We start from the raw sequence: 144179 nt of genomic DNA, 5'->3' as shown, positions 1-144179 counted from the left end.
TTGCCCATTCAGTATGATGTTGGCTGTGGTTTTGTCATGGATGGCTTTTATTATTTTGAGGTATGTTCCTTCAATATGTAGTTTATTGACAGTTTTTAACATGAAGCGATATCAAATTTTATCAAAAGCCTTTTCTGCATCTATTGAGATAATTATGTTCTGTTTATGTGATGAATCATGTTTGCTGATTTGCATATATTGAACCAACCTTGTATTCCAGGGTTAAAGCTTACTTGATTGTGGTGGATTAGCACAATGTGCTGCTGGATTCAGTTAGCAAGTATTTTGTTGAGAATTTTTACATGAAGGATATTGGCCTGAAGTTTTTTTTTTCTTTTTTTTGGTGTGTCTTTGCCAGATTTTGGTATCAGGTTGATGCTGGCTTCATAGAATAAATTAGGGAGGAGTCCCTTCTCCTCAGTTTTCTGGAATTGTTTCAGTAGGAATGGCATCAGCTCTTTTTGGTATATCTGGTAGAAATCAGCTGAGAATTTTTCTGGTCCTGGGCTTTTTCTGGTTGGCAGGCTATTTATTACTGATTCAATTTTGGAGCTAATTATTAGCCTGTTCAAGGAATCAGTTTCTTACTGGTTCAGTCTTGGGAAGGTGTATGTGTCCAGGAATTTGTTCATCTCTTCTAGGTTTTCTAGTTTGTGTTTGTAGTAGTCTCTGATGTTTATTTGTATTTCTGTGGGGTCAGTGGTAACACCTCCTTTTGCAATTTTTAATAGTCTTTATTTAGGTCTTCTCTATTTTCTTTATTAGTCTGGCTAGTGGCCTATCTTATTAATCTTTTCAAAAATCCAACTCCTGGATTCACAATCCTTTGAATTTTTGTGTGTGTCTCAATCTCCTTCAGTTCAGCTCTGATGTTGGTTATTTCTTGTCTTCTGCTAGCTTTCAGGTTCATTTGCTCTTTCATATCTAGTTCTTTTAGTTGTGATGTTAGGTTGTTAATTTGAGATCTTTCTAAGTTTTTGAAATGGGCATTTAGTGCTATAAATTTCCCTCTTAACACTGCATTAGCTGTGTCCCAGACATTCCGGTATGTTGTACCTTTGTTCTCATTAGTTTGAAAGAATTTATTATTTTTTGCCTTAATTTCATTATTTATCTCCAAATTATTCATGATCAGGTTGTTTAATAGCTATGTAATTGCATGGTTTTGAGCTTTTTTAAAGTCTTATTTTCTATTTTTATTGTGCTTTGTATGATTTCTGTTCTTTTGCATTTGCTGAGGATTGTTTTATGCCTGACTATGCGGTTGATTGTACAGTATGTGCCATGTGGCAATGAGAAGAATGTATATTCTGTTGTTTTTGAGTGGAAAGTTCTGTAGAGGCCTATCAGATCCATTTGGTCCAATGTTGAGTTCAGGTCCTGCATATCTTTTTAAAATTTCTGCTTTAATGATCTGTTTAAGACCATAAGTGGAGTATTATTGTGTGGAAGCCTAAGTCTCTTTGTAGGTATCTAAGAACTTGCTGTAGGAATCTTGTGTTGGGTACATATCTAATTAGGATAGTTAGGTCTTGTGGAATTGAATCTTTTACCATTATGTAATTTGGTTCTTTGTCATTTTTGATCTTGGTTTGTTTAAAGTCTGTTTTTTCTGAAATTAGGATTGCAATCTCTGCTTTTTTTCTGTTTTCCATTTGCTTGGTTGATTTTCCTCCATCCCTTTATTTTGAGCCTATGGCTGTTACTGTGTGTAAGACAGGTCTCTTGAAGGCACCATATCATTGGGTCCTGCTTTATTATTTTTATTTATTTATTTTATTTATTTTTATTTTTATTTAAATCCAGCTTGCCACTCTGTGCCTTTTAAATGGGGCATTTAGCCTGTTTACAGTCAAGGTTAATATTGATACATCTGTATTTGATCTTATTATTATGTTGTTAGCTGGTTATTATGCCAGCTTGTTTGTGTGGTTGCTTTATAGTGTCACTAGTCTGTGTACTTAAGTGTGTTTATTTATTGGCTTGTAATGGTCTTTCTTTTCCATATTTAGTGCTCATTTCAAGATCTCTTTTAAGGTGGGTCTGATAGTAATGAACTCTCAGCATTTGCTTATCTGAAAATGATCTTATTTCTCCTTTGCTTAGGATGTTTGGTTTGGCTGGATATAAAACTATTGGTTGAGGATATTTCTCTTTAAGAATGTTGAATATTGGCTTTCAATCTCTTCTGGCTTGCGGGGTTTCTGCTAAGATGTATGCTGTTAGCCTGATAGGATTCCCTTTATCTCTAGCTGCCTTTAACATTCTTTCATTTCAACCTTGAAAAATCTGATGATTATGTGTGTTGGGGATGATCTTCTTGTGTAGAACCTTGCAGGAATTCTCTGTATTTCCTGAATTTGACTATTGGCCTCTCTAGTGAGGTTGGGAAAGTTTCCATGGATGACATCATGAAATATATTTTCCAGGTTGTTTGCTTTCTTCCCATCCCTTTTACAGATGCCAATGATTCATAGATTTTGCCTCTTTACATACTCCCATGTTTCTCAGGGGTTTTGCTCATTCACTTTCATTCCTTTTTTCTTTATTTTTGTCTGACTGTCTTATTTCAGAAAACAAGTCTTCAGGTTCTGAGATTCTTTCTTCAGCTTGGTCTATTCTGCTGTTAATACTTGCCATTGCATTGTGAAACTCTTGTAGTGTGTTTCAGCTCAGTAGCTTTATCAGATCAGTTAGGTTCCTTTTTATACTGGCTATTTCGTGTGTCAGCCCCAGCATTATTTTATTGTGATTCTTAGTTTCTTTGGATTGACTTTTGCTGTTCTCCTGAATCCTGATGATCTTCATTCCTATCCACATTCTGAATTCTTTTTCTGTCATTTCAGAAAAGTTGGCCTGCTTAGGAACCCTTGTTGGGAAACCAGTGTGGTAGTTTGGAGGACATAAGACACACTGGTCATTTGAGTTGCTGGAATTCTTGCATTGTTTTTTTAAATCTCTGTGTGTGAGTGTTCCTTTAAATGTGGTATAGATTAAGTACAGTCAATAGACTTCTTTTCTGGACGTTTTCACATGACCAAGGCTTTGTACAAGGTCTTTATTTATAGCTGATTCTTGTCTTTGGCTTCACACAGGGGTATGTTAGTGAGGTATTTTTGATGTTGAAGCTTTGGGGTTTGATCTAGTAGGTGGTGCTTCAACATAGTGGTCAGTTGGTAGGCTCCTGCTCAGTTGTGCCACTCTCCTATATTTCCTCACAGTTGCAGCCACGCTCCCTTTAATGCTTAGAAAGTGTGGGCTCCTATCCCACTTGAGGGCTGACTGTAGATCATGGCTTGGCAGTCACAGGCTACACACTGCAGATCTAGGGTGATTTCAGGGTTTATATTTCCTCCACAACTAGGAGGCAGCAGAAGAAGGGACCTTAGTAGTGGTCGTGGCTGAGAGTCTTTTACTTGTCTCCTAGAGAGATGCAGGCAAGCAACTGCTCAGTGTGAACAGCCTGGGATGGGGGGTGGTCTGTGCTGTGCCCAAGCTGTGGGCTTCCTGCCTGGTGATAAGCAGGGAGGGTGGGTAGGACCCATGGGAGACAGACTGGCCTCCTTTCCTTAGGTTGATTGCAGCTTGTTGGACATGTAGATAAGTTACTTGGGGTTGTTACTCCTTCATTAATCCAAGGGCAACAGGGATAGTACCACTGCAGAGGCAGTGGCAGAGAGGCTTTTGATTGCCCCTGGAGGTTCCACCTCGGAGAAACACAGAGCTGCTGTTACAAGGAGTGTTCAGCCAATGGATTGGGGCAGCTGCCCTGCTGGTGTGAGCTTGGGCTCTGCCTGTCAGGAAGCAGAGGGTCAAGGGGCCACTGAGAGAAGAGACTGGTCTCTATATGGTGACTGTGCTATAAGCTTGGGTGTAGTCCTCAGGCTCTTTGTTTCTTCCCAATACCAAGGGGCAGCAGGGATAGATCTGCTGTTGTAGCAGTGGCAGAGGGGCTGTTGGATGCCTCTGGGAGCTTCTGCTCAGAGAAATTCTGGGCCACTACCAGTAGGTATGCTCAGTGGTGGGTGGGGTGACTATACTTTGGTCATGAGCCAGGGGCTCTGCTTGGTGAAGTGAAGATTTGGGGGTGAACGTTCCCAGAGAAGAGGGGGTGAACTTCTCTCCAGGGTGGCTGTGGTGTGCTGGATGTGCCAATGTGGTTTCTAGGCCCTTTGTTCCTTCCCCAGCCTGAAGACTGCTAGGATGGTAACACTGCAACCACAATGGTGGAGGGATTGTGGCTCTGAGATTTCCTCCTTGGAGAAATTCTGGAATGCTTCTGATCGAAGTGGTGGGGCAGGGGCAGGGTGGTTGTGTTGGAGTCCCAGGTCAGGCAGTCCTGCCCAGTGAGAAGTGAGGACTGGGACCTGTGTGAACAGTCTGGCCACTTTTCCTTAAGATGGGTGTACTGTGCTGGGGATCTGGACCAGCCCCTAGACCCCATGGACTCTTCAGTGCTTAGAGATAACAAGGGCAAGGGCTGTGAGACAGCAAAGATGGCAACATGCCCCTCCCACTGAGAGCTGTCCCCCAAGTTGTTGCAGAGCCGATATTGGCTTGATAGCCCTGGTGAGGGGTGGTTGGAGACTCAGACAGGGAGGACCCACCCAGTGAAGAGATACAGTATAAGGGACCCACATAACAAACAGTCTTGCCACTTTTCCATAGGGCTGCTGCAGTATGCTGGGAGCCTGCTTTTGTCCCTGGTCACCTCAGATTTTCCAGCACCTGAAGGTTTCAACACTGAAGGCTATGAAACAGCAAAGATAGTGGCCTCCCCTCCCTCTGGGCGCTTGATCCCAGGGAGGTACAGACCTATTGCTAGCCTGAACACACTGGCAGGAGGTGGGTGGAGACCCTGGTTGGGAGAGCCCACCTAGTCAAGAAGAATAGGATCGGGGACATGTACAAAAGCAGTCTGTCTTTCTTCTGTAGGGCAGCTGTGCTTTGCTGGGGTCACATTAGCTCCTGGTCACTGTGAACCCTCTAAAGCCTGAAGACAACAATGGCTAAGATTGCTTAAACAGCAAAGATGGTGGCCCATCTCTCCCATTGGGAGCTCTGTCTCAGGGAGGTTTGAAACTGCTGCTGGCTGGAAAACACAAGCATGGGTAGCTGGAGACCCAGTCAAGAGTTCTCACCCAGTGAGGAGGAATGGGATTGGAGATCTGTAAAAAAAGCTGTCTGGCCACTTTTTCATAGAGCAGCTGTGCTGTGCTGTGCTGGGGGTCTACTCCAGCCCCCAGTCACCTTGAAGTCTCCAAAGCCTGAAGGCAACAATGGCTAAGGTTGTGAAACAGCAAAAATGGTGGCCTGCCCCTCCCTTTGGGAGCTCTGTCCCAGGGAGCTTTGAAGCCGCTGCCAGCTGGAAAACAGTGGCAGGGGCAGCTGGAGGCCCTGGTTGGGAGATTCTGCTCACTGAAGAGAAACCGGATTCAGGACCTATGTGGATAAGCAGTCTGGCTGCTTTTCTGTAGGGCAGTTGTGCTATGTTGGAGGATAACTCCAGTCCCTAGTCATCGCAGACTCCCTGGAGTCCAAAGGCAGCAACAGCTAAGGCAGTGAAACAGCAAAGATGGCGGCCATCTTTGGATGGAAAACACTGCTGAGCATGGCTGGAGACCTGCTCAGCAGGCCCCCTGAGTGAAGAGAAGCAGGATCAAGGACCCATGTTAAAAAGCAGTCTGGCCACTTTTCTGTAGGGCAGCTGTACAGAAGACAACAACGTTTAACTCTGTGAAACAGCAAAGATGGCAGACTGCCTCTCCCTCTGGGAGCTCCATCTCAGGGAGGTGTAATGCTGCTGTCAGTGGCTAGCTGGATCCCAAGCCAGTGGGTCTTATCCTGCAAGATACTGTGGAAGCAGGGCCTGCATCTCATCACTGCTTGGTGTCCTGTATTCAGCCCCTTTCCTAGGGGTATTTGTGGGGCAAGGGTGTGTGTAACCTCTTGCTTTGCTAGAGTTGCAGCTGCTTTTGCTGGGAAGCCCGGATATCTAAGGCTCTCAAGGTTCTGTGTGTGCCTAAGCAGCTACTTTGCTGAGACTCCACCGATCTCTGCATGTCAGACTGAAGGCCCTGGTGGAGTGTGTTCATGAGGGGATCTCCTGACCCAAGGGTTGCAGAGATTCATGGGAAAAGTGTGGATCCCCAGGGTCGCTCACTCACTCACTGCTTCCCTGGGCTGGAGAGGCTCCCCTGGCTCCGTTTTGCTCCCAGATAGGTGGTCATCTTGCATTGCTTTTCTCCATTCTCCATTCTCTGAGTTGAGTTGTTTCCTTGATGAGTCTCAATGCATGTACATGGATGTTTCAATTGAAGATGCTGTGTTTACTTGCCCTTGCTGTATTTTCTTGCCCTTTCTATTTCTCTCCATGAGTGTGCACAACAGCTGTTTCTAGTTGTCCATCTTGGCCAGCAGTTTTATTTGGTTCTTTTTCATGGCTGAGTAGTATTCCATTGTGTGTGCATGTGTGTGTACACACACAATGGAGTACTATATTGTCTTTAATCATCTGTTGATGGACACTTAGGTTGATCAATGTCTTTACTATTGTGAATAGTCCTGTGATAAGCATATGGATGCAGGTATCTTTTTGATACAATGATTTCTTTTATTTTGGGTAGCTACCCAGTAGTGGGATAGCTGGATCAAATAGTAGTTTTTTTTTTTCAGTTATTTGAGCAATATCTCTATTGTTTTTCATAGAGGTTGCACTAATTTATATTCCCACCAACAGTATATAAGTGTTCCCTTTTTTAGGCATACTCATTATGTCTATTATTTTTTGACTTTTTAATAATAGCTGTCCTGACTAGTGTAAGATGATATCTCATTGTGGTTTTAATTTGCATTTCTCTGATGATTCATGATGTTGAGCATTTTTTTCATATGCTTGTTGGCCATTTGTGTGTCTTCTTTTGTAAAATGTCTATTCATGTCCTTTGCCCACTTTTTGTTTGTTTATTTGTTTTTTTATTATTATACTTTAAGTTCTGGGTTACGTGTGCAGAACGTGCAGGTTTGTTACATAGGTATACATGTGCCATGGTGATTTGCTGCATTTATCAGCTTGTCACCTACATTGGGTGCTTCTTCTAATGCTATCCCTCCCCTAGCTCCCCACCCACCAATAGGCCCTGGTGTGTGATGTTGCCCTCCCTGTGTCCATGTGTTCTCATTGCTCAACTCCCACTTATGAGTGAGAACATGCCATGTTTGGTTTTCTGTTCTTGTGTTAGTTTGCTGAGAATGATGGTTTCCAGCTTCATGTAAGTCCCTGTAAAAAACATGAACTCATCCTTTTTTATTGCTGCATAGTATTCCATGGTGTACATGTGCCACATTTTCTTTATCCAGTCTATCATTGATGGGCATTTGGGTTGGTTTCAAATCTTTGCTATTTTGAACAATGCTGCAATAAACATGTGTGTGCGTGTGTCTTTATAGTAGAATGATTTATAATCCTTTGGACATATACCCAGTAATGGGATTGCTGGATCAAATGGTATTTCTGGTTCTAGATCTTTGAGGAATCATCACACTGTCTTCCACAATGGTTGAACTAATTTACACTCCCACCAACAGTGTAAAAGCATTCCTATTTCTCCACATCCTCTCCAGCATCTGTTGTTTCCTGACTTTTTTAATGATCACCATTCTAACTGCTTTGCCCACTTTTTAATGGGGCTATTTGTTTTTGTTTTTAAGTTGTTTGAATTCCTTGTAGATTCTGGATATTACTCCCTTGTCAGATGAATAGTTTGCAAATATTTTCTTCCATTCTGCAGGTTGTCTGTTTATTCTGTTGATTATTTTATTGTGCATAAGCTTTTTAGTTAAGCCGCATTTGTCTATTTTTGTTTTTCTTGCATTTGCTTTTGAGGCCATAATTGTTGTGAATTCTTTGCCTAGGTCAATGTCCAGAAGAGTTTTCCCCAGGTTTTCTTCTAGTATTTTAATAGTTTCAGGTCATACGTTTAAATTATAAAACCATCTTGGGTTGATTTTTGTATAAGATGAAAGGGGAGGGGCTCCAGTTTTATGCTTCTGCATGTGGCAATCTGATTTCCCCAGCAACATTTATTGAAAAGAGTGTCCTTTACTCAATGTACGTTTTTGTCAACTTTGTTAAAGATCAGTTGGCTGTAATTATGTGGCTGTATTTTTGGGTTCTCTGTTCTGTTCCTTTTATCTATGTGTCTATTTTTATACTGGTAGGATGCTGTTTTGGTTATTACAGCCTTGTGGTATAAAGTCAGGTAATCTGATACCTCCAGCTTTGTTCTTTTTGCTTAGAATTGTTTTGGCTATTTGGGCTCTTTTTTGATTCCATATACATTTTAGGATTGTATTTTTTTCTGTTAAAATGACATTCATATTTTGATAGGAATTGCATTAAATCTGTAGATTGTTTTGGGTTGTAAGGCCATTTTAATGATATTGATTCTTTTAACCCATGAGCATGGGATGTTTTTCCATTTGTTTGTGTCATCTATAATTTCCTTTACCAGTGTTTTATAGTTTTCCTTGTAGAGAGCTTTGACTTTCTTGGTTAAATATATTCCTAGATTTTTTTTTGTTGTTGCTATTGTTAATGGGATTGATTTCTTGATTTTGTTCTGAACTCACTTATAAAATTTAGGAGTCTGTTGGAGGAGTCCTTGGGGTTTTCTAGCTGTAAGATCATATCATCAACAAAGATAATTTGATTTCCTTCTTTCCAATTTGGATGCCTTTTATTTCTTTCTGTTGCCTGATTGCTCTGGCTAAGACTTCCAGTACTATGTTGAATAGGAGTGGTGAAAGTGAGCATCCCTTCCTTGTTCCAGTTCTTAGGAAATGATTTCAACTTTAACCTGCACAGGATGATATTGGCTGTGGGTTTGTCATATATTGCTTTTATTATTTTGAGGTATGTTCCTTTAATGCCTAGTTTGTTGGGGGTTTTTATCATGAAGAAATGCTGAATTTTATCAAATGGTTTTTCTGCATCTATTGAGAGGATCATATGGTTTTTGTTTTTAATTCTGTCTATGTAATGAATCACATTTATTGATTTGAGTATGTTGAACCATTCTTGCATTTCTGGGATAAATCTCGCTTGATCATGGTGTAGTATCTTTTTGATGTGCTTTTGGATGCAGTTTGCTTGTATTTTGTTGAGGATTTTTGCATTTATGTTCATTGGTGGTGTTGGTCTATAGTTTTCTTTTTTCGTTGTATCTTTGTCTGGCTTTGGTATTAGGATGATACTGGATTCATAGAATGAGTTAGGGAAGATTCCCTTCACCTCGATTTTTTGGAAGAGTATCTGGAGGATTGGTACTGTTCTCCTTTGTATGTTTTACATAATTTTGTTGTGAATCCCTATGGTCATTGGCTTGTATTTTCTTGGGAGATTTAAAAATTACTGATTCAGTCTCACTACTTGTTATTGGTCTGTTCAGGATCTCTATTTCTTCCTGAATCAATCTTGGTTGGTAGTATGTTTCCAGGAATTTATCCATTTCCTCTAGGTTTTCTAGTGTGTGAGCATATAGTTGCTCCCAATAGTCTCTGATTATCTTTTGTATTTATGTGGTATCAGTTTTAGTACCTCTTTTACATTTCTGATTATGTTTACTTGGATCTTCTCTCTCTTTCTTGGTTAGTCTAGCTAATGGTTTTTCAACTTTATCTTTCAAATAACTAACTTTTTGTTTCATTAATCCTCAGAATTCTTTTGTTCTTAATTTTATTTAGTTCTGCTCTGATTTTTGTTATTTCTTTTCTTCTGCTAGCTTCGGGTTTGGTTTGTTCTTTTTTTTCCTAGTTCCTTGAGGTGCAGTGTTAGGTTGTTACTTTGTTATCTTTCTTTTTTTTTTTGATGTAGACATTTAACACTATAAACTTCCCTTTTAGCGCTGCTTTTTCTGTATCCTAGAGGTTTTGGTATGTTATGTTTCCATTTTCATTTGTTTCAAAAAATTTTAAATTTCTATCTTAATTTTGTCATTGACCCAAAGATCATTCAGGAGTATTTTTAATTTCCATGTATTTGTATAGTTTTGAGAGTTATTCTTGGTATTGATTTCTAGTTTTATTACACTGTTGTCTGAGAAGATACTTGGTATAATTTCACTTTTTAAAAATTTATTAAGACTTGTTTTGTGGCTTAATATATTATCTGTCTTGGAGAATGTTCCCTGAACTGATGAGAAGAATGTCTATTCTGCCATTTTGGGGTAGAATGTTCTATAAATGTCTTTCAAGTTCATTTAGTCCAAAGTCCAATTTAAGCCCAGTTTTTCTTTGTTGGTTTTGTGTCTTGGTGATCTGTCTAGTGCTATGAGTGGGGTATTGACATCCCCTGGTATTATTACATGGCTGTCTATAGCTTTATTTAGGTCTAGCATTATTTGTTTTATGAATCTGAGGGCTCTAATGTTGGATTCATGTATATTTGTGATCATTATATCCTCTTGTTGAATTGATCCCTTTATCATATTATGACTTCTGTCTTTTATTTTTTAACTGTTGTTGGCTTAATGTCTGTTTTATCTGATGTAAATATATCTACTCCTTCTTGCTTATGGTTTCCGTTTGCATGGAATATCTTTTTCCACCCCTTTACCATCAATCTATAAGTGTCTTTTCCAGAAGGTGGGTTTCTTGTTAGCAGCATATAGTTGGTTCATGTGTTTTAATTCCTTCTGTTAATCTATATCTTTTAAGTGATGCATTTAATCCATTTATATTTAATGTTAACATTGATATGTGATTTTTCATTATTGTCATAATATTATTTGTTATCTAGTTGCTTTGTAGATTCTTTGTTTCTTTTCCCCACCCACCCCCTCTGTGGTTTGGTGGAGTTCTGTCATGTTTCCATTGATTTCTTTCTCTTTCTCCTTTATGTGATTGTTTTATAAGACCTGTGAGTTTTATACTTCAGGAATTTTTATGATGAATAAAACTCATAAGGTTGTTATGGTGAATAACAACCTTTTGTTTTCCATGTTTATAACTTCTTTGTACATTTCTTATAGGGCTGGCCAAGTACTGACAAATTCTGTCAGCATTTGCTTGTCTTGGAAAGAATTTATTTCCTCTTCATTTATGGAACTTATTCTGGCAGGACACAAAATTCAGGATTGGCAGGTTTTTTTTTTAAGCACTTTGAAAATGGAATCTCTTCTGGCTTGTAAAGTTTCTGCTGAAATTTCCACTGTTAGTCTGACAAGGTTTCTTTCATAGGTGACTGGATTCTTTTCTCCTGCTGATTATAGGATTTTTTTTCTTCATGTTTACTTTAAACTGTCTGATGACAACATGTCATGATGAAGTCTATCTTGCAATGTATCTTCCTGGTGTTTACTGGGCCTCCTGTATCTAAATGTCTAATTCTCTTGCAAGACTAGGGAACGTTTTACCAATTATTTTCCTTAATCAGTTGTTAAAACTTTTTGCTTTTTATTCCCCCATACAAATCATTGGTATTACCATGGAATCCATTGTATACCATGAATCCATATATTGGTATTCCATTGGAATACCAATGATTTGTATGTTTGGAGACTTTATGTAGTCCCATACTTCTTGAAGGCTTTGTTTATTCTTTTTTATTCTTGCTTCTTTATTTTTGCTTGACTGGGTTAATTAAAAAACCTGTCTTCAAGTTTTGATGTTGTCTCTTCTGCGTATTCTAGTCTACTGTTGGAGCTTTCAACTGTATTTTGTTATTCCTTCAATATTTTTCACTTCCAGAAGTTCTATTTTTAAGATATTTATATCCTTGTAAATTTCTCATTCATATCCTGAATTGATTTTTTTGTATTAGTTTTCAGATTTCTTCTGAATCTTACTGAGCTTCTTTAAAATCAATATTTTGATTCTTAATCTGGTATTTCAAATATTTCATTTTGGTTAAAATCCATTACTAGAGAGTTAGTGTGATTTTTTTGGTGTATGTGATAATACCCTACTTTTTCATACTTTTAATATTGTTATGCTCTTTTCTTCTTATCTGAAGAAACAATAATTTCTTATTTTTGCATTTACTTTTATTTGGACAGGACTTTTTTTTTTTTTTTTTAAGATCTGAAGTGATTTTACTTTTATTTCCTTCACTTTAAGCCAATCTTGAAATTTCACTGTGACTTCTGGGGTCAGGGCAGAAGGAAGGTGGTGTTAAGAATCATCAGGGCTGTGGCTCAGTTGGCCCATGGAGGTGCAGGCAGGGTGAGCCCTCACTGGGGCAGCTGGAGGAGCACAGACTGTCCACTGGCAGGTAAGTGAGGTTCCAAGAGCATGAGAGCTGGTACACGATGTCCTCTATGGCTTCCAGCTTGTGCAGCTCAATCAGGCCATCCCCTGTGGTGGTCAGTGAGTTGGCAATCAGCTTGGCTGCTTTGGAGTTGCCCTCAGTAGAGATGATGGCTGCCTTTTTTTGCTGCTCAGCCTTTTTCCACCACAAATCTGGCCCTTTCTGCTTTCTGCTGAGTCACCTGTTTGGTTTTCACCACTTCTGTGAACTCCTTCCCAAAGGTCTGATACACCAATGACATGTTGTCCAGGATGAGCCCAAAGGTGGCTGCTCACTCCTTAAGGTCATTGCTCACCTGCCTGGATACCAGCTCTCTCTGTGTGATTAGTTGTCCAGCATCAAAGTGAGCCACCACTGACCTGAGGATCTCTATAGTGATGGACAGCAGCACACGCTCATCATAGTCCTTTCCAATGCTGGTATAGATATGAGGAAGCTGGCTAGCAAAACACCAGAAGAGGATGTGGAGTGTGATGTTGACATTCTGTAAATCTTTACTACCTGTGATGACTGGCACATTACGTGGTTGAGATGGCAGTCAAAGGTAATTGGTTTCTATATCCATGGGATAAAAAAGTAAGTTCCTTTCCCTGCCACAATGTTCTGTACTCCATGGAATTGGTCAAAGATGGCGGCTCTGCACCCAGCATCCACATTATATAAGGCAGAGTTCACCACACCTCCTGCAACAGCTAAGGGTGGGCCAAACTTGCTAATGAGCTCAAACACTTTGGCAGTCATGTTTCCTTCTGCTGGAGCTTCCCACACCTGCTTCCGCTCTGACCTCCACAAGAATTCCCCAGCCATGGACGTGACTTTTTAATTTTTCCTTGAGGATGTGACTATAAGGTATGTTGAGTAGGGCCATTTTGCTTTACTTCCAAGTGTGTTCAGTGGCAAAGACTAGTTACAGATAACCTTAGTGTGGTAGGTTTCTCAAATGCCAGCTGTAGTAGCTGTGTACCAGGTGGGTGAACAGGCTTATGGTTTTCTGAGAAGCTGGAGGGGTGGAGGCCAAAGAAGCTTCTCTCATTCTCAATTGCTGTGCAGTTGTGTCAACAGATTTTGTATTTGGTTGTGCTGCTTGACCTCCAGGCCAGTAGGTGGCACTTGCAGGTAAGAGATGGCTATGGTGGTGGCAATTGGGTTTATCTTGATCTTTGTTTACCAGGAGAAGTTTTCCAGTGTTCCAGGCATTGGGCTGTGCTGTGGAATGCTCAGTGGTTTGGGTTCTATGCTCAGCCTCAGTGGGAGTTGTGGGGGTGAAGCTGTTGGAGCTGGACTGGGCTAGCCTGCACTCAGGCTTCCTAATGGTGGGTGCAAGTATCTGCTCTGATGAGCTCAGGAGGCAGTTGCCAAATTCCTGGAGATATTCCCACATAAGGAGTGAAAAACAGCCACTGCACAAAGTTCCTTGCATGGGAATGGAGGGGTGGCACAAGCTCCTAGACTAGGTGAGTGGGTGGGATACTTACTTAATTCTCACTCCTCAGATCCAGCTGTGCTCACTCCCTCATTTTGACCAGGAGAGCAAGGTTGGGCACTCAGTAAAGTTGCATGCAGATTGGCTTTAGATTGCAAAGCTGTTCATGTCTGCAAACTTCACCACCTGTGCAAAACCACAGGTCTCCAGAAAACTTCCTCCTTCTCTGATCCCATGAAGAGGCAGAGCTGAATTCCAGTGCCCATAATTGCAGCACACTCCAAACTTGCTCCTCAGTTCTATCTGTGGGAGCTCCTCCCTCACTCCAGACACAGGACTCCAATCTCCAGCCCAAGACTCTCTAATGCCCATGGCAGGCACTGCTGCTAAGTAGCCCTATCCCACCGAGTTTGGGATGAGCCAGGATTGAGAATAGTATTTTCCAATTGGGTCCCAGATTTGAGAAAATGCCTAGGACACTGCTCAGTGTCTTTTCTTCTCACAGTATCCAAACATTTCCCCCAGTTAGCTCCAGGGCTTGGGAGGGACAAGGTGATTTCCCCTGGCCTGGGAGGCACAGTTCCCCAATGGAAAGGTAGACTGTAGAGTGATATGCTTTGGGTCTGTGTCCCCCACCAAGTCTCTTGTTGAATTCTGGTCCCCAGTGTTGGAGGTGGGGCCTGGTGGGAGGTGGTTGGATCATGGGAGTGTATTTCTCATGAGTGGTTTAGCATCATCCTTTCAGCACTGTTCTTGTGATAGTGAGTGAGTTCTCATAAGATCTAGTTGTTTAAAAGTGTGCAGCATCTCCCCTCTTACTCTGTCTTGCTCCTGCTTCTGCCATGTGAGACACTTTGCTCCCCTTTTGATTTCTGCCATGATTGGAAGCTTCCTGAGGCTTCCACTGAAGCAGAACCTGCTATGCTTCCTGTATAGCCTGCAGAACCATGAACCAATTAAGCCTCTTTTCTTTATAAATTACCCAGTCCCAGGTCTTTTTTACAGCAATGAGAGAACGGACTAACTCATAGAAAGACACCATCTCCCCTTCTCATGTACTGGGGCTTCACTCACATTTCTCAGCCAGATGCTGCTATGCAGACTGCCTGCCTACCTTGTCTTTCCTGAGATCTGAAGTGTCCTTTGCTTTTCTTTTTTTATTTTATTTTATTATTATTATACTTTAAGTTTTAGGGTACATGTGCACAACATGCAGGTTTGTTACATATGTATACATGTGCCATGTTGGTGTGCTGCACCCATTAACTCATCATTTAGCATTAGGTATATCTCCTAATGCTATCCCTCCCCCATCCCCCCCACCCCAAAACAGTCCCTGGTGTGTGATGTTCCCCTTCCTGTGTCCATGTGTTCTCATTGTTCAATTCCCACCTATGAGTGAGAACATGTGGTGTTTGGTTTTTTGTCCTTGTGATAGTTTGCTGAGAATGATGGTTTCCAGTTTCATCTGTGTCCCTACAAAGGACATGAACTCATCATTTTTTATGGCTGCATAGTGTTCCATAGTGTATATGTGCCACATTTTCTTAATCCAGTCTATCGTTGTTGGATATTTAGGTTGGTTCCAAGTCTTTGCTATTGTGAACAGTGCCACTATAAACATACGTGTGCGTGTGTCTTTATAGCAGCATGATTTATAGGCATGGGCAAGGACTTCATGTCTAAAACACCAAAAGCAATGGCAACAAAAGCCAAAATTGACAAATGGGATCTAATTAAACTCAAGAGCTTCTGCACAGCAAAAGAAACTACCATCAGAGCAACCTACAGAATGGGAGAAAATTTTTGCAACCTACTCATCTGACAAAGGGCTAATGTCCTTTGCTTTTCTGTTGAATTCTCATGCTCCTTCTTGAATAAAAGATCACAGTGTGAATCTCTAAACACTGTTTTGCTTCTTCCAAGTAGGTGAAGGATGCTAGAAAAGCATCTAATCTTCCATCATGGGGGAGAAAAGCAGAACTGTTTTTTAAATGTGTATTTCACTTGGGTTTTATTGAACTTCTAGGATTTGTGGTTTTATAGTCATCAAATTTAGAAATATTTTAGCCACATTTTTTCAATTTTTTTTGGTCCCCACTTTAATTCTCACCTTTTGTTCTGGACTCCAATTACATGTATTTTATTCTGCTTGATATTATTCCACTAAGGCTTTTTAAAAAACTTTTTTTCCCTGTGCTATTCATTTTAAGTAGTCTCTGAATTAGGTATTTGTTGCTGCTCAACAAATTATTCTAAAAATTAATAGGTTAAACCAATGATAAACATATATCAAATGATTTCTGTGGATCATGAATTTGGGTGTGACTTAGCTAATGGTTCTGGCTTGGAGTGTCTCTCACCAAGTTGCAGTCAAGATATTGTCTTAGGATTGCAGTCATTTGAAGACTTAATAAGGGCTGAAGATCTACTTCCAAGATGGCTCATTACATTGTTGATAAGTTGGTTCTGATTGTTGGCAAGAGGTCTCTGTCCTTTGCCATTTGGACTGCTCCATAGTTGCAGTCATTTGAGTGTTTTTGTGACTTGATGGCTGACTTCCCTCATAGCAAGTGATTCAACTGAGCAAGATGAAAGTGGAAATGTCTTTTATGACAGCTTTAGGAATCACATAACTTCAATTCTGCTCCAGTCTGAAGATCACACAGACATATCAAATCCTGGTATTACACAATGGGTGGGTATTACACAATGACACAAGTACGAGGAATTGAGGATCATTGGTACCATCTTGGATGTTGGCTACCATGGTTACTATCTTGGAGGTTGGCTACCATGGTTTCTATTGTTATGTCTTTAAGTGTACTGATATTTTCTTCTGAACTATCCACTCTGTTTTTTAGTTCATTCGGTGACTTTTCTTTTTTCATTTTGCATACTGTATTTTTAATCTCTAGAAGTTCCAATTGGGTCTTTTATTATACCTTTTATTTCTCTTTTCCTCATATTCATGTTTTCATTTAGATTCTTAAGCCTATTAAAAATGTTTGTAAAAGCTCTTTTAAGGTTCTTGTCTGTGAATTTTATTATTTCTGCCATTTTGAGCCTGTTTCTATTTATTGATGTTCCTTCTAGTAGGGGTCATATTTTTCATTTCTTTGCATGCCTAGTAATTTCTTATTGGATGCTGGACATTGTTAATTTTACATTTTAATAAGTGAGTTATATTTTGTTATATTTTTTAAAGGAATACTGAACTTTTTTCTGGCAGATATTCATGTTACTTGGTTCACTCAATCCTTTTGAAAGTTCCTTTTTATCTTTGTTCAGGAAGGTTCAGAGCAGCCTTAACTCTAGAGTTAATTTATCCTCACTTTTAAAGCATGACTTCTCTGAGGACTCTACCTAATTATGTATTATGATACTTCTCCACTCTGGCTTATGAAAGCACAAACTATTTTTAGATATAAGTAAGCTCTAAGAATTGTTCAGCCTCCTGATTTTCAGTGATCTTTCCTTGGCTTCATAGTTTCAACCCCATCATATACAAATTGGTCATCAGTCAAAGACTCAATGAAAATCCCTTTCAGATCTCCAGATTTTCTTTCTAGGCAGCTCCCTCCTCTTCATTTCTCTGTCCTAGAAATCCTAGGCATTTCAGCCTCCCTGAACTTCTATATGTGTCTTCACAATTCCTTAAGAATGTAATCTCTGTTGGGTTCTCCCTCTCTGTGCTGTAGCCTAGAAACTGCCTTCAGGTTTCTAGGACAATCACAGGGCTTAACTTATTTGTTTCTTTTCTCTCAGTATCAGCCTTGTGGTGCCTATTATCCAAAGTCTATGAATAATTGGTTCATATATTTTGCCCTGTTTTCTAACTGTTTTTAGTAGAAGGGAAATTCTTATACCAGTTAATCCTTGATGGGTGAAAGCAGAAATATGTTTGGCTTTGGGGAGAAGCTGAATAGTCTGGGCACTGACCAATGAAAACAATTGTTAGTAGTGCTGGAGTAGAGACTGGGAGGCCTCCTCTTGTGCCAGGCAGGGAAGAGCTTTTCCCTACTCTTGACTTCCTTGAAATCAAAATGTGTTTACCTAAACACATTTTGGTCCTCTCCCTATTCCTTTACTTACTTTACCTATGGGGAGGTTCACAAAACCTGGTTCACATTTTGGGCTAGAATAGCTGGCTTAGTGCTGTTCTCCTGCCTTCTTTTGGGAGTAAGCCCGGAGGGCGATATGCTGGTATAAGAAGGAGGCACGTAACTCAGTCCCTGGGATTCAGGGTGCTCACTGAGTTTGAAGTTCCTGTGGAACGAGTAATTGGAGATGTCTTGTAGGGAGTTGGATACATGGGTCTGGGGCTCAAGGAGAGATCTGGACTGTTATTTTATAGCTGTGTGAAGAAGATGACTGGTAAGAAGGAGTTTCTTGAGGGCAGTGTCTGGAATGAGGTGGAAATCCCGTAGATTTGTTGAACAAATGAATTATTGAGTTCATGAATAGCCATTGTTCCCAATAGAAGATAATTCTAAACACTAGGAAAACTCATACATATGTAGTGAGACAAGTTAACTTCATTATGGATTTGTTATTCTGTGACTACCACTGATTAATTTGCTAACTAAATTTTTGATTAATTTTTGCATATAATCATACTGCAAACTTCTTTAGAAATAAAAGGTGTGCTAAAAAAAGATAAGAAAAGTTGAAAATTTTTGGGTGAGATTAATAGCATATTGTTCATTAGTTGCTGAGAAGTGGTTATAGCTGTTATTGTGAGTACAATTAATACTGCTCACATTATTCAGCCAGATAAATACTATCTAATTACCAAGAGGTTATATAAAGTAACATAAGAGAAAGAAAGATATTATACTAAGGGATAGAGAAACTAGTTTTGACATACGGGTAAGGAAAATTGGATACCAATCTGACTTTATAACACTACAAATTTTATTACAGAAGATGTTAGCAATTTCTATTAACATTTATAGATGACCTTAATTTCAAAAAATGTTTTGAAATAGAAAAGAACTTGCATACATTCATGTAAATCTGGTATACAAGGGGCTTTAATCTGTTACCAAAAGATAAAAGCAAATTGACATAATTTTTATACATATTAAATCAATTTTGTCTTCTCACTTGAGAGATTTAAAATAATAAATTGATCAATATGCAGATAGGGTGAACTCTGTTTGCTACCAATTATCTGTATTAAGAAAAAAAGCATTGAAAGGAATTAAGTAAACAAACAGGTTTTGTTTCATGTTGCAGGCCATTTTAATATGACTCTTACTGATAACTCAGGCTTAAGATGGCTAAACTGATTATTTTAAAAGTGTCTATATTGCCCAGGATTTTAGAATTTTATGGATATAGAGAACAGTAGGAGCTAGAAAAGTACCCAGTCTTTGGGGTAAAGGATAATGTCAGTAAATCTGATTCATATTTTAATGCTACTTCTCTGTTTAGCTAAGTAAAGAGTATGAGTGTTTGTTTTTCTTTGAAAATGAGTTAAAATTTTAACGCAACAAAAACGATGTCAAGAAATTTGGATTTTTTCCTGACTTTGCCTATAACTATCTATAGAACATCAGAGCATTAAATAACCTCTCCATGGATGCGAAATGTCAGAATAGGATCTATGTTTCCATTTATTTATGTAATCAATATTTACTGAGTACCTAATATATAGCAGAGGCTGGTTTGGATTCTGAAGATATGGTGATGAGCAAGACAAACAAAGCTTCCATTTAAATTGCTTACAGTCTGGTTGGAAAGGGGGAGACAGAGAATAAGTATATAAACAAATAATATAGTATCAGAAAATACTAAGTGCAATGAAGAAAATATGAGATAACAGGATAAAAAGTGACAGTGGCAGTAGGCTGCATTAGACTTGGTGGTCAAGGAAGGGTTTTCTAAAGAAGTAATTTTTAAGCTGAGATGATAAGGAGAAAGCCATTCAAAGATTTGCTGAAAGGTTGCTCCATAATGAACAAATAGCAAATGTAAAAGCACTGTTCCAAGAACAAGTTTGGAATATTCTAAGGGACATAATAAATGAAAGGTGGAGAGAGGTGAGTATGACATGAAGTTAGACAAGTAGGCACAGATGATTTCCACCTACCACATTTTTTATCAGTTTGATTGAGGTATAATTGACATACAATAAATTGCATATATTAGTTTCCTAGGACTGCTATAACAAAGTACTATAAACTGAGTGGTTTAAAACAACAGAGATTTATTTTCTCACAGTTTTAGAGGCCAGAAGTCCAAGATCAAGGTGTCTGCAGGACCATATTCCCTCTGAAGCTGCTGAGCTAGGATGTATTCCAGGCCTCTGTTGTAGCTTCTGGTAGTCCTTGGTTTGAGGCAACATAATTTCATTCTTCACATGGCATTCTCCTTGTTCATGTGTCTGTGTCCAAATGTCCTCTTTTTGGAAGGGGATATATCCAATCATATTGGCTAGTGGCCTACTTTACTCCAGTATTATTTCATATTAGTTAATTTCATTTGTAATGAACTTATTTCCAAATAAGGTCACATTCTGATATACTACAGGTTAGAACTTCAACATTTGAATTCTGGGGATACATAATTCAACCCCTAACCCTGCATATATTTTGATAGGTTTTAACATATGTATATCCTGTAAAACCATCATCACAATCAAGATAATGAACACATTTTTCACCTCCTAAATATTTCCTCTGCCCCTTGGAAATCCCTCTTTCTTCCCCTTCCTTGCCTTTCCTCATCCCCAGGCAATCATTAATCTGCTTTCTGTCTTACATTAATTTGTATTTTCTAGTATTTTATATAAACAGAATTATATGGCATGTACTCTGTTTTGGTCTATCTTAATAATATTAAGATTATAACATAATTATTGATGTTCATGTCACTGCTGTGTCAGTAGTTTATTCCTATTCGTTGCTGACAAATATTCTACTGCATCTATATGACATATTTGTTTATCACCTGTGGATGGACATTCAGGTTATTTCCAGTTTGGGGCTATTAAAAATAAAGATGCTATAAATGTTTGTTTACAAGTTCATGTATGGATATATCTTATTATTTCTCTTAAATACTGAGGAGTGGAATGGTTGGGTCATATTGTAGGCATATGTTTAACTTTTTGAGAGACTTATGGACTGACGAACTTGTACCATTTTATGTTTCCATCAAACATTGTGTACAAATTTCAGTTGCTCCACATCCTTGCTAACCCTTGGTATTTCCAATTTTTAAATTTTGGGCAGCCCAAGAAGTGTGTAGTGCTGTCATTGAGATCTTAATTTGCTTATCTCTGAGAATAATGATGAAAATTTTTCATCTGTTTACTTCCCATCTATATAATTTTGTGAAATGTCTATTCAAACATTTGCTTATTTAAAAAACTGGATAATTTTTTTGTTATAATTGAGTATAGCAGGTTCTTCATATATTCTGTATACAAGTTTTTTATCTTATGTATAATTTGCAGGTTTCTTTTCTTTCAGTTTGTGGTATGTCTTTGTTCTTTTAACAATGCCTTTTGAAGAGAGAAGTTCTTAATTCTGATGGAGTCCAATTTATCATTTTTTGAAAATGGATCATGCTGTTGGTGTTATATCTAAGAAAGTTTTGCCTAATTCAAGTTTTGCCTAACAAAAGTTTTATTCCATGCTTTCTTCTAGAAGTTTTAGAATTTTAGTTTTTATATTTCATGTTAACATTTGTATATAATGCAAGATATGTATTGAAGTTATTTATTTATTTATTTTTGAAAAGTATTTATTTTTATATATGGATAACGAATTGTTCCAGCACCATTTGTTGAAAATACTATTTATTTTCTACTTAATTTTGTTTTAACCTTTCTTGAAAATAATTTAACCACATGTGTACAGGTTTATTACTGGACCATATTTTGTTCCGATGATCTGTCTTAACACCACTTTCTTAATTATCATAGTTTTACAATCTTGAAATCAGCGATTCAATAAGATTTTCTACATAGATGGTCATGTTGTATGTGAATAAAATTTTACTCCTTCCTTTCCCATCTGAATGTCTTTTTTCCTTTGGCTTATTGCATTAACATTGCACTTACAGTACAGTGTTTAATAGAAGATGCAAAAGCAGACATTTTTGCCTTTTTCCTGATCTTAGAGGAAAGGTACTCTGTCTTTCAATATTAAGTATGATATTGATCAAAAATTTTTGATGATGCCTTTTATTAAGTTATGAAGTTTTCTTCTATTCCAAGTTTGCCAAAAATTTTTTCAGGAATCTATGTTGGATTTTGTCAAATGCTTTTTGTGTATGTGGTTGTGTGTGTGTGTGTGTTTCCATTGAGATCATCATAAGGCTTTTAGTTTTTAGTCTGTTAGTAGGGTGAATTTTCTTAATTGAATGCAAACTAAACTTGCATTCCTGAAATAAATTCCACGTCAACCATGATGTATTATTCTTTTTATATATTGTTTACTTTGTTTTGTTAAATTTTGTGAAGAATTTTTGCATCTATGTTCATTTCATGAGGGTTATTAGTTTGTGGTTTTCTTTTTTGATAATGTCTTTCTTGTGAACTCTAGCTGCCTTGGGGATCCATGGACTCCCAGGTCTATCTCTTCAATTTGGTAATGCTTCTGGCCTCTGCCTTGGTAACTTTTCGTGCACTATGGCACAGAAACTTTCTCCGGGCAGTTTCTCCCTGTTTGTTTCCCATCTCTCTTGGATCATGTACTTTTGTTACCTGATGTCCAATATGTATAGAGACATTATTATATATATTTTTACTGTTTTATAATTATTTTAGGTGAGAAAGTAAACCTGGATCAGAAGCACAAATTCAACATGCCTGGATTCTTTCAACGGTATGAGATCGTATACACTAAGGCCTCTTTAGAAAGAAAATCACTACCCAAATGCATGGTATTTATTATAGTTCTTTTAGTAACAGGCCAAGTGTCTATCAGTTGCCCATTACATATGTACACACACATACATATATATCTCCCAGGGATAGGTGTATAAATCCACTAGAAAATGAGTTCCTGAATCAATGCTTTATACAAAGGAGGCACTAATTCCATTAGAAACACACATCTAACATTCTTCCATTTATCATACTCCTGTGTTAGCATCTTGTCTGAAATTAGGATGGCACCCTCATTTCCAGTTTCCCTGTTTTCAAAATTATCTTATTACATAGTAGCTCACATTCCTAAGACTTTGGAGCCCCTGGCATGGCCATTTCTAGGTATATATCTGTTAAACTAAATGTGGCCTGAGGATACCTCTGTGTTGTAAGTTCCTACATAATGAACTGCAACCTAACTTAGTATGTACACTAACTGAAACAGACAGCTGAATTTCAGCTCATCACAGCAGCTGAGCTTCAGCCAATTACAGGCAGCCAGCTGATCAGACTTTGTCCAAGTAAGGCAAGTGCTGATGTGTAATGAAATCAAGCTGTTTCGATATCTCATTTCTACTTTCTGTCCATAAATGCTGTCTGCCCACATTGAGGAGCAGAGCTCTGTGAATCTCTTCTGATTCTGAGGGCTGCCTGATTTGACAATCGTTCTTTGCTCAATTAAACTGACAAAAACAAGCAATGGGGAAAGGATTCCCTGTTCAATAAATGGTGCTAAGATAACTGGCTAGCCATATGCAGAAGACTGAAACTGGATCCCTTCCCTACACCATATAGAAAAATCAACTCAGCGTGGATTAAAGACTTAAATGTAAAACCTAAAACTGTAAAAACCCTCGAGGAGAACCTAGGAAATATCATTCCAGATGTAGGACCGGGCAAAGATTTCATGACAAAGACGACAAATGGAGTTTCAACAAAAACACAAATTGACAAATGGGACCTTTAACTAAAGAGCTACTGCATTATGGCCCAGAAACTTTCTCCAGGCAGTTTCTCCCTGTTCGTTTCCCATCTCTCTAGGATTGTGTACTTTTGTTACCTGATGTAACAGCAAAAGAAACTATCAACATAATAAACACACAACCTACAGAATGGGAGAAAATATTTGCAAACTATGCATCTGACAATGGTCTAATATCCAGAATCTATAAGGAGCTTAAACAATTTACAAGCAAAAACTGAAGAACCCCGTTAAAAAGTGGGTAAAAGACATAAAACAGACACTTTTCAAAAGAAGATGTATACATGGCCAATAAGCATATGAAAAAATGCTCAACACTACAAATCATGAGAGAAGTGATATTACCTTTTAATAGAAACTGAAGAGGTCAAGCATGCCAATGTCATATAGCAAGTAAATGGCAGGGCCAAGATTTTATCTCAGGTCAGCTTGACATCCTGTCAGATGTGGCCATGTTCCTCAGAGAGTCATTCTTTCACACTTGTAAATTTTACTTAATATCTTAAAATCCCCCAAAAATATTTTCAACTATACATTTTGTTCTAAAAATTTTTAGCTGAGGAATAATTTTATATATCTTTACATGAACATTTAGGTAAAACTTGAAGCCCTCAAGCCCCAAATAAATTTTTATTCCCAAGACTTACTTAGATGATGTTAGAGTGTTTTTTGCAATTGGTTTTTCCCATTCTGTATCTATCTTTTATTAATATTAATAAATATTAATAAAGAATATATTTAAAAGGTAATTTTATTTTGAAACAGGAGAGAGGAAAATGCATGCTTTAATAATGTCAGTTTCCAGGTAAAGATATTGTGAGCTTGTTTGTCTAAATACATTTTATTTGGAGTTCAGTATGAATTTTCAATAGATGCTTTTCAGATAAGAAAGCAGTAAATCAAATGCAATTATATAAACAAGAAGATCAGAGGGATTATCCTGAAGGGTATAAAATGAACCAAGAGCTTTTAGTTTGGGTCATCACAGCATCTGCTCACCAATGCAAAGTAAGGTAGGTGTCTATAGTGAGAAGGCTCTGTGAAATGAAATGTTCTTAAGCTATTTTTTTTTCATTTTCACTATTTTATCATTTTTTAGAAAGTGGCGAATGCTGAAAGATAATTTGCTTCAACAGGCTCTAATATTTTAAATTATTGCTCCAAATTGTTTAGTAGTAGATGAAGGTGAGAGAACTACATACATAAGGAAAAAATTCATTGACTTAAAGAAAGAGAAACAACTGATTAGTTCCCTAATGAAGGATATTTGATATTCATGGCTTTCTTCTGTTTTCATTTTGATTTAAATATTGTTATCAATTTAATGATGTGTGTATTAAATCCTCTCAATTACGGTACTAATGGTCATCTTTTATGAAAATATACTTCTGGGAATGTTAGAGCAAATTCATTTTTGAGTACCTGCTGGGGTAATGTACTCTGTATTATAAGTTCTTTTTAGTTATTTAATAGCTAAACCTCATTTGATAGTGTTCAACACACACACAGCTGCTGTATAGTACATTTTGCTTTCTAGAAAAATATACTGCTTTAGTGAAGTTCCAGGATTATTCATAGGATGGGCAATTAGTTCTTTTCACAGTGAGGGATTTGGAGAGTAAAAATTAATGAAGGAAATTAGCAGAGCAGAGAGGAAAGTGTTTATTAAGAATGAAGCATTGGGAGCAAAAATAAGAGAAAAAAAGAGAGGAAAGGGGCAAAGAAAAGAACATATCTTGGAATAAGAAAATATGTTGAAAGTAGGGACATATATGGTCATGCATCCGAAGAAGGCATCTCATTATTTAGGCCCTGCCTGAAACCATGCCTTCTATGTTTAGGTACCCAACAAATTATTTATGATGATTTCAGAATAAGTAATTCAGTGGCAAAGATGAGAACCCAGATGACAATAAGGAAGAAATTGTGGCATATAACAGAGGACGGGATTAACTAACGCTGATTTGTACAGTGTTATATAGCTATATGATCTTTCTTATATAGAGTGCCAAGTGTTTCACATGTATTGTTTTATTCTTTTTATGATTTTAGGAAGGGACATATGGAAAAATGAAGACACAAAGATATTAAATTGCTCAGTTGCACGCAACTGCAATTAAGTCCTGAAGTAGAATTTAGATCACTAACTCTTATCAATCAATCAATCAGTCAATCAGATCTGACACTAATTTATCATATAGAATTACAGACTATTTGTGCTGAGAAGATTTTCATGATCATCTTCTGGTTCTAAGCCTTCCTTTTATAGGCGAGAAAGTTGAGGCCCAGAAAGATTCTGTGGGTGAAGTTTTACTATTCGCAATAAAGAAGTAAAGGAAAAAGAAAAGTTCTTGCTTTCTTTATGCCCACAAAGTTGTACAGCTACTGTGGCTGGTAATTCAGCACTTTCATTTTCTATTTTTGTTAGTTTAGAGTTCTACATTTATAGGAGAAACTTCAAAAAAATATAGAGTATCCATAGTTAGTATGACAACAGGAAAACCAAAACAAATTTTCATTCTACATTTTAAAAAGGGTCAGGTGTACTTGTCACTTTCTATTTTGCAGATGGGGAAATAACACGCAAACAGATTATACATTTTAGTCAAGTTCTCATAGATTTATGGAAGAATTCTGTTTCTTAATTTTTAGACCAATATTTTCATCACCAGGTCACCACATTGATTTTATACAGAATCATAGAGCTAAAAGTTAAAATATGTGAAGTTAATTGTTTCTTATAGAAAAAACTCAGTAGCTGGCTGTCTAAACAAGCAAGAACTATAATGACCATGATGGGTAAGCATTTTACATAATTTACCAGTTAGTAATTTTAAGATCCTACAGAGGATCATCAAGATCTGTATCTCTAAAATACTGGAAACAACTCTGTACCATAGAGGGAGCTCACATTTGAGAAGCGCTTGAGAAAGCCAGATTCCATGAGTAAGGAATTTGTATGTTTTTGCTCCTTAACTCAAATACCAAAAAAACCTTCCAAGGAATGTTTGAATATGCAACATTTCATTTAAAAGAATTTGTGAGAAAAACCCCGGTTATTTTAACCTTTAAAAGTTAAGTCTTCCTAAAATGGGTTAGTTTACTTTCTTGTGTAATAAGAAGTGTAGTAAACATAAATCTTTGATAATTGTAGGTCTTAAAGTCTTAATTTGGACTCTTTCAGAGCACAAGAACAATCTGCTTTTTTATTATTTGTGTTCATATTAGCTCCTCCACTGGACAGTCAGCCCTTTAGGTAAAGGACTGTATCTTTTCCGTTTGTGTCTGTCAGTGCCTGGTTCAGATGCTCAATATATGTTTATCTAATTTATCTGCAATTCTCATTCTAGGAATAGAAAGTTGATTGAAATGACCACTGATCTCTGGAATTTGACATTTAAAATAAATCCCTGGTAACCTGTGTAATGTGTTTTCATGGTTTCTTATAAGTTGATTGAAAAAAAATCCTGGTTAACCAAGGCTGAACCTATGAGATTTCAGTTTACAGAGGTTTCAGTGTATATAGCTTAAAGATGCTGTTGGGATATAACTGACAGATTTGGGGAAATCTTGGTACTTCTGATTATTGAACAAAATATTTAGTAAATTATAATTTATTTAATAGAACAAGCAAACAAGTTTATGTTCATAGACAACAATACTACTCCATTAAGGTATATATTTTCTTTACTGACAATGATAACTGAGAAGGAAAAAAATCCAAACACATCTAGCTAGCTGTACAATATTTGTAAGATTAAAAAAAATCTTCTTAATCTTCAAGGTGATCAACTTACATTCAAAAGTCTGAAATTTAATTACCCTTCCTCAGTAGTAGAACTAAAATAATTATGTCATAACATTATCCAGAGGGATAATGATATCAATATCATATCAATATGATATTGATATGATATATCCAATATGATATCATATCCAATATGATAACTATATCCAATCAATACATATTGATAATGATATCCAATTGATATTGAACAAGTTCTTCATCATGCAGGCTCTATTGAGAAGAATGTTCTGTTTCTGCCTAAGGCACTGTGGATCCTCTATTTTCTTCCATGCATCCAAAAATTATTTAATATTCATGGTTAACCCATAATGGAGCTGTCATCCTTGATTGTATTCTTCTAATTGTGTCAACCTTTTTTTTTTTTGCCTGTTAATCTTTTTGAGAACAAATTACATACCTGTTCTGTGTAAAATAATCTTTAATTTGTTCCAACTGTACATATTTCAACCTTAAAGGGATATCCTAAGGGTTTGGAAGTGGGATCAGGGGGTTCCTAGATTTCTGAGTTAGCCCCTTAACACCAGTTGTAATTTCAGTTGACCTTTTTTGGACTTTATCTTTCTGGTGTCTTCCTTGACCAAATGGTAGAATTATAAGCATGGTCACATGCATTGGGATGGTACTGAAGTTTGGTTATGCTTTTTCTTGGTGTCTTTGCCCTTTCTGATTTTAACCAATAGGTTCTTTAATTTTATCTTTGATTTAGCATGACTGCTGTCTTTCTGATGTCCATGCTTTTTGGCCTTGCATGTGGGCAAGCGATGTCTTTTTGTATTCCAACTGAGTATACAATGCACATCGAAAGGAGAGAGTGTGCTTATTGCCTAACCATCAACACCACCATCTGTGCTGGATATTGTATGACACGGGTATGTAGTTCATGTCACTTCTTTTGGCTGTAAATTATATAAGCCCTGAAGAAGTCCATTCCTATATGGAAAGGAAATGAAATAAATCACAACCTCATTTTCCAAATCTAATCGTTATTGGCTCCTTAGAAGCAGAGTACAAAGGTTACAATATTATGTGAATCTACTCAGCACAATGGATACAGATAATTTTATAACAGTTTTATGTCCCAGCTTTACTTAAACCTTATCTGTTCCCATGATCAACGATAAAAGAGAGGAGGGTGTCACTTTTGTCTCTGTAGAATTCAACGTGGTTAAGTTGGTATTGGAGAATGGGGCTAAGGAATTCTTTCCCAGTTGTATTTGTGATGAAGGAATATAAGTGAATTTATTTTTATGTTTCTATTATCTATATGTTTCCTAAAGTCCTGTCACATTATGCTCTCTTTTCTGTTCTTTCCCCAGGATATCAATGGCAAACTGTTTCTTCCCAAATATGCTCTGTCCCAGGATGTTTGCACATATAGAGACTTCATCTACAGGACTGTAGAAATACCAGGATGCCCACTCCATGTTGCTCCCTATTTTTCCTATCCTGTTGCTTTAAGCTGTAAGTGTGGCAAGTGCAATACTGACTATAGTGACTGCATACATGAGGCCATCAAGACAAACTACTGTACCAAACCTCAGAAGTCTTATCTGGTAGGATTTTCTGTCTAATAGTGATATAATTTGCAATTTGGTTAAACGTGCTTGCCTGAAATAAAGCTAATAAAAATACTGTGTTTCACAATATCTTCTGTTCATTTTGAGTATTATTTAATCCATATCCATACCTACATAGGCATTAGAGAGCTTAAGCGGTTTTAGAAGAAAAGGTGAATGAATGGGCCTTTTGGGCTCAGTTGAAGGTTGGTTTTCACGTGAAAGAGCAGAGTGGAGGTAAAATGGAGAACAGGGATATGAAATGCCAAAAAGCTCACCTTGAGCAGTCTCTCCTAACAGAGGGCCAGGAGGTTTCTATGATATAGAAAGTGAATGTGGGATGACTGCAGAGTTACGAAGAGAGAGTAATGTGATCAAAAGCTGAAGGAACACATGGTGTCAAGATACTGAGACATCTACTTCCAAAGGCTAGAAGCAGGGCTGGCATGGAGGTGGGGAGTAAGGAGCATGTGGAATCTACAGTGGAGTGCTTTATTCCTGGTCATTCAAATGCACTGGATAAAACTCCACCCAAACTCGGAAGAGTCTAGGAACTATTTTCTTTAATTAATTACTCTGGTGCGCCAAGTGACCTATGAAAGTTATACCCCAAAAAGTCAGTTTACAAAGCCTAGAAAAGAGGCCACGATCATTTTACATGTGGAAGTCTAAATCCTTCGTAGGCCTTCAAGTAATAGGAGATGCTTTTCAGCATTTATACCAAAAGCAACTGGTGCTGTTTTGGCTTTTAATGTAATGAAAAACTGGTATGACAATAAAATGTTTTAGGGATGGGGGAGAGTACAAAGGGATTTGAGAGAGTGGAATTATCCTAAATTCTAATCTAAACCTCCATCAATATTGAAACACTGTTTTCTGGTAAATGTGCTTGGTAAGCAGCTGTTTACTTTTCTTTTCCTTCCTTAGATACTCTGTCATGAGAATTTGGTTTCAACAGATGATTGACGTGAGACAGACCTAGTGCCCTGTAGACTTGATCTAAAAAAGTTGATATATCCTCTATTTGTCCATTCCTTTTCATTCACACTGCCCCCACCAAGGCGAAAAACAGTTGTCAGCAGGGCCAGTTGCCTTTGCTGTATTCTATAGCCACCAGTTAAATTCAGCTAGGCATACTGTAAATGTCTGTATGCTGATAGTGCACGGGGTGGGCTGAGGAGGGTGGTGGTGGTAGTGGTGGGGTCCTGTAGATGGATTAGTACAATGGGGAGGGAATAGATGTGTATTTACATACAAAAGTCAGAACCCACATTATTTTACTTTAATATCTGAAATTGATATTTGTGTGGTCTCCACATATTAATCTAGGGTTTTGGGTTCTCATATCAGCTGATAACATGGACATTTAAAGCTGCATACCACTTAAACTGTGTGTCAAATATAGATCTTTGATTAATAAATAAAAAGTCTAATGTTCAAATCTAACTGGCACTAGTCACAAATGCCTTCATGGATTCTGAAAAAGTTTTCTCAAGGATTTGAACTGTCTGAGTCTAAGTGCAATAAAAATTCTTTTATAAAGGTAACTTCCAGTCTATTGTTCACTGTTGGGTTCTTCTGTACTTGCTCATCTCTCCTGGTTAATCCCCACTTATAAGACAACTCTATCTCACTTTCTCTACTTCTGCTACCCTCCTTCTACCTGCTCTTTCTGCCTGCTTAGCATCCATGTCTCTTCTTCTGGTAGCTGCACCTTGATTTCCCTCTGGGGTTCTCTTCACCTCCAGTTTGAGTTCAAGTGGTTTCAGTGAGGATAATGAGGGTGGGTATGCTACTAGGCTCAACCAAACCTGGACTATTAGAAAGAGAAGTGGTTGGCCTGTTGGGGTTCCTAAACTGATAAAATGTGAGCCTGGAGTTGCTGCTGGCCATCTGTGGCATCCCTTGGAAACAGCTAGCTGTCCAACCCAGTGGAGAGCAAGAGAGACTGAGGAGAGAGAGGCCTATCGATATCATTTGAGCCTAACCTGAAGCTGGCTTCACCCCTTAAAAGAAACCATAACTTCTCTTTTCTGCCCAGTTAGAGCTAGGTTTCTGACACTTGCAACTGGGAAGTTCTGATAGATTCAGCTCTTTCCCACTAGTTTCAGAAGATGCTCCTAGTTCCACTCCTCATCTCCCCTAGGACTTTGTTGTTTGCTCTCGTATTTTCTCTTGCTTCCTTTTTCTTGATTCCTTCTTTTCAGTATGAAGAATCCTTAAATCTCTTCCCATCATAAAAAAAGCAAAAGCAAAAAAACCACTCTCTCTTGATCTTCTGCAACCATCTAGTTATTTGCCCCCTCTCTCCTTGAGTTCTTATTTCAAGTTTTTTTTTGTGTGTGTGTGTGTGAAAGAGCCCACTACACTAACCAACTACTTCCTCACTTCTCATTCTCTTCACAGTCATTACAATTTGGCTTCCACTATTGTCCCCTCTTGAAATTGTTTTCAGTAAGATCAACAATGACTTACTAATGGGCCAATATACAGGACAACTGTTAGTCCCAATCTGCCCTGACCTCCCTTCTTCCCTAGAGGGCCCAGTGGTCCTCACATGTCTGGATTCACAATGCAATACATCTTATTGTAGCAGCCTTGCCAATGCACCACAATGTTTTAGTTTTGTTGTTTTTAAGTAGGACCCAGAGTTCTTTGTCTTACCACCAAGAAAATTAAGGAGCATGAACACTAGGGTGAGGATGAAGCAAAAGTTTAATAAGTGAAAGGAGAAAGCTCTCCTTTCGAGGAGCGGGGACCTGAAAGAGGGTTGCCATTCTACAGTGGAATACAAGGGCTTTTATAAACAGGCTAGTAGGGCAAGATATTTCATTTACATAAGGTGTGAAAAAATGGTTAGGACTAGGTGTTTCATTTGCATAAGACTCAAATTCCTGACAGCTCCTCCCTGTCCTTTCAGTGTGCATGTGGACTCTTAGCCTAAGTTACTCCATATTACTTAGTTTCCCTTACTGTGCATGTGTAAGGGGGCGGAATTCTCCATTGTGGACATGCCGGGTTCTGTGTTACTGCTCTTGGGCATGTTTCAAGCAAGCCCCCTCCTCCCTCCCCTGTGCAAACTCCCTTATCTCAGTATGTTCAAAAAAGGAAAGGAATGTGCTTACTGAAGCCTACTGTGTATAAGTGACCCTGCTAATTACACAGAAGGCATCTTCATGGTGGACCTTGCCTCCTTATCTATGCTTGCAGTCTGATCTTTCAGGCTGTTCCTTTTTTAGACAAAAGGAATCCTACAGAGAACTTATCCTAGCTATCTGCCTAACTGGTTCCTTTCTTTCTTTTTCTTCATTATGGCATTTATAACCAGTCTTAATCAAGATGAAATCCACATTTTCTCCTTTTTTCATGTTTTCTTTCTACACTCCTTCTCCAAGATGACTCAAAATCTATGCCATTGTCTTTAGCAGGCAACAGTAATGTAGGTCTGGACTGTACTTTTGCTTGGTGATTTTGCTTGATTCTGTAGCGATGAAGATTCTAAACTTTGTGAAAGGAGGGCCAGCGTGGTGATAACTTTATGTGTCGTATTGACTCTTTGGACATTGTTAAATGTACAGCATATGAAAAACTTGGGTTTGTATTAATTCAGCCTTGGATATCCTAAGGATTTATACTCATTAAAGACAGTTTTGATGGCAGTTGTTAAAGAAACACAGGCAGCTAAGAAAGACTCTCCAAGTTTAGGATAAGAAATAGGTGGGGAGCAAAGAATTACTGTGGGCTTTTAACTTACTACAGTAAGTTTAAAACTTTCTTGCTGGGGATTTAATCATAAGAGGTGGCTTATCTTTTTCAAATATGGGCATTACCACGCTTATATTGATTCCTATAGTTTTAGTTCAGACTTATTTTCCTGAGCTTCAGGGCCAGGGCCATATATCTAGTGCCTGTTTATATTTCCTCTTGGGTATTCTATAATCATCTCCACCCCATGTCATCATCACAATCTGCTTTTCCTCCTGTGTACCACTATCTTCCACCTGCCAAGTCAGAAACCTGGGAATTACTCCAGATTCCTCTTTTTCTCTCATCCCTCACATCCAATTTCTCTTAAGTCTGTCTACTTCTTAGTAGGCTTTCCAGTACATTAGTTACAAATCTTCCTGACTCTGGTGTTCGCCATCCAGTAATTCTTCATATAAAGACTGAGTGATTTTTAAAAGGTTCAAGTCTAATTTTGTAACTCACCATGTAAAATTTTCCCCATGGCCTCAGGACAAAGATAGCACTCAAGCATACTTTAATAGGGCTATTTATCTCCTTAGCACTTGACTCATTTTCTTTGAATGTTTCCATGCCTTTAATGTTTCAGGCTCTTCTTGCATGCTGTTCCCCAGCAATCCCCTCGTCTTCTTCTACTACTTTTGACTTGGCTAATTAGTGTGGGTTCTTTAGGACTCAGTTTAGAGACTCCAACATAAAGGAAGCCTCTCTCCTGACCACTCTCCCCAAAGGTGAGTGGGCCCATTCTGTGTGAATGAGTATCATAACACTTATCTATAGTAATATGCTTGCTTGCTTTTTTCCATAATAAGCTGCTTGACAGCAGAGACTTGTCTTGCCCATCTTAGCATATCAATATTCTTATAGTTTTTCCAAATGTACAAAATAGTAACCCCCAAAGTAAAAAACCAATCCAATATTAGTGTGGGTTTCATCTTATAAGGTAGAGTAGGCCCAGAGAAAAGCATAAGGACTCTAGCTATGGCTACTGATCTCAAGTCTTTGAATTAAAATAGAATTGGGAAAGATATCAAAAGCTGTTCATTAATTCTACAAATAAATGTGTTCAAATGGATGATTGGTATCATAATGAAATATGTTCAGTTATGCATCATTTCTAGAAAACTGTTTGACTTGTAATTAGCAAAAAACTCTCCTCGGCTCACACCTGTAATCCCAACACTTTGGGAGGCCAAGGTGGGCGGACCACCTGAGGTCAGGAGTTCGAGACCAGCATGGCCAACATAGTGAAACCCCATCTCTACTAAAAATACAAAAATTAGCCAGGCGTGGTGGCACATGCCTGTAATCCCAGCTACTAGGGAGGCTGAGGCAGGAGGATCACTTGAACCCAGGAGGCAGAGGTTGCAGTGAGCCGAGATTGTGCCACTACACTCCAGCCTGAGCAACAGAGCGAGACTCCATCTCAAAAAAAAAAAAAAAAAAAAAGCAAAAAACCAAGACCTCTCCTCATCAGAGTATTAACATAATTACAACAGATAATATTCATTAGTTGCCAGGTATGCTAGGCATTTTATGTTGGTAATTTCTTTTAAATTTTTTCCATTTAATATAAGAACATCATAAATTATACAGACCACGCTGCCTCCCACCACAAACAACTACCAAAGCTTTGAAAGGATTTCTGATACATTAGCTAAAAACTTTATGAAATCAGCATAGATTATGCTTTGCAACATTCAGGACATGTTACTCCTGTTCTTCGTGGTTCCCCTATCCCCAGAAGATAAACTATATGAACAGTGGATTCCTGGAATGTATTTAACCTTTGCTGTTATAATGAGGATATTTTTAAAAATCATTTTGCATTGGTGAAGTCTTTTTACCTTTCAAAAGAAATTTACATATAATACCTTACAGGTACATGTTATAGTAAAAAATGAAGGATCATGCTGAAAAAAAGGAGAAACCTTTTGTCTCTCTTAAAATATAAATTAACATAAATTTGATTTGGATGAGCCCAAACTAAGAAGATGCAGTTAATCTACTAGCTTTGAAGGCCCATGAGTGTTCTCTCCCAGGGATGGCGAAAATGAAGTTGTTGAAATTGAGGAGCTGGTGGTCAAAGAGGATGTCAAAGGGGCCATGAACCAGGAAAGCTGGGGTGTGGTGCACCTACTAAAGGTCCAGTGGCTTTCCCAGTGGCCGTGGAAACTGCATTTTACCCGTGACAGAAGGGTACCTCTTCCTTTTCATCTTCAATAAACTTGTTTCAAAAGGGAAAACATGCTATCTCCTTCACTGCCATCTTCCCATCAGCCTCATTTTCAGTCAGCCAAATCTATAAACACTGCTCACAGGGTAAGGAGAATAATTACAGTTGCTGACTGCATGGGGAACCACACTGGACCCTGCATCAGTATGCAATTTTATAGCTTGAACCATGGATAACAAAGGAGCAATTCTGCAGAAAAGAGGTATAATTTACATAAAAAATATTAATTAAAACACAACTATAGTCGATCCTCAGTATCTGTGTGTTCTGCATCTGTGGATTTAACCAACTATAGATTAAAACAATTTGGACCAAAAAAAAAAAAAAAAAAGAATGGTTGCATCTGTACTGAACATGTATAAAATTTTTCTTGCCATTATTCCCTAAACAATACAGCATAACAAGTATTTACACAGTATTTACTTTGAATTAAGTAAATAAGTAATCTAGAAATGATTTACAGTTTACAGGAGGAGCTAGGAAGTGGGGCAAGATGCTGGAATAGAACCCTGCAGTGATAGTGCCCGCACCTGCAGGAACATCAAATTGAACAACTATCTACAAAATAAAGCCTTTCAAAAGAACTAAAAAATCAGGTGAGAGATCTTAGCACTTGGTTTTAATAAAATAACAAGGAAAGATGCATTAAAGAGGGTAGGAAGGACAGTATTGCATTGCCTACACCACCCCATTCCCAACCCCAGGCAGTGCAGCGCAGAGCAGAGAGAGAATCTGCGTGCTTAGTGGAGGGAAAGCAAAATATGAGGGATTTTGCATTGGTACTCAGAGCTGTTCTGACACAGAACACAACACCAGGCAGAATTTCTCTGATGCTCAAGAAGGGAGCATTTCAACCAGTCCTGGGACAGAGGGGAATCTTTTGCAGCAGGAGGAGGAACACAAGTCACAGCTGACTTCACTACAGGCTGACTAAAGTGGTCTGGGGCTCCAAATAAATTCAAGTGGCAGTCAGGCCACAGTGACTTTCATCTTTGGGCAAACCCTGGTGTTGCATTGGTCTTGGAGGCAGTGTGATTGGGATGTGACCTGGTGCAACACCAGCTGCAGCAGCTGCGAGAGTGCTGGTGTCACCTCACCCCAACTCCAGGCAGTGCAGCAAGGAGGGAGACTCCTTCTGCTTGGGGGAACAAGATGTTACTCTTTGTCTTGCAACTGGATACCAGCCCAGCCACAGTAAAACAAAGCACCTAGAAGAATCTTGAAGCCCCTATTTCTAGGCCACTGCTCCTTGACCACACTTCTAAACCCACTCCAGACCAGGAGGGAATCCACTGCCCTGGCAGGGCAGACCCAATTCTTGGCTGGCTTTACTACCTGCTGACAAAAGTGGCCTTGGGCCTTGAATAAACATCAGTGCAGTCAGACAATAGCAGCCATGGGCCTTGAGTGTCCCAGTCCTATGCTGGTTTGGGAGGTCATGGGTATCAGATGCAACTTAGTGCACCGCCAGCTGCAATGGCCACAGAGTGCTTGAGTCACCCCTCCCACAACACCAGGTGGCCAACCCCAGAGAGGGACTCCTGCTTGGGGGAAAGAGAGGGAAGAGAGTGAGGGACTTTTCCTGGGTATGCAGGGAATTCCCTTATTTTCCCCAAGTCCATCAGGGATGGGTATCCAGGAATCTGCAAAGAATCTTAGTGTACCTGGGCTTTGGACACCCTCTAGTGCTGAAATAGCTGTAATGACACAGGCTTACTGAACTCAAGACTCAGCTGCCTTTGAACTCTTGGAAGGCCTTCTGAAGAAGGATGAGGATAAACAAAGCCAGACTATGAAGACTGGAATAAAAACCTAACTCTTCAATGTCAAGACATCAGTGAGCATCCAAAAGCATCTAGCATAAAACTTCAGGAAAATATGACCTCACCAAACAGACTAAATAAGGGGCCAATGGCCAACATTGGAGTGGTGGAAATATGTGATATCTCAGATAGGAAATTCAAAATAGATGTTTTGAGGAAGCTCAATGAACTTTAAGAAAACAGACAGAAAAAATTCAGAAATTTATTAAAGACATTTAACAAAGACATTGAAATAGTAATAATAAAAAAGAAATAGAAATCCTGCAGCTGAAAAGTACAACTGATTAACTGAAAAATGCATAATCAGAGTGTCTCAACAGCAGAACTGATCAAGCAGAAGAAAGAATGAGTGATTTCAAAGACAGGCTATTTAAAAATACAAAGTCAGAGGAGAAAAAAGAAAAAAGATTGAAGTACATTACAAGATCTGGAAAATAGCCTCAAAAGGACAAATCTAAGAGTTACTGGCCTAAAGAGGAAGTAGAGAAAAAGATGGGGTAGAAAGTTTATTCAAAGAAATAATAGATCACTTTCTAAACCTAAAGAAAGTTATGAATATCCAGGCACAAGAAGCTTAGAGAACATCAAGCACATTCAACCCAAATGAGACTACCCTGAGGTATATAATAATTATACTCTCAAAGGTAAAGGATAAAGAAAGGATTCTAAAAGCAGCAAAGGCTGCTTTTCTTTTGAAGCAAATAACATATAGAGGAGCCCCAATATGTCTTGCAGCAGACTTCTCAGCAGAAACCTTACAGGCCAGGAGGAAGTGGGATGACATATTCGAAGTGCTGAAGGAAAAAAACTTTCAACTGAGAATATTGTACCCAAAAAAGCTATCCTTCAAATATGAAGGAAAAATAAAGACTTTGCTAGACAAACAAAAGCTGAAGGAGTTCCTAAGCACCAGATCTGACTTACAAAAGATGCTAAAAGCAGTTCTTTAATCTGAAAGAATAGAATGCTAAAGTGTGACAAGAAATCATCTGAAGGTATAAATCTCATTGGTAAAAGTAAATACACAAATTCAGAATATTCTCATACATTAACTGTGGTGAGTAAACCACTCATATCTTTGGTATGAAGACTAAAAGACAAATCTATCAAAAATAATAACTACAACAATTTGTTAAGAGATAAGCAACATAAGGCTGGGTGTGGTGGCTCACGCCTGTGATCCCAGCACTTTGGAAGGCCAAGGCAGGTGGATTGCTCGAGGTCAGGAGTTCAAGACCAGCCTGGCCAACATGGTGAAACCCTGGCTCTACTAAAAATATAAAAAAAATTATCCAGGCATGGCGGCAGGCGCCTGTAATCCCAGCTACTAGGGAGGCTGAGGCAGGAGAATAGCTTGAACCTAGGAGGCAGAGGTTGCAGTGAGCTGAGATCACGCTACTGCACTCCAGCTTGTGCGACAAAGTGAGATTACATCTCAAAAAAAAAAAAGGGAGAGAGAGATAAACAACATAAAAAGTTATAAATGGAGACAATAAAAAGTCAAAAAGTGGGGGAAGATGAGTTAAATTGTAGGGTTTTTTAGTTTTTTCTATAAACAACTAAAAAACGTGCTTGTTTGCTTCTTTTCTTTGTGATCAAAGTTACCAGTTTAAAACAAGTTATTGTATCTATAAGATTTTTTTGTCTCATAACAACCACAAAGCAAAAACCTATAATAGATACAGTAAAAATAAAAAGCAATGAATTAAAATATATTACCAGGGAAAATAACCACAGAGAAAGACAGTAAGAATACAATGAAGGACTTAAGAACCAGAAAACAAACAACGAAATGGCAGTAGTGTTTACCCATCATTAATTACATTGAATGTAAACATGGACCAAATTCTCCAATTTAAAAGACACAGGGTGACTGAATGAATGAAAAAACAAGACCCAACACTTTGTCTCTTTTTAAGTAAGAAACTGTAAAAAGAGACAAAGAAGGTCATTATATAATGGTAAAGGGATCATTCTGCAAGAGGATATAACAATTGTAAATATAACTGTACCCAACATCAGAGCACAAAAAGAGAGCTAGATTCCAGTACAATAATAGTAGGGAACCTCAAAACCCAACTTTTGCCAATAAATAGATCATACAGAGAGAAAATTAAAAAAAAGAAACATGAAAAGTAAACTACACTCTAGACCAAATGGACATAACTGACATTTTCAGAACACTCATCCTACTGCTGCAGAATACACATTCTTCTTGCCAGCATATAAAAACATTCTCCAGGAAAGACAACGTGCAAGGTCACAAAACAAGTCTTAGCAAACTCAAAAAATTGAAATAATATCAAATATTCAGGCTGCAGTGGAATAAAATCTAGAAATCAATAACGAGAAGAACACTGAAAATTGAATAAATACATGAAAATTAAACAACATGCTCCTCAATGACCAATGGATCAATGAAGAAATTAAAAATATTTTAAAAATTCTTGAAACAAATGAAAATAGAAATACAGCATACCAAACCAATGGAGTACAGCAAAAGTAGTATTAAGAAGGAAATTTATAGTAATAAATGCCCATATCAAAAAAAGTAGAAAGACTTCAAATAGACAAATTAATGATGTACCTTAAAGAACTAGAAAAGCAAGAACAAACCAAATCCCAAATTAGTAGAAGAAAAGAAATAATAAAAACCAAAGTAGAGATAAAATGGACACTAAAAAACAGTGCAAAAGAGCAACAAAATGAAAAATGAAATTTTTTAAAAGATAAAAAAATGACAAACTTTTAGCTAGACTAATTAGGAAAAAAGAAAGACCTAAGTAAATAAGAGACAAAAAAGGAGACATTAAAACTGATACCACAGTAATACAAAAGATCATTAGAGACTTTTGAACTATATGCCAATAAATTGAAAAACCTAGAAAAGATGAATAAATTTCTAAATACATACAATTTACCATGATTGAACCATGAAGAAGTAGAAAACCTGAGCAGATTGATAACAAGTAATAAGGTAAAAGCAGTAATAAAAGTCACTCATCAAAGAAAAGCCCAGGACCTGATGGCTTCACTGCCAAATTTTATCAAATATTTAAAGAACACCAATTCTACTAAAACTATTCTCCAAAATTGAAGAGCTAATTCAATGAGTCCAGCATTACCCTGATAGCCATACCAAACAAAAATACAACTACAAAGAAAATGACAGACCGATATTCCCGATGAACATAGATGCAAAAATACTCAACAAAATACTAGCAAACAGAATTCAAAAACACATTAAGAAGATCATTCACCGTGATCAATTAATTGGGATTCATCTCAGGGATACAAGGATGGTTCAACATACACAAATCAATAAACATTAATAGTAACAAGGACAAAAACCATATGAACACTTGAATAGATACCAAAAAGATATTTGATAAAATTCAGTATCCTTCATGATAAAAACTCTCAACAAACTGGTGATAGAAGGAACATAACTCAAAACATTAAAAGCCATATAAGATAAACCCACACCTAACATCATATTGAACACGGAAAAGTAAAAAATTGAAAGTCTTTCTTTTTTTTTTTTCCTTTTGAGACAGGGTCTCACTCTGTCGCCCAAGCTGGAGTGCAATGGTATGATCTCGGCTCACTGCAACCTCTGCCTCCCAGGCTCAAGCAATTCTCGTGCCTCAACCTCCCAAGTAGCTGGGATTACAGGCATGTGCCACCATGTCCAGCTAATTTTTGTATTTTTAGTAGAGACAGGGTTTCACCATGTTGGCCAGGGTGGTCTCAAACTCCTGACCTCGTGGTCCACCTGCCTTGGCCTCCTGAAGTGCTGGGATTACCAGCATTAGCCACTGCGCCGGGCCAAAAATTAAAAGATGTGGAAAAAGACAACAATGCCCACTTTCACCACTGGAAGCTCAATCCAGAGCAATTCAATGAGAAAAAAAAAGGGCATCCAAATTGGAAAGAAAGAAGTCAAATCATCCTTGTTTGCAGAAGACATGTTTTATATTTAGAAAAACCTAAAGATTCCACCAAAAAAATTGTTAGAACTGATAAATGAATTCAGTAAAGTTGCAGAATATAAAATCAAAATAAAAAAGTAGTATTTTTATATGCCAGCAGTGAACAATCTGAAAAAAATCAAGAAAGCAATCCCATTTACAATAACTACAAAAAAATTTAGGAATAAATTTAACCAAAGAAGCGAAAGGTCTCTACAATGAAAGCTATGTAATGTTAATGAAATAAATTGAAGAGGACAGAAAAAAGTGGAAAAATATTCCATGTTCATGGGTTGGAAGACTTGATATTGTTAAAATGACCATACTACGCAAAGTGTTCCACAGATTCAATGCAATCCTTATTGAAATACCAATGACATTTTTTCACAAAAATAGAAAAAAAATGCAAAATTCGCGTGGAACCACACACACACACAAACCCCTGAATAGTCAAAGCAATCCTTGGCAAAAAGAATAAAAGCTGGAGGCATCACACTACCTATCTTCAAAATATACCGCAAAGCTACAGTAACCAAAACAGCATGGTATTGGCATAAAAACAAACACATAGACCAATGGAACAGAATAGAGAACCCAGAAATAAATCCATGCATTTACAGCTAACTCACTTTTGACAAAGTCACCAAGAACCTCCACTGGGGAAAGAACAGTCTCTTCTACAAATAGTGCTGAGAAAACTGGTTATCTACATGCAGAAGAATGAGACCAGACCCCTATTTCTCACTCTACACAAAATTCAAATGTATTAAAGACTTAAATGTAAGACCTGAAATTATGAAACTACTAGAAGAAAACACTGGGAAACTGCTTCAGGAAACTGGTGTGGGCAAATATTTTTGGGGTAAAACCTCAAAAGCACAGGCAACCAAAGTAAAAATTGACAAATGGGATTACATCAAGCTAAAAAGTTTCTGCACAACAAAGGAAACAATCAACAGCCACTATGCAAAACAGTTTGGAGGTTCCTCAGAAATCTACCATATGACTCAGCAATCCTACTGCTGGGTATATATCCAAAAGAAAGAAAATCAGTATATCAAAGAGATGTCTGCATGTTCATATTTATTGCAGCACTATTCACAATAGCCAAGATACAGAATTAACCCAAGAGTCCATCAACAGATGGATAAAGAAAATGTGCCATATATACACGATGAAATATTATTCAGCCATGACAATGGCTGAATAATGAATAAAATCCTGTCAATTGCAGCAACATGGATAGAATTGAAGGATATTAAGTGAGATGAGCCAGGCACAGAAAGACAAATATCATCAAGATAAATCATGTTCTCAGTCATATGTGGGAGCTATAAAAATTGATCTCATGGAGGTAGTAAATACAATGGTGGTTACCAGAGGCTGGAAAGGGTAGCAGGCAGGAAGGGATGAAGAGGGATTGATTACTGGGTATAAAAATACAGTTAGATAAAATGAATAAGTTCTAATATTTGGTAGCACAATAAGGTGACTATAGTTAACAACAATTTATTATATATTTTAAAAGGCCTAGAAGATCTGGAATGTTCCCAACACAAAGAAATGATAAATGTTTCAGGTAATAGATATCCCAATTACCCTGATGTGATTATTACACATTGTATGCTAATATCAAAATATCACATATATCCCGTAAGTATGTACAACTATTATGTAACAATAAAAAAAAAATTAAAAAAATAAAGTATATGAGAGGATATGCATAGGTTATATGCAAATACTACACAATTTTATACAAGGGACTTGGACATCTGTGGATTTTGGTATCCACAGGGGGTCCTGGAACCATTCTCCTATGAATACTGAAGAGATGACTGTATATGCAGTAAGAGTCCTTAGGGTGTTGCTTTTAAGTCAACTACCAATAGTAAATTATAGAAGGGTTACCACTCTGTTTTTTTTTTTAATCATATTATTTGATTGGTAGTTAGACATTTAGATAAGTTGCGTGAAGGTTTGTAGAAAGATATAATAGGACTTTAAGATAAATCAAACAAGCAATTTCAGTATATAGAAAATTTAATATGAAATAACTTAAAATATTTCAACATTAAGAAGTTTTAATTCAGTGCCTTGGCATAAGACATTTAAAAGCATGTTTGGGTCTAATCTCAAATTAGTTCAGGGGAACAGAAATAACTGAAAATTTATGTATATGTGTATGTATATATATATACACACACACATCTGTATATACATACATGTATATATTCAAATTATATACATATAAAGATATTTGTAGATTCAAGATATATAGGGATTATATATCTATATATACTATATGTGTGTCTATTTATATAGATATATATATATATTCATCTTTCTGTGTGTGTGTGTATATATATCCACACACACATATAAAATCTATTGTTGCTTAGTGGTGGAATTCTCTAATTTTACTCATGCACATATTTTGGAAACTTATCCCCAAAAGGGGCACATTAATCGTACATGGAACAGAACCCTTCTCTTTTACTTCAATTAATTTCTTTTAAAATTTATTTATTTCTATTCTTCCACTTTGAACTATTGTAGTCTCCTTTAAAGTTGTTAATTCAGATAGGAAACTAAACTCACTTTTGTGGAATCAGAGATGATTCTGAGTTGGAAAGAACCTGAGTATGCACTTGGGCCTGTTTCCTGTCTTCAGGCAGAGAGATAAACTAAAGCTAGGAGAGATGGACTGCCTGTTCTTTTCCTAAGAGGTCACATTTCTCAACTACTGGGGTACAAACTATATTTCATGAAGTAATTTTTGTAAAATAATTTTTCTTTAGCTATAGACACAGTAAAGTAGCCATGTATAATTAAGTTTTTAGCTTGCTTCAAATATGACCTTTGTTCTTCTAGAAGAGTTTCCTCCAAAATCAGTAGCAGTAGCAAGTATGGCAGAAAGAGAAATGTGGTTCTCTATGGGAGAGAGATTATTTCAAGCAGTTATATCTTTTTAGCAAAATGTTTTGTGAGTTTTTTGGGAGTGTGACACTTTTAGTGCACACTCAAAGACTTGTGTTTTCGCATGTATAGAAGTTCACCTAGGGGTTTCCAACGCCTTCCGTATTTTCACTTATGTGTGGCCTTATAAAATGTAGTTTTTAAAAAATCTATGGTTTACTAAATGTAACACGTTAAAAATCACTGAAAAATATGCCAATGTAAATCCTAAATTTGGGTTTACTAACTTAAAATGAAGCATTAAGACCAAAAAAACATTGAAAATTTTATTTTCACAGGGGATTTGCATAAAAAGAACATTATTTTTGTTCTGTGTATATATAAGTATTTTTGTTTCCTTAACTTGTTTCTGTTGCCCACACACAACTAGGAGAAGATGCTTTTCTTTATTTTGGTTTGGCCAAAGTTGCTAATGGTTAAATTATGAAGGACTTTGTTTTACTTATGTTAAGTGGTGAAAACTGTAGTTCTTAATCTATGAAGAATTCTCTAGGTGGATATACAAGAAAAATACAAAAAGTTAGGAAAACATGTAAACGTAAGTTATGAGGTATTTCATAGATAGAGTGCCCGTAAAAATTCTCTTTCCCACAATTTTCAACTGCCAGATCTCTTGCTTTAGTCTTTTTTCCTTATATTTGGAGAAACAGAAGAGTTTGAGATAAAAGTCCCTTTAAGGATGTGAGGGTTGCAGTAGTTTACAGCAGGGTCAGAAAATGAAAGCAATAAAGCAATATTTACATGTTTTTGTATAAGAACAAAAATATTTCCTTAAAAAGTTGTTAAAAGTTTTTTAGTCCTATAAACACTCACTTTTGTAGGGCACATGATTGTCTGTGTGACTTCTCTTTCCAGAGGAAGACTTTTTTATTTTTAAATTCTAGGAAAGCATGACTTATTCAAATTAGATTTTCCATGCTATATTTAGTTTTACAGATGTGTTTAGTTCTAAAACTGTGGTTTACTGTATTCTGGGGAGAGCATGTATATAAAAAAACCCAGGAAACCCTTACACCCAACTTAGATACAGTCAGTTTTAACACTCCACTGTGATCTCTCAATTCTTCCAGATTATTGCTTCCATTAAGAAGAAATCTCTGAATTCTCTGCATCTAATTTTCAATGGCTACAGTCTGAGAAACTGACCCATTATCACTTTTTTTAAATAGCCAAGTTCTCAAAGTTTCTGAAAGCTCTTTGATCTTTTTTTTTCTGGGAGCGAAATAGGTTGTTCCTCTTATATAACAAGAATCAGGAATTCCCAGCAAACAGATTTCATTATGTATAAAGCATATTCCAGAAACACGCAGATCACACATGAATATGCTCTCAGTCATCATAAACAGGCGTTCACTCAAGGGGTAAACCAGTAATGAGCCAAACATATGTACTCATGCAAATGTACAATTGACAGCAAATTATTTTAGATCCTAGTGTCATTTCAGTATTAAAAATGAGCTGGGAGACAGCTCCTGTGACATTTGGTATGAAAGCTTTAGATTGCAATTTTCATGTAGAAGTAGCTTCATATCACATCTCGTGAGTTTCGTATCGCACAGCAGAGGACCATGCTGAATATCATGCCAAAGATCTGAAACAGAAGGAAACACTCATCAGTGACTTTGAAATGGGTACTAATTGGTAAAAAGTTCAGCAGATTTCCTGGGTGTCTAACTCAAGTTAACAAATAATTATAACCAATAATTACCAGTCACAAATGACATTTTAGTATGTTACTTAAGGTTGGCTATGGGGTAAATAATTCTAGATTAACTGTTTAAATGTGTATTATTATTGTTAACAAGTAACAAGGCTCTGCTTTAAAAGAACTTACCCAGCTTCAGAATTATAGAACCGTTCTGAATACTTGCGAGAGACAGATACAATACTGGCTTTGGAATTTTATATTTCAGGTTAATCCCAGATCTCTTTTATATGTTTATTTTGAAAATTGTGTCCATAACCACTTGTTGTTTAGATATGTTTGTGGTCTAAATAATTTTCTATTGCTGGAAAAGCTCTGATTTTTTACAACAGTGTGCATATATCAAAAAATGGAGTATCAGCTGGGTGCAGTGGCTCATGCCTGCAATCCCAGCACTTTGGGAGGCTGTGGTGGGAGGATCGCTTGAGCTCAGGAGTTCTAGACCAGCCTGGGAAACATGGTGAAACCCTGTCACTACAAAAAATACAAAAATTAGCTGAGTATGGTGGTGTGTCCCTGCAGTCCCAGGTGCTTGGCAAGCTGAGGCGGGAGGATTGCTTGAGCCCAGGAGGTCGAGGTTGCAGTGAGCTGTGATTGCACCACTTCACTCCCTGGTGACAGACACCCTGTCTCACAAAAAAAGAAAAAAAAAGTGGAGCATCACTTCATTCTCCGTCCATTTTTAAGGGCAAACGATGCTTCACTGTTTAATTCAACAGTTTTAGCAAAGCATAAACTAAAGGGTTTATACTATGGTATTATTGACTTTTACCTTTTGGATAGTTCTCTGAGAAGTTAAATACTTGAGCGAAATCAACATCCACTTCCATGGTTTGAATAGAAGAATGCCAAAGATTCTTCTTGTATGCAACTATTTCCCCTACAATTTTGTAGAGCCCATGGAACCCTATCTGTGGGCACCATTCTATAAACTACTGTCAATGTTTATTTTAAAAAATGGGTACTATGACTTTCTGGTTCTCTCCTCAATTCCATCCTAAGTCAGACTAGGATCTGTAAGTGCTGAATTCAATAAGATATGAATGATCAGTTGTTTTGAAAAGGGAGGGGCAGAAGCAGGTAAGGGCATGGCCAGGAACAGGATTTCAAGCTTCTGGATGACAGGACTCAGTACCAGTGTGTAGCACGGGCGACACCCAATGGACATTTAGTTAACTGATTACATTACGCAACTCTCAATTTACAGAGAAAAGAACTAACGAAGAAACCTGGGGGTGCCAACTCAAGATAGGCTCACTATGGGCATTTCCCCTTTACCATAGCCATAAGGTTGGATGTAATCCCTACCCATCCTGGTTTCAGTGAGACTTCTTCAGTCTCAGCCTTCTGCTGACACGAGTCAGGGGTGAATGCTTCTAGGCTGCTCATTTGCTGAGATTGTGAAACTCTCCATTATGCAGCACACGCTCAGACCTGCCTCAGGACTGTCCTTTGGGGAGCTGCAGAACTGCAGCCAGGCTATCCCCAGAGCAGGTGGGGAGGACCTGAGAAATGTCCCTTGATTTGGAGGGCCTCAGCGGAGTATTTCCAGCCACTTCCCCACCCCTCTGTGCTCTAAATACAGAAAAGGGGAAGGCGCTTGTGTGTCCCCTGATAACTGCAAATTCATTGATTTCCTCACAATTCCCACAGCCCTTGCCTCAGTTTAGGCCATGAATTAATCTACATAGACGGCTAGAGACTAAGTGCCATCTTAGCATTAGCTATTATCATCCAACCCCTGGACAATGGAAATCATCCTTTAACCCGCCTCCCAAATCCAATCTTGCCTCCCTCCAACATTTCCTCTATCCTCTACCACAGGTTCTTCCAACTCTTGGTGACTCCTCTTTCCTTAAGGATGAAGCCCACCCTTTCAAAGGGGCATACAAAGATCTCAATGATGTAGACCCAATACTCTCTCCATTACCACCTCTCGCAACTCCTGCCATACCTGTCCGCTGCTATCCATTCTTCCCACACTCTTCTTTTGTACTTTAGAAGTACAGAGCCACCTGGTGGTGGTCTGCATGCACTACGCTTAATACCTTCTATGCCATTGCCTTTGCCTGGTATATTATGCAGAGAGCTGGCATTTGTTGAGTGCTATATGTCCCAGACACTTTATCTGTATTAATTTGTAATACTACTTTATATGTAGAATCCCATTTAATTTTCACAGCAATCTTATAAGGTTTATATATTAACAGATGAGGAAATTGAGGTATAGAGAAATTAAGAAACTTTCCTATGATCTCAGAGCTTGCAAATGGTGGAGCCTAGAGTTAAATCCAAACCATGTGATGCCAGAGCTCGCCCTATTAATCTCTATGCTCTGCTGCCTCTTCAAATCGTAGGTGAGAGAGATTAACCTGATATGTTGCATTGAATTTGTAACAGTAGAAAGAGACCCAGAACTGAAAATCATTTATCTAGGTTATGGATAGTAGCCTTAAAACGGGAAGTTAATAACAATGATACACTCAAGGTCATAACGAGTTAAAGTTGCAATTTCTATTATATTTTAGAGGACAAACTATTAATATATTTATGAGCTTTGTTCTTAGAAGTTATAATACATTATGAACAAAGGTCTTTTTCCTTTATGAGAATTCTCTCTTAAGATACTATCACACTTGAAGAGAAATAAGATGCAAAGTTTCAAGGCTTTTTAGAGGGCAAAAAAGGTAAGTTCTAGAACTTTCTCACCGTCAGACCTGCAATTCCAATACCGACAATTCCAATGAGCTGGAGCTTAACACTGATTATGGTCTCAATTTCATCGATGCAATTCTGTTTTGAGGAAAAAAAGTCGGGAATAAAAACTGATTGCATGTGTCAGTCGTTACCCTGATCCAATCCTTTCCATCGCTACAGTTCATTCTGTGACAGTTAATCCATGCCAGCTTCTACTCATGTTTCAACAATTCATCTTTGATAACATCATCCTAATAAGCTTAACGCAAAAATGCAGTTTGGGGAAAAAAATAGAAGCCTCTCCTTCGGGTGAGATTTTCGTGTTTAGGCCAGTGGCTTCTTCGGAGCCCTGAAATATAACTGGAGGAAGCTATTTGTCTGGTTCCGAGGAATCTAAAAATTTGGAGCCACTTCTTACTTGTAGCAAATAAGTAAAATACCCTTAAAACAATAACTCTTTGTTTTCATATTGTCATTTAGAGTTTAAAATACTTTCTATGTCTTTGATCCAATTTACTATGCAAGTAGGCATGACCTATTAAGAAACTAAAAAGTCTTAACAGGTTCAAGTTAAACAAAGGAAAGCCAAGAATTGGAAAAGCCAAGTCTTGGGAGCTAGAGGACCATTCTCTTCTGTGGAGGCTGGGGTGGGCTGGGTGAGTTCCTATCCTTTCATCTGTGCCCATAAGACACCTGTGCAGCATAGATTTAAAGGGCCTTCATGGATGTGGGGAAACTTAGACAGAAAGCCAAATAGATCACCTGTAACTATTATTAGTTTCCCCAACTTCAAACACTCCTATTTGGAGTGATCTTAAGTAGAGGGATGCTCTCAATCCAACTGTATCCTCAGGTTGTTCAGATCTGTTCACTTGTCACTGGTAGGTTCCTTTGATAACATCTGAGCTGTATAAAACCCTCAACTTCTCTCTTTGTATTTCCTATCACACTTAATTCACTCAACAAACATTTCTTGAGCATCTACCTTGCATTAGTCACAGGAAGAGGGGTGGTAGATGCAGAGACAATAGGATATGGTTTCTCCGGCTTTCTGGGAATTCACAGTTTAGAGAAGGACACAGATCCACAAGAGACACCCATAATGCATTCTGACAAAAGTTTGAAAACTACTGTTGTATGGAGTGGCTCCCTTACTTAGTGGAAAAAATGAGAGTCAACCTATAGCAATTCTTTCACTCTTCCTCTCCTTCTCCTATACACTTAGATGCTCCCTTCCTTCAGTGCCAGGCATTGCTGTAGGTAGCAAGCACACTCCTGACTCCTTTTTCTCTAATCAGAGCCAAAGAGGTGCTCTTCTCTGTTGAAAGTTAACCTCGTGGACAGGCATGGTGGCTCACGCCTGTAATCCCAGCACTTTGGGAGGCCGAGGTGGGTGAATCACCTGAGGTTAGGAGATCGAGACCAGCTTGGCCAACATGGCGAAACCCCGTCTCTACTAAAAATAAAAAAATTAGCCGGGCATGATGGCACCTACCTGTAATCCCAGCTACTAGCGGGGCTGAGGCAGGAGGATCACTTGAACCTGGGAGGCGGAGGTTGCAGTGAGCCGAGATCATGCCACTACACTCCAGCCTGGGCAACAGAGTGAGACTCTGTCTCAAAATAAATAAATAAATAATAATAAAGAAAGTTAACTTCATATCCTGCTTTGGGTCTTTCTCTCAGCTCCTCAGGGAGCCTGCACTGCCAGTTACTTTTTTTCCTTCCTATACATTCAGCCTCTCCTTATCCATTGACATTTCTACTTATCCTATCACCATGCTCAGGTTCTTCAATCAAAACAAACAAAACAACACTCGAGACTGTCCTCCTCTAGTTCTGCTATTAGTCCCTCCTTCCCTTCATTGCCAGCTTCTTTTTATAAAAAACAAATGTACAAAAGGTATATTGGCTTTAGTCACAAAAGGAATACATGCTTGTTGTAGAAATCTGGAATAGAGATTTTTGAAAAAAAAAAAAAAAAAAAGTCTGTATTCTCACCACAAAAGGTAATAAATTTGTTGGTGATACTTACACACACAAACACACCTACACCCTTAGGTCATTCTTTATATTCAACAGTGAGCTTTTTAAATTTAATATTACAACTTTAAAAATGCCTTGTTTCACTAAAAATTTCTTTGAAATCATGATTATTATTATTATTATTATTATTATTATTATTTTTTGGAGACAAGAGTCTCGCTCTGTCACTCAGGCTGTAGTGCAGTGGTGCGATCTCGGCTCACTGCAACCTCTGCCTCCCGGGTTCAAGTGATTCTCCTGCCTCAGCTTTCTGAGTAGCTGGGATTACAGGCACATGCCACTATGCCTGGCTAATTTTTGTATTTTTAGTAGAGACGGGATTTCACCATGTTGCCCAGGGTGGTCTTGAACTCCTGAGCTCAGGCAATCCGCCTGCCTCTGCCTCCCTAAGTGCTAGGATTACAGGTGAAATCATGATTCTTAATGGTGGTAAAACATTTCATCATATGAATATACTACAATTTATCTAAACAATCCCCTATTGCCACATATTAAGGGTCTGTCCAGTGTTTTGTTCTTATGAATAACATGTAATGAACATGGTTTGCACAAAAACGTCTGTCTGCATTTCTGATTCCTTTTCCTTAGAATAAACTCCGAGAAGTGGAATTTCTGGATAGAAGGCCATAAACATACTTAATCCTCTAGTCTTACATAGTCATACTGACCTTTAAAACTATTTACTAATTTCTCTGAAAATGCTCATCACATCACGTTTACCAAAACTGTGTATTATTGTTAAGGGAAAGGAAAAACACTTGGTCAATTTCATAGGTTAAACAACAGCATCTCTTCATTTAATTTGTTATTAATTTTAAATATTACTTTTAATTTCCTATATTTTCTATATGTTTAATGGTAATTTGGACTTTGAGTTTTGTAAACTTTCTTTTTGTGTCCTTGGCTCAAATAGAAACTTCTTGGAAGGATGCTCTCTCTCTCTCCTCACATCTCACTCTCTGAAACCTGGGCTCTGTCCTCACTCCATCCCTCACAGCAAGTCACCAGTTGGTTCCTTACATGCTAAATCCTGCCAGCTTTTCAGCAGTTATTAGTAGACCTTCTCAGGTTTTCAGTTCCCCACACAAACCATGGCATTTCTGCCTCTGTGTTGTTGCTTACGCTGGTCTCTCTGCAGGCAGGCCTCCCCCTCCTGCTTCCTGCCCAATGCTTGCATAATTACTTTCCATTCTTGAAGATTTAGCTGAGACATCATTACCTCCAGTCAGCCTTCCCCATCCCCCAGCCTCTGGCCTCTCCTAAGTGCGTTTCCCTCTGTGCTTTCTGAGCACGATGCACATTCCATGCATTCCTAATCACTGGACCGTATGGACTTCAAGTTCATCCTTCCTATTAGACTGCAATGCAAGCTCCTTGTGAGCAGGAACTTTTTCTCCTTCCCCTTTGCATCCACAGTGCTGAACATAAGGTAGGCAGCTGATCAATACTGAATTGCCCTCAACAGCAGCACCTGGGCCTGGTGACCATTCCCTCCCCTTCCCGTGGTGTCTCCTCACTTGTGTCTGGCCGCCCCTCCCAGTTTCCTTCTTTGGCACCTCTTCTTTTGCCCACCCTTAAATTGTTCCCCAGGGGTCTAGCCTCATCCTTCTTTTCTTCCAAGTCTAATGGATCAATCCGTATTTATAGCTTTAAGTTTCCCATCAAGTGCTGACACTCAGACCTCTCTCCTGAGCCACAAACCAGATTTTCCAACTGCCTACTGGATATTTCCATTTGGAAGTGCCACTGGCTCCTCAAAATCACCATGTTAAACACAAAGCTCATTTTCTTTTCTCCACAATTGGCTCCTTTTCCTCTCTCCCTCAGCTCCATAAATGACACAATCATCTATGTAGGTGGTGAAGCCAAAAACCCAGTAGTGGATTCTCCTCTCTTCTCTGGTCACCACTCCTGTAGATGTCACTTTCTAAAGGGCCCTCTTTAACATCTCTTGCTAACAACAAGGACAGCAGCCTTCCCAATGGGTCTCTCAGCTCAACGCTATTCATTTTCCATCAATCCTCTATGCTGCCACTAGAGCAAATTCAGTAAAATGCAGATCCCATCCCAGATTCTACCTTCAATGGCTTCCTAAGCTAGCAGCATGAAGGCTAGACTTTTGGCCTCACAAGATGTCCATGGCCCTTTGAGTATGGGTCCCTCCTTTCTGACGTACTCATCTCCCACAGGCAACCTGGGCTTTCAGCCACTTCCGCTGCTGGCACTTGCCTGAAGACAGCTACCTTTTCTCTCCTCCATGCCTTTGCTCTGTGTTTCTGCCTAAAATATCCTACTCTTTTTTGTTTGCATCGGGGAAGCCTCTTGCGGACCCTGGAATCCTATGCCAGGTTCATCTGCTGCGCTCTGTCCTGTGTAGCCTTAACTCAGCCCACGTGCTGTCCATGGCTCCTGTGCGGGTCTCCCCTGCTAGACATGAGCACTTTAAGGGCAGTGCTGTCTTTTTCATTTCATCCAACTCAGAAGGATCCAACCAGTGTTCAATGGGCAATTTGGGATGCAAGCTGGAGCTAAAATCTCATCTACCCCATTCACAGCTGAGGGTCTAAGAACATCTATATTATTTTCTCCAAAGTCCCATAGTTCCCTCTCTCATTCCCACATTGCATTTTTCCCCAATTACTTCGCTAAAACTGTATGACAAAAGTCATTAATGATATTCTAACCAACAAATCCAACCAACTATTTTTGGTCTTCATTTACTTGTCTTTTCCCAGCATTTGACTTTATGGGCGAACCATCTCCACCTTGGCTTCCCAAGTAGACTCTGACTCCTCCTTCACAGTCTCTTGCGCTGGCTTCTTGGCCTCAGCCTGCCCCTGAAATGAGGGAGCCCCTCCTCCTTCTTTGTTCTGTTCACTCTCCCTGGTGCTCCCATTCACTCTGAGGCTTCGGCTAAGGCCAAACTGCTCAGTTTCCCACACCGTGTCTTCATCTCAGCCTACCTGTAAGTGGACAGGCACCTAAAGTACCAACTTGACCAAAACCAAAGTTGTCATCTGTCTCCAGGATCTGCCCCTTTCCCTATATTCAGGGAGTGGAGCCTCTACCCACTCAGCCACCCAAGCAGAAGTCTGAAAATCTTAGCCCCCTTCCTTCCACTCACTCACCATTTATACCCACTAAGTCAGCCAGGCCTGTTGATTTTGCCTCCTGAATGTCTCTTCAACTGTCACGTCCTTTCCATCCCTACTGTTTGTGACTTGCTGTGGCCGCTCATCCTCTCTTATCAGGGTGACCACAAGTGCCACCTAAGTGGTCTTCCTCCATTACTCTCCAACTCTATCCTACCCTTCATACCCCAGCGGCCTGAAAATACTTTCTACAACTCAAAGCGGATTTTGCTCATTCTCTGCTAAAATCAATGGCTTCCTCAAACTTCCAGGTGTAAAATCCTGCTTTTGCCTGCTTCTCTCAACATGTTGCCCAGTTCTCTCTGTGGGCTCCCTGTTCTCCTGCAGTCCTGGAGTTTTTCACGTGCCGTGTCTGTGTTCCTGGTGTTTCCTGGGCCTGGAATGACCTTCCTTTGTTAGAACTCAGCTTGGGGACCCGCTCCTTTATGAACCTTTCCTAAATCTGCTGCTTTAGGGCACCCTGTTCAGACTTCTTACACCGCACTATTGTCCTTGACTAAGTCTGTGAGGCCGCTGAGCACAGGGACCATGTCTTTTTCATCTCAGAGTTCCCAGAAACTGGCATAGTGTCTGATACACAGCACTGAATAAAAGATGCATTTATCAGTGCTGTGACTCCCACGGAGAGGTGTGGGGTAACATTCTTGGGCACAAACTTCAGCCCTGGTGTCCTTCATTAATACCATAAGCAGGTGGCATCACTACTGGAAGTTGGCGTACCATCTTTCCCCAGGGCATCAGGGGACTGTGACTCCGCATTGCTTCACTTATTTCACGTAGAATAAGGCCAAGCCACAGAAGCCACTGGGAGAGGGCCTCCCAGAATCCCTGAGGTAGGAACTGAGCCCCTGGCCCTACCCTGAAGGCAAAACCCCCTTGTACTACAGGTAGAGTAGGAACCTTGGTAGAAGCTTACCTTGTGTCCTAGAAGCTCCTTTGGGCATGTAGGTTGGACCTGTTCGGAGCTTTCTTTTCCACAGCACTGAAACTAGAGAGTCAGAAAAGAGACTTCAGGACCAGGCGGGAGGAATGGCAGCTACAAGTCTGGGCACCCTGCTAAGGACTGGGGTGCCGAGGTGGCAAAGCAGCTCCGAGGCCCAGTCACTGCAACCCAGACTGCTATTTCTGGAAGGAGAGCGAAGAATCACATAATCATGCTGGCAAAACAAGAAAGTGACTTTGCTAAAGCCATCTGAGTTTATGATGGGAAGTGACTCAGGCAACCCAAACAAGGCAAGAAGCTAATTGACAGTGTCTGTGTAAATTGCTACTATTTAGAAAGGGGTTGGGGCTTTAGATTCCTTCTTTCAGACTGTGAGTCATTTAACCTGCTGAGGAGCTCAAGTTTTATGAGCTGCAGAAGGACTCATTAGCTGGGAATAGTCTGGGAAAGAGGGGAGAAGTGGCTGCAGGAAATTCCAGGGTCCAAAAGACCAGATTTGAAGATTGGCCAGCAAACAGGTGTCCTGCCTTAGGCTAGCTGGCCCTTTAAGACAAAAGAACCTGTGTGCTGCTTCAGGTCCTGGGGGCAGCTGAGGTGAAACCGTATAAATGTATAAATGGTGGCCACTTTCTAAGACATACTTGTCCTAGACAAGAACTAGGTACCTGAAAACACCTGGCCCAGGAATTCACAGCTATTTCTTCATATCACAGTGTCTAAAAAATCAGAATAACTCTGGCCTGGCCCATCTATCTCCTCTGTAAGCCTTCCATGATTAACTGCATGTAGCTCTGAGCACTCCACAGACAGCACAGTCCCACCGAATGTTCCAGAAGGGAGTGTAGCCATCTCCTGTGACCCTTCATTCTACAAATGAGGGAGCTGCGTGGGTATCAGGGAAGCCAAGTAACTTGCTCAAGGTCACAAGGCTGTTAAGTGGCAGAGCTGCAGCTAGAAATTAGCTTTTCTGACTTAAAGGTCACACTTGTTTCTGTTATACCACAATGCTACCCTCTGACAGAGCCTCCTATTTAATTTGGTCTCCTTTCTCCGTAATCTTGTTTGTGCTCTTTTGTCTGTTTGGGGCATGTGTCTTTTGGGTTCATGCTCTTCTGTTTCTCTTGTGAACCCTGTGTGATAGACATCTTTCCCTTCTAGGGTTCCACACACAATGCAAACTATGGCCCTTGAAAGGGCTAAAATAGGTGGTGCTACTTGGCTTTACTGAATTTATTTTTATTTTTAATCCTGGTGATTGGTGAGAACCTGGCTCACACATAATCTTTAGAAGCTGTGATTTTAAGGAAGAAGTGAAGTTACTCACTGTTGAGTGGAAGGTGATGAGCGTCCCATTGCCTTTTCCCCTGTCTTTAAGGTAATCATTGTAAGCCTCTTCATACATGGTCTGAACATGTCGGATAGCCTGAAGAAATACAAGGAAAAATGAGAGACTTCTGGATGGGAAGTTTCAAACATTCTCCTTTCATCAAGGAAAATCCCCTCTTCCACACCTTTCAAAAATACTGCCTTTCTCATAAGAATGTTACAATGGACTTTGGGGACTCGGGGGAAAGGGTAGGAGTGAGGTAAGGGATGAAAGACTGCACACTGGGTACAGTGTACACTGCTCAGTTGATGGGTGCACCAAAATCTCAGAAATCCCCACTAGAGAACTTACTCATGTAACCAACCACCACCTGTTCCCCACAAAACCTGTTGAAATAAAAAAAAAATGCTGGCTTTCCATAGGTATTTTAGGATAATTCTGCAACAAATGGAGAAGATTATAGTTTCTGGAGTTTCTAAGATGCTTTTGAGGATGGAAGGACAGACTAACCAGAACAGTTCTCATGGACTAGAAAGATCTTTGACAGTTCCCAAACCCAACTGGGCTTCAGCATCAACTGGGCCCCAGATTCCTGGGCTCCACCCAGGTGATTCGGATGCATAGCTAGGATCTGGACTTATACATTCCTGTTACCCCATTGGTTAAAAGCATTCAAATCTTTTTATGACATGGTTTAAAAGATATTCATCACCAAGGAAAACTTACTACATTCAAATATCATATAAAGCTTAGAGAATGCTTTTTCTAGTATAAAAGCTTGTGATTTCAAATCCACAGATATCTCAACAGGTCCTAAGATCCCATTCTACTTCTGTATGTAGCTGAATTTAAACTAACCTATGAACACAGCCAGTTACTTTAGAACAATTCGAAAGGAGATGACATTTACTATTCTACATGTTTACTGTTTTATAGTCTAAAGTAAGTTCAGAAACATAATATTAATGACACAGGAGTTAATGTGAAATACAGCAAACTTAAGTTTCCATTCTTCCTCCTTTTCCATTCCATTCTCTTCTACCCCACAGTGTGTTTTACAGAGGAAGAAAGGCTACTTCCTCTGTGTGTCCTCCTGATAAGCTATTCTGGACACCTAGAGTTGGACAGCAAATATAAAATGGCTTCACTAGCCCACAGCAGGGCAGGCTTTGCTCTTTGAGAATGAAATGGACCCGTCCAGGCCAATCCTTAAGGACAAATGGCAGTCTGACAGGGGATGAGAATCTAGATTCTTTCTCAAAAGTCTGTACTCTAACTCTTACCCCATTTCACAATGGGGAAGAATCTTAAACTACAGATCCTTTTATTTTTTTTTGGTTTTGTTATAGACCACTTCATAAGTCTAATGGAAGATATGAACTATTTCCACAGAAAAATGTGAGCATGTATATATGCCTGCACACTCATATACATATACGCTCAGTTCTGCACACCACTTCTATGTTAAAAAGTTCTGTTTAAACTATAATAATGGGGATTATTTGGTTTCTTTTTTTTTTTCTTTTTATTATTATTATTATACTTTAGGCTCTATGGTACATGTGCGCAACGTGCAGGTAAGTTACATATGTATACATGTGCCATGCTGGTGCGCTGCACCCACCAACTCGTCATCTAGCATTAGGTATATCTCCCAATGCTATCCCTCCCCCCTCCCCCCACCCCACAACAGTCCCCGAAGTGTGATGTTCCCCTTCCTGTGTCCATGTGTTCTCATTGTTCAATTCCCACCTATGAGTGAGAATATGCGGTGTTTGGTTTTTTGTTCTTGCGATAGTTTACTGAGAATGATGATTTCCAATTTCATCCATGTCCCTACAAAGGACGTGAACTCATCATTTTTTATGGCTGCATAGTATTCCATGGTGTATATGTGCCACATTTTCTTAATCCAGTCTATCATTGTTGGACATTTGGGTTGGTTCCAAGTCTTTGCTATTGTGAATAATGCCGCAATAAACATACGTGTGCATGTGTCTTTATAGCAGCATGATTTATAGTCCTTTGGGTATATACCCAGTAATGGGATGGCTGGGTCAAATGGAATTTCTAGTTCTAGATCCCTGAGGAATCGCCACACTGACTTCCACAAGGGTTGAACTAGTTTACAGTCCCACCAACAGTGTAATGTGGGTATCAATATTCTAACACTTTTAACCATCATAGAAAAACATTATAAGTAATTTTACTTACTACCCCCTTGCCTATAAAAGCAAATACTCCAGTGGTTACTTCAGCAGCAAATATCACCAGGAGGCAGGTAAAAAACTGTAGAGGAGAGAAAATACTAATTTCATTAATTTAATACCTTTTCAATTTATACATTTTGCACCTTAGTTTCCTTATGTAATGGCTGAATCGCTTTCATGTGGTTTGTTCATTCATTCATTCATTCATTCATTCATTCATTCATTCATTCAGCAATTGTTTATTAGGCATTTATTCTGCACCAGGTACTGTCCTTGGTGCTGAGTATTCAGTGGTGAACAAGATAATATCCCATTGTCTCTGCTATCACGGACCTTGGATTGGACAGGGGAATATATGATAACTGTGTAAAGAAGTTAAAAAGTGAATAAGATAAGTTCAGGTAGTGATGTAAAAATCTCACCACCTAGAACACCAGCTGGCACCTACGTGCTCAGTAAATACTTGATGAACATAAAAGACCTAGAAAGATATAAAATAAGGTCAGGAGAGGGAGAATCACTGATGCAGCCTGGGCATGGGGAAGGGGGTGACTTGAGACTCTGTGGTCTGGAAAGGCTTCTTTGGGGAGATGAAGTGAGGGGGTGTCCTTCTGGATGGATTTCTGTTCTGGTCTATGGATTTGCTCTGATCAAACTAAGTTCAGTGATAAACAAGACAGAAATGTGCTCAGCAGTGGGAGAAAGAGAAGGAATGAATGGCAAAGAAACAAGTTAGACATTTCACATAGCAAGAGATCAGAGGCTATGGCCAGAGTTAAAAATCCAAAGATCACAATGAGTTATGAGAGATGAGAGACTGCCTATTAAAACTGCTGTTTCTGACTCCCTGTGGAGAAATATCAACACTTTCTCTCCTCCTGCCCCTCTTCTTCCTTTCTGTTTCTCTCAGGCTACACTGACGTTGAATATACAGCAGTTAATTGAAATTATTTGATTTTATTTTAAACAGAGGTTGCTTGTTAAAATAAGCCACAAGAGGGATTTTGGTTAAGTTATTGATCTCAAACAAAAATGTTTTCCTTGTAGATTACAGCACTTCCCTGGCTATAGAAACCTTTTAGCTGCCTAACCCACTGTGAAATATTTTTTTTTTAAAGAACAATCATAGTCACCCCTTACAATTAAGTACTTTTACTCCCAAAACATCTTTACACCAATGACCTCATTTCTTTTCACACTTCCCATATGAGGCAGGAACAAAGATAATATTTTTTTTTTTCTTTTTTCTTTTTTCAAGACAAGGTTTTGCTCTGTCGCCCAGGTTGGAGTGCAGTGGTACAGTCATGGCTCACTGCAGCCTCCCAACTCCTGGTCTTAAGTGATCCTCCTGCCTCAGCCTCCTGAGTAGCTGGGACCACAGGTGTGTGCCATCACACCCGGTAGAGACTAGGTCTCCCTATGTTGCCCAAGCTAGTCTTGAACTCCTAGGCTCCAGAGATCTCCTGCCTCAGCCTCCCAAAGTGCTGGGATTACAGGTGTGAGTCACGGCATCCGGCCCTAGGTAATATTATTCATATAAGATGGAGAAACCAAGACTGAGGGAGGAAAAGTGCGTGCCCAAGGGCTCAGAGAGTCCATGGAGGAGCTGGAGCCAGGGGCCAGAGGCACTGACTCCCTTCAGATGCAGGCCGCTCCCTCACCCCCACCCCACCATCTACCCCAACGCCCCACTTACTGATCCAAGCACACACTGCGACTCCCGCATGGCTCCGCAGCACCCGAAGAACCCCACGGCCATCATCAGGGCCCCGGCTCCAACCAGAACATAGAGCCCTGTGGGGAAGAGGTCAGAGGAGACCATTGAGAGCCAACTGAGTGCCTCCACGACCAACTAGGCTTAAGACTCTGGGCACTGCAGAGCATTCTAATAGTACCACAAGGAGGTGCTATTCTTACTGCCATGTTTGACACGGAGGAACTGGGCCCCAAAAAGGTAAAGCGATTTGCTTAAGGTCATAGAGCTGGTGTTGGGCAGAGCCGGGAGAAAAATAGCCGTGAGCCTCAAAAGCCTGCCCAACACCCCAACTCTGTCCTGCATCTCTAGTAACGGAGGCAGCCATCATTCAGGTGGGGATTTCACTTACTGCTTAGGCAAGCCCCAAGTACAGTTCTTAGAGAGAAAGAAAAGGGCAGAAATGCTCTGGTTCTGAGAGAACTAAAGCCAAGCCTTTTTGTATTTCCTTCTCTGATCCTGAGATAAGTTAGAATACAATATGGGACTTGGCACTTGCCTTACTTGGAATCATGTTAATGGTCTCTATTTCATTTTTTGCATTTTACTCATATGAGTCACCTGGAAACCACTCCCATTAATAGGGAGGGTGGGGGCTGGTGCCCTGCCTCTGTGGGGAACCCCTGGGCCTGGCATTCAGGGTGCTTCCTGGGGCTCCTCTGGGTTGCTGTTGGTGGTTTGCGGGCAGATCTGGCAGTTTACAGACCTAGGAGGAGCCACAGGCGAGGCTGCTCTGCTTCCTGCCCCACCCGGACCTGGCCTCAGCGTTCTTTTCAAGGCCCTGAGGCCTTGCTGCTCTGCAGTCCTGAGGTGGGTATTTATTTCCTGCTGTTCCAGCTCTACAACCTCCTCCCTTTCCCTTTTCTCTAAAAGAATAATTTCATGAGGGAATGGATATGGTAATGTGAGAAATGATATCATATTAAAAATAATAGTGTTGTTGACCCCACTACCTAAACACTTTATTGTTTTTAAAAATGTCTTTCACCAAAGGTCTAATATCCAGAATCTGTAAGGAATTTAAACAAATCAACAAGCAAAAGGCAAATAACTCCATTAAAAAGTGGGCAAAAGACATAAACAGACAATTCTCCAAAGAAGACATGCAAGCGAGCAACAAACATGAAATAATGCTCATCATCTCTAATCATCAGAGAAGTGCAAATCAAAACCACAGTGAGATACCATCTCATACCCGTCAGAATGGCTTTTGTTAAAAAGTCAAAAATAACAGATGTTGGCAAGGCTAGGAGTAAAGGGGACACTTTATACACTGTTGCGAATGTAAAGCAGTACAGCCACTGCGGAGGGCAGTTTGGAGACAATTCAAACAACTGAGTCGAACTACCACTCGACCCACCAATCCCATTGCTGGGTAAATACCTAAAGGAAAATAAATCATTCTACCAAAAGGGTACATGTTCACTGCAGCACTATTCACAACGGCAAAGGTATGGAATCAACCCAGGTGCCCATCAATGGTAGATTGGATAAAGAAAATGTGGTACATATACACCATGGAATACTATGCAGCCATAAAAAAGAACAAAATCTTGCCCCTTGCAGCAACATGAATGCAGCTGGAGGCCATTATCCTAAGCAAACTATCACAGGAACAGAACATCAAATACCGCATGTTCTCACTTATAAGTAGGAGCTGAATATTGGGTACACATGGACATAAAGATGGGAATGATAGATCCTGGGGACTATTAGAGGGGCACAGGGGTTGAAAAACAAACTATTGGGTACTATATTCATTACTTGGGTGACAGGTTCAGTCATACCCCCAATCTCGGCATCACTCAATATGCCTTTGTAACAAACCTGCCCATGTACCCCGATTCTAAAATGAAAGTTGAAAAAGAAAAAAAAAGTCATTCACTGTGTTGCAATGTTTTCAAAGCTCTCACTTCCATCATCTTATTGGCTTCTCAAAACAACCTGGTTAGGTAAGCAAGGACTATTATTTCTGTTTTACAAATGGAGGTCTGAGAGGCAAGATGGCTGCGGGCAGGATGCCCTGGCCTGCAGCCCCAATTCCCATCCCACACTTCTATTTGACCACCCCACAGAAGCGAGCTGAATGCAGGGTGGCAGCAACAACACCATATTCAGTTCCTTCATGGAATGTCTCCTGGTGGACCACCTTGCTGCAGAACATGCCCATTGCCTCCCATTGCTACTGCCACAATTGCTACATGATGCCATTTGCAGCCTACATCATGAAGTCACAGCCTACAGACCAGTTTCCCCCAAAATCCTTATCCATCCTATGCTCCAGCCACCTGGGAATTCACCATGATCTGACTGTGCCCTGCTCTTTTCCATTTTGTGTTTTTGCAGGTTTTCATATTAGTCTCTCATTATAGATTTCAAGTCGACAAACCTTTTTCATCCTCTCTAGAACATGCCCTGCACAAGGCAGAATTCTCAGTCAGTGTGCATTGGATGAGTAGATAAGACAGAGAAAATCAAATCAGTTCCAGGCTTGCTGGCTGTCATCACCCATCTTTGCTTAGAGATATATGCTGGAAACAGGTCTCAGCAAACATTCACAAAGCAACTACATAGCTGCGCTCTCCAAAGCCAAGCACATGAGGATGGTTGCTTCATGCCCCGAGAAACCCTGGAATATAGGAAAGAGGGAGGCTCCTGAGGAGGTGGGAGGCTCACTGGACAGGGGCGCAGAGGTTTGAGGAGGCCAGAGTTGCTCCCCACTGTAAATGAAACTGTCTGCTCCCTCAGGCAACAATCCTTATCCTTCTGAAATAATGAGCTTTTCAGGAAAATGTGCTTATTTGAACAACATTTCATTCTTAGGCTATCAGAATCCCAGAGCTCATGGCAATAACAACCTGAAGCTGCCCTAGCAGCTTCAACTTTAGGCCTCTTCTCAGCCAGCCTCTGTTTTGTATGTGTGGGCCCGTGGCTCAGCCCAGCTCCAAATGAACATTGCTTGCTGGAGCTGAAGGGAAAAGCAGAAGAAATTCTACAAGAGGAAAGGTTCCCTGGGCATGCTGGATCCAGTTCCAAATCTGGCTCTAATACTCTGCATGCCATAAGGCCACCTGTGGCTTCCAAGGATACTTTATCCTTCTTATGGTCTGACCCTCAAAAAATAGCTGCTGAATGTAATTAATTAATTTACAGCCACATTTTAAATTCCAAGATGGTTACTGTAGAGCCTTCTCCTTCCCACAGGAGCAGGTGTGACAAACGTACGACCTACTTCCCAAATCCCTCGTGCTTTCCGAGTCCTATTGCCTTTGATTTGAAAAATAGAAAACACTTTGAAATTACATTTTCATCATGTATAGCCGGGCTTTGGGATGCCAGTGATCTCTGTGACATGCTACCACAAGTACTTTCCCTGGGACACCTTCTTTTTTAAAAAATTAAAAAGTATTTAAAATTATTTATTAATATCTTACTGATATATGATAGTTGTACATATTTTGGGGGTACATATGCTATTTCAATGCATGTATACAATGTGTAAGGATCAAATCAGTGTCATTGAGATATCCATCACCTCAAACATTTATCTTTGTGTTGGGAAGTTACAATTCTTCTCATCTAGCTACTTTGAAATATATAAAAATTATTATTAAATATAGTTTCCCTACTGTTCTATAGAATACAAGAATTTCTTCCTTCTATTTAACTGTACTTTTGTACCCATTAAGCAGCTTCTCTTTCTCTCCCCAATCCCATACACTGTGCGGCCTCCAGTAACCATCAGTCTACCCTCGGCCTCCATGAGATCCATTTCTTCAGTTCCCACTTGAGTGAGATCATGTGATATCTGTTCTTCCTGTGCTTGGCTTGTTTCACTTAACATAATGGCCTCTAGTTCCATCCATGCTGCTACAAATGACAGGATTTCATTCTTTTTATGGCTGAGTAATATTCCATTGTGTATACGTACCACATTTTCTTCATCCATCCATCTGCGGATGGACACTTAGGTTGACTTCATATGTTGGCTATTGTGAAAAGTGCTGCAATAAACATGGGAGTGCAGATGTCTCTTTGATTTACTGATTTCCTTTCTTTTGGATATATACCCAGCGGTGGGAATACTGGATGATAGCTCTATATTTATTTTTTGAGGAACTGCCATACTGTTCTCCATAGTGGCTGTACTACTTTATATTCCCACCAATAGTGTACAAGGCTTCCCCTTTCTCCAAATCCTCGCCAGCATTTGTTATTCTTTCTCTCTTTGATAATAGTCATTCTAGCTGGGGTAAGATCTGGAATATGTTCCCAGGCAATTCCATCACTCTTTTCTTAGGTTTCAGAGTCTTCTTTTAAGCTAGAAATATCATTTTAGTTAACATAAAAATGAGAGAGAGCCTCCTAATGGCCTACTGGGATAAACTCATTTAAAAATGGCTCCCCCCTTTTAGGGACTGGATGTGGTCATCAATTTTAATGGCTTTCTAGCAGCAGATGGTTTTACATAATCTGCTAATGACCATTTTTTTTATCTAAAATTTTTTATGTCCCTACATTTATGCCCCTTCACTCTCCCTTCCAGTATCCCCTGAATGCATATAATAATGCAAATATCTAGAATATTGAATGCAACTTAGTTTTTGGGAAGGGCAAGTGTTTCAGATTTAGGATGTTTTCACATTTTGTAATGTTTGCATTACACTGGTCGAGCATTCCTAATCTGAAAATCCAAAATCTGAAATTATCCAATGAGCATTTCCTTTGAGAGTCAGGATAGTGCTCAAAAGGTTTTGGATGTGGGGGAATTTTGGATTTTGGATTTTCAGATCAGGGATGCTTGATCTGTAATAACAATAGCCAATATTTACTGAGGGCTCACCACAAAAGAGATACTATGCTTAAATATGTTCATATTTCACAGCTGAAGAATCTGAGACACCAAGAAATTAAATAATTTATGTAAGATTGCATAGCTAGTGAGGCGAAAAATTGGAACTGAACCTAGGGGAGCCTACTCCAAAGTGAACCCCCTGAACCCCTATGCTTTCGTTTTAGCAGTAACTCTGAAGAACAATAATGCTCTTAGCTAGAAATTGGTTCATTTTGCAATTTATAAATGGCAGTAGAGTCATTTTTCTTCTTCCTTGAGAAAAGTACTTGAGATGTCTAGAATTGATGATTTCTGGTTTTTCCTCTGAAAGTACAGGGCTGGGAGCCAGAAATCCAGGCCTGCCAACTATGGCTTTAGGTAAGTCTTCCTACTCTTCAGTTTTGTTAGCTGCAATATGGAAATGATTGTCTATTCCAACTTCTTATAAAAATGCTCTGGAGAAATTGTCTCAACAATGTAAGCTACAACACCTCTCTGGTATACAGCTACCATGGATGTCAGGTACAAGTGACAACCAAGTAAAAAAATATGATCAGCGTGAGTCAGAGTTTTTAACAAGCCAAGCCACCCCCTTGGTGTTCGGCACTGGAATGCTTTCCTTATACATAACATCCAGCCACAATCAGAGCCAGGCTTGGAGACTCTGAGTTCCACAGGGAGAGACAGCTGCAGTCAAGCTGCGATCCTGGAGAGCCGAGTGGTTCCTGTGTGTGTGGGCAACCCCTTCTTGGAGAAAACCTGTTAATATCCTCTGCTCACAGACATGACTTCATGCACCAAGCACACAGTCTCTCCAGTTTTCCAAGGGCTGAGGGGCTTGCTCCCTACTCTGTAACTCTAGAAAGAAGATCCCTGGGGTGTCTGCCCACTCCAGAGAGGGACTGTAACAGGAAGTCAGATGGGCAGGTTGCTGGAATTTGGAAGACACGGGGGCTTCTCCCAAGAGTGCCCTGAAAGAGACTAGCGTGGACAAGGTCTAGGCAACACGGAGCAACCCAAGCCCTCCTCTGCCAGCTTCACTCCTGCCAGGTCCTCTCTTCTACCCTTAGCAACCAGTGGACACAGAGACTTTGGAAGGACCTCCAGGCCTTGGCCTGGATGCAGAGGGCCCTGAGAAGAGACACAGGTGGCAGTCAGTCTGACTATCCTCTCTCCCTGTCCTCATTTCCTACAGCTGGATCCTCCTGCCCTGCCCTGGGATTGACCACACCTCTGGCTTGGAGGTTATGTCCGATCTTTATCACAGGAAGGAAACTCGCTCCATCCCCAAGGAAAGAGAACCAAGGATGCCAGAAAGGAAAGCTTCCCCCAGAAGATGGGACAATTTCCCTTACAAAGTCTGGCAGTCATCTACCCCGAAGCAGGGACCTAGACAGTGTGTCTTCCTGGGGTTCCTCTCAGAGAGGAGAGTCAAGGCTGGAAGGGCTTATTTCTTTAAGAACCATTTGAATGTGCCATGCCTGTTTAGGACACTCTTTAACAAAGGGGTGATAAGAGCTTAATGGGCTGATTTATCTGGAACCTATTCTGAAAAGGAAATACCCAGATCAGTGAATGGTGCCCTGTGACAATGGAGTGGGATTTTCCAAACATTGGGCCTGCTTGTTTCCTAAAGTGCTATCACCTCACACTGTATGTTGTGCAAATCCATAAACAGTATCCTAGTGTATTTTTCTTCTTGTTTTATTGCTGGAGAGCAGGTATCTTATGTGGAAAATTATTTACTGAGGAAAAAATGTCAATTTCTACAAACATGTCTATTGCTCTTTCTATTTATATTATAAGACATACTTGAAGGGGAAAAAAGGTACCTGACTTCACAAGGACTTCTTGTTGCCGCTATCCAGAGAGGCAGCACTGGGAGACAGAGCAAGTACGGACCTGGCTGTCGGCAAACCTGGGTTCCAGGCCGAGCCCTACCAGGAGGAGCTGGGAAGCCCTGGCTGACTGCCAGCCCCAGATGCTTATCCTCGGCCTGTAGTTTCCTTATTCTGCATGGTGCTAAGTTTCTATGATGACCCACTTCTCTGAACTTTGAGCATGGATCGTGAGTGCCTTTACCACCAACCACTCTGCGCTGCCTTAGGGAAGGGAGGTGTGGTGGATGAGGAACGAAGGGTGGGTAAACCCATATCATGCCCTGTGACACCAAGAGCAAGCAGGAGGATTCAGGCCCTGCTGTGGCCTGCTGTTTTCGCTGCCCAGAATCCACTTCTTTTTCTCTATTAGGTAAAGGGAACTCCTCCATTCTCAGCCCATGTGGTTTGAGAGGGCTGACTCACCTCCAGCTCCACGGTGGGCATGAAGCCCAGGCATATGCCCACAAGCAGCTGTCCACAATGATAAGTTCGAGGATGGGCACAAGGTCCAACATTGCCAAGGAGAGTTAGGCCTGGGACGTTAGATGGACCTGTGGGAATGAAAAAAGCATGTTCTACTTCTGGAGTCACTCTGGAAGTGGAGCCTAGAGCCACTGACAGCCGTTTTATCACATGGAGAAGAAACCTGCCTAAGAATGGAGCCAAAAGAAAGCAGGGCCAAGAGATGGCTCCAGGCTGGACTCTGGTCACATCATCTGAGTCCCTGAGACCAGTATTAACCCTTGACCTTTCAAGTATGTGAGTCAATAAAGGTCTGTATTGCTTCAGTCAATTTGAATAGGTGTCTGTGATTTGCAATACGAAGAGTCCTGATAGACATGTCCATAAAGATATGACATAATAAAGAATTCCTCATATCTCAGGCAGTGTGCGTATTGTTTGGTTTAGATTAGAAACAAAATCAGGAATGTGTGTGTAGAGCCAGTTCAGCCTCTGGCTCAACACAGGAATCTCCTGAATGAAACACACAATTCTGATTCTTGCCACGATAGTGGTTAAATATGACATGAAGGAGAGCTCACTTTCATCTATGGAAGTCTATTCAACCTTTTGATGTATCTAATCATAAAGGTTTTTATGTGGAACTGACACCTAGAGCTGTGAAATGGTTATCAGCCTTTTGTTTCTAGAGAAACACAGACTGAGGCTGCTCCCAGGGAGGTCTTCCATCTGTAGCACCACGCAATGGCCCCTCCCTCTGATGGAGCAGGGGCCCCTTACTTAGACCTGTAACTCAGGTTTCCATCAGAAAGTCATGAATTATTACTGAGAGGCTTGACTCTGCCTCTCACTCATCTCTTTTGCCATTTTAATTTCTTCTGTCCCTGAGTTTGATTAGGCAGGCTTAAAAATGTTTAATAATGTTTCTTATCTTTCTGTTTCTTTCTTCTTAATTCCTTCTGCAATCACTGTGGGTTATACCCTAATTTGTCAGGCCTGATTATATCAATAATCTGCCTTTTTTTTTCTGTCCTGGGATTCCCCTTTCATTCTACTTCTGCCATAATAATCTCTTTAAAATGCAGTGCAGATCATACCCTAACCCCGGCCCCAAATCATCCTTCTACTGTTTACCAACTTAACCATGACATTCAAAGGCCTCTATACTTGTCCCCTCTCCCTCCCCAACATTCCAAATCCTACTGCCCACTATGCCCCAGTCCTCAGACTCCAAGAGAGCCCCTGGCCCTGCCCAGCTTGCTAATCCCTCCCCACAGCCATTCTTTGTGCATGCCTTCCCCTCAGCCTTTCCAGTCCCCATTTTTCCTCTTCTCCATTGATTACAGCCTGGTCTTTAAAACCTAACTTAAATCCTTCTTTCCTTACCAGTTTAGAATGACCTCTAATGCACCCACTGCAAATACCACTTAGCTGGCATCTAGTCACTTGCTAATTTTTATTGTAATTTAAATTGTGAAGTCTATGAGTCTTTTCATTTATATTAAAAGTTACATGGGGGCAGTTACAGAATTCTTATACATTTTTGTGTGATGGCAGAGCCCAGGACTGTGAATGCTGGCCAATGGATTATATTTAGGTTATACTGATAGGTTGTATTTTTTTGTCTCAAATGCCCTTGTCCTGTGCATACTTCCTGGAAACCATGTGGATAGAAAGGAGCATTTCAGTTTTGTGTCTACAGCAGATTCCTCTGCTTTTTCCTTGTCACAAAATCCTAATCTTGTCAAAGTGTCACAGGTCCTGTGGGGGGCCCAGGCCCCTCCCCAGGCCCCTCCCCAGGCCCAGGGGAGGGTATGAGGGTGTGAATATCAATTAGTCAGAGATCCAATCATAGCAATTCGCTTCTTGGCCATGATTGGTTTAGGCATGAATACAGAATGCAATTTTGACTAATAAGCTGCCAGGGGAAATGTGTTGGGAGATTGTGAAAAAGGTTTACTCATTCAAAAAAGGGACCATATGAAGCGAAATTTGCTTTGTTCTCTTTTGGATGTTGCTGTAGGAGAATATGATGCCTGAAGCCACTGCAGCTATCTTTTAAGGGGAGATGTCTAAGGACACTGAGGACAGCAGAGAGGGGGAAAGAACCTGGGCCCTTGATGACTTTGTTCAGCTCTGAACGAATTCTGGAAAGTCCCTATCTCCAGACTTCTTTTACTATATTTCATCACTGTTGAGATGATTTATTTTTTGGTATATTTTAACAATGCTGAAATTAGAATGCATCTTTTACGGTATGTCATAGCTAAACTGGTAGCATTTTTTCCTTTCTTAGTGGAACCTAAAATAATTGAGTGTTTTACAAAGAGCCACATCTAAGATTTCCTGAAATGTGGAATGTCCTTATTGTTATCCATCTTTAGTAGGTTTTCTGCTACTCTCCTCTAAAAGTATCCTAACTGACAAAGCTCTTTTCCTCGCAGGAGGATGCTGTGTGGGAAGAGTGTTTGTAACAAGAGGCAGCACAGCTGCAGGCAGGCCCTTCGGGAGGATGTCCCTGCTCTGAGTAGGGCCTGCTCTCTCTCTCTCCTGGAAGAGACTCTACTCTTCTTGTGATTTAGAGCAAATGACCTGTGCAGGATGCTCCTCCTCCCCGCCATAGAGGTCACCACAGCAACTGAAGCTTACTCTATGGCTGGTGCAGATCCTAAAACAGCCAGTATATGGGGGTGCCACCTCTAATGACAATTGTCTTGGGCTTTTTGAAATCTCGAGTCTTAGTCCACTTAGCTGGGGAATGAGAAAGGCCACAGGAAATGCTAGAAGTAGGTCAACTAATCCCCGGGCAACAATGCTCAGCCCCTACTAAGAGCACTGCCTTGGGGGTGGAGGCTGCACCCCACCCCACACTCCTCACCCCTTCTTACTGTGGCAGGGGCAGAGCTATTGCCCCTTCCCGCTGGAGCCTCTTCCCAGGGGCAGCCCTCTCATCTCCTCTCCCTCCATCCCTCCTTTCCCTCATTCGTCTCTCTCCTCCCCTCCTCTCTGCAGTTCCTAGTCATGGAGAGACTGAGATTAGCACCTTCAAACTGTATTTTAGTTATGTTTTTTCCTAGACAATTTAAAATATAAGATCACAAAATAAAATCCTACAGGGGTCCTGTGTCACCCCAGATGGACTAGTGAATGACACACTTGTGGTGTACCCACTTTACTCCATGGGCAATAGGGAGTTTTCTCATTCCTTGAAATAAATTTTAGCTGCATTTCCTTGAGACTTCTTTCCTTGAAACAAAGCACAACAGGCTGCTCTTACCGGCCACAGACTCCCTTGATTTTGGAGAGCTGAGGAACAGACCGTGTGAGGGCAAGGGGATGGGGTTGCAACAGCCTCTCTACCTGTCTCCAGCAGACAACTCGGAGGGCTACATCAGTGCACAGGGGCTCAGGGGTGGCTCCTTTCAGCCTCTTTCCCTGCCTCTCTGCCCTCCCCCTCCCACCAAAGTTCAAGTGCAGCTTCTACTCTAAGCCTTTGCACAGCCCCATCTACTCTGAGCTGGAGCTTAGGAAGCTGGAGTCACTCACCCACATAGAAATACTCTGGGGACTTGTCCTCTGATGGTAACTCCTTTATGGCACCTCCGAACCGAAACCATAGTCCAAAAGCAATGACGGCCGATCCAGCCAGCTGGAAGGCAAATGACACTGTGTTTACAGTGGAAGGGGAAAGAGCATGCACAGATCCGAGAGCAGGCTTTAGGCACAGGATGCTGACGAGGTCACCCCTTTAGAAATCACTTAGACCACCCTTCCCATTTTATAGGGGAGAAAATGAAGGCTCAGAGAGGTGAAGTGATGTGCACAAAGCCCCTCAGGCCCCTGATGTGACATTGGACTGGGTTTTTCTGATTCTGAAAGCAGGGTTTTTCCATGATGCCAGGCTGCCCTGTGGTTATGGGGCACACACAGCACAGCCAGGGAGGTGTCTCAAAAGCAATGTTCCAATAACATTCCCTCTGGAAGGCATCTGCCCCCTGCCTTTTTGTCCCTTGCTGGGCACGTCGGATCTCTTCACCCACACCACAACGAGAGGTGACTACCTCTCAGCTGCCAGGTCACCAAGAGCAAGATGAACTCCAAGACCTGGGGGAAACCCACTTTTCTAAATGGGAAGAAAATATAGCAACCTCAACCTCAGAACCCACCCACACCTCATGAGTGCACAGTCCCCAAATAGAAAGTGGTTTTAGGGGCATCTGTAACCCTCTCCCCCCATCCTATATGGTCACTGCCCTGACTGGGGATGGTTTTGCTGGTAGGGAGATAGCCTAGTCTTTTTTTTTTTTTTTTTTTTTTTTTTGGTTGCTATTTTGAGTTTCCATGGAAAGTGAGAAAGGAAAAAATAATTTTCTGAAAAAGCGTGGTCTGTGTGCCGTGTGGCTCATGGAGAGGCTGAGTGGCTGGCGCAGGCAGTGGCTGGGCAGGCTGGCAGCTGGTAGAGTCATCACCCGGCTTCCTTTTCTTCCCTACTCTGAAGGCTTTTGTGAGGCTCAGCATGGAAGTTGGAAGCCCTTTCTGCCATCTCAGGACTGTCACTGCTGCGTGCCAGCAGGCTCTAACCACGGTGTTTTCTCTCTACAAACACCACTCTCGAATTTCACTGTATCAATCCATCAACTGATATTTACTGGGCACCTTCTGGGCCCAGAGCACCATGGGAAAGTAAGCAGAGATATAAAAATAGCCTCCTAATTCTGCTGGCCCATCTAGTTGCTGTTGGGCTGCCCTAGCCTACCACTAAATGAACAATTTAGAGGCTTCCCCTGCCCAAAGAGAGCAGAGCACACACAGATGCTGGGAACAGGAGCATGGAGGATGGAAATCAGAGGAGCAGAGGTCTAAAAGGAAAAATCGCACCAGAGACAGCATAGTCCTTTTTATACAGGAGACTTCTATCTTGCCAGGCAGCTTATAAAGGACCTGGAACTAGCCTTCTGGACGATTTGGCTGGATTTCTATGAGGACTTTATCCCTCTTCTCCTTCTATCTCCCAAGGCCAATCCCCTTTGTGGCCAGCTTCTTCAGAAAAGAGGTGTGACTTCAGTGAGGAGGAGTCAGAGGGGCAGAATTCTACTAGCTGGACTCTCCCTTGTGGAGTAACTAAAAGTTTCCAGTACTTAGAGGAAAGCACTAATTGGATAATGTGAGGGGCAGCTAAAGGAACCGGGATCAATCAGCTTTTGAAAGACGTCTGCATTAAAAAAAGGGTGGCATGGCATGGAAACATTGAAAGGAGTCTTGCTAAAACATTATCTATGGAGGGCAGGATTCCAGGTGACTTTTTTCCTTCTCAGTATATTTTCTAAGTTCTCTGCATTAAGCGTGTATTTCTTTTGTAACTTTAAAAATATATTTTTAAAGTGTTACACGGTAGTTTCTATGTGCAATCCAGAAAAAGTGGGGAGAGTCTTCTTGGGCCATGCTTTAACTTGGGAGGACACCAGCTTTGAGGTCCTTGCTGTTCCTGTGTAGGAAAGAGAGCAATGCCCTTGGTCAATCACCTAGGTTCCTCCTAGGAGCATTTGGAGGCTGCCTGGGACAAGTCTGCCCAGCAAAGCCTCACAGGCAACCCTGCATGCCCTCATCTCTGTGGCCACTCAATGGAAAGACAGTTTCCAAATACAAAGCAAGACCTATTGACAGAGGCATCAGGCCAAAGCCAGCAGCCACCGAGCAGACTGTGGAGGAGGTGACTGGTCCCAGGGACACCCCACCACGAGGCCACATTTTTGGAATCTCTGTACACAAACTCTAATTTATAGCTGTCTGGGATTATCCTCCCAGACAGAATACATTTGTCCAGTTCTGGCACAGATGTGTTTGATGCACAATGGAAAATTAAAAGAGAGGTTGCAATTTAAAGCCACTGGGCAATGGGAAAAAATCTGCGCTTGCTCATCCATGCCCCTAACCCCAAACCACATGGGTTTCCTCCTGGGTCAAGGAAACTGTGGCTTAGCTGAATGTCATCACTGTGTGGAAGGGAATCCTCCCAGCAGGCTGCTGCCGGCTGTGTCAGGGATGCTGTGGGTAAGGACCTGGCCAGGACTGATGCTGCTTGTGACAAGAGACAGGGTGATCACTGCTTTGGAAAGTGGCATCGGCACAGACCACACAGCACTTTGGTCCTTTTTAACTCACCATTCCTGTAAGATTCATGGAATGCTCTGTGTTCACTGAGCTTTGGTTGGTCTATCACACACTAGAAATTGCTTGAAAAAAATTCACACCAGTTCCAGTCCAGTCAGGAACAAAGTGAGCATGTCAGTGTCACTAAGTTCTCAACATTCCCTGTATTCCATAGAGCTGGAGGAAATGGTCTCCCCAAAGACCTGAAGGAAGTCTTCAAACTCTCTAATCCTAAATTTTAACCCAATGAGGCCAAAACTGCCTCATGCCCACATTCTCTCTTCTCCCTTTAATCTCAACCCATCTTTTGCATTCAGACATAACATTGCACCTCAGCCAATGTTAAAACAAATAAGAAATGGGAGGCTACCATTTTTTTTTAACCTTTCCTTCTTCTGCCCCCAGCCACATCTCCCTTCCCTGTCTTTCTTCCTTGCATGTTTATTAAGAATAAACTACGGTCCAGGCCAGGTACTGTGTGCTCAGTGTCAGGGAAACGATGATGAAAAAGGCATGGTTCATAGTCTAATGTGGTAGATAGTCACATAAAGTACTAAGTGCACTATAATGCAGGAAGTGTGCTGCAGAGGAACAGCGTGCACACTGCCAAGGGATTGGAGCAAACTGTAGCCACTGGCATGCAGGAAGAATCATTAAATTTTGATTTACATCTTGAAGAATGAGTGAGAAGTCACTGGGCAAGGAAGGACTGGCAGCAGAGGCGAATTCCAGGCAGAAATGGCAGTACAGAGGTTCATTTCCTTACCTCGATGCGGTGTTTGTTAAGGAGAGTCTGGGGGAGGTCGGAGGTTGGGGCTTGAGAGGGTGTGGGACAGACTATGACTCGGCTTCTACTTTGCTTGCTACCATCTTGGAAAGCCCATAGCAAGGTCTGTCTGAGGGGAGGAGGGACAGCAGCCCACACTTTGATGGAAACCATCAGGAGCATGAATGTCACCTGGAGGTCAGACATAGCAAGGAGCCAAAGGGAAAGGCTTGAGTGGCTGAGGACCGGAGACAGGACACCAGGGGAGTGGACGTGGAGAGCTATGAGAACTACGAAGTCACTGTACTCATTGAAGAACTTTGCTGAGGGCTGCCCTGCTTCCAGGACCAGCGCCAATCCCCGTGCCTTTGGAACAATTACAACTAGAAACGTTGTTGTTTTTCCGGAAATGGATTTTTTCATACAGAAGCAAAAGTTGGACTTTGATGTGAATCCTTTAAAATACACTTATTGAGCAACTATTAGGAGTCAGAAGCCAAGGTTTCAGAGATGAGGAAAGTCCAGTCCTTCTTCTGGGGCTCAAGGAGACACTAATCCCCACTGGGTGGCCCAGGAGGGAATCCAATCCTGCAGGTGGGAAGTCAATCCAGAGGCAGCCCACCAGAATGCATGTGAGAAATTGCCAGAAAGCACCATTTTTTTGAGTCCTCCCTCCCTTTTTTTTTTTTTGACAAGGTCTCACTGTGTCACCTAGGCTGGAGTACAGTGGTGCCATCACAGCTCACTGCAGCGTCAACTTCCTGGGCTCTAGTGATCCACCACCTCAGCCCTCCAAGTAGCTGGGAATACAGGCACACACCATCACACCAGCTAATTTTTGTATTTTTTGTAGAGATGGGGTTTCACCATGTTGCCTAAGCTAGTCTCGAACTCCTGGACTCAAGTGATCTGCCCACCTCAGCCTCTCAAAGTACTAGGATTACAGGTATGAGCCACCATGCCCAGCCTCATCATTCATTTTCTGAGTACCGGTTGTATGTGAGGTACTCAGAGAATGTGATAAAATAGTATTTAAGGGCAAGAGTGTACCAACCGTTAAAAAGAGGACAAGAAAAATACTTAAAAAAAAAAGAGATAAGAATGCAGGGAAAGGAATAGATAGTGACAATAATTCCAAGTCATTAAATAGGGGATCATGACATATGGTTATAGTATGTATTGTCATGGGTAAGTTCTTTCAGTAGCTAACCATATTCCAGAGAGTTTGGAGGACATGAAATTGCAAATTGTAAGCATATGTCTTTAGTGAAAACAATGTGTGTTCTAAAACTCAAGAAACAGAAGAAGGGCTGAAAACTTGATTAGAAAGCATTTAAAGCAAAGTGGATGGACAAAAAGTTTTCTTTAATGATGGCTATCTGCCAAAAACAAGTCATCGTGCATGAAGAAGAGCTTGCTAATAGATTTCAATTTTATTTTACTGTACTTACTTCCATTTTCCTGGGATTGCTGATGAGATGTCCTATCTTGAGGACATATTTTTTCATTTTAAAAAAAGACAGGTTTCACAAATTGCAAACATGGTTCCTAGGCAGGCGCTGCGGTTGGAGTGGGGTGGTGCTGAGATGCAAGAATGCAGAGATCATTCCCCATTCTGGCCTCCCCAGTTTGCCCAGCTGTCTTCCTTTTCCTGGAGGTTAGCCAACCAGATCACCAAGAGCAAATACCTGCTATCCACTTTCTAGTGACTAAGTCCAGCAAAAAAGCCCCCTTTTGGGGTAAAAAGCATCATTTAGGGAAGTTCTAGACAGCATGTGCACTTATACCTAAGTGGGAACCACAGGTCCTGGCCCTCAGATGCTCCAGCTACAGTTTCAGATCCTTCCTGCCCCTGTGGAGGTCTCTGTTCTTGCTGTTCCCTCCTCCCCCTCCCCCTAGCTGACACCCATTCACAGCTCTAACATTAATTCCTCAGGGAAGCCTACCATGACCTAGATAGGTACCTTCTTTTATATCTCACATAATGTTTTCTACTTAAATATGTCCATATTTTGTAAATTAAGGCCTAAGCTCTGTGAGGGCAGGGACAGGGTCTATATTGCTGTTTCCCAAACATAATACCGTCTGCCCTGCAGAGTGGGCTCCCAATAGACATTTGCTAAATGAGTGAATGGAGGACCTTCACAAAGATGCTATAGACTGAATTGTATCCCTCCAACCTGCAAAATTCATAGGTTGAGGCCTAATCTCCAGTGTGAGGATATGTGGGGTTGGGGCTTTGGGAGGTAACTAGGTTTAAATGAGGTCATGAGGGTGGATCCATCATGAGGGACTAGTGCCCTTATAAGAAGAGACACCAGAGAGCTTGCTTTCTGTCTGTCCACCATATGAGGACATGGCAAGAAGGTAGCTGTCCACAAGCCCTCACCAGGGAGCCCTCACCAGAATCCAACCTGACCTCCAACTTCTAGCACCTGCCCTCTGACTTCTAGTCTCCAGAACTGTGAAAAATAAATTTCTGCTTCAGCCACCTCATTCTGTGGTATTATTTTTTTAAAATGTCAGCTTGAGCTGATTAAGACAGGCTGACAGGAGCAATTGTGAAAAACCTCCTTCACAAGCCTCCAAGGGAATACTTCACAAAGTGCTATTTTCAAACTCATCTGCACCTGGGGACACTGCAGATACCTTGGAAGGCACTGTGTGAACACACTGTTGCATATGCTCAGCAAAACACATGCCCCAGAAACAGAAAACAAAACTAGAGCACATAGTATCAGTTCTGTTCTGTGTTTTCCTAAGCCTGCAGGAATGTGTGTTGTGCACCATCCACGGATACAAAGAATAAATCTACACAAAGTAAACCTACACAATGTATACATGCCTTCCACTGGCAGGGGCATATGAACACAATACAATTATAGCACCACACACACACACACACACACACACACACACACACACACACGTGCATGCTGCACTTACATGAAAGAATGAACAAAATCAATTCTGTATTCTTGCTTCTCCAGGGTGAATACCAACTCATTTGCAATTCGCTTCTTTGGGATGAAGTCACAAAATCGGAAATGATGCTTCAACCCTAGAATTTTCATTAAATGCTTTTAAGCTAATACTTGCTCTTGGTGGCAATTCTCATCCCCGTTGGAATCACATAATGAGCACTTATGATTCTTGATCTGATTGTAAACCCCATTATGATACCATAAGGGTAATGGAGTCTCACCCTCTTAGCAGGCAAAAGTCAGAAGCACATTTGCTCTGGAAGATGATCTGAATTTTCTCAAAGAGGAAAGCCAGCTCCCAAGATTTTGATTCTGTTACGCAGTAAAAGCAAGGCAAGTATTCAGATGGCATTTCTTCAAAATCAAGGATTTTATCAGAAAAAAAAACAAGAATTGAATGCCATACGACATCCATGTCAAATGGTCTCTGAGGGACCTCGCTACCTTGGCCTTCATCAGGACCAGGTGAGTGGGAACTGAGAGGCAGGACTGTGGCAGCATGTGGAGATGAGAAGGCTGTGTTAGTCTGGAAATGCATGGCAGCTCCTTTAGTTACCAGTGTTTCTGATCTCCCCATTATTTTCCTCATACCATTTCCTAAGAAAAAGCTCACAGTAAGAAAGACTTCCTTCAGGTAAGAGTATATTTTATAATCAACCAATGCTTAATTCTCTGCACTGATGGAAGGGTGCTGCGATTCAGGCCACAATAAAATCAGGAGTGTTCCATTCATCTCTGCAAAGAACACTGGGCTATACATTTGTGCCAGATGCACCTTCAGTTTGTTTAAATTGTTATAAAGTTAACTTGCATGGGTCAACCAACATTGCTGGGGGCAGTTTAGAAGTGCTGGAGAAATATGAGCTCAGGGGAAGGAAACTAACTTGGGATGAAAAGCTTGCTGCAAATGATAGAGCAGATAATTTACATATAGACAGTGGAAAGTGTGTTGTTTATTCAGCGATTATACATAATGTCTTTTCTCTTAAAAATATAGGGAGGAGAAGGAGATTAAGGAACATCAAGAATTAGGAGAAAGACGATGGCTGTGTAGTTTTCTTGCTTTTTATTTCTTTGAGACAGGGTCTTACTCTGTTGCCCAGGCTGGAGTGCAGTGGCCTGATCACAGCTCACTGCAGTCTTGACCTCCCAGGCTCAAGCGATCCTCCCACCTCCTCCTCCCGCTACAGGCATGTGCAACCATACCCAGATAATTTTTTCTATTTTTTTGTAGAGATGGGGCCTTACTTTGTTGTCCAGACTGGTCTTGAACTCCCAGGCACAAGTGATCCTCTTGCCTCAGCCTCCCAAAGTGCTGGGATTACAGGTGTGAGCCACCATGCCCAGCCTATGTAGTCTCCTTTATACAGCAAAATGAATGTCATAGACTACTGGCTAAGGATTCCAGGGAGCAGATGGCTTTCTTAAATGAAGATCAAATATGTACAGAACTAAAATCCAGTCTACCAAGTCACAGAAGTGAACTGAACTCAATGTCTGCCTTACTTACCTCATCAAGGGGATAAGCCCAGAGAGGAAAAAAGTGGTCTTTTCTAGGTTCAGTGGACCTCCTCCTTGGAACACCCAGCTGGCTCTCATCCTAGGTCTTCCCTCTGCATATATAATCACTTATCCTGGAGGCCTCAATGACTACTGTGACATCTCATCCATACAGAGCTTTACATAAGCAAAGACAACACATTAAACAATATTTATTTATAGTGGTTGGGACAACTACTTTGGAGCAGATAAACAATTCTTAATTATTGATCAATCAGTAATGACCTTCATCCAGTTTTAGTTGTTACAGCATGACAGTGGTTAAAAAAAATTTCAAATGGAACTAAGGCTAGATTAGAAAAGCCAAAACAATTTGTTTAGAAAGAAGTTAGCATGGGTGGAATCTAGCAGAAATTGTGAAAGTCTAGCTTGGTGCTCTATAGAGATTTTTCTTAAAAGCCATTTTACCAGGACCTATTTGAGGTCAGGAAGGTGCAGCACTGGTCTGTTTACAGAAGGTTAGATAGACTCTGGCATGAGCAGGGAGACAAAGTCGGCTTCCTGGATGAGTGACAGCAGCTTCCAATGCACCCCTGGCACTGCTCAGCCTTGCTCTGCCACCCCTGTTAATAAGCTGACTCTTTCCCAATCACCATTATGATGTGGAGGACAGAGCTTGGTACACATCCTGGAATATCTGCCAACTGTTCTTCTAGAAATTCACCTCTTCTGGGTGTTCAGAATACATAATGATGCCCTTAGGGTAATAAACACATGCGTGCATACAGTACATAGGTGTAAAGGAGTTGTAGTGGATAAAAATGGGGTTTCTAGGCATTTGGGTTTGAATCAGACTCTGGCACTTACTGGTCCTATAATCTTGGGCAAGCCACTTAACCTCTCTAACCCCAGCTTCCTCATCTGCAAAGTGAAGGTAATAATAGTGCCTCCTGAAGAGACTAAATGAGTTCATGTTACACACTGAGAACAGTGAGTGCCTCACACTTTGTGCTATTATGTTGGTAGACTTGCTAATGTTACCTTCAAACCGAAAGCTTAATCTTCAAGATAGGAAACATCGCTCCCATGGTTCCAATAATGTGGTTTGCTGTAGCCGTCCTCTACTAATTTTTATTTTAGATCCACACTCCCTTTTTCCATGACAGCTGGAATTCCTTTCGGTTTTCTAAATCTTCTATACTAGAAAGTCAGTGGCCTTTTGTGGAAACTATGTCTCCTCTCTTTAATGTATTTAAGACTCCATAAGAGAAAAATATGAATAGATGTATTTATGGGTGAAAGAATAACTATATTTAGGCTAGGGCTGTCAAGAAGACCTTTCCCAATGATGTAAATGTCCTATATCTGTGCTGTCCAGCATTGTGGCCACTAGGCACCTATGGCTATGGAGCTCTGAAATGTAGCTAGTAGGACTGAGAAAATGAAGGTTACATTTCATTTAGTTTTAATTAATTTAAATAGCTACATGTGATCAGTAGCATAGTCCCCACATTGGACAGTACAGGTCTAGAATTCACAAGCTTGTCAGAGTTTCAATCTTCCTCTCCGATAGTCTGTAGACTTGGAGTGGTTATGAGTACAGACTCTGGGGACACACATAGAGACACAGCTCTGCCACTGGCCAGCTCTGAGACCTGGGCAAGTCTCTTCAATGCTTCAGACCTCTGTTTTCTCATATGTAAACTGGGGATGATAACTGCTACTATTTCATAGGGTTGTTGTGAGGATTAAATTAGTTAATAAATGTGCTTAGGAAAGCAGCTGGCACATAGTGTACATTTATATAGTGCTTACTATTCTTCAAGTTTTTGCTCCTGAAATTAATTTTTTAAATTGTCTCTTGATATATACCCTTTCTCAATTTCCATGTTACTTTTCCTCTGCCTGAAACTGATCAGCAGTGTTCCCAACCTCTCTCCTGCTTCTTCTCCCATATGCCTTAGTATTTTTAGGCATCTCTTTGTACCTGTTTCTGGAATGCATCAAGACTAAATCTGACGCTGAATATAATCTCCCTGATCACAGGCTTCAGATTTTCCAAGTTAGTAGCATTTCTTATACCTTATATTCTACATGTTCCAATAAATTAAAACAATGAAAAGAGCATGGGGTTTAAAGTCAGAAGACCTGGGACATACCACCTACTGTGCCTGACTTTCAGCTTTCACAACTGTAAAATGGAAATAATTACACTATTTCATGAGATTGTTGTGATTCATGATCAGGTGGGATAATGCATATGAAAGCACTTTGTAAACTGAAACATCGTATGGATGTTAATCAGCATTGTTATTTTTGTTCCCAATCAAATTCAAAGGGGATGAAAAAGGCAGGCCAAGGTAACCCGAGGTAATTCATCTGTAAGATGTGCTCCCAGCCCATCTGGTATTTCCATCTTACTGGCAGCATTCTCTCTTTAATTCCTTAGCAACCATGACATGATTTGTTTCAGTGCTCAGTATAGCATCACTTGTTTTAAGGGAGCAGCTTCGCGATATTAACTGTCAAGGTTGGGGGATAGAGGTTACGTTCTCTTTTGTCACACATGGTTGGAGACCCAAAGACACTTCATGGCTGATGTTCTAGAACAACATGGTGAAATTCAATGAACAATGGACAGGTGGCCTCCCGATAATTCCAGAAAGCATCAAGTATTAGCGTAAAAAAGAGACTTAATAAAGGTAAAGTGGTAACTGAAATTAAAAGAACTGCCAAAAACAAGCCAAGTGAGTAAGCCAAGAAGCAGGGCACACCCTGCTTCAGTCAGAAACAGTGTCACTGCTGAATCTCTGACCTCTTCAGGCCACATCTAAAACAGGGGTTCTTAAAGCATGTTCCCAGACCAGCAACACGAGCATCACCTGGGAGCTTGTTAGAAATGCAGACCCACTGAATCCGAATAGAGCCTGAATAAGCTCCCTATGTGATCTGTACGCACGTTAAAGTTTGAGAGGCACTGATCACCAAAGGTTTTCCCGTTGCTTTTCCTTGGCCTCCACTTAGTAGCACAGAAGTGGGAAAGGAAATAAACAGATCCTGCTCCAGGGTCAGTGCACACAACTCCCTTAGCTGGAGCCATGCTTAACTCTATTAGGTGCTGAGGGATTGGGAGAAAGGGGATGCCAAAAGGACACAGTCCCTGCCCTCAAGGAGCAAAGACTAAACAGGGAATAAATTCTAATCAAAGGCAAAATGGAGGCTAAATAAAGGCATGAGTGCCTCAAGATCAAGGGCTGTGTCTTAATCATCTTTGAATTCCCAGCACTTGGCAGGGAACGGTAGAGGAAGTGATCTCTCCTTTTGACTCCATGCCCTTGATAAACTCCAAGCCTCTTGCCACCTTGCTTGCTTAGCTGGATGTAAAATACCTGCCTGCTTTGTTGTGCCTTTATGAACTTCTTGGATTATAGATTCTACTTTCCCATTTGTACTTCTAGTATTTAAAAACAACTATTACTAATATGTTATTATTTACTGTATGCATGAACCACACTTATAACCTTACATATATTAACTCATTTTATCTGCACAAAGTTCATAGATATTAGTAGTTTATTATGTCCATTATACCGATGAGAAAATGGAGGCTCAAAGAGGTTAAACAACTTGCCCAAAGTCCCCTAGGTAGTAAAGAGTGGAGGTAGGAATAAAGTCAGGCAGTGTGATGTCAGTATCCACTGCCCAGGTTTTGGATTCCTGGATTTGAACTGCCACACTGCATAGGTCTGTCCAAGGTCTACCGGAACCCTGGGACCATAGCTGTGACTTCTTCAGACTGTCCTCTCTGGTAAGCTCTCTGTTCCTCCTAGCAATTCTAGGTCCACACTAGGGGACACTGGCCCCTGTTACTCTCCTTCCGCCTTGACAAAAATCAGAAATGAAGATTCTCCTCCAGCGAGGCTGAGAACATTCCTATCTGCCTTATGGGCTGGTCTCCAAAGAATACTTTCTTTAGGTATTTTTTCCTAAACCAATGTCTCTGACAGGTGATTGCTCTGAAGTTACTGTTTGAAATAAGTTTGGGAAAGAGTGGAAGGTGACCTCTATAAGATTCATGTGAGTCAAACTTCTTTGACTCCCAAGCCTGCAAGACACTGTCTTTGTTAAATGTACCTGTTAGGCATCCCCAAGTGAAAACCCAAAGCTGTATTAATAATGGTGAGAAGGAAAGGAGGGCAACTTCAGACTTGCCATATATGGAATCTGCTTTTCAACAATGAACAGCTCTGCTTCCTGTGGGTCAGTAACGCTGAGCAGCTAGTGCAGCACAATGATAGGAAAACGCTGACCATACAACAATAAACCAAGGAATAAACAGCGCCCAGGTTTTCCTTTAAGCCAACATATGCGGCTTGGTGGGGGTGTAGTGTTTTATTTATATTGCTATGCAATGTAGGAAAAAAATAAAGGTGATTTCAATGAAAGGCACAGGAATATGCTGTGCTATCTGATCGCAGGTCTGAATATAGACATGACAGATGTTGGGAGGGGTTTCACATTTGACATCAACCACGATAAGAGAAATTAACGTAGTGGGGTTAATGGCTAGGCTTTACTTTGTTTTTAAAAATTCAGTGGTGAGTACAGTCAGCGGCCCTGGGCCAGGGAATACTGTGCTGGCTCTGGCAGGGTCTGATTGTATATTTATGAAACCAGGAGCACAGCCTAGGGAAACTTAAAGCAAGCTGCCAGAGGAGACTGCAAATTTATCTGTTAAATCGCAGATCACCAAACAGACCCTGCCCCGCCTCTATGCTTACCTCTGGCGAGGTTCTGACTGGAAGGAAGTGCTGTCACCCAGGGAACCCTGTAACTCCGAGGGGCAGGCATGTGAGCTTCTAAGGGTGTGTGTAAATTTATACTTTAGTCACAGCTAAAGTCTGGCCTTCTAGGAAAACTATCCCCCACCCCTTTCCCAAACTTCTCACAAAGCCCTCCAACCACAAAAAAAACAACTTCAGAAACTTGAGTGGGGCTTTTCTGGAATCAGGTTCCCTCAGTTACAGTGAAGGAAGATATCTAGATACTTTATCCCACACCTTCCCTTAAGTCATGAGGTGCCTGTTTCAGTTGTCTCTTTGCTCTAGCTGCTGCCTCCACCCCCACCCCCATGAAAGTGGGGGAGAGGAAGGTCCTTCATGTCCTACTGCATGCCTTCTATATGCTAAGCACTATTCTAGCACTGGGGATACAGCTATGAGCAAATCAGAAAAAACAAAATTCCTGCTCTCAGAGTGTTTTAAGTTCTAGTGGGGAAAATCCACAAGCACAAATTGACAAGATAAGGTGTAGTTATCCTCAAATGAAGACAAATTGCAAGTCACTGGGCAAACTTATATACTATTCCCCACCAAGAAAGGAATCAGGAGAAAGAGAGCTAACATTTATTGAATGCTTCCTATGTGCCGATAACAAAAATAATAATTAACATTTTTGAGCATTTACTATGTCCTAGGCTCATAGGAAGTTGAGGTCACATACTTTATATATTCCCTCTTAATCCTCTCAATATTTCTGTTACTCCAATTGTACAGATGAGAAAACAAGCCTAGAAGTAACAATAACTTGCTCAAGTACACCCTGTTTGTGCAGGCACGCCCTGCTTGGGATCTCTGCACTCCAGACTGATGGCTTCCACAGTCAGATGGTGGCGCACACTCCCCCTTGCTCTGCTCCTCTGCTGGTGGATGGTGCGTCACCCCCTCGCTTTGCCCAGCTCCATTCTACCAGTCCTTCCAGGTTTAGCTTAAATAGCTCCTTCTTAAGGAGAACTTTTCTGGCTCCTCATCATGACTGTGATCCTTTCTCCAAACTCCTTACTTAGATCACATATAGAGAAGGTCAGATCTAACCTCACTGGTTAACACATTGAGGCACTCAAAACTGCACTGCTCCTACTTCCTTTCCTTACTGTGCTTATGGTCAACAGTGTGAAACTTGTCACTTGATTCCACACTGTCTTATTTTTGTGTTGTTCCATATCCACTGGTCTCGTTTCCTCAATGAGATGAGCAGTTTAGGGAACTGTGTTTATATTTATAAATTATTATTTGTTTAATCATTGTTTAACAGAATGGGTCTCAAATTTGAGCATGGATCAGAATTATGTGAATGGCTTGTTAAATTAGATTGCTGGGTCCTTCCCCCAGAGTTTCTGATTCAGCAAGTCTGGGATGAGCTGAGAAATTTGTTTGTTTGTTTGTTTGTTTTTGAGATGGAGTTTCGCTCTTGCTGCCCAGGCTGGAGTGCAATGTGGCACCATCTCAGCTCACTGCAACCTCTGCCTCCCAGGTTCAAGAGATTCTTCTGCTTCAGCCTCACAAGTAGCTGGGATTACAGGCACCCACCGCCATGCCCGGCTAATTTTTGTACTTTAGTAGAGATGAGGTTTCATCATGTTGGCCAGGCTGGTCTTGAACTCCTGACCTCAGGTGATCCGCCTGCCTTGGCCTCCTATAGTGCTGGGATTACAGGCATGAGCCACCGTGCCCAGCCTGAGAATGTGTATTTCTGACAAATTCCCAGGATATGCTGATGCTGCTGGCCCAGGAACCACTTTTGAGAACCACTGGTTAATTGAATGTACCACAGTGCTTAAGAGAAGGTGGGCGGCCGGGCGCGGTGGCTTACGTCTGTAATCTCAGCACTTTGGGAGGCTGAGGTGGGCAGATCACGAGGTCAGAAGATCGAGACCATCCTGGCTAACACGGTAAAACCCCGTCTGTACTAAAGATACAAAAAAATTAGCCGGGCGTGGTGGAAGGTGCTTGTAGTCCCAGCTATTTGGGAGGCTGAGGCAGGAGAATGGTGTGAATCTGGGAGGTGGAGCTTGCAGTGAGCGAAGATCTGGCCACTGCACTCCAGCCTGGGCCACAGAGTGAGACTCCGTCTCAAAAAAATAAATAAATAAAAAAGAGAAGGTAGGCTGAGTTCGAGTACCATCCCTGCCACTCACTAGCTGTGTGATCTTAGGTGACTTAACCAATTTGAGCCTCTGTTTCCTCATCTGTGAAAAATGGGGATAATAATAGTATATGTACATCAGGACTCTTGTGAGGATTACGTGTAATAATGAATGTAATATGCTTAGCACTGTCCCTGACGCATTGAAAACATTCAATGAATCCTTCCAACTATCACTGGAAAGGCTGGTACAATATCAGGCACTAAATAAGCACTGAACCCAGCTTAAGAATTCCTCCTCAGGCTTAAAACTTCTTTTGAATTCATAAGCAGTGAGAATGAAGGTTGTCACTGCGGCGTGACATCTGTAATTAACAGCTTCTGAAATTAAGCCAGATTCCTAAAAAATACAACATAAAGGGTCTTCAGAAAGGCCTCTCCCTATAGTATGCTTGATGTAAATCCCCATGTGTACAAAGGCCGTGTGTATCTTTAAAGTTCAGGGGATGTCGGGGAGGTACCTCCTTCACACCTTCCACTGCTGAAGGATACTGAAGAGCTTGGAGTTGCTGAAGTCACCCAGGCATCTGGGCTAATGGATTGACAGACAAAAGAGGAGCCCATCATTCAATAATTAATTAGTTGCAATCATGGGAAGACAACTTCCCCCAGAGCAGATAGGACAGCCACCTCCTCCAGCCTGGTAGTTTCAAAGCACCCAGGCCCTGGCTGCTCTCAAACCTCTTTATCCAATGTTTTCCCTCAGGGTCTAGCTGAGCAATTACACTGGCTGACATTCTCTTAAGAAAGCCCAAGAGGAAATGTGCAGAAAAGACAATTTTCAGACCTTGTCTCACAGTCCTCCAGGGCCTGGGACAGGGTATCCAGGGATGTAGGTTTGGTCTAGCTGTAACCCTGTCTCGATAATATAGGAGACAAGGGTCAAGATCCTATCTCTCTGTGACCCATGAATCCTGGGAATGCTGTCAGTTCAATCAAACCCTGCAAAGTTGAATGAGATCATCTCTGGGAGAATTAGTATTTAGCAGAGGCTGCGGCTGGGGGTTGTGGAGAGATGCTGCTGCCCTTTAGAAGCCCTTCCATTCCCCATCCCCTTCTCAGAAGAGAACCCATCACCTCCTTTCACCCAGGGGTACCCTTATCCTGATGCCCAGAAAAAGGACGACCCCCCCCCCCACCACAATTTTCACTTCTATCTCCAATTTCCTAAACAAAACCATCACAGCCAGGTACACTGTCCACACACTCGAATGGAGCACCACTCCAGGCAGCCCCAGGGCAGGGGTTTCTCTCCCAACACCTTGGCCAGGCCCTGGTTCCAGCTGGTAGGCAGAGTGAAAAGGGGGTGTGTGCACGGGAGGCTGGAGGGGAACAGGGACCGCCAGGGCCCCAAGTCCTCCGGAGGTGAGGAGAGGCTGGGTCCCCGCACCTGGGGTCACCAGCTGGGAGATAAAAACCAAGGCAGGTGGGGGTTCCTTCCAGGAAAGAGCCACACAGTGTCTCTCCCCTTCTCACCATTTCTCATTGATCAACCTTCTGCCTTCCCGTTCTCTCCCTTCCATCCCTCCCCTCCCTCTTTGTTTGCCTTCTCCTCGCCTCCGCGTTTGAGCACCCTGCCCTCCCCACAAGCGCGACTCGGACGCCGCAGTCAGCAGCCCGGGGACCCCGGCCCCGCGTCCGCCACCCGGCCCCCTGCCCTGCCCGGCCCTCCCGGCTCCTGGTCTCACCCAGAAGAGCAGGTTGAAGCCAAGCAGCAGGTACTTGATGCACCGCAGGCCCCCGCGGAAGCGCCCCATGCTGCGGCCCGGCGGCGGGATCCCCAGTCCCCAGGCCCGCGCTGCGAGCGCGGGGAGCGGCAGGCTCCGGCGGGGAGGGGGCGGAGCGGGGAGGACCGGGGCGGGGCCTCCGGGGGGCGGGGCGGGGCGCGGCGGGGAGGGGCGCGTGGACCCCAAGCGGCGTGGCTGGCGACGGGTGGGGGTGCCAGGGGGTGGAGATCGAGCGGCCCGAGGGAGCACGTTCGCTCTTCTCCCGGACCCAGGGACCACCTTCCTTCCCTCCGGTGGGCGCACCGCCGCCAGCGGATATCCGAGCACCTGCAGGGTGGGAGCGCCCACCGGGGACTGGGGACCCATTTAATCAGCGCCCTGTGCGGAGACCGGTTTGAGGCCCGGGCTATGCTTGAGGGATAAGCACTTGGTCTCGTGGCTATGGAAATCTAGGAAGGTGACCTCGGGTAGAAGAGCTAAGTGGGGTCCGAGGTTGCTCCGAAGCTGGCAGGACCCGTCGCGGGGCACCCGGCTGAGTGTCCAGGGCTGAGGCTCCGTGGCGGGGAGCAAGCGCACAGGCCGCTTCTAGGGGACCCTCCCTCCGGCCCCTCCCCCCTCCTCGGGGGACTCTTACCTTAATAGGCAAGAACTGGGAGAGGGTGCGGGAGGCGGCGCCCTGAGTCCTGAGGGCTGCCCTCAACCCGGCCGGCCAGTGGAGGGAGTCTGACTTCTCACGTCCTGCCGGGTTCCACTGATCGGACGGCTTGGAAGGATCCCAAATTTTCGGGATCTTAATTATAATGTGGAGATGGGAGAAAGGGGAAGGGGGCGGTTTTTGTTTTGCTTTGTTTTTATTAAGTTAGGCTGTTGGCAGGAAAATCAGACTCCCACTTCCATTGACTAAGTGTCTACAATATGTGGTGTCAGACAGTATGGGGGAGACAAGAAAGTAAAATTCGGAGAGCTTATGCATAAATTCAGCAAAATTTTGAGTGCCTATTAAAGGCCAGACATAGTAGCAAGCCCCAGGGACTCAACAATGAGGAGACAGCGAGGCCCAGAACCACAGTCTCTGGTGGTGGAGACAGATCTGTAAGCAAATAAGGTGAGGAGAGAAGTGCTGGGTGCTAGACAGGTGTGCCTGGCCGGACTGCCTTAACCAGAGAAGGCGTTGCTAAGGAGAGGGGCCTGATCCGGTCTAGAAGAGGGAGCCCAGGCGGAAAAGATCAGTCCAGGAAGACAACATGTGCAAAAGCACAGGGCTGGAGAGAACAAGGCCTCCAAGGGAGTTCTGAGAACCGCAGTTAGCCCGAGTGAAGCCTGGTGGGGGCGGAGTGAGTCAGGAAGGCAGGAGGCCAAATCACAGCTTTCAGTCGGCTGACCAATGTGCCAAACTGTCCTTGGCCCCGAGTGTCCCCACGTGCAACATGGAGATAACAGTACTCCCCTCATAGAGTTGTGAAGATAAATAAGTTAGTATTTGTGAAGTGCCTAGAACAGTGCCTGGCACAGATTAAGTACTGCATAAGGGCTTAGTATTATTGTATCACACTCTTATCAGTCAACCATTCAGTTTCTACCATGTTGCCATCTTTGCCTACCTCTGTGTCTTTGGACATTTGTTCGAATATCGACTCATTTATAAAAACGAGTCAAAGACAGAAAAATGAAAGTGCTGATTCTAGTAATAAACATGTCTCCAACAATGAAATAAAGACAAAGATGGAAGTCATTAGGTATGCAGAGAGAAGTGAATCATTAGCTTCCATCAAACACTTATAGTTCTATATCTGTCACCTCTGTTTTAGTATAAAGGAAAAGAACTAAGTTAAAGAGTAGTATCTGGTACATAGAAGGCGTTCAATAAATCAACTGAATGAACAATGATATTATACTTTAAATATATCGTTGAATTTTACATCTCTAAGACAAAATATGTCTAAAGATTATATAGAGGGAAGAGAACCCCTATTGTAACATATACATCTATTGTTTGTTTTTTTCATGCTACGATTTTAGCACACGTGTATTAGAGACAGATGGTGGCTGCCTGTCCAACATAACAGTTTCAGATCTTTAGTATAGACTTGCCCAGTCGCCCTTTCACAAAGTTGTATGTCTTAAGGGAAGCTGACCCTTGACAGGAGTAGGCTAAGGTAATCCCATTTCCCTTGTAGTTAGTTCAGGAAACAAACTGACAAGCATTCTGACTAATGGGATGGGAGTGGTGTCTACTGAGGGGCCAGATGGTCTTCTTCCTCTTGAAGCTGTTGGATCTGGATGGTATACATAGAGTTGCTATATCCATCTTCATACCAGCCTGAGGACAGATCCAACATTGAAAACAGCAAAGCAGGAAGTTGAAAAAACCAGAGTCATAGGTGATATTACCCCATAACTGAGTTGGCCATTACTGAAGCCAATTGAGGTTTAGGTTTTTGTGTACATGTATGTGTATGTGTGTGGACGCATGTGTGTTAGTCCATTCTTGTGTTGCTATAAAGAAGTACCTGAGACTGGGTCATCTCTAAAGAAAAGAGATTTAATTGGCTCACAGTTATGCAGGCTGTACAGGAAGCATAGTGCTGACATCTGCTTCTGGTGAGGCCTCAGGAAGCTTTCGGTTGTGGTGGAAGGTCACAGGGAGCCAGTGTGTACATAGCGAGAGTGGGAGCAAAAGAAGTGGGGAGTTCCACACTCTTTAAACAACTAGATATCACATGTGAACTCAGAGCAAGAACTCACTCATTATAGGGAGGATGGCATCCAGCCATTCATAAGGGATCCACTCCAATCCAATACTTCACACTAGGTCCCACTTCCAACATTAGGAATTGCCACTATCGACATATATGTATGTATTGTGCCTGAAAGGCATCCCATACATTTTCAAGGGTATATTACTATAAGAAAGTACAGGGCTACATTAAATGACATAATAAGAAAGTTAGCCTTTAAACTGTCACTGGCATTGCTCCCTTTTCTTTTTTTCCTGTCTTGAACTCAGACATGATGCTTGAAGTGCTAGAACATTTTGTGACTATGAAGAAAGGGCAAGACAATTGCAGACCTTCCAGCTAGGACATTGTGGAACTGCTGAACCAATACCAGCAGCCACCTAACTCCAGATTTCTTATTATATAGGAGAAATAACCCTCTTTTTGTTTGACTTTCTGTTGTTACATGTAGCTAAAGATATTCCTGACTGGTAGAGGGAAGACAATACATTCGTTTTTGGATCTGCGGAGTTTTAGATATGGTGGGAAATCCAGATGATGTGGAAATATGATTGGATTCTGGAGAAAGGATTGGATGGTAAGTTTAGGGTAAAGATTCTTCAGCAAATGGTGATAAATAGAAGCCAGTGGTCTTTAAATTTTTGCCCACACATGCCCTAAAATAGTTACAAAAATATTTTCTTTTGCATTTTCTTCCCAATATTTTATTATGAATATTTTCAAACATACAAAAAATTTGAAATAGTTGGGCAAGGAGCACCATATACTCACCATCTAGATTCTACAATAAATATTTTGCTTTGGTTGCATTACTTATCTACACATCTGTCCATTTCTCAATCTATCTTTTTTTTATTCATTTCCAAATAAATTGTAGGCAATATGTTTCACCCCTAAACTCTTGAGCACGCGTAACATTACCTAGAGTTCAAATATCTATTTACTGTTTTTCTAAAATTTACCTCGATGAAATGTACACATTTTAAGTATATTATTTAATAATTCTTGACAAATGCTTTTGCCTTTCTAACCCCAAATCCTATTAAGATATAGAATATTACTGTCACCCCAGGAAGCTTTCAGATAACCCTTCCCAGTCAATCTATGCCCACATCCCTCCTAAAGGCAAACACTGTTCTGATTTTCTTTCACTATAGGTTAAATTTGCCTGTTTTAAACCTTCATATAAATGGCATTGTATAGTATTACCCTCACATATTTTTAAGTTACAGATAAAATTATTTATTATAAGTTTGAATATTTTCAGAGATGTCATTTCTGGTGTGTCCTAAATATTGACCTTTCAAATCAAATGGCCACATTACTCATTTTAATACATCCAATAGAAACTGAATGCCAGTATGATCTGCTACCTGTTATCATCCATTAAAAAAATACATGAACAAGGCCAGGAATGGTGGCTCATGCCTGTAATCTCAGCACTTTGAGAGGCTAAGGCAGGAGGATCACTTGAGTCCAGGAGTTTGAGACCAGCCTGAGCAACACAGTGAGACTCTATCTCTACAAAACAAATGAAAATAATTAGCCGGGTGTGGTGGTGCTCGCTGTAGTCCCAGCTACTCCAGAGGCTGAAGTGGGAGGATCACTTGAGCTTGGGAGGTCTAGGCTGCTGTGAGCTGAGATTGCACCATTGTACTCCATCCTAGGTGGCAGAATGCGATCATGTCTTAAAAAAATAAAAAAAAATAATACATGAGCAAGCTCCTCTTTAATAGGGTGAAAATTTTAATCTTTCCTTTTGCTGCTTGAACTTGTATTTCCATTTTACAAAATGTCATCCTAAATTAATGCATGTCTATGCTTGAAAGATTTTTCTTGAATGTCCTTTTATACTTGTCTGAACAAAATTTACTGTGTTTATTAAAAGAAATTAAACTTTTCCCCTGAGACCGTAAGGCTGTAAATGTTAACTAATTTCTTCTAGATCAGGGGTGTCCAATCTTTTGGCTTCCTTGGGCCACATTAGAAGAAGAATAATTGTCTTGGGACACACATAAAATACACTAACAGTAATGATAGCTGATGAGATTAAAAAATCACAAAATACTCATAATATTTTAAGAAAGTTTATGCATTTGAGTTGGGCAGCATTCAAAACCATCCTGGGCTGTGTGCAGCCCGTGGGCCATGGGTTGGACAAACTTGTTCTAGATTAAGTTACTGTTAAAATTATTTTTGGTATACAAGTGGTTAAAATTGTATACTAAATTTAAAATATAGTTTTAAATAAATAATCACTAAACTTAAAGGTAAAATATTGCTGGAAATGCATCTCTTAATGACATTGATGGGGTTGGTATTTTTTTTTCTACTAGTTCATATATCCGTGAATGAATATTATTGCTAGAAACACAAAGCTGACCATAAATTCCCTTAATATTTTTCATTGTTTTGATATTAATGTTGAAAAACTCTGTTTAGACAAATAAGTAGATAAAGATGGAAGATGTTTTTATAGCAATGCCAATCAATTCTTTAAACCCTTCTGAATTATGTGCCCCAATTCACACACTGATACATGCTGATATGGTAATTCCCAGTGTTGGAGGAGGGACCTAGTGGGAGGTATTGGATCATGGGAGTGGATCCCTCATGAATGGCTGGATGGCATTCTCCCTATAATGAGTGAGTTCTTGCTCTGAGTTCATGTGTGAGATCCGGTTGTTTAAAAGAACATGGCACCTCCCGCCCTTGCTCCCACTCTTGCTATTAAACTATTTTTAATGATTAAATCAGCTGAAAATTCCATTTGGCCTTTCTCCAATGTTATGTTTTTTTAATTATTATTATTATTTTTTTTTTTGAGAAAGAGTCTCACTCTGTTACCCAGGCTGGAGTGCAGTGGCATGACAAAACTCACTGCAACCTCTCTGCCTCCCAGGCTTAAGTGTTCCTCCCACCTCAGCCTCCCAAGTAGCTGGGAGCCATGTACCACCACACCCGGCTAATTTTTGTATTTTTTTGGTAGAGATGGGGTCTCACCATGTTGTCCTAGGCTGGTTTCAAGTGATCCCCCTACCTTGGCCTCCCAAAGTGCTGAGATTACAGGTATGAGCCACCTCATCTGGCCCGTTCTTCGATTTTATTGAAAGCATAGAGTTGGAACCCTTCTAACTTACAAAGGCATTTATTACCCATATTATAGTTATCTACTTTCTCAGCACCTACAGCAAGTTTGCAAATTGGTGCCCAAGAGATTTCTACAACCTGGGGAAATATACCCGATTCAGAATGGGTGAGCGGTAGCTTGTGAAAGATATCTTGATTGTAGGCATATTCCCAGGCAGATTGATTCTAAGGAGGAATATACCTGGAAATTAATGAGTGGGAAACTGATTCTCTTAACACTGTTCATGTTGGAGCACCTCTGGAAAGAGTTCTTGTATCCCCAGGACATGCATGCCTCAGAGATATATGGCTGTCTTAAGCCATGAGAATGGATGATATGCCCGGGAAGAGTGTGAAAAGGGTTGAGAACAGAAACTTTAGAGCAACAACATTTTAAGATGTGGGTAGAAGAGATGTGACACTTAAAGGAGACTGGTAAGAAATGACCAGAGACATAGGAGAAAAATCAGAAAGAAGTGGCGTCACAGAAGCTGAGTGAGGAGTTTCTCGATGGAGACAGTGTCCACAGTGCAAAATGCCTCAGCAGTGGGAGGTGAGAGAAGAGAGCATTGCATGTGGTGACCTGGTACCTTAGGACACTGACAACCTCAGTAACAGCCGCTGCAGAAGAGTGGGGGTGGACTGGGTAAGCTGGGCCACTTAGGAGGCAATGAGCGGTGAGGAAGTCATAACAATTGCTCTCTTTTTAAAGTGAGAAATGTGCTTTTTTTAACTTTTATTTTAAGTTCAGGGGTACATGTGCAGGTTTGTGATACAGGTAAACTTGTGCCTTGGGTTTATTTGTGCAGATTGTTTTGTCACCCAGGTATTAAGCCCAGTATCCACTAGTTATTTTTCCTGATCCTCTCCCTCCTCCCACCTTCCACCTTCCTACAGGCCCCAGAGTGTGTTGTTCTCCCCTATGTGTCCGTGTGTTCTCATCATTTAGCTTATAATTGAGAACATGCGGTATTTGGTTTCCTGTTCCTGCGTTAGTTTGCTAAGGATAACGCCCTCCAGCTCCACCCATGTCCCTGCAAAGGACATAATCTTGTTCTTTTTTATGGCTGCATAGTATTCAATGGTGTGTATGTACCACATTTTCTTTATCCATTCCACCATTGATGGACATTTAGGTTGATTCCATGTCTTTGCTATTGTGAAGAGTGCTACAGTGAACATAGGCTTGCTTGTGTCTTTATAATAGAATGATTTATATTCCCTCGGGGTATACTCAGTAATGAGATTGCTGGGTCAAATGATATTTCTGTTTTTAGTTCTTTGAAGAGTCACCACATTGCCTTCCACAATGGTTGAACTAATTTACACTCCCACCGACAGTATATAAATGTTCTTTTTTCTCTTCAGCCTTGCCAGCATGTGTTATTTTTTGACTTCTTAATAATAACCATTCTGACTGGTGTGAGATGGTATGTCATTGCGGTTTTGATTTGCACTTCTCTCATGATCAGTGGTGTTAAGTATTTTTTCATATGCTTGTTGGCTGCATGTATGTCTTCTTTTGAAAACTGTCTGTTCGTGTCCTTTACTCACTTTTTAATGGGGTTGTTTGTTTTTTTCTTGTAAATTTGTTTAAGTTCTTTATAGATGCTGGATATGAGACCTTTGTCAGATACATAGTTTACAAACATTTTCTCCCACTCTGTAGGTATTGAAACTGGGTTTTGTAGGAACATACCTCCAAATAATAAGAGCCATCTATGACAGACCCACAGCCAACATCATGCTGAATGGGGAAAAGCTGGAAGCATTCCTCTTGAAAACTGGTACAAGACAAGGATGCCCTCTCTCACCACTTCTATTCAACATAATATTGGAAGGCCTGGCCAGAGCAATCAGGCAAGAGGAAAAAAATAAAGGGCATCTAGATAGGAAGAGAGGAAGTCAAACTATTCCTGTTTGCAGACAACATTATCCTATATATACAAAATCCCATTGTCTCGGCCCAAAAGCTCCTTAAGCTGATAAACAACTTCAGCCAAGTCTCAGGATACAAAATCAATATGCAGAAATCACTGACTTTTCTTTTCCTTATTATTATTATTTTTTAGATGGAGTCTCACTCTGTCACCCAGGCTGGAGTGCAATGGCACGACCTCGGCTCACTGCAACCTCCACCTCCCAGATTCAAGCAATTCTCCTCCCTCAGGCTCCCAAGCAGCTGGGATTACAGGCACGCACCACCACGCATGGCTAATTTTTTTTTGTTTGTTTGTATTTTTAGTAGAGATGGGGTTTCGCCATGTTGGTCAGGCTGGTCTCACACTCCTGACCTCGTGATTCGCCCACCTTGGCTTCCCAAAGTGCTGGGACTACAGGCATGAGCCACCACATCCGGGCAAAAATCACTAACTTTTCTATAAACTGACAACAGTCAAGCTGAGAGCCAAATCAGAAATGCAATCCTGTTCACAATTGCCACACACAAAAAATAAAATACCTAGGAATACAGCTAACAAAGGAGGTGAAAGAGCTCTACAAGGAGAACTGTAAAACACTGCTCAAAGAAATCAGAGATGACACAAACGAATAAAAAACATTCCGTGCTCATGGACGGGAAGAGTCAACATTGTTAAAATGGCCATACTGCCCAAAACAATTTATAGGTTCAATGCTATTCCTATTAAACTACCATTGACATTCTCCACAGGACTATAAAAATTATTTTAAAATTCGTATGGAATCAAAAAAGAGCCCAAATAGTCAAGACAATCCTAAGCAAAAATAACAAAGCTGGAGGCATCACATTACTGGACTTCCAACTATACTATAGGGCTACAGTAACCAAAGCAGCACAGTATTGGTACAAAAGTAGACACATAGACAAATGGAACAGAATAGAGAACCCAGAAATAAGGCTGTACACCTGCAGTTATCTGATCTTTGACAAACCTGACAAAAACAAGCCATAGGGAAAAGACTCCCTATTCAATAAATGATGCTGGGAGAACTGGCTAGCCATATGCAGAAGATTAAAACTGGATCCCTTCCTTACAACATATACAAAAATCAACTCAAGATGGATTAAATACTTAAATGTAAAACCCCAAACTATAGAAACCCTGGAAGACAACCTAGGCAATACCATTCTGAACAATTGCTCTTTCAAGAGGCTTAGTTGTGAGTGGTGCAGCAAGATGAGTGGGAGCAAGCTTCTTTTCTTTTTCCTTTTCTTCCTTCCTTTCTTAATGGGGAAGATTTAAATGTGTTCATAGTCCTGGGGGAAGGTGCCTGGGGAGAGAGAGGTTGAAGGAGAAGAAAAGCGAGAGCAGTGTTTCTGAAGAAATAGAATGGGACTGAGAACCAGACACTGATGGGGGCTTGCATTTGGAAACAGGGAAAATAAGCAAGGGTGGAGTTGTAGTACCATTCTGTATTATATGTCTCATAACCCTAGTATCTGAACTCTCTGTGATCAGACTTTGCTGCCTGTGGACTTTTCTATGTACTGATTTTAGTGTCTTGTTCCTTGTGTATTATGTGTTTTTTTTTTTTTTAAAGCTGTAAACTGCTTACTTTCCTTGGAAATTTGTGGGAATTCTTTGAGTCCTTAGTTGAGACTTTATTCCTCCAGAGAGGATTTTCTTTGCCTTCTGCAAATCATCTCAAGGCAGTACCACAGTGTTGATTCAGACTTCAAAATCCATTTGAAGGCTGGCTTGTGGTTACAAGGTCTCGGGGGAGATTTTCCCCACTCCAACACCAAGTCCAAAACATATACATTTCTTTGTCCTCTTTTGCATGATGGGTTTATTTCTTGTCTACTCTTCCCTTGAGGGTGTATCCTTTGGGAGGAGGTACCAGGTTTGGGTGGGGTCTTCTAATACACTGTCTATATTAATGGCATTTGAGGCTTTACTTCACAAATCCCAAGCCGTTGCAGCAGTCAAAACAGAAACCCAGGGCAAAAGGTGGCTTTGGTGCCTGCTTACTTCGAGTTCTTGCTTTCACTTCATTTTGGCCTTTGTAGATTCTCTTCCTTTTGTGCTAGCTCAGCAATGTGGTTTTATTTTTACGTTCTTACATATTTCATCCAGTGTCTTAGTTTCAGTCAAGAAGGTAGTTCAGGATATCAAATCTGCCCTACTGCTAGAAAAGGAAGCCTGGTGTGCCTGCTATCATAACTTTGGTTTTGACAAGCAAACACGAGCAGTTTTTGACTGCTGGGTTTACAGCATATGAACCCTGTTGCTATGCAGCTTAGTTGTTGGAAAATAGTCTGTGGGCTCGGAGTTTCTAAACCAACCGTCTATTGCATACCCAGAGAAGGAAGGAAAGCGAGGGCCCTGGCTTGCTGATTACAAACCATCTCCATGGTCACAGGTTGCTGGGTGCTCCTTTTACAATGTTTTCCCAGCAGCATGCAGGCAGCAGTAGCTTCCTTTGATCATTTTTCAGTTTCTGTTATTTGCTAGTGAGAGAAAGTTTATACCTGCTTGTGGGGACATGAGTGAAGAAAGAGAGGGGACTTTGAAACAGGAGAAGAGAGCAAACTCAAAAGGTAACTGATTGTTTTCATAGGACCCTATGGGAACAACTAGACCATTTTTGTTTTCACTTGTGCAGCCAGTTGGGGGAAGGAGAGGAACATAACTCATCCAGGTCTGAGGTCTAAGTCTGAATATTTATTGTGCCTCACAGATGATCCCCATTTGAATCATCCAAATTAGGAAAGAGTTTAAAAAATTACTGAGTAATAGTCTGGCAGAATTTTAATGTGACTTTTCTTGTTGACTTTAAATTTGAACAGAGGCCCCAAAGGCTGAGAGCAAAATTGTAGGTACTTAAGTATATTTACATTCTAAAGCAAGGTGCAAGATTGTCTATATTAGCCAGACATTATATATTTATATAAAAGATTTATTATAAGGAGTTGGCTCATGTGATTATGGAGGCTGACAGTCCTGAGGTCTGCAGTCAGCAAGCTGGAGAGCCAATAGTGGGGTTCTAGTCTGAATGCTGTCAGGCTCCAGACCCAAGGAGAGCTGATGTTTCAGTTCAAGTCCAAAAACAGGAAAAGATCTGTGTCCCAGGTCAAGCACTCAGGAAGGAGTTCCTTTTTACTTGCAAAAGGGTCAACCTTTTTGTCCTATTCAGGCCTTCAGCTGAGCAGATGACAGCTGCCTTTACAAATGGCAATCTGCTTTACTTGGTCTACCAATTTAAATGTAAATTTGATCCAAAAACACCCTCACAGGCATACCCAGAATAATGTTTGACCAAATATTTGGGGCCCCCCGGCCTAGTCAAGTTGAAGTAAAATTAACCATCACAGAGAACAAAAGAAATGTAAAACAGGTAGGCTAAATTGAAAACATATAATGAGATGATAAATTTATACCTAAATATAACAGTAACTTCTGTTGAAAATAATCAAGAAAAAGAGAGATTGCACAAATAACCAATGTCAGGAATAAAAAAAGATTAATAACTCCAGATCTGCATAGATTTAGATAATAATAAGAGGATAATATAAACAACTGCAAATACATTTGAAAGCTAGGTAAAATGGACTGATTCCTTTGAAAAGTAACATCAGAATGCACTCAATGAAAATTAGAAGTTCAAATAGCCTTGTAAGCATTAAAAAATTGTATATGATCTTTTCACAAAAACAAAAAAGTCCAGCCCAGATAGTCCTTCAGTGATGTGTTCTGCCAAACGTTTAGGTATGAAATAATTCCAATCTTATGCAAACTCTTCCAGAGAATAGAAAAAGAGGGAGCGTTTAAAAAATACTAAAATTATGAGACTTGTAGCATGATCTTGAAACCTAAACCTGAAAAAGACAGGACAGTAATGAAAGGGAAAATTATAGGTCAATTTCACTTATGAACATAGATGCAAAAATCTTCAGCAAAATAATAGTCAACAAAATAGTAATATCTCACTTATTTGTGGGATCTAAAAATGAAAACAATTGAACTCATGGACCTATAGAGTAGAAGGATAGTTACCAGAGGCTGGGAAAGGGAGTGGGGAGTTGGAGGGGAAGGTGGGGATGGTTAATAAGTACAAAAAAATGTAGAAAGAATGAAGAAGACCTACTATTTGATGGTACAATAGGGTGACTATTGTCAATAATAACTTAATTGTACATTTTAAAATAAAGAGTGTAACTGGATTGTTTCTAACTCAAAGAACAAATGCTTGAGGGGATGGACACCCCCTTCTCCATGATGTGCTTATTTCACATTGCATGCCTGTATGAAAACATCTCATGTACACTGTAAATATATGCACCTACTATGTACTCCCCCAAATTTAAAGAGATAAGTATTAATACATAAAAAGCCTAATACATCATGATGTATAGGGCAGGAATACAATGTTGATTTACATTTCAATCAGTATAATCTACCACATTAATAAAGGAGAAAAATTCTATAGTCATCTCAGTAGATACAGAAAAATCTTTTGATAATTCAACATCGATTTGTTGTAAAAAGTCTAAGCAACCAGATACAGATGGGAATTCATTGCTATAAGATAAAATTTTGGTGACAAGACACATTCCTTCTATCACTACTTCTACTCATCACTGTACCAGAGAGCTCAACAAGAGAAATTAAATGTATAAGGTTTAGAAAGAAAGAAATAAAGTTGTCATTATTTGCAGATTATCTGATTGTGTGTTTACTTTGATTTTCTACACAAAATAATAGGTTACTAGAATTAATAAGAGCGCTTATTAAATTTTCTGATGATAAAAATAAATGTGAGAATATCTTTTCATTAGATCAGTAATGAATCAGAAACTAAAATTTAAAAGAACACAGCTTAAAATAGCATAAGAAGTATCTGTTCTCTAGAAAAGACATGTAAGAACTTTACAGGGAAAAATTAAAGTCTTTGTTGGGTAATGTTAAGGAAGCTGTTAATGAATGGAGAGGTATGCTATGTTTGAATTAGCAAAACCGACATTTTAAAAATGTCAATTCTCTCCAATTTGATGTATAGATTCAAGGCATTTACAATAAAAAAGTCTTCACAAAGATATTGTTTGTAGGTTTTTCATGGCAGCATGTGACAAGGTGATGCTGAAAAATTTATATGGAAATTCAAAGGATCAAGAATAGCTGAAACATCATTGAAGAAGAACAAGGTGGGCTGAACTCACTCTACTAGATATCAAGATTTATGAGCAACTACAGTATTTAAGACAGTGTAGTATCGGCACTGGGAGAGACATAAAAAACAAAAAGGAAAAAGAGCCCAGAGACTGACTTTTGTGTATGCGGACAGTTTGTTTAGGATGAAAGTACCACTGCTATGCACTGTGGGAAAATGTCCTCAAAGAATGACACTAGGGCAATTGGGTATCCCCATGTAAAAACAATTAACCCCAACCTCACATCACACACAAAACTTAACTCCATTTGGGGTATATACTTAAATGGAAGGTAAAACTATGAATATAAAGTTTATAGAGAATATTGTTTATTGCTTTAATGGCCCCGATTCTTCTCTCCTCCCTGTGCCCATGTCCTTTCCCAGGTGACTTTGCAGTTCCTCTCACGAAAAGGGCAGATTATGTTTTTCCTCCCTGGACTCTATGTTTGGCTTAAGTCCTTTGGTGGAAGTGACAGTGTGCCATTCTGGGCCTAGGCCTCAAGGGACCTTGGATATCTCTGCTTGCCCTCTTTCACTTATGCCATCCCCATGAGAAGGTTATGCCTGATCCAGTCCACTGACCCTGACAGGGAGATGAGAGACACATGGGTAGAGTTCTCTGGTGAAGCTGCCTGGAGCCAAGCCCAGCCAAGATAAAGTGAGTCCATCCTAGACCAGCTGACCCAGGCACCTGAATGAGAACAAAATAATTTTTGTTTTCCATCACTGAGCTTTGGGTACATTTGTTAGGCAGCAATAAACTAACATCAGAAGGTAAAATAGGAAAATATCTATATGACTTCCAGATAAGCAAATGTGTTTTAAGCTAGTCACGAAAGTACCTGCTCACCATAAAGAAAAAGAGTTTTTATGTTAAAATTAAGAATCCTCATTTATCAGAAAATACTATTAAGAAAGTAAAGAGGCTTGTCATAAAATGGAAAGTGATATTTGCAACCATTCAACAAAAAACCAGTATCAAGAATATTTAAAAAATTCCTACACAGAATTAAGAAAAGACAGATTATTTTACATTTTATATAAAAGTCCATCCACTTTTTATATGCACCTGTTGCATATAAAAATGAGCAAAAAGACTTGAAAGAGTATTTTGCAAAAGAGTAAATCCAACTGGACGATAAACATATGATAATGTTCTCAATCCCAGAAACCAGGGAAATGTAGATTAAAGTCAACAACAAAGTGGTAGCTTAGAGCCCAAGATTAAAACAATGTCAGTGAGAAAATACCAGTCACAGAGATAGTCAGGAACCTTTAAGAAACAAGATGCCAGATGTTACATTGAAAAATATGTGCTGAGCTGTGCTGCTCTGTAACTACCTGCCCTGTTGTGAATCTGACCCACAATGCCTTTGAGAGGGGTGTTTTCTCTGGAGGATTCAAAGGAAAGGACAGTTGCCTTCTTCCTTGTGTTGCTACAGGGCAGAGAGAATACTGCAGGAGGTGAGGGGCAGAACAGAGTTTATAAACTCAACTGCAGTGTGAAAATGCTGGTTACCTCCACTGTGTCTTAGGGTGTAGCAGCCATATGTTTTGAGTCAGGTAGATCCCACCCACCTTCAGGGATAAGCCCTGATTGCCCTAAGCCATTCATCACAATCCCATTTCCCTGGCCTTGGATGGCTATATAACCTACATTGCTTCAATCAGACTGAGGTTCTGGACTCTTGCTGAATATTAAACACATGTATGACCTAGAAGTGCTGTAGCCATTTTGCTGCTACAAGGAACCCAGTCTGAAGACGAATTGTGTACAAGGGAAGGGGCAGAGCCAAGAGAATTATGGAATGAAATCCAGTTTGATTAAATCATGTCTGAAATTTTTCTAATTACTACACCTTTCAGTTATATGAACCAATGAATTTCCTTTATTGTTCAAGCCAGTTTGAGTTGGCTTTCTGCTAGTTGCAATAGAAGCATCTGTAGAAACTAGAGCAACAGGTGATGAGGAAAGATGTACTGAAATTTCCACAGGATCTGGTGATGAGGAGAGGCACAACTTATACCACCAAATATGGAATGGAGGCTTAATAGGTTTAAAAATAATATTAAGGGGGAAGTTTGACTGAGGAACTCTGGCAAATGACACTTGACTGACACATATGATATCTAGTAGCTTAGTGAAGTTTAGGGATGGTTCCTTGAGAGAATCAACTAGAAAGCCTTTTAAAACTCCTTTGAAGAGAATATAAACTCTTGAAAGGATCCCAAAGATCAATCATTTCATCAAACAGCTGGGGAAACTGAGGCCCAAAGAGCTTATATTTTAGTTAGCAATTAAGATGGGGCTAGGTCCTGGGTGTCCAGATTTCTCATGAGGGTTCTATCAACTCACGAAAGCTCATCATCTTAGATGTGTATAATGAAAAACTTTCATTTTCATCTACTCACATTGAATCTCATTGACTGTATTTTTTCTTCCTCACCCAGCTTCTAAAGATCTTTTAGGAATTTAGTAGCAAATAGGTAACTGTCACTCAAATTTACCATCACTTGCTGATGTGGGGAATTCCTGGGGTGCCCCATGTCCAGATCAGTTATGTAAGCCCTGAGTGAGATTCATCTGTCACAGAGGCTTTGACTCTGCTCATTGCCTCCTTAGCTCCTGGTGGTTTGAAGCTTCCCTTGGATTTGGCATCTTGTCCTGGGTTCTTGCTCCTACTCTCCTTGGGGTTCAGTTCTCTCTCTTGGATTTTGAGCACAGTGGCACCAACTCCCTAATTCCTGGTGCAGGTGGAGCCGGCTCTGGCTGTGGTCATGGATTCTGCCATGGTCTCTCCAGGTCCTACCTGAGAATTTGATAGTCCTTGACTTTTCTCTTTTTACCCCCCACATGTCTTTGTCAAGCCCTGTGATTCTATCTGATGTCTACCACCTTCCTTGTCTTTAAACCACTCTTTCAATCCCCACCTCATTATCTTTTGCCTGGACCATTACAATAGTTACTAAAGGCCCTAAACCAAAAGGATCTGAAGAAATGTGTACCTTTTCTGTGGGAATAATGTAAATAATAGAATTTACTGAGCACTTAATGTGCAGAGCTCTGTTCTAATCTCATTATAGTTATTAACTCTCCAAACAACCCTATGCATTATTGCCATTTTTTAAACTGTGAAACTTAAGCACAGAGGAGTTAAGTAACTTGCCCAAGATAACAATGACAGCGATTGGTTTTGAATCCCCGAGGTTTGGCTACGATAATGTTTGACCAAATATCTGGGCTCTCCATAGCCCAGTCAGGTTGACATATAAAATTAACCATCACAGGGAGCAGAAGAAATATAAAACAAGTAGGATAAATTGAAAATATATGCTGAGATGATAAATCTATATCCAAACATATCAGTAACTTCTGTTGAAACTAATCGAGAAAAGAGAGAATGTACAAATAACCCAGTCAGGAATTAAAAAATATTAATGATTCCAGATCTGCAGACATTCTCCTGAATGCTCCAAGAGCCTGCATTATTAACCCCATACTAGTAATTCACCAAACATTGGATAATTGTTATGTGTCAGGCACTGTGCTAGGCATTGAAAATATTGAGTAAATACCTGCTCCTGGGGAGCTTATGGGCTAATGGAAGTGACAGTTACAAACAAAATGTTACGTCATTAACAAGTGCTTTAATAGAAGAATGTATACCATGATGTGGCAATACAGAGGAGGGACCTAGGGAGCTGTGTGAGGCTTCAGGAAGACATCTGATTTTAGCTAATGTGTGAGGACTGAGTTGGAATTTGATAGACAGTGAGGGAGTGTGTTTAATGGGATGCTGGAAGGGAGACTAACCCAAGGGATGGTCTGTCTTATCCAGGGAATGCCAAGGAGCTGGGTGTGGCAAGAGCATGGAGTGTGCGTTTGGAGGGGCAGGTGGCTGGGGGGCAGGTGGGAAGAGGTGGGGAGTAGTGGATAAAATGGCATTTGAGACCAAATTTAAAGCATCTTGTCTCTATAGCTGCTAAGTTGTAAAAACTTTATTTTGTGAAGAATAGGATAATGACATGATCAGATTTATGTGCTTGTTTTGTTCTGGTTTTTGAGACAGGGTATCTCTATGTCGCCCAGGCTGGAGTGCTGTGGCACAATCATGGCTCACTGTAGTCTCCGCCTCCCAGGCTCAAGCCATTCTCCCACTTCAGCCTCCAGAGTATCTGGGACTACAGGTGCGTGCCACCACACTGGGCTAATTTTTTGCTTTTTTTTTTTTTTTTTTTTTTTGGTAGAGACAGGATTTTGCCACATTGCCCAGGCTGGTCTCCAACTCTTGGGCTTAGGTGATCCACCCCTCTTGGCCTCCCATAGTGCTGGGATTACAGGTGTGTGCCACCACGTCTGGCCTCTCAGATTGATGTTTCACGAGATAGAGTACTGGATAGAGTGGAGGACACATTCATCTAATAAATAAATTTTAATTGCACAAGACCCTATGCAGATAACTAGATACTATCTCAGATCTTGAGAAGCCCACACATGTTCTGTAAAAGATGTCCATCAAAACCTCGTATTTCAAGGAGCCGAACATTGAGTCCTATGTGAGAAGTCCTGAATGCTCCAAGTGCAGTGACAGTTCAGACAGGAAAGGTTCCTTTAGGCCACAGAGGGGTGGAGGAAGTGGGCTGGCATCAGAAGGCTGGGTCCTGAATGATTATTGTGATTTCAATATGGCTTGCTCCTTGACACATGTTCTAGCACAGCTAGGTGATAGAAATGACCATTGTGAGTGTGTGGAAAGGTGGTGTCCACATCGGCCAGAGCGCCAGTCTGTAAAGCCAGGTCTTGATTGATCAGCTGAAACAAGATTCCCAAAGTGCACTACCCCTAGGTGATGTCCTAGATGATTTTTGGTGGTACCTGATAGACATTTAAAGTTTATTAGTTAGATGTTTATATTAATATGTATTGAAATACTTAAACAAGAAATGATAATGTTGCTTCTGACTATACAAGAAAATGAGGGAATTTAATCAATAACTGGAAGTAATAATATGGATGGTGCACAGATATGACAAAAATTGTTGAGGAAATACGCAAATAACTGAACATTTGGGAGAATTGGGCTAAGGAGTTTAGGAAAATTTAGGAGGGTAGGCACCATAAGTGTTAAAGAGTGGTGCTTCCCTGGAAAGATCAAGCTGAGAGCTGGTGTAAAATGGATTAAATTTTAAAAAGTAGAGGCCTGAGCTGGAGATACCAGTAAGGAAACTGTGGTAATGCATCAGTGGAAAGAGTTTCCTTTATAAGGAATCTGTGCTACTTTTCCTTCACACGTCCCCATACTTGCTCAAGGTCTCACTGTAAATGCATCAGCTTGCTTCACAAGGAAGTGACACTTGCTATCAGAAGTGCCCACAATCTCTTCTGCTGCTTTGCTGAAAAATAGACATTTCTTGATTTTGGCAGTGGTGTTTTGACGATTTGACACATTATACATCACAGTTTCATTTCTGGACTCCTTTCCTTGGAATCAATGCCACTCTTTTTGCATCAAAAAGTTTTCATCGGAATGCAATGGGAGAAGTCTTCCAGGAAAAAAGGTAAAAATAAGACTTTCAAAAACTATCAGGCCAGTGCCTCAAAACTGCAAAGAAACCTGAGCTCTATCCCAGTGAAACTAAGCAGTGCAGAGGCAGCAAAGGCTCCTCTTCCCACCCCAATGTCCAACTCTTGTGCAATGTTTGTCTTCAGTCCTTTTGCAATGTCTGCTTTCTTTGAAGAACTGTGGATTTCTTAAGATAGTGTAACCCACATTTGCAGTGTTCTTCCTGTGAGAAATTATGCATTAAATTAGCACATCTTGAGCAAATCTTGCCTATTCGGGAAGGAAACTACATAGCTATTTCAACGGATGGATCTCTTGGAGCAAGAGAAGTGGCTCTGGTCCCTCTTGGATGCTTTCTGCTTAAAGCCTTGGATGCTTTCTGCTGGCAGATCCTATGGACTCGTTTTCTTGACATTTTGAACAACCAGAATCTTGTCTATAGATAACACTTGTCCCTTCCCTCATTCTCCGAAGGAGGGGAACACTTCAGGGTCAACCTTCATCCTTAGATGAATAGGTTTAGACATACTTATCGGCAGAATAAATACACTCCTCAGTTTCTTCTGTCACCTCTTACTACTTTTGGTGGCTTATGTATCGAGTGATGCCTTATCTCTCTGAAAGCTACAGAGGAGTCAGAGAGTGAGGCCTGGGGAAGGGTTGTATGACATGAGACCTTATTTGAGGTGCCATCTAGCAGCTTCTTTGTCTACTTCCCATCTCCCAAGTCTCCACATGGCTTGCCTCTTGACAAGATGGTGCCTGAAAGAGTTGCTTCCTAGGCAAAACCACAGGTAAATCCAGTTTGTCCTTGATGATCCTCCCACCTTTCCTTTGGAATCTGTAGTAGATATCTGGTGGATTTTGTTTGTTTTACCAGGATCCCTTTTCAGTTCTTTGGAAACATCACCCCAATTTCTTTGTGATTTTCCTGTGGGAACACCCCTCCCCCTCGGAAGCTGTTTTACCAAGGAACTGTCAGTTTAGGTGTGTTGTCTTCTGGCAAGAAATGAGCATGTGACCCAAGTGTGGCCCATCAGAGTCTGTCCCTGTGGAACTTGAATCTTGAGAAGAGTGACACAGGGCTCAAGAATGGCTGGAGCACATTTGTCCTGAGGTGGTGTGTCTCAGTCCCCAGCACCTGGATCTGCAGCACCTTTTTTCTTCCCATCCATCTCAAGGCCCAGTTGTTCAGCCTTTCCTTTGATGCTACAATATCTTCTTGAAGTAAATTAGTTTTTTTTTTTTCTAAAGTAAACCAGACTCTGTTACTGTTGCTTATAATCAAAGAAACTTGAAAAATCCATCCTTTACTCATTTTCTTAGTCCTTTTCTAGGCTTCTTCCCAACTTAAAGCTCTTTAGTGGTATCTTAGTCATTTGGGCTGCTATAAAAAATACCATAGAGTCAGTGTCTTATAAAAAACAGAAATTTATTTCTCATGGTTCTAGAGGCTGGAAAGTCCAAAATCAAGGTGCTGGCAGATTTATTGCATAGTGAGGGCCCACCTCCTGGTTCATTGATGATGGTCTTTTTGCTGTGTCCTCAAGTGGAGGAAGGGGCAGAGGAGCCCTCCAGGCCTCTTTTTAAAAGGGCACTAATCCCATCACAACCTAGAACACTCATGACCTAATCAATCCCCAAAAACCTCCCTCCAAATACCATCACATTGAGATTAGGTTTCAGTATGTGAATTTTGAGGGGACACAAACATTCAAATGACAGAAAATGGCTTCACATTTCTATTAGAATGAGACCCAAGTCTCAACCACAATCTGTAAGGCCCAGCCCTGTCTGGCTGTCTGGTCCGCGGGGACAACTTTGCCCACCCTCCCACCCTGACTTCTCCTTTGCTCCCTCTTCCGCCCCACTCACCTTCTCTCATTTCTTTGGGTGCTCCCTACTCTCTCACCACAGGGATTTCACAGCCGCTCCCCTCTGCCTGCAGTGCTCTTGAGTTTGCCTTCCCACGCCCTTCACATGCCCTTTGCAGGGTTTATTAGGTTAGGGGCTTTCTTAATGCACCTGGTACTTCTGCATCATGGCACTCACCTCAATTTGTAATTGGATAGCTACATGTTGATTATTTGATTATTGCTTATCTCCCTCAATAGACTATAAGCTTCATGAGGACATGTTTTTGTCCATGATTACATTCTGGTGTTTGACATAGATGTACATAGGAAAAGCCCAAAACATCTTTTAAATTTCTTTCTTTTTTTTTTTTTTTAAGATGGAGTCTCACTCTGTCGCCAGGCTGGAGTGCAGTGGCACTATCTCTGCTCACTGCAAGCTCCACCTACTGGGTTTGAGCGATTCTCCTCCCTCAGCCTCCAGAGTAGCTGGGACTACAGGTGCGTGCCACCACGCTGAGCTAATTTTTGTATTTTTTGTAGAGATGGGGTTTCACCATGTTGGCCAGGATGGTCTCAACCTCTTGACCTCGTGATCTGCCCACCTCGGCCTCCCAAAGTGCTGGGATTACAGGTGTGAGCCACTGTGCCCAGCCTAAATTTCTTTATTATAGGTTCAGGGGTACATATGCAGGTTTGTTACATGGATATATTGTGTGATAGCGAGATTTGGGCTTCAATTGAACTTGTCACCCAAATAGTGAACATAGTACCCAGTAGGTAGTTTTTAGACCCTTGCCCCCTGCCTCCCTCCCTCGTTTCTAAAGTCCTCAGTGTCTGTTGTTCTCATCTTTATGTCCATGTGTACCCAATGCCAAAAAATTTTTGTGGAATGAATACATTTTAAAAAGTGAAGTCTGACCTTGTCAGACCACCTGAGAGATGAATCTGTGTTCCTAGCCTTCTTCTCACAAAACGATTTCTGAGCTTCCTCTGCTCCCTTTAGGGCTCTGGTCTGCACTAGCATTTGATGGCTGGAATAGTTTAACAGCACACATAAGCATGGTTTTTGCTAACATGCTTCCTACAGTTCTTCTTTCTCTGGCTTTCTATTGTACTCCTGTCTAATGCTGACCTCCTACCACTTGATTATATTCTCCTACTGAGGCCTATTTTGTGACAGAATGGTTACATTCTTGAAAGCAGGAACTAGGGGGATAAAGGCTAACTCTTTTCCTGGTTCTGCCCCTTTGTAGCTGGGTGGACATTGGCTAATTCATTTAATTTCACTGAAACTTAATTTACTCATTTTAAAAATGGGGATGATATCTGTTCCACTAAATACAGCTGTCCCTTGATGTCCATGGTGGAGCAGCTACAGGACTGCCTACAGATACCCCAATCCACGGATGCTCAAGTCCCGTATGTAAAATGGTGTAGTATGTGCATATAACTTACACACATCTTCCTGCATACTTCAAATACTCTTTAGATTACTTAAAATACCTAATACAATGTAAATGTTATGGAAATAATTGCTATGCTGTATTGTTTAGGAAATGACAGCAAGAAAAATGTTCAGTATAGACACATCCATTTTTTAAAAGAAAATATTTAGATCCACAGTTGGTTGACCTGTGAATGCAAAGAGATAATCAATGTCAAGGCACATCAGAAAGTTGCTAAATTAATACATAATGTAAGAAGTATTTATTATTACTTTATATCTGAATGTTTGTGTCCCCTCCCACAAATTGATATGTTAAAATCTAAACCCCAAAGTTGATAGTATTAGGAGATGGGGCCTTTGGGAGGTTATTAGGTTATGGGGTGGGGCCCTCATGAATGGGATGAGTGCCCACATAAGAGAGGTCTGAAAGAAAACCCCTTCCCCTTCCACTGTGTGAGGACACAGAAGGCACCGTCCATGAACCAGGAAGCAGGCCCTCACCAGACATCGAATCTGCCAGCACCTTGATCTTGCACTTTCCAGCCTCCAGGACTTTGAGAAATAAATTTCTGTTGTTTAAAAGCTATACAGTTTACGGTATTTTGTTGTGAGCCGGAGTGTACTGAGAGGATACCTTTCTGATATTCATCATAAGATTTGGTTTCTGGTAGGCACTCTCCAAATGCTATAGTGCTTTATTGTAGCTGCCCTTATTTCAGGTAGTGAGTGAAATAAGATGCTACTAGTTATCCTGAGTACGTACCAAGAGCCAGGCACGGAGCTAAAGGCTTCGCATGTGATGCTTCCATGGATCCTTGCAATATTATAAAACTGACATTAGTTTTTCTCATTTGACTGAGGACAAAATGAGGCTAGAAGAGGTTAAGCGACTTATTCAAGGCCACACAGCTTACAAATTGGGGAGGTGGGATTCAAGTACAAGCCACTGACTCCAAGGGCAGTGCTGTTCACCAGGGTCCACACGGCCGCCCTTACCCTGCACATCCTTTCCGGGGCAGACCAAAGGTTATACTTTGCTGAGGGCCTCCTATGTTCTGGGTACTAAGCAGGCTGATACACGTACTTCCCCTCACTTAATGTTTACATATTATCATCATTTCACAAATGAGGAAACAGAAGCTTAGAGCGAAAACCTGCACTGTTGCCCCTGGGTAGGATACAGAAAGCTGCAACAGGCCGCCACTGCTACTATTGCAATAATAGAGAAAAGTGGATCAATTGTGAAAATCCCATGTTTAAAGACAATGGAGAGCAGTGGAAGCAACGAGCAGGACAACGGAACTAGAGAAGGAAGTGTCCTTCCTAGGCCCTCATCCCACCTCACTTTCTTCCCTCTGGGCATTTGCCTATTCCGAGCTTGGGTGAGGGCTTGACCTAAGCCAGCGAGACTCTGAGGAGGGAGAGAGGAAACAGAGGTTGTAACAGTCTCTCGGGGCAGGCATGACAGACTAGAAACCAGAGGAGCCCTAAAGGTAAGACAGGTTTTCTGACAAAAACAAGAAATGGGGAAAGGATTCCCTATTTAATAAATGGTGCTGGGAAAACTGGCTAGCCATATGTAGAAAGCTGAAACTGGATCCCTTCCTTACACCTTATACAAAAATCAATTCAAGATGGATTAAAGACTTAAATGTTAGACCTAAAACCATAAAAACCCTAGAAGAAAACCTAGGCATTACCATTCAGGACATAGGCATGGGCAAGGACTTCATGTCTAAAACACCAAAAGCAATGGCAACAAAAGCCAAAATTGACAAATGGGATCTAATTAAACTCAAGAGCTTCTGCACAGCAAAAGAAACTACCATCAGAGTGAACAGGCAACCTACAAAATGGGAGAAAATTTTCGCAACCTACTCATCTGACAAAGGGCTAATATCCAGAATCTACAATGAACTCCAACAAATTTACAAGAAAAAAACAAACAACCCCATCAAAAAGTGGGCGAAGGACATGAACAGACACTTCTCAAAAGAAGACATTTATGCAGCCAAAAAACACATGAAAAAATGCTCACCATCACTGGCCATCAGAGAAATGCAAATCAAAACCACAATGAGATACCATCTCACACCAGTTAGAATGGCAATCATTAAAAAGTCAGGAAACAACAGGTGCTGGAGAGGATGTGGAGAAATAGGAACACTTTTACACTGTTGGTGGGACTGTAAACTAGTTCAACCCTTGTGGAAGTCAGTGTGGCGATTCCTCAGGGATCTAGAACTAGAAATTCCATTCGACCCAGCCATCCCATTACTGGGTATATACCCAAAGGACTATAAATCATGCTGCTATAAAGACACATGCACACGTATGTTTATTGCGGCATTATTCACAATAGCAAAGACTTGGAACCAACCCAAATGTCCAACAATGATAGACTGGATTAAGAAAATGTGGCACATATACACCATGGAATACTATGCAGCCATAAAAAATGATGAGTTCATGTCCTTTGTAGGGACATGGATGAAATTGGAAATCATCATTCTCAGTAAACTATCGCAAGAACAAAAAACCAAACACCGCATATTCTCACTCATAGGTGGGAATTGAAGACACAGGAAGGGGAACATCACACTCTGGGGACTGTTGTGGGGTGGGGGGAGGGGGGAGGGATAGCATTGGGAGATATACCTAATGCTAGATGACGAGTTGGTGGGTGCAGCTCACCAGCATGGCGCATGTATACATATGTAACTTACCTGCACATTGCGCACATGTACCATAAAACCTAAAGTATAATAATAATAATAATAAAAGAAAGAAAAAAAAAAAAAAAAAAAAACAAAAAAAAAAAACTTCAGGCCCCTTTCATTTTCTTTATTAATAAGTTGATTCTTTGTTGATAAACTTCGTATGTATGACAATAGCCTGAATAAAATAATCTCCTTCAAAAAAAAAAAAAAAAAAAAAAAAGGTAAGACAGGTTTTCCCCAAGGGACATTTGCTGAACTCTGGGATGCCGATAAGGAGGCTCAATAACACGGGATGTAACACTCACTAAATCTGGGGCTGAGTGCCCGCACCACAAGACAGTTTTGTTTTGAATTTCTTTCCTGGGGCCGGTCAAGCCCGAGGGATCAAATTTGCCCACCTTTTCCCTGGAACCTTTACATTCCTCAGCACCAATTGTCTGGATTTTTTGCGGCAGGTAGATTTTTCCCAGACATTGGCGCCCCCTGCTGTCAGACAGCAGCTTTGCAGGGACTTGGAGCCTGGCTCACAAACCATCATAATGCTGATGGGGACCGAAAATAAAGGGTCGCTCGATGTCCGCGGGGTACTGCTGAGCCTGGTGGGCTGCCCAGGAAAGCACAGGTCATCTGGAACGCCTCAGACTGCCTCAGCCCCACGCTGCTGCTGGCTGCTTCCGGTGTGGGTGGCAGAGTCTGGGACCTTGGGAGCCTTTTACTGTGTTCCCAAGAATCAGGGATTTAACCCCAGTGGATGATGACTTCCAAAGTCTGAGATGGGCTAGTCTCACTGGTTTCTACCAGTGAGACTTGTCCTGAGTGTTAACTCTACCTGACTTGTCCTGAGTATTAACTGTCCAGACTGGTAGATACCTGTGGCTCCAAGTCCCTGTCTGTAAAATGAAGTCAACGGTGCCCACTGCACAGGGCTGTTTGTGCGTTAAATGAGACAGTCTGTATGGAGTGCTTAGCATTGCCTGACATACAGTTAGAGCTGGGTTACTAATGAGAATAGCAATGGTAATTCTTTTTGTTAGGGCCGCCCCCCTCCATCCTCCTCAAGCTCCTCAAAGTGAGCTGCACTGGACACCTCTTAGAAGCGGTGAGAGCTGGTCTGAATGTTCTGGGCCATTCGGGCATTCTCAGCCTTCCTTACAATGGGACAGCAGGGGTAGGAGCTTGGTACTCAGGGCTGAGAAAGGAAGATCTGGGCTTGGGAGAGGAGGCACCAGACAGTTCCCTGGACTTCAGCCTCCTTTCTGTGACTGGCTAGCATTAGCGGTTCTCAAACCTCAGGCCTGTGGAAGCTGAGTCGTCTTCCTAAGTAAGTTGCTAAAACCGTCTCTGGAAAACTGCCTTTGTGAAGGCTGCATCTCAGTCTCGCATCCAAGGATGAAACTCTGACTGCCCTAAATGGAGGAGTTGAAGGAGCTAATGGAGAGCGGTGGTTAGATGACACAAGATTGTTCTTGACTTGGAGAACTGCTCTTCTGGCTGCTTTGTGTGGGTGTCACATGCTGGGTACTAGGGAATCCATGGGTGTGGGGGTGAAATGCTGTCTGGGGACTTCTTGGTGCCAGACTTCTGGGATGCGACAGCCTGGATCGGGGCCTCGGTCCTCCAGTTTCCTGGGGAGCTGAGACCTTTGGAATATGGGGCTTCAGCTCTGGATTGCACCCGTTTCCTGTTTTGTAGTTTCCCTAGCTCTCAGGCCACCCAGTCACCAGCACCCTTAGCAGCAGTCTCACAGAGGTTTATTTCCTGGCAAGAAAGAAAATTTCTCATCACTCTATTTTGAAAGCACACACCATTCCTTGGGTGCCCATCTGCACTCCCAGGTCTTGGCACCCACTCCCTCATGGGCCCTGCTGTGATCCTGTCCCACAGTGGGCCTTGCCTCATCTCTGGCTGGAGAGGTTGCAGCTGGTTGCCAAGCCCCTGGAATGCCCTCCCAGGGTCCCAGACTCTGCTACCCACACAGAGATGGAGCCAGCAGCAGTGTGAGGCTGGGGCCGAGTCTGAGGCCTTCCAGGCGACCTGTGCTTTCCTGGGCAGCCTGCCAGGCCCCAGCAGCACTCTGTAGACATTGAGTGAGCCTTTATTTCCTGTCCCCATCAGCATTATGACTCAGTTTGTGACTTTTTTACCTGCTCACCTATGTTACCTTAGGTTTGGGACTTGTGACTTTGTTTTGTTCTAGGGTTGCCAGATAAAATGCAAGATGTCCAGTTAAATTTGAATTTCAGATAGATAAGGAATCTTTTTTTTTAAGTTTAAGTATGTCCCAAATATTGCATGAGTTATCCTCATCCTAAATAATGATTCCTTGCTTATCTGAAGTTCAAATTTAACTGAGTGTCCTATATTTTTATTCACTAAATTTCTATTCATAGTTAACTGGGCGTCCTGTATTTTTATTCAGTAAACTTGGCAACCCTGTTCTCATCTCCCCCATCAGAGGGGGACTTCCTGAACCCAGGAACCTTCTGAACTTTCTCAGGGAGGCTTCCAGCCTGACTGCAGGGACTTAACCCCACTGTTTAGAAGAATCATAATGGATGATTTCTTCCTCAGACTGGGAGATCCTTGAAGGTAGGACTTGTGTCCCCCTCCCACTGCTACACCTTAGATGCTCGAACTAGGGCCAAGGGGCTCAGCACCTTGTGAACAAGGTAGGTCCCCTCGGGGCTAAAACCAAAGGGACCTTGGTGCTGTTTGCCTGCTCAAGGGACCATATTTCCTGAAATGGCACAGGGCTGGTGAGTGGCAGGGAGCCTTGAGAGGAGATTCCCTGGGATCACATGTCCCGTGACAGCTGCCGGGCTGGGGAATGTGCTCTGAGCTAGGTAGGCTTCCTGTGGGCACCTCATGTCATTTTACCAGATACAGAGGTGCATTTTACCCTTTCTGCCACATATGGTATGAGATCATGGGCAGGCCTGGATCCTGTTTTCTCTGCCCGATGGCCTATCAATTTCTTGCCTCATCTCAGAACAAGGGGCTAACTCCTTATATAGACGACGGGAAATGATTTGCCCAGACACCAATCAAATTAAGGGAAGAATTGGGACCAGGATAAGTTCTTTTGGTTCTCAGTCCAGTGCTCAGCACAAGGCTTCTTTCTGTGGGCAGCTAGGACTTGAGGCAGGACGTTTACTGGAGCCTTGAGCCCTGGCAGCAGCAACTGGTTATTGCTTCTGTTCTCAGCCGTGATGACAGAGAGTGTCAAAATCAAATATTTACTGGAGGCAGAGTCTGAACACTTCAAATAAGATGTGGTGAATCATATGGTTGAAGGGAAATCCCTGCAGGTTATACACTGATAGCCTAGCTAATTTTAGGGAGATAGACAGGGAGAGCTTCTGGTGTTTATGTTTTGAAATTTCCCTTTTTTTTTCTCCATAAAGGACAAATAAACTTTGTTCTTGGGTGGTGAAGCCGAGGAGGCCTCTGGAAGCTGTGCTCAGTTAGTGACAATGCCAAGGTCTGAACACTGCTGTAGATTGCCCCTGGGCTCACAGGATCCATCGCCTTCCCCTCCCCTGTCCTTAGCTCTCCACTCATTTCTAGAAACCCTTGCAGTGTGCACGGGCCATTCCAGATGTTACTGTGTTAGAGGCATAGAGGTTACTGGGTCCTACCTGCAAGGGTATCTCTTTCTCAAAAGGGCAGACTTTTCTGCTTTTGCCTGAGCTCTCCTTAGTATATTACCTTTCCCCCACCCACATCATTATCATCCTTTTTGCTACATATCAACCCACCGAGGGGCCCCTTAGAATCCTCTGTTGGGACTTGCCCACAATCTCTGACGGGAGAGGGGTACTTCTGCAGTTGGGATTTTTAAACTGGAGCCCTTTTCCCTTGGGCAAACTCTTCCCCCCACCTCTTGTCCACCTGGCAGCTCTTAGGAGTGATTAATGGAGTAGTCTCTCATTACATTGCTAGAGGGGAGAAGGTGAGGAGGCTGAATGAAAGGGAGAGGGCCCTGGGTCTTGGGTGGGTGGGCTTGTCTCTCTGGAGGGGCCCGGAGGTCCTTTTAATACCTGGAATTTCATGCACAGATTCCTCTGTGGTCAATAAATTACATTTTAAAATGTTTTAACTAAAATGAAAGTTTTAGAAAGGACTGTCTCTCCAGCCTTGATGCTTTGACACAAGAAGAATAGTTTATTCTTAAACAAGGCACACACAAAATATTTACCATAACATTGATTATATTACAATAAATTATTTGTTTATTTGACATCTTAAAGACAAGTTGCATATTAGGAGAAAATATTTGGGATGCATGTAAGTTGCAAAGTTTCAGTTCATATTATATATAAGAACTGCCATAATTCAATAAAAAGAGATTGAACAACTCAGTAAGGAAATGGATAAATGACATAAACAAGGGTTTCACAGAAAAGGAAATATATATGGTGAATAAATACATGAAGAGATATTCAACCTCATTAGTCATCAAGGAAAAATAAAGACAATAGTGAATTAACATACATCTATTCTATTAGCAAATATTACAGCTTGTTAACATAGGGAATTGGAAACAATTAGACAGTCACTTACATATTTGATAAAAATGTATTGAGCCCTACTTTGCACTTGTAAACGAAAAATAAAATTCTAAGGCCCCACCCACCCACCTGAATGGACTCCTTCTCTCGGCCGAGGACATTCCAAAGTTAGCCTGAAAAACGAGTTTTAGGCCATGGTGGGAAGGGGGAACCAGACATGCCTCATTACACCATCCTCTCTTTTGGAATTACTGATAGAACAGACTCTTTAAGTCCGATACAATTTATTCTCTCTGAAGCTTGCTACCTGGAGGCATCATCTGCATGATAAAACCTTGATCTCCACAACCCCTTATTATAGCCCAGATGTTCTCAACCAATTGCCAGTCAGAAAATCTTTGAATCTGCCTGTTACTTGGAAGCCCCCCACATCCAGTTGTCCCACCTTTCTAGAACAAACCAATGTACATCTTACATGTTATTGACTGATGTATCATGTCTCCCTAAAATGTACAAAAACCAAGCTGTACCCTGACCACCTCAGGCACATGTTTTCAGGATCTCCTGAGGGCTGTGTCATGAACCGTTGGTCACTCATATTTGGCTTAGAATAAATCTCTTCAAAGATTTTATAGAGTTTGACTCTTTTTGTTGATACACTGGATTCTCTTTCAGGTGCTCAGGATATAGCAACAAACAAAGAAGATAAAAATACCAGTTCTTGTGGTAGCTTACATTCTTTTTGGAGGAGATAGAGAATAGACAATAAATGTAATAATTAAGTAAGTTATATCTTATGCTAGAAGGGGAAATATATAGGAGAAAAAGAACAACTGAGAGTGATGGTGGGATAATTTTCCAATTAAATGGAGCATTGAGGATGTACCTTATTTAGAATGTGACACTTGAGAAAGACTTGAAGAGCATGAGGAAGTGGCTTGTGCAAATGCCTAGGGGAAGAACATTCCAGAGAGAAGGGACAGCCAGTGTGAGAGCCCTAAGGTGAGAGTTCAACAGGATTTCTTACACCTTGTTGAAGGGAATGTAACTTAGTACAACCGCTTTGAAAATCAATTGGCATTATCTTGTAAATTGAATATCTCATAAACAGCAGTTCTACTCTTAAGTACATAGCCAAAGGACACTCTTAACATGTGTACCAGGGGAAATGTGCAAGAATAGTCATAGCGGCAACATTCAAAAAATTAAGTTCCTCAAAGGTCCAGGCATAAGAGTTTTAAACCATATTGTTTAGGCATATGTTTCAATTGTCCATTGCTGCATAACAAATGATCTCAAAGTTTAGTGGCTGAAAACAACAACAATCATTAATAATCCTTTATAGTTTCTGTGGGAAACCAGAAATTTGGACAGGGCATAGAAGAGATGGCTTGTTTCCATTACAGCACCTGGGGGCTCATCTGGGAAGACTTGAAGACTGCAGGGGTGACTCAACAGCTACGGTTTACTGTCATCTGGAGATGTAAGGAGTCACATGTTTTGTGGTTGATGCTGCCTATTGGCTATGATCTCAACTCAGCTGTTGGCAAGAAAACCTACATGTAGCCTCTCCATGTGGTCTCTTTACATGGAATATTTTGGATTTTCTCAGAGCATATTGGCTGGGTTCCAAGAGCATGTGCCCCTGACGAACAAGGCAGCAGTATATGAAATTTTTATAATTTATTCTTGGAAATTACAGTGTCATTTTTTTCTTGTTTTATTGGTAGAGGCAGACACAAGGCCTGCCTATGTTCAAGGGGAGGGGACATAGACACCAGCACTCAACGGGAAGAATGTCAAGGTGTATCAGTCTGTTCTTACACTGCTATAAAGAGATACCCAAGACTGGGTAATTTATAAAGAAAAGAGGTTTAATTGGCTCATGGTTCCACAGGCTGTACAGGAAGCATGGCAACATCTGCTTCTGGGGAGGCCTCAGGGAGGTTTTACTCATTGTGGAAGGCAAAGCAAGAGCAGGAGTCTTACATGGCAGGAGCAGGACCAAGGGGTTGGGGGAGGTGCTACACACTTTTAAACAACCAGATCCCACGAGAACTCTACCATGAGACAGCGCCAATGGGATGATGCTAAACCATTCATGAAATATCCACCCCAATGATCCAGTTACCTCCCACCAGGTCCCACCTCCAACATTGTGGATTATGATTTGATATGAGATTTGGGCAGGACACAAATCCAAACCATATCATTCTGCTCCAGCCTCTCCCAAATCTCATGTCCTTCTCACATTGCAAAATACAATCATGCCTTCCCAATATTCCCCTAAAGTCTTAACTCCTTCCAGCATTACTCAAAAGTTCAAATTTCAGAGTCTACAAGACAGGTCTCTTCCTCCTATGAGCCTATAAAATAAAAAACAAGTTAGTTGTTTCAAGACAAAATGGGGGTATAGGCATTGGGTAAATACTCACTTTCCAAAAGGGAGAAATAAGTTAAAAGAAAAGGGCTATGGGCCCCGTGCAAATCTGAAACCCAGAGGGCAATTATTAAATCTTAAGGCTTCAAAATAATCTCCTTGGACCCCACATCTCACATCCAGGACACACTGGTGCAAGGGGTGGTCTCCCAAAGCCTTGGGCAGCTCTGTGGCTTTCCAAGACCTGTGACTGCTCTCATGGGCTGGTGCTGAGTATCTTCAGCTTTTCCAGGTGATGGGTGCAAGCTGTTGCTGTATCTACCATTCTGGGGTCTGGAGGACAATGGCCCTCTTCTCACAACTCCACTAGGCACTGCCCCAGTGGGGATTCTGTGTGGGGGTTTTAACCCCACATTTCCCCTCTGCAATGCCCTAATAGAGGTTCTCCATGAGGGCTCCATCCCTGCATTAGGCTTTTGCCTGGATATCCAGCCTTTTCCATACATCCTCTGAAATCTAGGTGGAGGCTCCCAAGCCTCAAGTCTTGTACTCTGCACACTCACAGTCTTTAATACCATGTGGAAACTGCCAAAACTTATGGCTTGTACCCTCCAGAGCAGTGGCCTGAGCAGTACCTGGGCCCCTTTGAGCCACAGCTGGAGTTGGAGCAGCTGGGATGCAGGTAGCAGTGTCCCAAGGTTGCAATGGGCAGCAGGGCTCTGGGTCTAGCCTACAAAATCATTCTTTCCTTGTAGGCATCTGGGCCTGTGATGGGAGGGGTTGCCTTGAAGGTCTCTGAAATGCCTTTGAGGCATTTCTCCCATCGTCTTGACTATTAACATTTGGTGCCTCTTTACTTATGCAAATTTCTGCAGCCAGTTTGAATTTCTCCCCAGAAAATGTTTTTTTTCTTTTCTACCACATGGCCAGCCTGCAAAATTTTCACACTTTTATGCTCTGCTTCCCTTTTAAATATACGCTTTAGTTTTAGGTTATTTCTTTGCTCATGCATATGAGCATCAACAAAGAAGTATGCTCATGCATATGAGGTTGTTAGAAACAGCCAGGTCATATCTTGAATGCTTTGCTGCTTAGAAGTTTATTCTGCCAGATATCCTAAATCATCACTCTCAAGTTCAAAGTTTCACAGATCCCTAGAGCAGGGGCACAATGCCTCCAAGTTCTTTGCTAAAGCGTAGCAAAAGTGACCTTTACTCCAGGTCCTGGTAAGTTTCTAATTTCCATCTGAGACCTCCTCAGCCTGGACTTCACTGTCCATATAATTATCAGCATTTTGGTCACAACAAATTAACAAGTCTCTAGGAAGTTCCAAACTTTCCTTAATCTTCCTGTCTTCTTCTAAGCCCTTTGAACTGTTCCAGCCTCTGCCTGTTACCCAGTTCCAAAGCTACTTCCACATTTTTGGGTATGTTTATAGCAATGCCCCACTCCTCGGTACCAATTTTCTGTATTAGTTCATTCTTGCACTGCTATAAAAAACTACCTGAGACTGGGTAATTTATAAAGAAAAGAGGTTTAATTGGCTCATGGTTCCATAGGCTGTACACAAGCATGGCAGCATCTACTTCTGGGGAGGCCTCAGGGAAGGCCTTCCACTTTACTCTTAGTGGAAGGCAAAGCAGGAGCAGGTGTCTTACATGGCAGAGGCAGGACCAAGTGGGGGCGCGGAGGTGCTACATACTTTTAAACAACCAGATATCATGAGAATGCTATCACAAGACAGCACCAAGGGGATGATGCTAAACCCTTCATGAAGGACCCACCCCCACCAGAATCCACCCCCTGGTGGGAGGTGATCCAATCACCTCCCATCAGGCCCCACCTCCAACATTGTGGATCACAATTTGACATGAGATTTGGGTGCGGACACAGATTCAAACCATGTCACAAGATAATGTTGTAAGAAAAGTATAAATATATTGTTTTGATTATTTTTGAAAAATACAACTTGCCACAGTCCACCCGCTGGCCACAACAATTCACATCCCTCTCATATGCAAAATGTACTTGTCTTCAAGACTCCTAAGGCTTAGCCTATTATGGTATCAGCTTGAAGAGTAGATATCATAACTTAAATCAGGTCCAGGTGTGAATGAGGATACTCAGGTGTGGTATTCAAGGATAAACTTTAATATGTTCCTCTTGATCTGAAGAACTGTGAATTAAAGAGGTAAGATTTCTTCCCCCCACACATCCAACATACAATGGTGGGTTAGGCATACATAAGTTATAGACACTTCAGTTCATAAAGAGGCATATAGCAGTCACTGGTCCATAGCAATTCTGAAATCTGTCTGGGTTCCTATTACCAGTTATAATTAGGTTTAATTCTACTCTTTGGAAGTTGTTCTGGGTGTGTCTTCACTTTCCCCTCTGGGCTCTTGGGCTCTTGAGCTCTTGGTGTTGCCTTCTAAGTTATTCTTCTTTTCATATATAAAACAGCTCATGTTTATAGCTGAGTGATTTTCTAAGCCTGTTCTCATCTTGTAGAGGGTTTGGAGTCTAAAGTCCTCTTCATTTTGTATTGTCCCCTTCAATCTAAACTGGAAAAATCATTTTAAAACTTTGTGTGCTTTTCATGTCTCAGTTTATATCCACTTCATTAATCCAAAGCCACATTCATGATTATCTTAGAGATAAGGCCTTATCTACCTTGGGCACCCAGTGAGGCTCTGTGGGACAATGCCCTAAGATTTTAAGAAGTTCTATTTTTTTTTTTTTTGAGATGGAGTCTTGCTCTGTTGCCCAGGCTGGAGTGCAGTGGTGTGATCTCAGCTCACAGCAACTTCCGCCTCCTGGGTTCAAGCAATTCTCCTGTCTCAGCCTCCTGTGTAGCTAGGATTACAGGTGCATGCCACCACACCCAGCTAATTTTTGTATTTTTAGTAGAAATGAGGTTTCACCATGTTGGCCAGGCTGGTTTTGAACTCCTGACCTCAAGTGATCCACCCACCTCAGCCTCCGGAAGTGCTGGAATTACAGGCGTGAGCCACTGCACCCGGCCTGAAGTTCTATTTTTTAATAGAGAGGATCTGCAAGCCATGCCCTTCATATCCTTATAAGGGAGAACGCCCTTCAGACTGACAGAGTAAAGATCTCTGAATATCTACTCCTTTGTAAAAGCAACTGGAACATTGGCAAAAGTTGCATTTCTCAATTATTTCCATAACTCTGGAAATTAATCAAAAGCTTGTAAAAATTCAAGAAGTGTTTGTTAAAAAAAATTGGGTTAATCTTGGCAAGAAAAAGCAAGATTTGTGATATTTTTGTGTGCTCAATTCTCATTCCTCTTGCCCCAGCTCTGTGGTAGCCTTGAAAATCAACAGCCTTGGAGCCCTGATACCTGTGAAAATTAGCTGTCTTGCCACAACCAACTGGAGAGGGGCAGGATGGGCTTGGAGTGCCCCCTAAAAGCTCCATCTCCAGAGAATTGTCACTCTCTGACCTCCCTGGAAAAGCCTCATTCACAGGACTTATCTTTATTTGCCTGACTCAGAGTTCACTCAGAAAAGCCCTACTCCTAGGGTATTTTTCAAAAAACAATCAGCTGCAACAGTTTCACATTAAGCTGCTTGAGTCAGTGATACCACCTGGGGCAAGGGGCTGGCCAAGAAACTTAAAAAAAACTAAGGAATGAAATATCCACAGGGATCTTTGTAAAAGTTTAACATATTCCTGTGGATCTAGGAATATTAATTAATTAATACATGAGCATATATGGGCGATATGCATATGCCCAGGAAAGATGTGAGAAAGTCCACATCTCTCATCTCTGGCTGACATTGAGGCTCTGCACAGCAAGAAGTGAAGGGTTAGCAGAGTTGTAAACTGCTGGGAACTGAAGATATGTCCCAACAAACATAGAACCCATGGCAAAGGATGGGAGATTAATTGCTTCAAGGCATTTAAATAAACCTCTCTCCAATTATTAGCCAATCACCAAGCTAGTTGAACACAGGCTGCACATGACAACGATGATAGACTTTACAGAATTATTCTAGGAAACAAACAGCAGCACTTAGTTCACTAAGTAAACAACAGCAAAAATAACAAACTTAGGAAGGATGGGTGTGAGGGAAGGAGTATCTCATTTTCAGAGTTGCCACATTTTATTATTTAAAATGTCCAGTTTTAAATAAAAAATGAAAAGCTATGCAAAGAAACATGCCAGTATGGCCCCTACACAAAGAAACGCAGTTGACAGAAACGCTCCCAGAGGAAACCCATATGTTGAATTTATCAGACAGAAAATTTAAATAAACTATTATAAATATATTCAACGAACATAATTAAAGAAAATTATATCTAAAAATTAATTGTGTCTAAAAATTAATTATGTTTAAAAATATTGCAACAATGTCTCACAAATAGAGACTATCAATGAGTCAGAAATTATAAAAATAAACAAATAGAAATTCTGAAGTTGAAAAGTACAAAAACTGAAATTAAAAATCACTAGAGAGTCTCACCAGCACATATGAGCCAGCAAAAGAAAAAAATCAGCAAACTTGAAGGTAGGTTGAGATTATTCAATCTAAGTAATAGAAAGAAAAAAGAACTGTACCTCAGAGCTGTGTGGGTCTCCATCAAACACACCAACATGTGCATAATGGGACTCACAGAGAGAGAGGAGAGAGAAAGGAACAGAAAGAATATTTAAAGAAATAATGGATAAAGACTTCCAAAAGCTGATGAAAAATAATCTTCCCATCCAAGAAACTCAATAAACTTGAAGTAGGATAAACTCAAAGACATCTACATGCATTATCATCAAATTGCTAAAAGTCAAAGACAAAGAGAGATTAAAGTTGTAACAGAAAAACAACGAATCATGCAAGAGCTCATTAATGAGACTAATAGCTAGCTTCACATCGAAGGCAGTGAGATGACAAATTGAAAATCCTGAAAGAATAAGGCTGTCAACCAAGAATTTTATATTAAGCAAAACTATCCTTCAAAAATGAAGGACAGGTTGGGCACAGTGGCTCACGCCTGTAATCCCAGCACTTTGGGAGGCAGAGGCGGGCGGATCATGAGGTCAAGAGATTGAGACCATCCTGGCCAACATGGTGAAACCCCGTCTCTACTAAAAACACAAAAAAATTAGCCAGATGTGGTGGTGTGCACCTGTAGTCCCAGCTACTCGGGAGGCTGAGGCAGGAGAATCGCTTGAACACAGGAGGTGGAGGCTGCAGTGAGCTGAGATAGCGCCACTACACTCCAGCCTGGTGACAGAGCAAGACTCCGTCTCAACAAAAAAAAAAAAAAAAAAAAAAAAAGGAGAAATGTAAACATTTCAAGATAAACAAAAAAATTAATGAAAAATAACTAGAATAACTTCTCTATGAGAAATACTAATAGGAGTTCTTTCAGGTTGAAATGAAAGAACTCTTGCAATAGCTTGACTCCATGTAAAGAAATGAAGAGCATTGTTGAAGGTTACTACATAGGTAAATTTTTAGCTACACTGATCAAGAAAAAAAGGGAAGAGCCAAGTTTCTAAACTCAGGAATGAAAGAGGGGGCATCAGCACTGACCTTACACAAATAAAAAGGATTTTAAGGGAATACTTTAAACAATTATATGCCAACAAATCAGATAACTAAATGAAATGGGAAAATTCCTAGAAAGACACAAACTACTGAAATTGACTCAACAATAAATACAGAATCTAAATAAACCTATAGCAAGTGTTAAAGACTGAATGTTTGTATTCTCCCCAAATTTGTATGTTGAAGCCCTAAACCCCAGTGTGTTGACATTTGGAGGTAGGACCTTTGGGAGGTATTAGGTTTGGATGAGGTCATGAGCATGGAGCCCCTAAGATGATATTAGTACTCTTATAAGGAGATGAAGGGACCAACACTCACTTTCTGCCACATCATGTGAATATACAAGAAGGGCTCTATCTGCCAACTAGAAAGAGGGTCTTTACTAGGAACCAAATCAGATGGCACTTGATCTTAGACTTCCCAGTCTCCAGAAGTGTGAGAAATGTTTGTTATTTAAGCCATACCACCTATGGCGTTTTTGTTATAGCAGCCCAAGCTAACTAAAGATAGCAAGCAAGGAGATTGAATAAGTAGGTAGACTGCTTAAATGTCTGCCTCCTTCCCTCAGAGGGAGCACCCCAGGAAAGCAAGACAAAAGTGCACAGCATTTTTTGACTTAGCCTTGGAGATGACACAACATAAGCTCCTTCATACTGATAGAGGCAGTCACAAAGGCCTGCACAGATTCAAGGAGAAGACATAGACCCTTTACTTTGATGTGAGAAGTATTAAAGTCATTTGGCAAGATGAGCTTATAAGTGGGAAATATTGTTGAGGTCATCTTTGGAAAATACCATCTGCCACAGCAGACATATATATGTAAACTATATTTAAAAAGAAGGTTGTGGTTAGCTCTTTAGGAGAGAAGAGGCAGAAGGAGAGGATGGGAAGGAGTACATGTGTGTTTTGATTAGCGGTCTAGTTCTGGAATGGGTGGTGAGCAAGGTCATCTAGTATTGCCGTACAGGCTGGGATTCGAATAACTCCAGGAACCATTATGAATTACAATGTGAGTGGGACTCCTAGAACTGTGCAATATGGCCACACTGCCAGTGGTTCACAGATGCTTATTATAATATAATTTAATATGTTATCTGAAAGTAACAAGTGATAGAAAATAAATACCCAAAAGGAAAAATAAATACACAAATTAAAAGAGGACAAATAATAGTTTTAGTCAATGAAATAGTCAATGGCATTTTGGGGGCACCCAGGAGCCACTTCCTGGGAGTGTTCCAGAGATACAAGGGCTGTCTTCAGAGAGATTAATGCCTTACCACAGTAGATTGCACTGGAGTGCTGCTTGGCTCGTAACCATTCTTTCTCTTCTGGGACCAGCAGAGGTGGGTTCCAGGTGACCCTGTCTGTGCTTCATGGTCTGTGCTTATCAGAGAATGCCCTGACCATGACCACAGGGATGGCTATCTGACCAAGTTAGGCATATTAATTATTTCTCAAAATTTGTCCAAGCTGGAATTGAGAAAAGGGATTCAGCCTCTCTCTGGCACTGGAAGCCAAAAGCTGTGAGGCTCTGCAGTCCTTGGCCACCAGGTAACTTCCCAGGGAGATGGTCAGTCAGCAGAAGGGAATGAGGCAGCAGGCAGAGAAAAGCCGAGGCAGGAAGACAATGGTGAGCTGGTCCAGTTGAATTCAGCTACATTCTTGTACTCCTTTGGTTGCTTTCTCTTTTGTCCTGGCCTAAAGAGAAAGCTGGGTTTCTGTTGCTTCCCATCACAAGGTTAAGAAGAATGCATACACACCCTGTCCGCAGAATAGCTCTACATAGCCATGGTTCAACATGCAGATTTAAAAGTGAACACTTAAGTGCTCAAGAGTTTCTAAAAAGAAAAGTAAGCATTTGAAATCCATCTGAGCAGCCCAAATGCATTCATTCATTTATTTACTTTATTCAGTCTTTAAACCAACACCTATTAAGCACCTTTTGTGTGCTAGGTTCTTCTGAGTCCAGGCTATTCATAGTTGGGCAAACCTCCATGGTACTCATGAAGCTTATAGTCTAGTGCAGAGGCAAACATTAAACCAAATTATCCAACATGTAAATATGTAATTATAAATTCTGATAAGTGCTTGGAAGGAAAAGAATATGATGCTATGGGAGAATAATGGGATGGGCAGAGTTAAGAGTGGGCAGTCAGGAAGGCCTCTGTGAGCAAGAGATACTTAAGCCAAAACCAAGATGGGGAAAAAGTCAGCCAGGTGAGAAATGTTATTAAGTTCATGCTCGGCACAGGGAACAGCATGTGCAAAGCTGTGAAGGAGAAAATGATAATAATAAAAACACAGTGCTTGCTATAAGCCAGGCATTCTTAGAATGAATCCTCACAACAATCCTGTGAAGTAAATACCATCATTAAGTCTCTTTTTTTCTTTCAGAATTGGAATCCAGGGCACAGAGAGGTTAAGTAATATGCCCAAGGTCACTCAGCTAAGTAGTAGAGCTGTGGCTCACATCTAGGAGGAGGCCATTGCGGCTGGAGCTGGTGGGTGATGGCAAGAATGGCAGGAGATCAGGCTGGAGCTGTGTGGAAGGTCTGCGTCATGTCTAGCCTTGTAGGCCGTGGAAGAGAGTTTGAATTTTATTCTATATACCATGAAAAACAATAAAACATATTTAATCAGAAAAGTGCATGATATGTATATTTTGAAGAGCCAGTGATGGCATTTTAAAAATTCTATTTTATGGTTATGAAACTTACATATGCTCATTTGGAAAACACAGAAAAGCACCAAGTGGAAAATAAAAATCACCTCTAATGCCACACCCTGCAAACAACAGATAGTCACTGTTAACCTCAGAATATAGTCTTCCAATCATTGATAAGTATTTGCATTATAGCATAGTTAGAATTATGCTGCACCTATTGTTTTGTCAATTGCCATCTAAGAGATATACAGTATTATATGGTAGTTTTGATCCAAGATTTTTCGGGAAGAAATGTACATTAGTGATGTGGGGGGTGGGATGGGAGGACAGAAAGAAGCTCTTGTTTCAGAAGAATTAGTCCAGCAGGAAGACGGGTCGTGTCTGGGACATGGGTCTAGGTTGTCACTTTGGAAAGCTGCTTTTGAGCCACATGTGAGCTCTCTGAAGATTCCATTTTCTCTGAGTTCTCCAAGGAAGAGACTAATGCCAACACCTCTCCTTCCCCTGTAGGAGTTACCCACACAAAGCAGCTGTCCTGTGCCACTCAGGCTGAGGAGAGATTGTCCTGCTGTGCTGCTCTGTAGCCTCTCTTGTACTCATCTTCATTCTGCCTTCAGGAAGTCATAAATCTGGGATGAGGGGATGGGTAGGTTATAGGCCTCAGATGGCTCCACCTGTTCATACATACACTAAATCACCAGCTTTGTCTCAGGCACGGCCGCAAGCACTTTTTACATGTGTTATTTCAGTGAATCCTCCTACAGCCTCTGAGTAAGTGGTATTACTCCTCACCTTCACTGGTGAGGAAACTGAAGCCAGAGAAAGAACAACAGCTGGAAAGTGGCAGAGCCATCGCTTCTGGGCTTTTTGGTTAAGATCAAATGTAAGTGGCAGAACCAGTTGAACTTGAGCATGTCAGACCCAAATTCCATGTGTTTAACTGCTTCTTCATACAGAATATGTCCCTTGAAACCCTCTTCATACAGAATATGTCCCTTGAAACCCTCTCACATTTTTCCGCTTTGTTGGAGGCAAATGTTCATTACTTTCCATCTGACCCTAGGATTGCGCTGGACTGAAGGATGGCCACAAATTATAGGTGAAGCTGACCAGCCCCAAAGATTGGGATATTAAAGACATGTGAATAACGGGCAGGTGCTTGGAGGGTAGATAGCCAAGTGCTAGAAACCCAGGCTTGAACTACCGTGCAGACCCCCTGAAGAGAGGAAGCTGGACCACTTTGTGCTTTAAGATCAGGGCGAAGGTCTGAATCCTCCCACATCCATCACGGCCTCTGCCACAGCTGGATTGGGTTGGAATAACTTCCCTAAAGCTGGCTGGGAAAATCCCCAGGATGCCAGGCCACCAGGCAGCACTCCCAGGGAAACTGACTCTGCTGCTGCCCCTCCCTTCCATTGATGGAAAAGTACAGGCAGCGCTGGTGCCCCTCAAGCCTTCAGGCAAATGCCTGGCTGCCCTCTGGACTCACTAACTGCAAGTAATGACTCGTTTGTCCTTGGTCCAAGGCTGAAGGAAAATAGTTTCCCAAAAAAGCAGTTAAAAAAATGTGGAAAATAGCCACAATCCAAGTGTCTGCACAGAGTGGGGTGGGAAGTCTCCTCCTAAACAGGCTTGCAGCTGAAGATTCTGTGGTCCTCCTGCGAAGAGGCAGGGAAGGAATGTGAAACCCTATCACTCGGGGGGCAATGCACAGTATGCCTTTCACTTTCTGGCCACTCTGGGAAGGGGTCAGGGCTACAGATCATGCTGGGGAATCGCAGCCTCCTGAGAGTCAGCTCCACATGCCGGAAGTTCAGCACATGCATGAGTCAGGATACCTGTCTGATCCCCTGGGGAGCTCAATGGAGACCTGGAACTCACAACTATTTCCTCATGGATGCTAAGGTCTCTCAGGCCTTCCAGTTCTAACCTACTCTTTATTATCCCGCCTTCTCTTCCCAACTCATGTAGTAATTCACAGGTTTACTTATGATCTTATTTGACACTTGGCAGCAAATGGGGAAGTGAGATATAATAGATGAGTATTATTGGGTTTATTGTACAAAAGGGGAGCCTAGGGTACAGGGAGGGAAGTTGTCTGCTTAGGGTCATATAGACCTGGGTCTCCTCTGAATCCTGGTTCCTTGCTGCTAGACCATGGCATGTCCCATAGTCTTATACCTGCAGCTGTTGTCTCAGAAGCAAGAAGTATGGGGAGTGAGCACTGGTCTTCAGTCAGTAGGCCTGACTTTCTGTGGCACTGTGCTTAGCCTGTGGTTGGCTACTGACTGTATGAGTAACCCAGTGACCTTGGGCAAGTGACTTTACCTTTCTGTGCTTTGGTTTCCTCATCTGCACAATGCAAGTGTTGAGTTGGATAACCTCTGACATCCAAGCCCCCTCCGGTTCCAGTTTTAAGTATCTATATTTTCTGATTAAATCCAAACTTCCTAGGTCCTGCCAAAGAAGCTGTTCCTTTCTTTCCAGTCCACTCATCCTCGTTTCCCGGCACAGACTCTCTGACATGACCTTTCCTGATACCTACCTTGCCCTAGTGGAGTGAGTGGAGTGCAGGGTCTGCCAGCCCAAGGCCTGCTCTGCCTTGCATCTCCACATAGTGCCCAGGCTGGGTTGCCCAAACAAAACGCTTTGCAGAGTCTTTGATCCCCTGCATAGTCCAGCCATGGAAGGATGAAGTGAGGCTGGTATTTGGGTGAGAGACTGAAATGTGTGGATGAAAATCATGGGTATAGAAACATGAGGATCTCAGTGTTGGGGTCAGGGGTGAGGTATTTAGGATGTGGATCATGGTGAGAGGCTGAGAAATGGTAGGTGGTGGGGGTGAGGCTTTTTAACTGGAAAAGGGGAAAATGCTGTGACTCTGTCATGCTAGGCTGTCTTCTGGATCTGGAATGGATGATTCAGAGGGTGCATTTCCTTTTTCTGGTCTTAGATGGCTGGATGATCCATGATTGGACTAATGGTACAGGGGATAGAAAAGGCAGGGAGGGCTCTGACAAGGTCAGGGACCTGAGTCCATGAGAGCTGGGTGAGCTTAAGGGGGTCTGAGGGCTTGGCTTTCCACTCTGTGGATGGCTGAACATTGTCTGGAGGTTCCATCAACATGGCCACGCATGGCTAACCAGGGTTGGTCTGGTGGTGCCAGTGGTTTGGGGAGAGAATGTAGAGGCTGACTTGGGGAACAAGGAGAACCTGGCACTGGGATGAGGGTGGGGTCACATCTCTGGGCTGGAATGGCCTACTTCTGTTGTGTGGAGATGGTGGAGAGGGGTGGGGGTGGTGTGGCTCCAGACTTCTCAGCCCAGCCACCATGTTGGAAATCAGTTGATTCAATTTACAGTAAAGGTTTTATGGGGCTTTCCTGGAAGCTTCCCATTATGGAAACTCTTGTGCTGGCAGTTTGGTGGCTGGTGTCTGGTTTGCTTGGGAGAGGTTGAGTCAGGCTCTGTCTTGATGGAAAGTTCCTCTGCCTGGGTCACTCGAGGGGAGCAGGCTAGGGGCCTGAGTGGGCCTGCCAGATTCTTGGAGAGGGTAGGCTGTCCTGCAGTTTGGTCCTGAGTGGGGCCCCTTTTGTTTTCTCTCTGAGCATCCTCTGTGGGTTCTGGACATCTGTTCTTCAGGGGAAGCCATGGTGAAAAAGTCACCCCGTTATTAAAGCTATTTTCATTATTTTCCACATATTTGAGAAGCATGAGATGCTGGTCCACTGAGCAAAAACAAACCAACTCCACAAAAATGGATTTGTTGATTATAAACAGCAGGAACACACAACTCACCGGACCACATCTGAATTGAGTATCCTTGAGCCCTGGTGTGAGGTCCCAACAGCTGCCCCCTTGCTGTCCCTTAGAAGTTCGTTTCTCCAGCATTTCCAACACCCTCTTGGACTCCCACTATACTAGTTCATTCTTGCATTGCTGTAAATAAATACCTGAGACTGGGTAATTAATAAAAAAAGAGGTTTAATTGGATCATGGTTCTGCAGGCTGTATAGGAAGCATGATGCTGGCATTTGCTCAGCTTCTGCGGAGGCCTCAGGAAACTTACAATCATGGCAGAAGGTAAAAGGGGAGAAGGCATGTCACATTGTGGAAGCAGGAATGGGGTGTGGGGAGGTGTCACACATTTCTAAACAACCAGATCTCATGAGAACGCACCCAGTATTATGAGAACAGCACCAAGAGGATGGTGCTAAACCATTTATGAGAAACCCACCCTCATAATCCAATCACCTTCCGCTAGGCCCCACCTCCAACACAGGGAATTACAACTGGACATGAGATTTGGGTGGGGACACAGATCTAAATTGTATCACCCACTTTCCACTTTGCACTGTCCTCCACAACTAGGCTCACATAGTCACTGCAGGATGCCTGACTTCATTAAGGAGTAGAGCAGGGGCTTTGGCTCTAGATCTTTGAAAAGGCCCAGAGCCTAGTTTGTGAATGTGATGACTTCGTCATGTTGAGGCCCTGAAATGGAGACTGATTTTCACATCACCAGCCTCCCTTTAGCTGTTAGTAGGACTATTAGATCTTGTGGCTCTGGGCCACCCATCCTCCCCCATGTACTTTTCATTTAAGCATTTATATCACTGGTGTTCTTATTCTTTAAAACACAGGTACATTCACAGAATAGAACATCCTGCTTGGTATATGAATGACAATTGTTAAATCATTGAGTTGTTAAGGTTTCTTCAGGTGCCCAGGTGTGCCCCTTTTGACAAGGGTGTTGAGGAGGATCTTAGCAGCAGCATTTCCATGGGAAGTGATGTTGCCCCTCCTCAGTGATAGTGAACAGCCACCTTTCTAATGGTCTTAGGTGTTCAAATGTGTTCTGTGCTGCCATGGGAGACAGTAAGCTGCCCATCACTGGAGACGCCAGCTGGAATTTTCACTGACTGCTCTGAAGGATGGTTGGCCTGGATAATCTCTAAGGTTCCTGACCTGAGATGTGAAGGGGAAACTGCTTGTAGCAGACAGGTGTCAGCTTTGCAGTCCACCAGACCTGAGTTCAAGTCTCATTTTCCCACATACCTGGTTTTCTTCTCTGCAAAGAAGAGAGAGGAAAATAATATCAACTTTGCAGGACTCCTGTGAGGAATCCATGACACAGCACCTGGAGCTACGATGACTCTCTTATTATTCCCCCCTCTTCATTTCAAGTCAATTGTGTGCTCAGGGTATGGACTCCACACTGGAACCAACCCTGCATTTAAAAATAAACAGCCACTTAGCTTCATTTGATACATGATATATATACCCACATGAGTGTTTTGTCTTGTTTGAATTTCTCCCCACTGTCTGTGTTTCCATCATGTGTGTCTGGGTGTGTCTGTCCTAGATGGCAAGCCCTGAGGCATTCTGAGTGGCACAAAGCACAATTATCTGCCTCGTAATGTTGAGGATGATGATAACAATACCGTTTTACATTTATGATTGCATTTGACTTTCGAAGTACCTCTGGGAGGTAGGAAGGACTAATGAAGTAAGTGGCCGCAGTTGATGAGACACATAGCTGGCAGTAGTAACAAGACCAGACCTAGAACAGGGGATCAGTTTGTGGATTTAGTGGAAGATTTTCCTGGCTGACCCTCCCTCCCACCCCTTCCTAAGCATTCTTTCATCATGTGCTCCTGAGCCCCTTTGTTCTGGGCTTGGCTTGAGCCCAGATGACTCAACTTTCCATGTGGTAGCATTATCTAGAAGGCTTTTCCCAGGACCTGCCTGGCCTGGGCGTCTGGGGTAGCTGAGGGCTCAGACACGCAGCGTGGGAATGCCCTGGGGAATTAGAGCAGTGGGCCCTGATGCAGACTCCTGCATCCCTGAGGGAAGACCAGGGCAGAGGAGCATGGCCAGAGTGGGCAGGTGACCATTTGCCCAGGAATCTGCAGGGCTTTTTTGCTTTAGAGAGTGAGGGTCAGTCGGTCAGTCTTTTTTTTTCCTCCCTAAATTCATGTATTTGTTAATTCATGCTTCTGGCCCACATGAAATATTATCCTCAGTGCTCTGTCATATACAGGAATGGTGAGATCCCCCCTGGCCCTGAGAATTTTGTAGTCTGGTTAATGGGTCAACTGGACAATGGAAATAGACAAATGGAAGCACCAGAGAATAATCTAAAGACACATAGAGAGAAACAGTACTTTAGCAAAAATAGGGTTTAAATCTTGGCTCAGAGTGGGAAGCAGGGATTCAGCTGAAGGCTATTTTGGAATCCCAAGTGTGAAGTAAAAAGGCCTAACCTAAAGTCATCGTGGAAGTGAAAAAGAGAGATACATCTGAGTACAGGGACATGGCAGTCATTGTCCGATTTGCCCAACTTTTCACTCACAGCTCCTAGCTCTGGAAAATAGCCCAAAGCTTTTATTTTTGCCCGAGACTGTCCCTGGATTGGTCAGGGCATCTGACCCAAGTGCCACTAATCAACAGGCTTGCCAGTGGCATGGCTCGTTTGAAAAGAGGAGCCCGGCCAAGCCAGATTCCCCACTAAGGGCTCTGAACCAGAAGACACTGAGAGAAAGGACAGCACTGGGACTGACACTGCAAGATCACGATGTTGCGGGGAGTGCAGCCAGGATGGGCGCATGGAAGATCAGGTGCTCTGAGAAGCAGGAGCTGTGAGGTGGGGGAAAGCGACAGAGAGTATGGGGAATCAGAGAGCCATTCAGTGGTAAGGAATGGACAGAAAAAATCGTTATCATGTCAATGACAGAACATTAGGTGGAAATGTACAAAGTCCCACTATCGAGGGCTTGAGGGCTGCTGCAGATCCAGAGCCAGTCTCTGCGTGCTGCTCCCACCGCACAATGCCAGGCCGTTTGGCTTTCTCTGGGTGCCCAGGTCCTTGCATCCTTCAAGAAACCCCCACGACAAGAGGAAAGATTGGTTAGTCTCAGTCTTATGCAAACAGAATCTATACTAGCCTAAGTCATTTCTTAGAGATCTGGAGAATGAAAGTCGGTGGAATGTCCCCAGGCACACACACATGTGAGTATCTCAGTGTAAACGTATCTGCAGACTCCACTGCAACCCAGAAGTCCTGTGAGTGTGGGGCAAGCATGGGGGGTAGGGGGTGGTGGGGAGAGCGCCGAGCGCGGGGAGACCAAGCAATCAGGGAGGAAAGCACTGCCTCCCCTTCCTGGAGAGTCCAGTTGGAAGAACTCATGGGTCATGGCAGTAGAAAGTGCTACTTTTAGTTTCCTTCAGGATGTAGATGCCATTTAAAGTCAAACTATTTCCTAATACTGGTGTCCAGAAAATGATTCATTGGAGAATGCTGATGTTGTTTTCTGTGCCTGACATGAGGCAGTGTGATGCTGTTTCAGAGCAGAGGATATTGGCCTGAATGGCAGTAACTCTGTGCTGTCCCCAAAGGCCGTTTCTGGGCAGTGTTTATCTTTTGTCTGCCTGAGACTCTCCGTGTGGCTGACTCTTCATCGTGATTCTTTGCATGCCTGTAACGTGTGTCATCTACACGTATTCTTTTGGCACCCATCATCTACAGTTTTGGTTACTTCCCTTAGAGGCTTGTGTTTGTGTCTGGGGGTGTCTTGCTGTCTTTGCTTCCCCAGACCCTGGATCCATATTCAGGAGTCCCTGCTCCGACACTCTGTGCTATGTGAACTTCGACAAGCCACGAACGTCCCCACACTTCTATTTCTTTACCTGTAAAATGGGAATGATGACATCTGATGATAAGCAACCATGGCCAACTTATCTAACAGAAATGAAGGTCCAATGCCAATGTTAGAGAAAGCTTTGTAAATTCTGAATTGTAGTGTTCAGTGAGAAATTGATAACATTTTCTTCTTGTAAGGACTGTACTTCATAGATTTTTAATGGCTGTCTCACATCGCAATCCCAAGATAACACACTGCTGAGCAAATAGGAAGAGCTCAATAAATAATTGTAGAATGTGATCATTGTTGTTCTCATCTTTACAAATTCCTTATTAATGCCATTTTGTTGCTGCCAGAGAACTCATTGTCTTCCCATGCTGACATTAGATAAGTCTGGGACACACATGAACACGGGAAGACATCAGAAAGTTACATAACTGACCAGTAGAGAAAAAACATCAGTTACACATAAAGGTTAAGTGCATTTTGGAGGTTAGAAAAAGTGATGAGTGAATAATTGCGATAGGAAAGTGGTTTGTGGGAACCGCTTTAAGATATAGATTGAGGCAGGTGGGGTTGGGGAAGCTACTTTTATCTAATTAAGAAGACCTTCCAGAGGAAGTGGATTTTCAGGAGCAGGTAGACAAGAGGGCAGAATGGGCTTGGTGAAGAGGTGGCCAGAGAACATTCCAGACACATGAGTATCCTCTGTAGGCTGTGGGGCAAGATACCTTCAGGGTGGTTTGCCCCTCTTGACAGCTTGGAATGGCTAGAGGGGTGTGTGTGTATGTGTGTATAGACATAGGGAAGAGGAGGGCAAGGGACAGATAAGAAGGCTGGGAAAGAGGAAAGGGAGACCTGCTGGGGGTGATGAAGACAATGTAAGACTATAACCACATGGACACAGGAAGGGGAACATCACACTCTGGGGACTGTTGTGGGGTGGGGGGGAGGGGGAGGGATAGCATTGGGAGATATACCTAATGCTAGATGACGAGTTAGTGGGTGCAGCGCACCAGCATGGCACATGTATACATATGTAACTAACCTGCACATTGCGCACATGTACCCTAAAACCTAAAGTATAATAATAATTAAAAAAAATAAAAAAAAATAATAAACTTTTGGACAAAAAAAAAAAAGACTGATAACCTTCAGGTGTGAGATGTTTTGGAGGAGCCCTGTTGAGATTTCTTTACACTGTACCCAATAAAGTTGTCCTCAGCTTCTTTGTTTGGATTTGGCACTTGGAAATGGGGCTAGTTTAAAATCAGAGGGAGGGATAAGGCTAAGAATGTGGGCAGGGTAAAGAAACCAGGTCCCAAAATCCATATAACAACTTACAGACCTGATGCCATTTTAGTTAAACTTGGCCTAGCACCTTTTGGTTGGAAGGTTTATCATTAAATAGCTTTTATTTACTTGCTTCTCATTGTGTAAAACTGTTAAAACCCCCAGGTTCCTATTTGTTCTAGGCCCCAGAAGTGAATAATTGATCATTAGGCATTGTAACATTGGTCTGGGGCTTCTGAATGTGCACATCCACTTAAAGTGAGACAGAGGATGGGCCTTCCCCCTGTCCAAGCCAAACAGCTCAGTGTCACTTCCTGGCTTCACCTATTTCCATGGATCCTGCAGCCCAGACATGATCTCATCAGGGCCACTCCCTAGAAGGAAGTGGGGAAACACAGGACTATTCTGTCTAATTTTCCAAATAGAGAAACTGAGGCACTGATCAGTGAGAGAAACTTAGTAAGGATGAGATAATGAGCTAGCTGCAGGGCTGAGAACAAACTGGGCTTTGGCTCAGAGTGGCTGCCATCCAGTACAGTGTGTGTGTGTGTGTGTGTGTGTCTGTGTGCACGCCTGCGAGCACACCCGTACGTTCCCTCTGATCCTAAATCTTCCAAAGGGACACCCTGAAGATGACACAGTTTAAAAAGGGACCCCATTTTGCAAGACAGAATGTGTTACAATGAACTAGTTATAGAACCTCTGTAAGTCCAGTGTCCTCAACTGTAAATAGGGAATAATGGTATCCATCTTTACAGCATTGTTGTAATGAGTCATTAAGTCCTCAACTGTAAATAGGGAATAATGGTATCCATCTTTACAGCATTGTTGTAATGAGTCATTAAGGTTAGTAATGAATCTAAATATCAGGATCCAATTTCTGATCCCCAGCAAACACATGAGCCACCTGATCACAGTGCCCACTTGGTGGAGTTTATGTACTGACCTGACACCATTCTTGGTTACCTGGTTCAGTGGTGGAAGCCATGACCTGGTCAGCCTAGAGACCAGCTAATCTAATGTGCATCTGTATTCTATTAAATTTACTTTCCTAAGTATGTTATTTCAGTGGGAGAGGAAACTAGCTTTGAGTGCCTACTATGTGCTGGGCAATTTTCTAGGTGCTCTATGTAAATGATCCTATTGAATCCTTCTCATAGTCTTGTGACAGGTGTTACCAAAGCAAGGATTTGCATCCCCTAAGAAATAGTTACTTGAGTGTCCTGAACACAGAGTGGTAGAGGGAAACAAAACTGACATTTTAAGAATCCAAATTGAAGAGATCACAAAGCTGAAAGCTGGCAAGACCAAACTCCCTCTCTCGTGCCTATTAACTCTTCAACTCATTACAAGACATTGTCTTGGTAGCTATCTCACGAGGTTGGTCACACCCTTCTTCTTGCAGCTCCCTCTTTTCTGGCTTCAGCTCTTTTCTTGTTCTCTTTCCACCTCAATCTCTGTAGTCTCCACGGGGCTGCTCTTTCTCTGACTGCCTCTTAAACATTAGCTTTCCCTTAGGGTCTGTCCTCAGCTCTTTTCTCTCTTCAAGTTGAGTGCTTATCTTGAGAGAGCTTTTCCCTTCCAATGCCATAGGTCACTGCCAACTCCCAGATCAGTTCCTAGTGCTTCAGACTAAACAGTCAATTACCAGTTACCTCCCAGAATTTCTTCTTGGTGTCCCTGGCAGACACATCCAATTCTGCATGTTCAGAATTGAACTCACCATCTTTCTTCTTAACCTGCTCCTTCTCCTTTACTCCTGGCTTGACGAATGACATCACCATCAAGCTAGCCTCCCAAGCTGGAGCTGAGAGTTAGTCGAGTCCCCTCTCCACTAACAGTGGAGACCCCTCTATTTCCTTTACCCTCCACATCCAATCTGCACCAAGTCCTGCTGACCTTCTTTCCTTCGCATCTGTTCCCCCTTGCCGTTCCCTCATCTTGATCCTAATTTTGGCCCTCGTTTTTAAACTTGGCATCTGTTTTGCTTCCCTGCAGTTCAGCTGCTGCTCCTTTTACCAGAGTGATCCTTTTATAAATCTGCAAAATTGATTGATATCTCTGTGGCTTCCTGTCATCCTTATAATGAAGGCCAGGCTCTCCATGATCTCCCCCTATCTGCCCCTCTCCAGCTTCCTTTCTGGCCATGACCCCCACCTTCTCTTTCTCCAGGTGGGGCCAGAACATCTCCAATTTGTGCTAATGCCCATCCCCCGCTTGTCTGTCCAGCAAACATCTCCTCGGCATGAGGGTCAGCTCTCTTGGGAAGACCTTCCTGGCCCATCCACCCCTTCTGCCTTTGCAAGCCTGCATCCTTGGCACACACGCCTCGCCGACTCGTCCTACCCCCTCAGTCTGGCCATAAACCTCTTGGGAGTGGTGATCATGCCTACTCACATGTCCCCCTGGTGTTTATCATAGTGTTTAGCACATAATGGGAATTCAACCAATGCTTGTTGACCAAATGACTGAAGCAGGGTAACGGAAAATTCAAGTCCATGCTGATCTATTAATACCTGGACCTGAGGGGTGGTGAGCGCTCGTTCCCCCCGCTAGAGGGCACTCTGGTCGTGTGCTTCACTGGAGGCCGCGAGCAGTGTGGCTCCACTTTGGAGCCTTGTGAAACCAGTTACGCTCCCGTTGCTGGCAGCTTGAGCCAAGCTGCACAGACACACTTACGCTCAGGCCAGTCTCCTTACCAGGCGCCATCATTCTCTTCACATGGACCCTTCGTTTCTCTCATTGCCTTCCCCTCACCTCACCTCACCTCATGCTCCCCTTGGAGGTACACAACCTTCACCTATGGCAGATTCAGAACTTTCCCTACTTCCTTTAGCGGTAGCCAATAATATCTGAAATAACTTCAGCTAAGACCCTAATTAATGCCCATTCCTGAGGGTATCTTCCTCCTGTTGGATTAGTTGCGACTTACCAATTGCTTTTAATGCCTTTGAGTGACATGGGACAGTGATGTGTCCTGGTGGTGGGGATATTTTTGATGGGAAGGATGGGGTTGCCCTAGAGCCCCTCAAGCCACCCCACACAGTGGCCTTCCTAGGAGTGCTCGGCCCCGCCTGTCGTGCTAAGGCCCCGCGTCAATCGGCGTTCCACTCACAACATGCCTATCTATGGGAGTGTGGTGGGCCCTCGGGAAGTTAGTGTCCAGTTTTGAACAGAGTTGTACTTTTTATTTTTATTTTTTAAAGAAAACGTGGTAAAAATAATGAATTATTCAGCTTCATTCATAAAGCTTCTTTTTCATGGAGTTCCACAGTCTTATGTGTTGTGAAACCACACTTGAATTATTGTGGATAATTACTATTATCCACAATAATTGTGCATCTCTTTTTAAATACTGTGGGAATTACTCAAGGGTGATATCAAAAGGAATGGCACATTGGAGTGCTGGGGCTCTAGGAGCTGTGCCATTGGAGGGTCAGTTGAAGAAATGGGGATGGTGTAGACTGGAGAAGAAAAGACGTTAGAGAAGTATGACAGCTTCCTGACATGCAGATGCTTCTATTTCCATCAACATGTTATAAAGAATTTAAAAAATAAGTGTTGTCAATACTCAAGAAGCTCCTGGGATCCCTTTTGTAGAGCAGAATCTGGGGAGTGGGGTAAGAGAGGAAACAACAGAAAATTAAAAAGCAAGAGAGGCTGAGAGTATCCACCATCATTAGTTGTGCAGTATGGGGGTGGGGGCCTCGTGGAGAAAGGCTGCAGCCTGCTTGCGGGCTTGGTTGGGAATGGTCAGAAGAGGGAGAGTTTTGGAGCCTCTACACTGAGTAGGAGATCCAAAGAGAAATATGAGGAAAGAGGATTGTAAGAGGATGATTGCTTTTTAGTAATTTTTGAGAACTCCCAGCATGTTTTGAATTGCATTTTCACCTACTCTAGGTTGTTAGACGCTTATTTGAATGAGATTTTATTGAGACAGGAATACATGGAATGCTGGGATTACCTGGGTTAAATGAGGAAGCATTTTTCTAATCACCAGTCAAGAGCAGGCCAGGCTTCCTCATCAGGATGAGGTGAGATCTACTGAGTTTGGATGAGCACCTGTAAGGAATGTAGGGGTGTTCTGCCCTGGGTGGAAGGCTGTGATGGTTTCTAGGATCCCTTTCAATTCTGAGGTTCTATGACTTCATGAAAACAAGACATTGCTGGACAAGTTTGAGTGGCCCACCTTCTTACCTGCCTATCCCACAGTCTGAAGTGGCATTTATGAAAAGCTGGGAACACACAAGGAGACAATGGGTCTCCAGCCTACGGTGAACCGTTCTTTTCTGGCAGCTAATTTAGCTCTAGGAGATTCCAGTTCCCACCAAAACACTAAGAGATCATCCTGTAGTTTGGGGCACACAATCAGAACAGTTAAATAAAAATGCAAGTGGTTAGTTTTACATCTGCTGGGGACATTCCATGGCCAGATACATAAAAGTCTAGGCATTCTATGTCTCCAGCCCTAGGAGGTGGGGATACAAGTGTCACTGAGACATAGCTCTTATTCTTGAGGCATTCATCATCTGTGGAAGAGAGAGCGATGGAAACCAGTGATTACAATCCAATGTCCCAGCATAGATAGAAATATGCATAAGGAGGGGGCTATGGGAGCGGAGGACAGCTTTGCTGCAGAGGCTGTTCTTGAGCAAGTTTGAAAGAGTAAATGTGGTCTACCAAGGAGGCTTACCAAGAGCAAGGCTAGGGAAAAGGCATTCCAGGCAGACAAAGCACCATGGGCCCAGGAGCAGATATGTGAGGCCAAATAATGTATTAGGGGAGTTGAGGCGAGGGAGGGGTGGTCTGGCTGGAGCCTGAAGGTCTAGTTATGAAGATGTATGACTTGAGACTGCAGAGCTGTGAAGGGCTTTGTCTTCCATGCTAAGGAGTGTCAGCTTTATCCTACAGAGGTTTTGGATTCTTGAAGCAATTTAATCCTACCCCTTTGTGGTGAGCAAATGGAGGACGGATTGGAGGGGTGTGAATGAGTGTGTACACTTGTAAATGCACATTTATGGTTGTGCATGGTCCAGATAAGGGCCCAGGGGCATGGGGAAACTTCCCAAGCAGAGAGCTTCACAATCTGTTTCTAAACCAAGCTTCTATCCCCAAATTGTTTCACTTTACTCTTGTGGAATAAAAAAAAAATGTCATTTAGCTCAATTATCTCATTTGACAGAGTTGGAAATTGAGGCCCCAAAAGGGACAGTTCCTTGCCCAAGGCTACACAGCTAGGGATTGGCAGATCCCATGGATTGTTGGCTCTTTATCCAGTGCTTTCTTTATGATGTCATTCTGTTTTCTGAAATTCTCTGATACCCATAGGACAACGTTCTAGCTCTGGAGAAAGGCTGATAAGGCTTTGGCAATCTGGGCACAACTGTCTTTCTTCCCCATTAGGTCCCCAGCACATAGTATGCCTGGGGACATCTCTATGCATCACTTTAAAAATCTCCTGATTCTACTCTTCCTGAAGAACTCCTACTTCCTCTTTAAGGTCCAGGGCAAATGTCACCTCTCATCTGAACAGTCCCTTAGCTCAGTGACTCCTCTGGGCAAAACAAATCATGTATCCTCCGTGTTTGTAAAGCACCCAATATGGCAGGTTTATTAGCTTCCTGCTCCATGAGTCTGCAGGCTCCTTGAAGAAAGGCGTCATTTCTATCTGCTTCCTGGTTGTAGCTCCAGTGCCTAGCATGGTACCTGGCACATACTAGATGTCCACAAAATGTTTGTTGAATGACTAAATTAATGAATGTATCAATTAAAAGTCTTACCTCAAATCCCTCCACGTGGGTCTATTGTGAGGTCCTTAGGGCTCTAATTTAGTCCATGATTTTCTTATTCTAAAAATCATGAAGTGGCCGATGCTGGTGTTCTCAGTAGAAACACCTTAGAGTTGGACAACTTTCTATGCATTTCTTTTCTCTAAAGCAAAGTGAAGGTGGGGATTCTGGGCTCATTGCTCCTTTGTAATTCCTCTGTATTATATTGAACTGAGGAAGTTAATTTTCCCTGAATACTTTCGACATTGTAGAATTTTTTTTTTCTTATGAGTAACTTAAAGCTATTCTTACAGTTTAGATTTGTTTTGGGTCTTTAGGGGAAAAATTCTCTTGCTTTTTTTTTTTTTTAATTTCTTCCTTCTCCTTCTCAAATTCCATGCTTGTTTAATCTTGTTTAAACAATTAGATTAACTTTAAGAAAGCTAAAATTGGAGCCACTATGGGGCAGTACTCCTGCCCAGCCAGCTTTTCCTCTCCAGAAGAGCCTTTTTAATCTGAGTCCTTTTGCCAACTGATAAACACCTCATGAGCAGCACCCAGGCCATGTCTTTCCAAGAGTTAGCTGTTTCTGGATGGAGATGACTTGTTCTTTGTTTAAGGGAGAGCTATTTACAATTTTTTTTTTCATTGGATTGAAACTCCTGGGCCTGGTGCAGGTGAAGCTGAGAAAGGATGACCGTGGGGCCTAGGTGGATGCCATGTGTGAGCAGAAGACCTGCTTGGGTTGTAGATATGTGGACACCTCCTTCCCTCATCAGCTTCATTTTTGCCTGAGCCTCAGCTTCCTGTCAGCTGGTGGTTGTGGGCAGGAGGTTACACATGGCACTGAAGCCCTGGAGCCCAGTGGTATTAAGTGGGAACAAAAGTGTCTTCCTAGAGCTCAGAGAAGTCTGAAGACGGAGTTTATGTGGAGTAACAGCCATCTGGGAAGCTGAATTCAGAAAGTGATTGCAGGGAATGGAAAGGAGTGGTATTTTTGGATCACCTTGCAAGCTTGAGGAATTGGGCTGGACATGTTCAAAACGTATTTTCATTTAGTCCTTGTGATAATGATCACTACCATTTGCTGAGCACTTAGCTTACACCAGGCAAATTACACACATGATTACATTCTGCCCTCAAAATGTTCCCCAGGGAGGACCTGATATTATTTCCATTTTACAGAATTGGAAACTGAAGCTTGGAGAAATCGGGTTAAAGAACTTGCCCAAGGGTGGGAACCAGACTAAGCTCAACATCCTGTGCCCTTCACCAAGTCTACCCAGGCAGGGGGCTGAGGTCTTGAAAGTCAAGAGGGATTTTCAGAATACCATAAAATATGACCTATTGATTTTCCTCAAATGAGCAAAGAACAATTTCCCTAGCAAACAAATGATTATATTCTGTGTACACATTATTAAACCACAAGCAGCCTGGGGCCACAAAAAAGCCAGCTGTTGAAGGACACATGCACATTGGTTTCTGAGTTTTTTCATTAGTAGTTTCTACTCATTCATTTTTTTGTCTTACACTAGTTCTGGATAACAGGCAAGTGGTAACAGGCACTGAGGGCGGAACAAAAATTGAAAAAAGTCTGTATGTTCAATTTTTTTTAGTGCATCAGGAAAGCTGATAATATTTAAGCAGTGTACCCCCCAGGCATGCTTCCAGAACTCCACTGTTATTGATTCTGAGCAATACTGAGTATGAATGTTGAAAACAGGTGTTTGCGGGGGAGGGCTTGTTCCAAAGAATGATCTTTCTTCTGAGCTCTGACGATGTTGCACACCATTTTATGGGCAGACAATTTATCTTCCGTGTCCTTTTGCTTAAGGTTATTACCAAATTTGAAATGCTCAAGGACACTCTTGGGCCTATCAATGTGGCCTGAGTGTACTAGAATGGGGTGGAGGTGGAAAGGTGCTATTTCCATGGAATTTTAGAAACGGTTGGGGATAATGCCTTAAGTGGACCACTGCACTCCCAGAAATTACCTAGTTAATCATCTTCTTCTTGGGAAGTTCTCCAACAGGCAGACTCACAGACCATTATTTTCTCTAACTTTGCAAACATTCTCCCTGGGGGAGAACAAGAGCACTCTGGTGTGTCTTCCTGTCATCATTCCTCACAAGGACTTTGAAGGTGTGAGCACTGCAGATTCCCACAGAGTTTGGAAGGATATGGCTCTCTCTGCTTTACTGCTGTTGTTATGCACAAGATCGGCTCTGTTGACAAAATCTCATGTGGACCTCCTGTCGCTCCCTTCCTTTGGATGGTAAGGGTGGGTGCATGCGTTGGGTGGAGGAATGATATCAAAGCTACAGCAATGCCAGTGCATTTCTCCAAATCATCTCTATTAAGTCTCTGGAGTGAACAGGGACTGGGCCCCAGATGATAAAGCACTAATGAAATGATTGTGCTGCACTTTGCACTTGTGTAAAAGAACAGATGTTAAATAACAACAATAATAATAGTAATATGATTTTGGTTTGGAGCTGAAGCCTCAGAACTTCAGAGATGGAACGCATATGGAATACATTCATAGCTCTGTATAATACTCTATAAACTGATTGGGTTCAGATGAGAAACATTTGTCAGCAAAGTTCCCATTACTGGGTGGGGTGGGGTCTGATTTGGGTTTTTACTGGAGGGGCTGCCTTAGGAGACAAGATGCTATTGTTAGCTGTGACAGTGGGAAATGCACTGCAGGCAATTCTCTTTATCTTCACATATGCTCTAAGCCAAGGAATTGTTGAAGTGGTTTGTTTCAGTTTGCTATACAGAAGGTGTGATGGATCAAATAGGAAATTCTTAGTAGGAGATCTGCTCAAGTTGCATATAGGTCATGAGAATTTTAGATTTCAAGTTCATCCCAATAAGGCCCCCGCTATTCTCTTGCCAGTAATGGGATATTGACTTTGGTGAAGTT

General features: G+C 41.6%; 2 protein-coding genes and 1 pseudogene across 5 annotated transcripts; 1 reads left to right on the top strand and 2 right to left on the bottom strand.

Moving 5' to 3' along the window:
• Positions 1-12230: 12230 nt before the first annotated feature.
• On the bottom strand, positions 12231-13048 carry LOC100444057 (prohibitin 1-like; annotated as a pseudogene).
• Positions 13049-27887: 14839 nt separating this feature from the next.
• Positions 27888-29050, top strand: TSHB (thyroid stimulating hormone subunit beta). Its single transcript, XM_002810391.4, has 2 exons — positions 27888-28273; positions 28721-29050. The coding sequence occupies exons 1-2, from the start codon at positions 28112-28114 to the stop codon at positions 28973-28975; spliced, it is 417 nt and encodes a 138-aa protein (XP_002810437.2). The 5' UTR covers positions 27888-28111; the 3' UTR covers positions 28976-29050.
• Positions 29051-43962: 14912 nt separating this feature from the next.
• On the bottom strand, positions 43963-87004 carry TSPAN2 (tetraspanin 2). Of its 4 annotated transcripts, XM_063728110.1 has the most exons (9): positions 86792-86966; positions 73636-73827; positions 70266-70368; positions 59487-59584; positions 57795-57869; positions 55578-55676; positions 54227-54298; positions 48125-48208; positions 43963-45301 (listed from the first exon to the last, which is right to left on the bottom strand). In XM_063728110.1, the coding sequence occupies exons 1-9, from the start codon at positions 86858-86860 to the stop codon at positions 45236-45238; spliced, it is 858 nt and encodes a 285-aa protein (XP_063584180.1). In that variant the 5' UTR covers positions 86861-86966; the 3' UTR covers positions 43963-45235. The 4 variants fall into 4 exon arrangements, with proteins under 4 accessions (XP_063584180.1, XP_063584181.1, XP_024094925.1 ...); XM_063728111.1 differs by lacking the exon at positions 48125-48208 and having other exon boundaries at positions 86792-87004; XM_024239157.3 differs by lacking the exon at positions 73636-73827 and having other exon boundaries at positions 86792-86960.
• Between the last annotated feature and the right edge of the window lie 57175 nt (positions 87005-144179).

The sequence above is a fragment of the Pongo abelii genome, chromosome 1, assembly GCF_028885655.2.
Source record: "Pongo abelii isolate AG06213 chromosome 1, NHGRI_mPonAbe1-v2.0_pri, whole genome shotgun sequence".
Lineage (NCBI taxonomy): Eukaryota > Metazoa > Chordata > Mammalia > Primates > Hominidae > Pongo > Pongo abelii.
The sequence above is the reverse complement of the archived record's forward strand: the minus strand, read 5'-3'. Positions and strand labels throughout refer to the sequence as shown.

Coding starts and splice junctions, on each gene's coding strand:
- TSPAN2 (XM_063728110.1), bottom strand. CDS start 86,860: ATGGGGCGCTTCCGCGGGGGCCTGCGGTGCATCAAGTACCTGCTGCTT. Junction 57,870..59,486: donor CGCAGTGTGTGCTTGGATCA/GTAAGTGGGGCG, acceptor TCTCCTCTACAG/TTTTTTACCTGCCTCCTGGT. Junction 48,209..54,226: donor AGGAGCTTCTAGGACACAAG/GTAAGCTTCTAC, acceptor TCCTCAAAACAG/AATTGCATCGATGAAATTGA.
- TSHB (XM_002810391.4), top strand. CDS start 28,112: ATGACTGCTGTCTTTCTGATGTCCATGCTTTTTGGCCTTGCATGTGGG. Junction 28,274..28,720: donor CTGGATATTGTATGACACGG/GTATGTAGTTCA, acceptor TTCTTTCCCCAG/GATATCAATGGCAAACTGTT.